The sequence below is a fragment of the Dipodomys merriami genome, unplaced genomic scaffold, assembly GCF_024711535.1.
Source record: "Dipodomys merriami isolate MVZ:Mamm:240054 unplaced genomic scaffold, mDipMer1.0.p SCAF_16, whole genome shotgun sequence".
In the NCBI taxonomy this organism is placed as follows: domain Eukaryota; kingdom Metazoa; phylum Chordata; class Mammalia; order Rodentia; family Heteromyidae; genus Dipodomys; species Dipodomys merriami.
In genome coordinates, this window is record NW_027202937.1 from 13,782,659 (window position 1) to 13,926,837 (window position 144,179).

At 37.7% G+C, this 144,179-nt stretch overlaps 7 protein-coding genes, 1 long non-coding RNA gene, 1 other non-coding gene and 1 pseudogene across 18 annotated transcripts; 1 reads left to right on the forward strand and 9 right to left on the reverse strand.

Annotated features, from left to right (window-relative positions):
- Nucleotides 1-302: 302 nt before the first annotated feature.
- Trnas-gcu (transfer RNA serine (anticodon GCU)) lies at nucleotides 303-384 on the reverse strand. Its single transcript has one exon. It is a non-coding gene; the product is annotated as a tRNA-Ser (tRNA).
- Nucleotides 385-8,500: 8,116 nt separating this feature from the next.
- Zkscan8 (zinc finger with KRAB and SCAN domains 8) lies at nucleotides 8,501-40,341 on the reverse strand. Of its 10 annotated transcripts, XM_070024360.1 has the most exons (8): nucleotides 31,545-31,708; nucleotides 27,681-28,148; nucleotides 26,901-27,033; nucleotides 24,710-24,801; nucleotides 24,306-24,414; nucleotides 22,459-23,414; nucleotides 10,708-11,579; nucleotides 8,501-8,590 (listed from the first exon to the last, which is right to left on the reverse strand). In XM_070024360.1, the coding sequence occupies exons 2-7, from the start codon at nucleotides 28,095-28,097 to the stop codon at nucleotides 10,899-10,901; spliced, it is 2,388 nt and encodes a 795-aa protein (XP_069880461.1). In that variant the 5' UTR covers nucleotides 28,098-28,148; nucleotides 31,545-31,708; the 3' UTR covers nucleotides 8,501-8,590; nucleotides 10,708-10,898. The 10 variants fall into 10 exon arrangements, with proteins under 10 accessions (XP_069880461.1, XP_069880460.1, XP_069880457.1 ...); XM_070024356.1 differs by lacking the exons at nucleotides 8,501-8,590; nucleotides 10,708-11,579; nucleotides 22,459-23,414; ... (3 more) ...; nucleotides 27,681-28,148; nucleotides 31,545-31,708 and adding exons at nucleotides 32,770-34,742; nucleotides 35,321-35,447; nucleotides 36,348-36,784; ... (1 more) ...; nucleotides 39,611-39,682; nucleotides 40,246-40,341; XM_070024353.1 differs by lacking the exons at nucleotides 8,501-8,590; nucleotides 10,708-11,579; nucleotides 22,459-23,414; ... (3 more) ...; nucleotides 27,681-28,148; nucleotides 31,545-31,708 and adding exons at nucleotides 32,770-34,742; nucleotides 35,321-35,447; nucleotides 36,348-36,784; ... (1 more) ...; nucleotides 39,611-39,682; nucleotides 40,246-40,341.
- Nucleotides 39,921-97,535, forward strand: LOC138828349 (uncharacterized). The gene is made up of 3 exons (XR_011372229.1): nucleotides 39,921-39,984; nucleotides 82,824-83,016; nucleotides 97,462-97,535. It is a non-coding gene; the product is annotated as an uncharacterized lncRNA (long non-coding RNA).
- On the reverse strand, nucleotides 42,549-43,490 carry LOC138828324 (putative olfactory receptor 1F12P). Its single transcript, XM_070024364.1, has one exon. It carries the CDS (start codon nucleotides 43,488-43,490, stop codon nucleotides 42,549-42,551), a length of 942 nt encoding a protein of 313 aa, XP_069880465.1.
- On the reverse strand, nucleotides 57,778-58,722 carry LOC138828321 (putative olfactory receptor 2B8). The gene has a single exon (XM_070024361.1). It carries the CDS (start codon nucleotides 58,720-58,722, stop codon nucleotides 57,778-57,780), a length of 945 nt encoding a protein of 314 aa, XP_069880462.1.
- LOC138828328 (olfactory receptor 2W3-like) lies at nucleotides 67,462-68,386 on the reverse strand. Its single transcript, XM_070024367.1, has one exon. The coding sequence runs from the start codon at nucleotides 68,380-68,382 to the stop codon at nucleotides 67,462-67,464; it is 921 nt and encodes a 306-aa protein (XP_069880468.1). The 5' UTR covers nucleotides 68,383-68,386.
- LOC138827901 (putative olfactory receptor 2W6) lies at nucleotides 80,874-81,796 on the reverse strand (annotated as a pseudogene).
- On the reverse strand, nucleotides 95,059-95,988 carry LOC138828327 (putative olfactory receptor 2W6). The gene has a single exon (XM_070024366.1). It carries the CDS (start codon nucleotides 95,986-95,988, stop codon nucleotides 95,059-95,061), a length of 930 nt encoding a protein of 309 aa, XP_069880467.1.
- A 13,972-nt stretch (nucleotides 97,536-111,507) lies between the features above and the next one.
- On the reverse strand, nucleotides 111,508-112,449 carry LOC138828323 (olfactory receptor 2B6). The gene has a single exon (XM_070024363.1). The coding sequence runs from the start codon at nucleotides 112,447-112,449 to the stop codon at nucleotides 111,508-111,510; it is 942 nt and encodes a 313-aa protein (XP_069880464.1).
- Nucleotides 112,450-124,504: 12,055 nt separating this feature from the next.
- Nucleotides 124,505-125,454, reverse strand: LOC138828325 (putative olfactory receptor 2W6). The gene has a single exon (XM_070024365.1). The coding sequence runs from the start codon at nucleotides 125,441-125,443 to the stop codon at nucleotides 124,505-124,507; it is 939 nt and encodes a 312-aa protein (XP_069880466.1). The 5' UTR covers nucleotides 125,444-125,454.
- Between the last annotated feature and the right edge of the window lie 18,725 nt (nucleotides 125,455-144,179).

Below are 144,179 nucleotides of genomic sequence, written 5' to 3' on the forward strand. Positions count from 1 at the left end.
AATTGCAACAGTTACTTTAGGTTGGTTGGGCAAAACTTTTCAGAAGTCCTCAATTGATTCATTCTTCCCTTAGTTGGGAAAATCTGCTGAGCAAATTTACGAGGGAGGGAAACTTTGGTGTGGGAATGAACCAGGAATCAAATAAATCAAACAAATTGAAGTTGGAAGCTAGAATCAGTAAGGATTTAAGGAGATGGGGAGTTTAGAATCGCTTAACTGGATGGGGAATAAGGAATTAACTCCCTAAGGGGAAAAGTACCCATTGTTTAGGATTCTTGGAGTAAAGAAAAGAACTCAGATCCCGACGAGGATGGGATTCGAACCCACGCGTGCAGAGCACAATGGATTAGCAGTCCATCGCCTTAACCACTCGGCCACCTCGTCACATGGGCTTCTTGTCAGCTTGATCTGTTCCACCCTACAGGGCTCCCAGGCACTTCTTGTTTTAAAACATTTAATAGCCCTTCCCTTGCTTAATCATCACCATCACTGTCTGAGTCAGGCGTCACACAGTGCATTTACAATCACCACAAAACTTGAGTGAATTCATTTGGCAAGTACTTAATAGGTTGAGCCAGTGTCCAGCATACTTTGAAGGAAGCAAAGTCCTCCTAACGCAGCGCTAGCAGATGCCTAGCAGAGGGAGGCCCCAATGATAAAGGGAACCTTCACCTCATTTCTCTGCAGCTTCATTTGCATTCTGCATTGGAAGTCGATTTTCCTGTTTTGGCGAGCAGAACTCACGTTTTCCCGGTTTCTGAGAGGTTCTGGAAACGTCACTCAGATTCTTTTTTCTTTTGCTTCTGTAATAAGCTAGGACCCCCACCCCCACCCCCTCCTTTTTTTTTTTTTTTGTTAGCTTTCTCTTCGACTTGGCCATTGACCAGTCTATGTAATAAATCAGCAGCAAGTGTGAACATGTTTTGAAAAGAAACAGTGAACTGAAATCACCCTAATGGGCTAATCTGACTTTGGTCAGGACAGTGGAAAAGGCAGTCTTTGTATCTAGGGCAAGACTGGTTCCACTCTTACTATTTCTACTATTAACTGAATAAGAGTTTCACTGATAGTTTGACTTAGACAAGTTGCAAGGTAGGGAATGTATGTGTTATGGTCAGAATATTACACCAGTGTCAGAGTGAACAGACAACAACTGTTGCAATAATGAATTAATGAAATATTTTAGGTTTAATAAAAAAGAATTGACACCAGAACTAAGGTGAAAAGGTATTTTTAATTAATTAAAACTCTTAGGTTAATAAACCTTATTTTTAAGAAAAAAATCGTGAAGTGATATTGGGTGAGGGAAAGTTAGTGATATGCTTAGAATATTGTCTGGCAAATAGTAAACACTGTGTCATTTAACATTATCAGAAGTTGTTTTTATTACTATACTAACAACAAATAATAAAGTGCTAGCTAATTATCTGCAATTCTATCCAATAAGGAAAGGCAACCTAGTAGAAAAAAAGACCCTCTCCCAAATCAAATGGTGGATGAATGAATTTGAAGCCAGTTTATCTAACATATGTAAGGATAGTTAAAATATTAATATATCATCTATCTTTCCCTACTTTCACTTTACATTTCTGAAATTTTGCCCATGAAAATTTAAATTGGCTCAGCCAAGTTGATACATAATTTTATTAAGCCCTATTAAAATGTATAAAGTTCTGGCTCTGGTGATGTAGCTCACAAGTGGTAGAGCACTTGTACAGTGTGCATGAGGTTCTGAGTTCAATCCTCAGCGTGGAAAGAAAAAAAGAATTATAAAGCTCATGTCCTTTCAACCTAATAGTTAATTCAGTATTAGAGAATCACACTAGAAAAATATACATACTGTACAGCACTACTTTTAACAGTTGACAATTAATTAAAATGGAATACTTAGTATGAAAGATTAAAAATTAGAGTTACATTTTACAATTGCTAACTGCTGGTTTTGCTTCTGTAAACTTGCTTGCGCTAGCACTGACCCTTTCCCCTCCCTGGAGATAAATAAAAAGTTTCAGAGCCTAGATGTCGGCCCTGGGACAAGCTCTGTAGTCCTAAATAAAGAACTAACAAGTAAATTCCCCAGGTGGCCAAATGGGACCCAAGATAAGGAACAAAGAATATGTTCCTCCGCATTCCTGTGTAAAAAATTCTCGGTTTAGGGGGCTCAAGATAAGGACCATCTGGTGAGCCCAACAAATTAGGCCAAATGTTAATCAATCACAAGCCTGTAACTATGTAAACTCCCCTCCAGGGTGACCGCTACCCCTAGATTTGCCCTGAGCCAATATTACAAAGAGTGTTATAAACTTCCCCGTGTAGTAAACTGAGCCAATCCCGGAGAACCTGGGGTCTTATGCTAATCGTGTGGTTTTTGCCTATAACAGTGCCTGTAACCGCTGCTCGGGGCTTCCTGTCTGCCCTGGACAGGGAGCCTGTTTGGGCAAATGCCAAATAAACTCCTCTTGCTTTTTGCAGCTGCTGGCTTGAAGTCTTGGTTCTTGGGGTGTCCTCCCGTTAAAGAAAGCTTCCCAGTGAGTCTGGGGTCTTTCAAGTAAAATAATGTATAACAAAGCAAAATGTGAGTGTGTGCTTAAAATTTCAATATAGTAACTTTCAATTATTTTTCCTCTGTTCAGTTTAGAAGGGTAAGCTGTAGACTAGAATACATAGTGTTTTGTTTGTTTGTTTGTTTGTTTTTGTCAGGTGATAGATTGAGTACATGCTTAATATCAATGAGGGCCATTTAGCTTTAGCTTAATGGTCTTAAACTTAGAGCTTTCATATTGTATTCAAAGGTGTATTATGTATGCATAATACACCTTATGGATGCATAATATGTCTCATACACATAGTCATTGTGCATATCTTTAGGAGTTAAAGTGTTCAATATAGCTCAGTATTTTCAAGTCTTTCTTGACACATATATGCATGTATACACACACAAATACATACTGGGAATGAAACTTTTGTACCTTCCAGAAGACATTGATGACATAAACAAAAAATACTCTGATAGATGAGTACCAATTGTTAATAGCTGGTATATCAGACAGTAGGGCTATGAAACTTTTAAACTTTCTGTATAAATATTTTTGTACCTTTTAATACCTTTTATTTAATGAGTACGGTTACTAGTCATTAAAATTTTAAAATAAAGACAAATTGAAATAAATTATTTAGTCAGATGAGTAGTGACAGCAAAGGATGTCCTGAAATGAAGATATTAACTTAGAAGTGAACAGTAGATTTAATAAATCAAGTAATAATATCAAGTAAGATATTAATAAGAACCTTTTTTCCCCTTGATGGTACTGGGGTTTAAACTCAGAGCTTTGAGCTTGCTAGGCAGGTACTTTACCACTTGAACCACACCATTTTTTATATGAGTTCCATCTTACATTTGGCTGAAACTGGCTGACACTATATATGAGCAGTCTGATTTCACAGACTATTTCAAGGCAGTGGAAAAAAAATGTTCTCAAGTGTATTCTATACCACAGTGATGGCATTTATCACCCCTTCTCCAATTGAGTAAAATGCCTGGATATTCTTCATACAAAAGCTAAGATTATTTCTCAATTCTTGCTGAGTTATAGGGGACCAAGACCCTTCCCATCTTTTCTCAGTGTGGATCTGGATTACAGTTTCCATTTCCTCAGGGAGAGCATAAAATTTCTAGGAAGACATTTGATTATGAACCTCTATGAATCAGAATCTGAGCAAAATTCTCTTTTAATGCCTTGTCTTTGTTCCTGTGTTTTAGCTCTCATCACTTGTTTATTTATCTGCACTTCAGCTCTGAGGCCAATCAGGTGATCTCCTCATATTCCAGTTTTTCCACTCCTGTCCTACATGACTGGATAAAGCCAAATCAATGAGTAGTTTTGGGGAAATTAGTTAGGTGTCCTTCCTAAATTTGAACCTTGATTCTTTTAAGTGGCTAGAATTACAAGGCCACCATACCTGGGCCTCACACAGCCTTTTCTTAAAAAAAAAAAAAAAAAAAAAAAAGGTAGCTAGACAAAAGTTTTTTAAAGTATTTTAATTATCATGAATTTCAAATAAAATCTCCCAATGTGACAAATGTTTTAATTATCCCTGGTTGTGATACTTGTCACAATGATTTACCTTTACAATAGAAAATGAAAAGATGTGTCATAAACATCCAGCGATGTCACAGAAAAGTCATACCAGTTACAGTAACTTCATGTTTTTCCTTTTTCTTTTTTTGGGGGGTGGGGGCAGTACTGGAGTTTGAACTCAGTTCCTTAGTGCTGTCTCTTAGCTTTTTTTCACTCAAGGCTAGCAATCTACCACTTCAGCTACAGATCCACTTCTAGCTTTTTTTTTTTGTAATTGTAGGTAAGAATCTGATGGACCTTCCTGCGTGGGCTGGCTTTGAACATGACCCTCAAATCTCAGCTCAGCATTTTTCTTTCTTTCTTTTTTTGTCCGTTGTGGGGCTTGAATTCTGGGCTTGGTCGCTGTCCCTCAGCTCTTCAGCTCAAGGCCAGCGCTCTACCACTTGAGCCACAGTGCCACTTCTGGTTTTCTGGTGGTTTATTGGAGATGAGTCTCACGGACTTTCCTGCCCGGGCTGGCTTTGAACCGCGATCCTCAGATCTCAGCCTCTTCAGTAGCTAGGATTATAGGCGTGAGCCACTGGCGCTTTATGGCCAAGAAAATCTTTTTTTGTTGTTGTTGTTAGTCCTGAACTCTGGGCCTGGGCACTGTCCCTTAGCTCTACAGCTCAAGGCTAGCACTCTACCACTTGAGCCACAGTGCCACTTCTGGCTTTTACTTCCGGCTTTTTCTGCTTATGTGGTGCTGACGAATTGAACCCAGGGCCTCATGCATGCAAGGCAAGCGCTGTACCACTGAGCCACCTTCCCAGCCCAGAAAAAATAAAAATCTTTTACCTTTGGTATGTACTTGATTATTAAATTTCATGTTTTGTTGTGCATTTGATGTTTGGTAAGGTCAAAAGGTTTTTTCACACATTTGACCAGCTATAAGGTTTCTACCCAGTGTGGACTCTGATGTTTGATGAAGATCTGATCTTTTTTTTTTTTTTTTTTTTTTTTTTATTTACAGGGGAGAGCGCGACTGAAGGCTTTCACACATTAAAAGAGCTTTATGCTTGTCACCAGTGGCTAATATCTGCAATCCTAACTACTCAAGAGACTGAGATCTGAGGATCAAAGATCAAAACTAGCCCCTACCAGGCAAGTCTATGAGATACTTACCTCCACTAAACTAACAAATAAATGAATGAATGAATGAATAAATAAATAAAACTGGAATGAATAAATAATAAATAAAACTGGTAGAGCATTAGTCTTGAGTTAAAAGCAGCCCAGGGACAGTACTCAGGCCCTGTGTTCAAGCTTCAGGACTGGCAAAAATAAATAAATAAATAAATAGATAGACAGACAAATAAATAGCTTTTCTCCATGTAGACTTCTGATGGCCTTGAAGCACTGGAGAACATTGTAAGATTTGGTACAGGAGTAGAGTTTTATTCCAGTGTGGTTTTTCTGATGGGTAGATTGAGCTTTTAATGATAGCCCTCCCATGTTTTTACTTGCAGATTTTCTTCTGATAAGTGCTGGTTTCCAAATACTTTCCATAGCATCCTTAATTTACCACATGTGTGTATGAACTACAATGGACTCTTTTACTACACTCTTCACACACATAGGTTTTATTTTCACCAGTGCAGATTTGGTGGTATTTAACATAGTACTTTAAGGCTAATGACATGGATAAGACTAATGATATAGATAAGGCCCCTGTCTAAAACAAACCTGCTCATGTTTAGTGAAACTGGAGTCTATGCAGAAGACCCTCACACTGAAGAGATCCATGAGTTCTATGATTCTGACAAGATCCTTGCAGTAATCTGAAGGTTTTGTAACATTCTTCATTTTCATGGGATATTTTCCTAGGAAGGCTTCTGTCTTGTTTGGTGAAATAATCATATACACTGAAGGGCCTTCAGTATCCCTATGGATATTCACAGGGCTCTCCTTCAGTTAGGATATACAGATGCTTAAGTCAGTTTTTGATGTGGCAGAGCTTATTACTTACAGTGAGAGGCTGCTTCTTTTATGACAGTTGAAGCTGAAAAATTTGTGCAAAATGAATGGAGGGTGTCTAACCAGCACCAGCAGGGCTGAGTTTTACAATTCTGAGATGCCTAAGTCCCTTTATCAGATAAAAATATTTTCTTTAGCTTGAGTAAATATATCTGCTAACTCAAAAGGGGTGCCTTGAGTAAATTATTTAGATTTATTCAATGTGGGGCTGCTAAAAGTTTTCTTATTTAGTTCCCTTGGCATCATCCTCTGAGTTGAGCTTCTTCCAGAAAGTTTTGATACAGATTCCAGAATTTATTACCTGAAAAAATAGGTGAGTTATTGAGGTCAGAAGTCATTACCTGAAAGAACAGGTGAATCACACAATTGGCTTCTTTTTCTTAAAGGCAGAAAGGGGGATTCAAATGGAGCATACAAGAGAATAGTCTACAGAGTCAACCTGAAATACAAATCTTTATATGTGAGAGCTTTATATAATTCCATGTTTGTCTTTTCATTAATTTATGCTTTTAATATTTTTTATTTTGTGCTTTGTTTTTTGAGACAGGGTTTCACTATGTAACTTAGGCTGGTTTTCACTGGTGATTCTCCTATCTCAGTTTCCTCTGTACTGGGATTACAGGTATGTGCCACCATGCTCTCGGCTCTATTTTCTGCTTTCCCTGGGTTGTTTTCCTGTTCTTTTTTGTTAACATTCTCAAAATGAGTTTATAGAGCATTACCTTTTGTTTATTCTTTTCTCTGTATCTGAACATTTAGTCAGGAAAAATATCTGGAACAGAGCAGTTCATATCAAATGATAGTTATTGGTAGTAATAGTACTAATAAAAGCAAACAGAAGGTGGAGATTCAATATGAATCAAGATCCTCTATGAATGTAATATGGAGAACAGTAGACCAAAGAAAAGGCCCTCACATTAACAAAGTACTTTATTATGTATTTGGAGAGATTATAAAAATTTGAAAGTTGGAAAGGAATCCAAGCAAATATCTGTTATATTTCCTTTCTTTTTTGTAGAAATTGCAGGCAAGTTAGATGCTTCTTAGTTGCTAGAACCTTCAAATCAACTTCATTGTTTAACTGTCTTAATTATATCTCTGAAAAGAGAAATTTACTGTCGGTTACTGGTGGCTCATGACCGTAATCCTAGCTACTCAGGAGGCTGAGATCTGAGGATCACGGTTCAAAGACAGCCCAGGCAGGAAAGTCCATGAGACTCTTATCTCCAATAAGCCACCAGAAAACAGGAAGTGGCGCTGTGGTAGAGTGCTAACCTTGAGCTAAAAAGTGCAGGGACAGCGCCCAGGCCCAGAGTTCAAGCCCCATGACGGAGGAAAAAAAAAAAAAAAAAGAGAGAGAAATTTACCATCTATAGTTAGATACAGATACAGAGTCAATATATAAAAACAAAGAGACCACTCTGTTTACACACATGGAAAATTATCAAATAGAAATAAAATTAACAAAGATATTGGAAACATCTACTGAGAAGACAATAAAATAGTGCTGGGATAATTTTTTTAAAGATCCTAAAGAAATGAAAAGCTATACCATGTTTACAGAATGGAAGACTTGCTAAAATGTTGATTTTCTTCTTTCTTTTTTTTTTTTTGGTTGGTTGTGGGGCTTGAACTCTGGGCCTGGGCGCTGTCCCTCAGCTCTTCAGCTCAAGGCGAGTGCTCTACCACTTGAGCCACAGCGCCATTTCCTTGATTTTCTTGATTAATGTAAAAAAGAATACCATCTTAATTAAAAAATCTATCTTTCTCACTCTCTCTCTATACCTCATATATATGCATATATAATTTTTTTTTGCCAGCCCTGGGGCTTGAACTCTGGGCATGGTCACTGTCCCTGGGCTCCTTTTGCTCAAGGCTAACACCCTACCACTTAAGCTCAGCACTATTTCTGGGTTTTTTTTGGTGATTAATTGAAGATAAGACCTTCATGGAACCTCCTGTTTGGGCTGGATTTGATCCATGCTCCTCATATATTATATTTTTGAAGGTTGATTCTAAAATTTATAGGAAAATGTACAGGGCCAAGAAAAGCCAAGATACTTTTGAAATAGAGAGAAGGTAGTGCCAAGAGCTGAGCTGATCTGCCAAGAGTTGAGCCACCAGGAATTATGTTCATATAAATCAAGTCTACTCTTTCTCTTCTCTCCTTTTTTCTTTCTATTCTTTCTACTCTACTCTTCTATTCTATTCTCTAGTCAATTCTATTCTCTTGTCCCCAAATAGACTGTAAGTTCCCCTAGAGTAGAGTGTTATTTCATTTATTTTTGTATTACTAATACCTGGTATAAGGCTCAGTCTTATATTCACACTAACCTTTTCAGTAAAATGTTTTTTTGCTCTTTCAAAGTCTTCAGAATACTTACCACTCACTGTTTTGTATTTATAATTCTGTTGACTTAGGGTAGGATATGACATTATTTCAATGATGATCCTTGAAGGCTATTTTTATCCAAAGCACTCTGCAAACTTCTATCCTAGAAACAAACCAAGATATCAGGGGTAAGAAAGGTAAACACTAGAAGCAACAAAGAAATGGAGCGATGGCATAGCCACATAGCCTCAAAGAGTCATAGTCTCCTTCAATTAATTACCAAAGGCAGGAAGCAGAGCAGAGGAAATCACAATTTCACCCTAGCACAGCAGAGAAAATTTGTTGGTGTTTTGCTGAAGACCTTCACATTCTGCTCATAAGTGTGTGTGCATTATGTTCTCTAACATGATTAGTGTCGTGAGTGAGGTTCTATTTCTTCAACGTGAGCTCAGCTGGAAATGTAGCTAAGTGATAGAGCACTTGCTTAACATATACGAAGTCCTAGGTTTAATTTCCAGCACTCCAAGAGAGATAAACAAAAAACTTGGGAGTTTTAGGACTTTGACCTCTTCTGTCTTTTTATCTAGGCTTAAAGTTCCTTGGATGCGATGGCCAGCATTCTACCAATGCCAGAAACTTTATAGAGCAAGTGTGCCTTACAGCTGGCAAGCCTGAAGTGCTGACAGAATTCAGAATAAATTGTGTTCTGTAACACGGAGCCCTCCTCCAAAAGTGAACATCATTTCACCTTCTCAGAGTGTTCTTTCCTACTTATCCATCAATCTGCAATAATTTCTACCAATGAGTACTCATCTTAAGTGAGTTAACTTTCAACTCTCAAAAGAATTTCAGGTCTGTTAACTAGAAGTAAGAAATTAGTTAAAACAGGAAAACATGAACCAAGTAATTTTAAAGTCAAGACTTCTCTCCTACATATACGTAGAGAGGATCAGGGGCAAGAAATTAGAGTATGGACTTTTAGGCAGCTCTACTGGGATTCTCACCAAACAACAAAAACATTTTCTAACTTAAGTTCATTAACTTTTTTATCATCCCTCAGACAAAAGCTCTCTGAGTTGATGTTAGGTGTGATTCTTCACATAATTTCCTTGAAAGTTGCCTTAAAACCCAAGGCAAACCCCAATTCAAAAACCAATCTCCAAGCTTGTCCCATTCTCATAGCTATAAGCCTTTGAATATGCCACACTGCAGTTAAGAGAAACACTGAAGACCAAGGGTGAGAAGTTAGAAGCCCCTGCCAAGAAACTCCTTGGAAGATTGTTTTTCCTTTGTTTAGTTTTGGTTCAGGAATCTCAGTCAAGTTTAGGGGCTTACTTTGATCAGCAAAGATTGAAGGCTTTTTTCTTTTCTCTTCCTTTCTCCTTCTTGCCTCTCCTTTTTCTCCTTCCTTTCTCCCTCTTTCTTCCTCCTTCCCTCTCTCTTCCTTCCTCCCCTCTCTCTTTTCTCTCTTTCCTTCTGTCTCTTTCTTTCATTCTCTTTTTCTCCCTTCCCTTCCTTTCCCTTCCCCTACCTTCCCTTCCCTTTCTCCTCCCTTCCTCTCCCTTCTCTTCCTTTCTCCTCACTTCTCCTCCCCTCTGCTCCTTTCCTTAGAGGTGGTATTGGGGTTTGAACTTAGGGCCTGACATTCTACCAGTTGATTCACATCTTGCTAGTTATTGTGGAGATATAGTCTAGCAAACTTTTCTGCCTAGGATGGCCTTGAATCATGTTCTTCCAGATCTCAGCCTCAGATCTGAGTGTTAGGACTATAGGCATGAGCTATAGGTGCTTAACTACTTAGGGCTTTTTTAAGCAAGAACAATCATAAAGAATTATCTACCTATGGGCTGGGGTGTAGTTCAATGGCAGAGTGCTTGCCTAAAAGGCACAAGGCTCCTGGTTCAATACTCAGTAACACACACACACACACACACACGAAATATCTACACACACACACACACACACACACACACACACACACACGAAATATCTACCTAAAGAGATAGTCTACCTTTCTAGTAATCGGTCTCTTATAATTAAACAAAATATTTAATTAAACTCCATTTGTGACTTTAACTAAGCATCACTATCCCACAATACTGTGAAATTTGGGAGATTATGTAACCACTTAATCACAATAAAAAATTTGAAAAAAAAAGAGAAAGTCAACCTTTCTAGTAATAGGTCCCTTATAATTAGAGAAACAAATACTTAATTAAACTCCATTCTTACTAAACCAATATAAACTTCATTATGGAATTATGATTCTTAAAGTTTTACCTTACGAGTTATAAACTTGCACCTAAGCAGACATGATTTTAGAGCCTTAAACTATGCTGATGGATCTGATTTCTGTGACTTCTTACTTCTCCAGTATCCCCAGGAAGAGTCAATCAAGGCACTTTAAAAAAGTCATTCATACTCTTCTTTTGAGGCACCAAAAGCTCTCTAGAATGTCTTCACTCCATTCATCACTGGTGACACTTTCCTTTGGTATGGATTTTCTGGTGTTTGATAAGATTAGAGCTTCCTCGGAAAGCTTTCCCACACTCATCACACTCATATGGTTTTTCTCCAGTATGGATTCTCTGGTGATGGATAAGGGTTGAGATCTGACTGAATGCTTTTCCACACTCTCCACACTCATAGGGCTTTTCTCCAGAGTGAATCCTCTGATGATTAATCAGAGCTGAGTTCACATAGAAGGCTTTTCCACACTCTTTACATTCATATGGTTTCTCTCCTGTGTGGATTCTCTGATGTTTGATGAGGGCTGAGCTCACGCTGAAAGCTTTCCCACACTCATCACACTCATATGGTTTCTCACCAGTATGGATCCTCTGATGTTTGATAAGGTCTGAGCTCACGCTAAATGCTTTGCCACACTCATTGCAGTCATAGGGCTTCTCTCCATTGTGGATTCTCTGATGTATAATCAGGTGTGCCCTGACACTGAAGGCTTTCTTACACTCATTACAAGCATAAGGCTTCTCCCCAGTGTGGATTCTTTCATGCACAGTGAGGGTTGAGCGCACACTGAATGCTTTTCCACAGTGATCACATGCATAAGGTTTCTCTCCAGTGTGGATTCTCTGATGTCGAACTAAGCCTGAACTCTGGGCAAACTTTTTTCCACACTCATTGCACTTATACTTTTTTTCTTCTATGGGCCTACTCTCCTGCTTTTCTAACTGTTTCTCATATTGAGGGACTTTTCCATACTCAGGAATCTGTAAAGAATCCTCATGTATGCTAGAGATGTGTGGGTCCATTCTTACAAGAATCTTTCCTTCAAAGTCAATACTTGGTTCACAACTCTGGTCTTGATTCCTGAAATAAAGATTTTAGAAATATACTTTATCCTCTGCTGGCATGGGATTATAATGTGATACAGACTTCGAAAAAAATCATGCTAAATAATCCTAGGATGCACAAATCATATGGGATTCGTATGTTTTCATTCACCCTGGACCAAGACAGAGTAAAATTACATAACAATAAACATCTGGCCCCAAAGACTCTTTCCATGTTGTCTGGTAAAGTACATAAGAGAGAATCTGAATATGAGAAATAAAAATTAATCTATATGTATATAAATACAATTTTATACACACACAGAGGCTGTGATATAACTCAATGGTAGACTGGCTGCCATATATCAGGTCCTAGATTTGAGCCATAGTCTTAAACAAAAATGTATACCTCCTACTTTGAAGACTTTTTAATATTAAAAATATGTTTAAAACAACAGAAATGGAAGAGATTTGCCATTTTGGTAGATGAAGGAGCATGGGAATACAATTGGCAAAAGAAACACAAATTTAACAAATAAATGTGAAAAAAATGACTATAACACTGGCAGATATGTTTTCCATTACTTGAACTGAAAAGACATGCAGACAATAAGAGAAATGCTCTTTACAGTGCCACAATTGTAGCTGCTGTTGTTGCTATTACCAACAGTATCTCAGCAACAGGGAAGCTTTGTCTTCTCTGTAACAGAGTAAACCTTTCACTGAGTCCCACCAGCCCATATTGTCATTATGGAGCAGATCAATGGAGAACTTGGTACACTAATGACACTTTTACCACCTCTGCATAAACTTAATTTTGACTTCAAATGTTATCCATCCATCCATCCATATCTCCCAATAACTATCTCTGCCTTTTTCATGCTACAAATAGTTTTAGAAATGTTGACAGTATACACTTTTATTGTGATGAAAATAGTATTTCACCTCTGTGGTCTTCCTATCCCCAATCCAGTAACTTCTGTCCCAAACAGACAAACAAAACAACAATGCCAGAGCGAGAGCAGAGGACACAAGACCAATAGAAATGAATATCTGAATAGAAAAAGGAGTCAAGGTCGTTTCTGAGACTAAGAGTCTTGCCAGCCTGGGAGAATCTGAGATTAGACCCAAATGACTGGCCCAGTTTCTCCTTCTCCCAGGGTCTCTGAGGGGGAAGTCGTGGGGAGGGAATCAGAAGAACGGAAGGGAAGGAAAATGTAATGGAGGCTAGGGAGGAGAAAAAAGAGAGATGCAAAGGGAGGATAAGAAAAAAAAGGGCAGTAAGGCCAGCAAGGGGATGGAAGGGGACAGGAGAGAGAGAAGGGGTGCGAGGGAAGAGAAAGGACAGGCCTGGGCAACCTGGAACGGTACCATGGCTTCTCCCCCTAATGCCAAGCAAAACCCTGTGGCAAAGTTCAGAGGTAACTCACCTGGAAAACTGTGATTACCCCCATGGACTAAGAAATGGAGTGCCGCCGCCGGCCTAGAGAGGCCGACGGAATCCCCGAGCGCTCGGCGATCTACTCTAGGACCCCGGAGGCTTCCCTCTCAGTGGTTCGTGAGCTCACGTGAATGGAGGGTGTGAAGCAAGGGTTCTCGTTATTCCCTAGAAGACGTTTTACGCCTTTTCTTTCCTCTAATCCTGTAGGGGCGACGCTAACCCGTCCCCCTCCATATAGAACACTGAGAAGCAAGGGAAACCTCTGAGGTCAGACCACTGATAACAGCCCCTATGATGTTACTCATGGAGCCTTCAGGAGACTATAGAATGCCAAGTCCTGAGTGTAGCCTCTCCGCCTGCCAACCAGGCCTCCCTCCCTCCAGCGGTGCTGTTCCCACTCCCAGTACTGGCAAGGGATCAGCGCTGGCTCCAGCTGCCCCGAGCAGGCCAGGCTGGAGACCATCAAAACTGACTTCTCTAAAAAACGCAGACGCTCAACTTTCCGCTCAGCTTTTCTATAATCCGTGCCTGCAATTCACTGATTCCCTTGAAGAGCTCTTCTTTAGGAATTCTTCAGTAAAAGAAACATTCTTTTACTTAATGACAGACAGTATAGCACAATGACTAATAGAGGGGGGAGGGGGAGGGGACACACACACACACACACACACACACACACACACACACACACACACACACACACACACACACACACACACACACACCTCCTCCCCCCCACCCCCATGGTCTGCTAAGGGAATTTCCCTACCATTGCCTCTTAATGAATGCCTTCTGGAGGGGGAGTTACTAAGGAACTCTACCAAAGTTGCTGAAGGCCTGGCCTTAGTATGCATGAAAATGACTGATAAATGGAAAGTTGACAACTTATTGACAAGTTGAAATAAATTATTCTACGTTCAAAACAAAATGCCATAGGCACAAGAAATGGAGGTGGAAGAATCTAGATTCTTTTTTTGTGGGGTTGTGGGGCTTGAACTCTGGGCTTGGGCGCTGTCCCTGCGCTCTTCAGCTCAAGGCAAGCACTCTACCACTTGAGCCACAGCACCACTTCCATAGAGTCCAAATTCTTCTGCCCAGTTATTTTCAGTTTCTTCCCTTTCATTTGGAAAAGTGAGGTGAAGGTCTGATGGGCAGCCAGTGATGCCAAAATTACCAGGAATGCATCTGTAGTTATGACTAGAGGTGGACAGCAGGAAAAGCCAAGGTTACAGTCCTGAGGGGGAAAGCAGTCTCAATTTCTTGCAACAATACATTGTGAGAAAACTTTTCCCTACCCTGGGCAGGGCCCTGGTGGCTCACACCTGAAATTCTATTTAGGGGGCTGAGATCTGAGGATCACTCTTTGAAGTCAGCCCTGAGAGAAAGTCTATGAGACCCTTCTCTCCAATTAGCCACCAAAAAGCCAGAAGTGGAGCTGTGGTTCTAGTGGTAGTACACTAATCTTGAGCAAAAAAGCTCAGGGACAGTGCCCAGGCCCTGAGTTCAAGGCTCAGGACTGGCATAAAAAGAAAAAGAAACAACAACAAAAGCTTTTGGGGAAAAAAAAGCTTTTGGAAAGTTGCATTTGGGCATAATCCCCACCCTACCACGATTTGCCCCTGAGAACCCTGCCCACATTCCATCCTTGAGGCTTTAGTAGAGGGGGCAGAAAGAAGTCTCTCAGAACTTCCCGGACAGGACCTGCTTTCATTTAGGGCTGTTGTTCTTCTACCCAAGGCTTGCAGTTACATTCCAACATGCCTATGAGACTTTAGCAAGGCCCTGTTTTCCTGTTGAAACTGGTTTTTGCTTTCTGAGTTTTTACTCAGGGTAGAACTGCCCTGAGTAATAAAATGTAAAGGCATTACAGGTGGAAAACATCTGTTTGGGATTCTACAAGTTCCGCCAGAGCCACAGGGTCTCAGGTCTTCAAAAAGCAACCTTGGTATGCACCCTGTGTGTTTTTCAAACACTATGGCCCATACAGGAGTTCAGGATTTTTAGAACAGGTGTAGTTACTGCAAAAGCTCACAGGCTACTAATTTATGTAAAAAACTTTAACTCAAGACATTATAGCTGCTTTGGGTATACAAAGGGAATAATCCTAATATGAAATATTCAGGTGGACTTATGTAGTTTGAACTCATCGTATGGCAGAACATGAATTAAAAACTTCAGAATGAAGGTCAGACCTTGGCACGTGACCAAATATACAAGGAGAAAAACTTCAGGAAACCTATATTCTATTTCCACTTGAACCACTAGCAACAGTTAAATCATATGCCTTCCCAGGCTTCCATTTTTAGAAACATTAAATGACACCCAAAAGTATTATTTTTAAACTATGACCATTTGAACATAGTGGGCAATGGTGTTCTTTGGGGGCATTACATACCAAAGCCACAATTTCTAACTCTGGGATTGATCTCTTTAAAATTGAAAAAGTATGACTGATTTGAAATTTTTTTTTTTTTTTTGAGACAGAGTCCTGCTATGTAGCCCAGGCTGGTCTTTAACTCCCTATGCTTCTTTCTGCCTCTGATCTAATAGTCCAGCTAAGATTAAATTATTTTTAATGGCTTACTTAATATTTAGGGAATCACATTTCCTCTGACACATGTGCCTTCTAAGTAACCTTTACTAAGAGTGAAAACTTTATGGGAATGGTTTATATTGCAAATTAATACTGGTGTAAAATGAGAGAATTAGTAATTCTTCTTTTGTACTAACTGCACAAAGGGCAGATGAGATTTAGCTTTTGTCCCCAAAGCTACATCTTTGATACAACTCCTCAACCTTTGCTATAGCTCCCGGAGTTTTACCTCTAATTCCATGAAGATGAGCCAAGATATAAAAGGCTAAAACTAGATTTGTATTTCAGCAACACTTGCCATATAGGATGGTGGCAGGTCAATGGTTAAAGCAACCTTAATCTTACTGAAATGTATAATTATTATGTACCTACAAAAAGCACTAGAGCATTAAAAAAATCCAATATGCTAATATACATGTTACAGTGAACTCTAAACATTATGAGTTTTTTTAAATAATCTTTTTTTAAAATCTGAGTGGGATTTGAATTTGGTAGATGATACTTCCTCTCACTGGCTAGCACTTTATCAACTGAGCCATGCCTCTATACTCTCTTTAATAATCTTAACACTAAGCACATATACTTAGGATTCTGTTAAAGGCTGGTATGGTTAATGTCTCCAATTGTAATGCTAGTATTTCATCTTTTCTTTCTCCTATTTTGAATATATTTAGACCACACACTTTCCACCTTCAACACTTTGGGGCTGGGTAATTGCTGTGGAGGCTGTCCTGTGCATGCAGGATGGTTAGCAGCATCCTTGTACTTTATTGACCACTCAAAAATGTCACCAGACATTTCTTCCAAGCGTAACTCAGATACAAAATTCTATTCTTTGTTTGATAAAAGTACTTGGGCTTGAATTTAAGAGTCGTGAGTGGCTTTTTTATTCACAGCTGGTACTTTACCAATTGAGTCATACCTCTAGGTCCACAAATTCTATTCATAAACATTGTATAACTTTAACAATTAAAAACAGTAGTTTCTAATGCTTTTTATTTTTTTTTAAAAATTCATAAATAAATCTGGCCAAGCAAACAAAGAGCTTCAAAGTTCAAATTTGGAAACATACCCCTTTAGACCTGTTTTGTTTTTCTTTTTGATCTATTCTTAAGTATAAATAAATCTTGATGGAAATAGGTCTGTACTTTTATTTTTTGTTAGTTGTGGGGCTTGAACTCAGGCCTGGGTGCTCTCTCTGAACTTTTTTGCTCAAGGCTAGCACTCTACTACTTTGAGCCACAGCTCTACTTCCAGTTTGTTTTTTGTTTTTGTTTTGCTTTTGGTCAGTTGTGGGGCTTGAATTCTGGGCCTGGGTGCTGTACCTCAGCTTTTTAGCTCAAGGCTAGTGCTCTACCACTTGAGTCACAGCACCACTTCCAGCTTTTTCTGTTTATGTGGTGCTAAGGAAATTGAACCCAGGGCCTCATGCATGGGAAGCAAGCACTTTACCACTGACCTACCTTCCCAGGCCCCACTTCAGTTTTTTGGTGGTTAACTGGAGGTAAGAGTCTCAAGGACTTCTCTGCCTGGGCTGGCTTTGAACTGTGATCCTCAGATCTCAGCCTCCTGAGAAGCTAGAATTCCAGGTGTGAGCCATTGGCGCCTGGGTAGGTTGTACTTTTGAGCATACAAAGTGATCGAAGGCAGAAAACTGCTTAAAATTTCTATAGATAATGCCACAAATAATCCACACAATAATTCAACAAGCATTTTATTAAACGCCTACAATGTGCTCAGCACTGTACTAGGCACTAGAGGGTGCAGTGATACAAATGTCAAAGTTATTTCTGCTCTCAAGGAGCTTACAATTTAAGTTTTGAAATAAATACAAATGTGAAACTACAACAGACTGCTAGAAAATAACTACAGAGTAACATTTTGGTAAGTGCATGGATCACAGTACAAACTCAAAAGATAAGTGTTGAGACAGCACAGAATAAGAAAGGGCTCTGTGTGAAGTAAAGTCAATCAGGGACAGCTCACTCAGGAGATACAAAGAAATCTAGGTTTTACAGGGAGTGATGAACATGAGTTAGGGCCAAAGAATGATCCAAGCAAAATAGAACAGCAAGAGAAAGGCACAGAGGTGGGGCCTGTAGAAAGGCTGTAGGATGCATGAATGCAGTGAGTAAAGGTGAGCATGCGGATGTTGGACAGTAATGAAGGTTGAGGCAGATTAAGCATGGAAGGCAAGGTATGGGAGAACTTGAAACACCTCTGCTTTGATAAGAATTACCTGCCAGGTGTTGAGGAAAAATGAGATACCATGAAAACAGTCTGACTTGTCATTTTGGAAGATTTATCCAACACAGGGTTTTTGAGAGCAAGAAAACTGGAAAGAAAAAAAAAATACAACCATCTAGGCGTTAAAAGATATAGATTTGCATGGAAAACTGTAGGGGATGGTAACAATGTCACACATCAAGACTCAAGAGGAAGACTAAGAATTAGATCAGCAAAATTTTGGACATGAAGAGTGGAGAGCAGAAAAAGATGAAAAGGTAACTTCAAGATTGGAATGAAAAATGCAAAAGGTATTGAGCACTCCTGCTGCTTTATTTGAAAGTTAACTGGAGATCAGGGAAAAAGAGCGACAAGCTTTGCTTTAAATACCAGGTTGTATAAGAACGGAAAATTCCACAAGTTCAGATATGACACACATGGTAGGAAATACGAAGTCACTCAAATATAAAAAGTAGACAAATGAATAGGTAGGAATACAGAAAAAGTAGTGGGTAAAAATAAGATACAGAGATTACTATTGGTATATAAGAGGGAAAAAAAAGACTAGAAAAGCCAGATAGTAGAGAAAAATGGCCTAACAGGATTTCATAAGCTAAAGGAGAAAAGAAATCCTGAGGTGCAGAAGGAATTCAACAATATGAAATATAAATGAAATTGCAGAGGACAGGAATGAAACTAAGCAAGGTGGATCTTGCCTGTAATCCCAGTAGTTGGGAGGCTAAGGCAGGAAGATTGTGAATTTGAGGCCGTGAGCTACACAGTGAGTTCCAGATCAGCCTGGACTACATAGACTCTATCTCAAAAAACCAATCTGTCTTCTCTCCCCTCAAAGTCTTAATATTACTTACTGGCATTCTAAGGACATTTCAATGCTGAGTATGAAAACTAGTAAGGAGCTGAGTGCTTGCACCTGTAATCCTTGATACTCAGGAGGCTGAGACCTGGAGAATTGAAGTCAAGTCAGCTCGGGCAGAAAAGTCTGAGAGACTCCATATCCATGAACTAGCCAAATACTGGACTGGAAGTGTGGCTCAAATGGTAGAGTGCCATTTGTGAGCGAGAAAGCTAAGTGGGAACACAATGGCCTGAGTTCAAGTCCTATTCACAATACAAGAGAAAATTAGTAAGAAGTTTTAAGAATGGAGACAATGTGGTAAATTAGATGATGCATTTGAAAGATCAAGAATAATAAAGAAATGGGACTGTTACTGGAAATGGGTGGAGAGGCTGAAGAGTCTTTATATTTTAGGCTATAAATTAACTTACTATTATTGTCTTAACTGTCCATTTGCCCAGAGAGGAGCAGAGATATTTAATGTCTTCTCACAATTTACTTTTCTCTAGTCAGTTTAGAAAGTAAATGTATTTCAATTTGTAAGCTATTGTTTTATCCTCACATTACTCTTTTATGTTTTACTTATATGATTTAGCTATCTCATACTGAAAAGCATCAAAAGCACCAATAGTTGAAAATGATAAAACCCAAAGTGCTATTTTCAAGTAACTGAAATAGATCTGTACTATCTTATACATTATCTTACTCAGGGATACATAATGGCTGTCCAGAATTATGATATGTTCATTATACATGGTATAGCATCGAGGTCAAGTGTCCAGGCTTGTGTAAGTTTGAATGTTTGTTGTACCATTTACTGCCTGTGTGACATTGATCAGTTCTCAAAACAATGTTTTGCCCATCTATAAATTGAATCAAATCTATCATAAGTAGCAGAAATGCTTAATGTAAGTCTGGTAGAGTTAGTGCCCCATATTATCTGGAGACTTAGAACCAAGAGTAAAGCTAACCTCTTCCATTTGGGAATCAACCATCAAATTCTAGCATGGTTGCTGAGCCTCAGAGAAAATTCTCTGAAACCTAAGATGCCTCTCCTAGGGCTATACTTGATAGCAGTAAGAGTTATGGAAGAACCATTTTATTATGTCAGCCTCTAACTGAAGACAGAAGAAAGTTTTGGTGAATAGTTCATTGAGAGCATAAAAACATAAGGAATATAATGTATCCCTTCATAGGTATGAGCTCAAAATAATGTCATATAGCCTGATCAGCAATATTCTAGTGCTAAAATTCTATGCAGCCTCTTAAAAAAATGATCATCTTTGATACCATGTTGCTATTTTGATATATATGCTTAATGAGCTTTGAAAGCCTTTAAGTGACAATCTTTTCTCACATTTATCCCAGGATAATCCATATACTAGCTTACTGCCAGAGGCTTAGTAATTTTGAGACTTTAATAATCTGGCTACACATTATGGTGCATACTAATGCCTAAAGAGGCACTACATTTACAGACATTTCATTATGATGCGCTGCTAAAATAGGTGTTTATTGGAATCGAAGGCAAGTGTTCCTTGAAAACATGAGAAAAGTGGATGTATACACACAGATGGGCACACATATTTATTTTCCCTCTGACAAATTAGCCATCCTATGAAATATTTGTATATAAGGTAACAGTGGCCTCAGACAGAATTATTATCTTACAGGGGGTAAGGCACAAGCCAGGCAGGGAACAAGGATTTAGGCAATACTAGATATACTTGTTTCTGGTTTCTTGGAAAGTCAAGTACAGGGAGTTAGAACTGCTAATCTATATGTGGGGGAGAGGGAGTAGAGGAAGAGATTAAAAGAGGGACTGAAAAAGACTCCTGTGAAAGTTAATCGAAGAAACTAGGACAAGTGATGAATAAGTACAATGGCTCAGTGAAGAATGTTTGTGATCAAAGGTGAGCCACAGGAGGTAGAGAAATGTCATCAAGAATTTATGATCCAAAAGGTGGACTCTATGAGGTAAGAATCTATGACTGATTTTATAAAACATATCAATCATAACTATTATCCTTTTCTGGGATAATCACAGTGTGAAATCATGTTATTTCTCTTGGAGTTTTCATGAAAACTCACATAGTTTTTTCTAATAGGCTTATGGAATAATTTCACGAGTGAGGGTTAATTCTGGAAAGCAAAGTTATTCTAAATACATGGCTAACCAATGATCAAAACCAAAATGTGATATAGGAATAGTGTTTTTTTGCAGGGTTGATAAAATAGGAATTTCCAAATATTTGGAGGAATAGCAATACTATAAAAAATAATAGTAATTTAAAATAGAACTACTCAATTTAAAGATCTGACATGTTACTGGAAACTACTCTCACTCTATACTGTAACCCTTGGCATACTGAAAACCTCAAGGATGAACTATGCCTAGTGATGACAAGTTTAATAGTATGTCTTTGTTGTGAGATTATAGACACCAGTTCTCATGGAGCACACTAGAATTCCAAACAGATCGTAGACATTAATGTTGTACAAATGAATGGCAAGAAACAGATGGAAAATGATCAGTGATATGCTGTGGCCATGTAAGAAGGTAGACCTGGGGTAATGACAAGAAAAACCATCTAGTTTAAGATATCTGTGCAGACTGATAATAACCTGAGAGAGCAGTACTGCAGTGGCCTAAAAGGGATGACGTAATTCTTTGTAAGAGTTTTATGTCTTCTTCAAGAACCCTACCCCCATCTCCTCTTTTTCCTATGTGACACCATAAGTAGGGCAGTGAAAACGTCTTTTGTGCAGTGTACACAAAGAAGGTGGAGGAGAATCAGAGGTAACCACCATGTACAACTATCCAAGCTCAAGAACAGCCAGGCTGAGTCTCCACTCACCTCTTTCTCTGCATCACTCTCAAAATCATCACTAATACGTCCACTTCCTTTGCTGACACAGGTACTGGGACTGGGGTGGTGAAAAATAAGGACAGATGCTCAATGACTCAGTGGCCAGTAAAAATGATGAATGAAGAAAAATGCTGAAGTGCTGTTAAAAATATAGCATTCTGAATCTGCATGGGAATATGCATTTTTCACAACTAGAAGGAATATTAGGATTAAAAAAATGAAACACTTAAGCATAAATATGGTTAAGTGTCTGTAAAAAATCTCGCTAGAACTAGGATCTTCAAAAGCTAAATACAAATATAAGTATCATCGAGAAGCTGCTTTGGACTTTAGAACAGCTTCTTAGATCAGACAACAAATTACAAGTGAGAGGAGGAAAATCACAGGAGATGAGAGCAGAGAGGCTAGGAGCAGCAGCCTCTCTCAAATCTATAGCTACTCACCCAAAAGTTTAGTGCCTCAAGCCAGGACAAGCAACTTGCTATAATGCTATTTTCAATTTCTAAAGGATTCATTACGCTGTCAGGAGTAGTGCTCCATTAGATACTTTCAAAAATAGTAATCAAGCTAATCAATGTACTGAGCCCAAACTTCTGAAGATCTATTCTTATCTTTGATACCACTAAAGATTTGTCATTAGACAATAAGCTTTCTGCCTTTTTTTTTGTACTACATTGAAAGATCTTTCCAACAGTATATGGTTTCTCTTAAGTTGAATAATCTTGAAACTATGACCAAAGCTTTTCCTAAACTCCTATAGTTTCAGATTTGTCTCCACTGTGGATTCTCTGATGTCGAATAAGACTAGACCTCTGAATAAACGCTTTCCCACACTCATTGCATTGATAGGGCTTTTCCCCTGTGTGGATTCTCAAATGTTGAATAAGGCCAGTGTTCCCATTGAAAGCTTTCCCACATTCTTTACACTTATAGGGTCTTTCTCCAGTGTGGATTCTCTGGTGTTCAATAAGGCCTGACTTCTGACTGAAGGCCCTCCCACACTCATTGCATTTGTAAGGCTTTTCCCCAGTGTGGCTCCTCTGATGACCAATAAGATGTGAACTCCGCCTGAAGGTTTTCCCACACTCATCACACTCATAGGGTTTCTCCCCAGTGTGGATTCTTTGATGTCCAATGAGGTGTGAGCTATGACTGAAAGCTTTCCCACATTCATTACATTCATAGGGTCGTTCCCCACTGTGGATTCTCTGGTGCAGAATAAGGCCCGCACTCTGACTGAAAGCCTTTCCACACTGATTGCACTGATACGGCTTCTCCCCAGTGTGGATTCTCTGGTGCAGAATCAGGCCTGTGTTTTGACTGAAGGCTTTACCACATTCCTTACAGTGATAGCGTTTTACTTTGTTGTGGATATCCTGATGGGAAAGAAGGGCTGACCTATAACTGAAGGCTTTCCCACACACATTACACTGATAGGGTTTCTCCCCAGTGTGTATTCTCCAGTGGCGAACAAGGCCTGAGCTCTGAGCAAAGCTTTTTCCACATTCATCACATTTATGTCGTCTTTCTTGTGTGGGATTTCCCCGCTGCCTCTCTAATCTGCCCAAAGGGTCTCGGGCTTCTCCTTGCTTAAGACCCCCGATAACATCCCCGTTGCATTTGGCAGCTGTCTCTCCATGTGGTTGGGTTCCAGGAGATATTACCTGTTTTGAAGCTAATTCCTTGTTCTCATTCCTGGTCTCACCGCCTGAAATAAAAATAATACACATGCCAGGCACTGGTGACTCACACCTGTATTTCTAGCCACTTTGGAGGCTGAGATCTGAGGATCACGGTTCTTAGCCAGACGAAGCAGAAAAGTCTGTGAGACTCTCATCTCTAATTACCACCACACTGGAAATGGAGCTGTGGCTCAAAGTGGTAAAGTGATAGTCTTGAGAAAAAAGCTCAGGGACAGCACCTAGGCCTTGAGTTCAAGCTCTATGACCATTAAAAAACAAACAAACAAACAAAAAACAAAAGAAAACCACACATCAAGCCAATGTCACTTTCTAGTGTCTATACTAGTAGAAAATAAATGAAGATAGGGGAAAAGGAAAGTACACATATAACAGCTGAAATACACAAAAAATTTCTATCTTCAAAATGGCTTCGTAACAGAGGGAGATATAATAGAGGCTACGTGGGGAAAAAGGGCCATGATAAGGGGGGCTACTGAAGGAGGACTAACGTGGGAAGGGCTCCACTTTGAGGTAGAAGATGGAGAATGGGAAGGAATATGAAACTACGAAAACTTAGAACTTGTAGTAAATTTAAGACAGAAATGGGTAATGCCCTGAAAAAAGGAAGAAGCATGACAGGCTTAGTTTAAAAAAAAAAAAATCTACGTAAGGATCCTATGGGAACTAGAGAGATATCAATTTCCAACTGGCAAACAGAATTAACACTCACATATAAAGTGTAAGGAATTCCTAGATTGGAAAACAAAGTAATTGGTTTTGACCTCAAGAAATCTCAACTCTGTGTCTCTCTGTTGGACTCTGAATTTAAACTTAACTATATCTTCCATAAAGTTCATAGCTACCATTTCCATAACAAACAGAAGTTCTTATATTGTAATAAACACAGCTCTCCTTACCCAGGGAGAACATATTCCTGTAATTCTCTGGCCTGTTATCTCTATTTGGATCAAGAAGCCACTCCTCTTGAATAAGAGACACAGCCATGTCTTCGATCTTCTCCAAAGTCTGAAACAAAACAAGACCCTCATTTGGGGCCTACAATTGTTTCACAGTTCAAATCCAGAGTGTCAGAAAAAACCTACTAGTATTGGGAGAGGATTAAGGTGTGGGAATGGAACATGTAAAAGGATCTAAATAGCTGGAAAGAAAAGCATTTATTGGGGTTGATCTGTCACTATGAAAAAACCTTTGGGTGTGTTCTCGAATAGGTACTGCTACAGACAGTTCTGGATGTGGGGCAGATGCCCCAAATACTTCCAATAAGAGTTATAAAGTTTTAGTGCGAAGGAGCATAACTCACCTGGAACCCTGTTGTGAGGAGTGTCGCTGTCATCTCCTGGTTTCCAGAAGTTCCTTTCTGGGAAGGGGTAGGACTCTGAGAAGTAGACATGGCTGAGAGCAGAAAGAAGCTATGAATGAGACCAGCCTTGTCTTGTAGTAGTAGGAGCCAGCACTCTCTCATTCCAAATTATTTGTACTCTAACATATGTATCCAAAGGTTGTACATCTAGAATGCTGACATCTTGACTCTGAGTCCTTAACTATGGCTGTCCACAGATAATCTTCACTTTGGCATCCTTGAACTTAGTCTGAAGTTACAGTAAAAGTTACAGTTAGCTTTCCTAACAGGAACTGTTTTCCAATTGTTTTTCTACTTCCCAAACTACTATTGTTGTGTGTATGTAAAATATTTCTTAGGTCCTGATGTCCTAGCAAAAAGCCTCAGGAGAAATAGGAGAGAATCAACTTTTTTCTGCTAATTTAAATTACGTTCTGAAATGTCCATCATGGCTGCCAGTATCTGCTCCTAATGGATATCAGGCAACTTATTACTAAAAACAATATTATACCCATCTATCATGTGTCTTTGTGCAATAAGCTTTAAAATTTCAGACAAGGAATTGTTAATTGAAAGTGCTTCTAATCTTCTTTTTTAGAAATATTAAAAATTGGGGCTGGGAAGGTGGCTCAGTGGTAGAGTGCTTGCCTTGCATGCATGAGGCCCTGGGTTCGATTCCTCAGCACCACATAAGCAGAAAAAAAAAAAGCCGGAAGTGGTGCTATGGCTCAAATGGTAGCGTGCTAGACTTGAGCTGAAGAGCTGAGGGACAGTGCCCAGGCCCAGAGGTCAGGCCCCATGACCGGACCCAAAAAACAAAATTAAAAAAAAAAAATTAAAAATTTACTTACATAAAACAAACTAAAATACACAAGTAATACAAAATGGAGAGGAAGATGAGAATTGGACACTATATTCTGTAAGAAAGTAAAGTAATTCTCAAAAAATGACGAGTGCTGGATGTCAGTGGTACATGCCTATAATCCTAGCTACTCAGGAGGCTAAGATCTGAAGATCGAGCTTCAAAGCCCGCCTGGGCAGGAATGTCTGTGAGACTCTTATCTCCAATTAACTACCAGAAAACTGGAAGTGATGCTGTGGCTCAAGCGGTAGAGCATTAGCCTTGAGCTGAAGAGCTCACAGGTACAGTGGAAGGCCCAGAATTCAAGCCCCACGACCACAAAAAAATCAAACTGGAAGCATGGCTCAAGTGGTAGAGTGCCTGCCATAAGCAAGAAAGCCGAGAATGAGGCCCTGAGTTCAAGCCCTAGTACTGGCACATGCACGTGTATGCATGTACACACATATTAAATAACAATAGGGGGAAAGGAATGCTATTTCTTAAAATAAATAACAAATCATTGTAGAAGAAACTACAGAGTTAGAAAATCACAGTAACTAACTAGTTACATTGAAACTAGTGCTTTAGCAACAAAAGTTTGATGAGGGCTAGGGTAACTGCCAACTCTAGGTATTTCTCCAGCTTACTTATTAGTTACAAAGAGGTAAACAGTAACTTCACAATGATCAGCTGAGCAATAATAGCCTTAACTACATCATCAAAAATGGTATCTTAACAGGACATATTTCTAGTGCTTTCCTGACATATATACATACACAACATGAATCTAAATGAGGCAATATCAAGCAAGCCTAATTGCAGCCATCCTAAATAATTATTTGTAATTCTTCAAAAATATCCAGATTTTCAAGGGAAAAGACTGAGGAACTACACTGATTAAGGTAACTGAGATAACTAATTTTACACTGTGATCTTAGGCTAAACTCTGGACAAAAGAATACTACTGGGATAATTGGCAAAATATGGTGGAAGACTAGATTAGTATTAGATCCATATTTCAGTTAATTGTGTTCATGTTATTGTGGCTATTTAAGAAACAGACCCTTGTTTGAGGAAAGACACATTGAAATATTCATAAAGTGGTATGATACCAGCAAAATCTCAAAAATGTCTATGTTGTAAATATGTAGGGGTAACATATATGTGTGACTACATAATTGTTTAGTTTGTTTTTCAGTTTGCCACTAGGATTAAAAGCCTATGTTTGAAGCCTAAACATTGGTCAGGTGGCAGATTTATGTCTTTCCTTTTGACTTTGCCCATCCCTAACAATGAAATCTGGCTTCTCACCACTTTCTTGAGGTTTTGGGGGCACCGGAGGTTTACGCTGGGTTGCCATAGGTTGGAGGTGAGTACGTGGTGAAGATTCTGAAGGCACTATCTCTTCCCAAAGTACCCTATGGCCATGTGCACGAGCTGGGACCTAGAAAAAAAAATGGAACAGCTGGATTATACAGCATCTCTCTGAGAAATGAAGTGAACAAACCTAATGGCCAACAGATTATCTACAGGTATTCATCTTAGGGAAGCAAGCAGCAAAATCTCCTTTATTTCTTAAGGGGCAGAAGGAATATGAACAAGTCAAGTGGCCCAGAAAAGCATTGTTTCTGTGTAGTGCTGGAAGAAAAGTTTTCCATCTATGCCCACCCTGCTACATGGAATCCATATTTTGTGTTCCTAAGCCAGGAGAAGAGAAAGAATAACAAACAGAAACTTATAAGTAGTTCCATACAGTAGCAAAAAAAAATTTAGATCAGGAAAGTAGGAAGCCTGAGCTCTGATTCATATTCACCTTTAATTATTTAGGTGTTCCCGCAAAATAATTAGAGTTCTATATGTATCAGGTTCCTATGAACAGAACAGTAATACAGTTGTGGAGAGGCTATGAGGACAAAAATGAACTATATCCTTAAAAAAAAAAAAGAATTCTACAAATATTGGATAAACCACATGATAATTATTTTTACACTCACCCAAAAGAAACCAATGCTTAGTGTTTGCTCTCCTGTAGTGAGGCCACCATCCTGCTACCCAGAGTCCCACCGTCCCAGCATACATAGTCCTACTTACAGGCCGTCCCAGTATATCAATCTGCCTTTCCAAATCCTCCAATAGGGTCACCACTTCCTCTCCATTCTCTAATTGATGTTCTTTAACCAGAGCCTGAAGCTCCTCAGGTAGAATGGTCAGGAACTGCTCGAGTACCAGTAGCTCCAGGATCTGCTCCTTGGTGTTCAAGTCTGGCCTAAGCCACTGATGGCAAAGTGCCCGGAGTTGAATCAGAGCTTCTCGGGGTCCTAGTGTCTCCTGGTAACACAATTGTCTGAAGCGTTGGCGAAATAGTTCTTGGCCAGGAGGATTACTTTCATGCAGGCCAGATTCCTGGTCCCAACCATGATCTTCCTCCACCTTGACGATCACAAGATCCTCCTCAGGAGCTTGGTCTGGTGGAGATGGGGCTGAAGGCTTTCTTGATTCTGTAGCCATTTAGGGGGAGAAGAGCTCCTTTCCACTACCTTTGTAAGAACCTTCTGGAAGCTTCAAAGGTATTTTCCAGAAGAAAAAATGACAATGTTAAAGCAAGAAAAAAGTCAGAGTAACTTACTAAGACACCTTAACAAGCACCCCTTCCCCACCATGACATGGAGTTCATCTGAGCTATTTAAATGATCCTCTTCACTGTCCAGAAATAGGTGGTCACCCCTTTAATCTTCTGTCATTCCAACAGTGCCAAGTAACCCCACAAGTAACCCCTGCCTGCTTTCTGACTAGGGATAGAGAGGAGTTAGCAACTCATGGAGGCTAGCTGAAATTCTGTGCTTAACTTCAGTTCTGCTTATTTAATTCCTTATAGCACCTGTTATACCACTGTTTCTATATGCCTCAACTTTAAATCTACCTCCTTTTCAACAGAGACTAAATTCTATATAATCTGGCTCCAAGTATCGGTAAGAACTTTCCTATTACTTTCCTCTTCTCTACCTTAACATTCAATATCCTTTTTGTGCTCTCCATCTTTCCTCCTATTTCAAGTCTAACTTCTACTCTGGATTGGAGCAATTGATCTCCAAAGAACCCGGATTCCATATAAACATTTACAATGCAAACATCTCTTCCAGAATGTTCTATAAATATAGTAGTCTTTGGACGCCAGCATCTTTCACTTAGCACATTACGTCTGATATTAATCAATGCTGTATGTGTAAGTAATTTGCTTCTTATACAAATGTATGTTTATCATTCCCCACCAGTTGAGATACTTTGACTTGTTTTAGAAATTACATAAACAAACATGTGTATATGAGTTTTTGCGTAAACAATTGTTTCCATTTGGGTAAAATATAGAAGCAAAATTATTAGTTTATAAAGTGCACATGCACTTTATAACTTTAAAGTGCATGTGCACTTTTATAACTATTTAACTTTAAAAGAAACTTTCAAACTGTCTTTGCAAGTGGCTATAATATTTTGCATTCAGCAGAGAGGATTGTGCATTGCTTCCCTATCCTCATCAGTACTTGACACTTTTTTGACTTTACAAGTGTAGTAGTATCTCATAGGTTTAATTTATGTTTCCTTACTATGTTAAATAGCTTTTAAGTGTGGTATTTTCTGTTTGTTGTTTTGTCATTTAGTTATTTGAGACACTGTTTTACTACAGGCTCCAGGCTAGCCTCAAGCTGGCAACCCTGCCTCAGCCTCCCAAATGCTGGGATTATAGGTGTGTGTGCCACTATGCCCTGGGTTTATTTCACTTTTTCCCCTTTAAGTTTTGAGACGTCCTTATATATTCTTAGTCCAAGTTCTCCATGAGATGTATGATTTACAAATATTTCTTTCCTTTCATTTAACAGTGGCAACACAAATCAGATACTTTTACCTAAGTCCCTCTTTCACAGAAAAAAAAAAAAAGGTAATAATGTACAGTTCCTGACATGTGTCTTTAAAGAAATACCCTTTATCTTTTGGGTATTACTTTTTTGGAAGAGGGTTGGTTTATAAACTTTTAACCTAATGAAAACAGATTCTTCTCAGAAAAATGCCCAAAGATAGAAAAAGTTTTACATTCAATTGTAAAAGAGTTTACACATTTGACACTTGCTCAAAAATGTTAGGAAGGTTTTAAAAAATCTCTATTTAGAGAAGATGGAGAGAAAAGTGAGGGTATTTGAACATTTTCTTCAAGGCTAATAGTACATAGAGCAAAAAGGGCAAGCTACAAGTTGGAAGAACCAAGGAACAAGAGATAAAGTTAAATATGGCTATTTAAATCGGAGGCCTAATTCATGCAGTTTGACAAAATAATGAGATTTGGGGGTGAATTTGAGCCAGATGCCAAGATTCTGAGGTGGGGGGGTACTTGAGAATGTGCTTCTATATAGTTACAGTCTTCTATGTTTTCTTATAAATTTTTCTAAAGTTAAGGTTCATTTCTAACTACTGAAAAGCTGGCCATCTTACACTCAATCATTGTCAACAGTAGCTGTCAAATATTTCAAAATGAAATGTATACCTCCTCAAGAACATTATATTGTTAATGTGGTATTAAAAGTCTCTCAATAGTGACACTGATGAAAATCACTTAATTGTCTTGCTTGTTCCCATTTCATACCAAATCAGCTAACAGTTGTGTTTTCCTCAGCTTGGATTTATTTTTCTACATAGCCATGTATATATGTGGGACAGGATAGCCTCAAACTGGCGATCCTCTTGCCTCAACCTCCTAAGTTCTATGAGTATTCTGCACCACCATCCCTGACCCTTTCCTTCTTTTCAGTGGCTAATACTACATTTTTTAGTCCTTCTTTTAGTCCATCTATTCTTTAATCCTTCCTTCTCCCATCAGCACATTTTTGAGAAAAAAAGTCTATAACCAAGTACAAAATTAGTTCACTATGTATCTTCCTCTTTAATAACTTTGTGTGTACGTATTTGTATTAACTTGGTAAGCATCTGTGTATAAAAACTACTTGTTACACATTCTCCTTCAAGAATAAGTCATGTTTATTGATTTATAAACTTAAAAGAGATCATTTTAGTGCTTCTTCTGGATCTCAAAATAACTGAACAGCAGAATTTTTTTCAATAGATGTAAAAGGAAGGAATTCTCAGTCTAAGTCTGAGAAATGTTTGGGGGAAAAAATCCAGGCCTTAAAAATGAAGGAATGGTAGATGAAGCAAATATTATGTTTTGTAGTTATCTCCAGATGCACTAGCTGAATCCATCATCCATCATACTTTACATTTTCAATAGCAATTTAGAATGTGTGCATTTGGTAATAATGATGCTTACATACAAATACTCTGGGCGAACTAATCAAACTGCAAATATGTTTTGAGAGATGGGGAAGCCGAATTACTCAATGGATGTCTCTCCCAAATAGTTCTAAGTTGTTTTCTTCCTAAGTGCCCTGAAATCGATTGTTAGTACCCTGAAATTAAATGTCCCTTTATCCTCAAACTTTGAAAATGTTTCTTCCGTACAAGTATCCATTCAACACTGCCATTTTCCAAATAGACTAAAAAGAGTAGAGTAACTTCAACAACAACAATTAAAAAAAAAAAAGAGGGGTGGCGGGGGGGGGGAATTTAATGGATAACTGTAGTTCGGAAGCAAAACACACACACACACTCAGACCATGGAAAGAGCTGGACAAAAGATATCGTGAGGGCAGTTCCCTGACACCACAAATAAGATCGACTGCAAAACAACAGCAGAAAACGATTGGCTATGGAGAAAGCGAATCCCATAAAGGATCCTCTCGTAAAAAGTTTGGGGACACAGACTCCGCCTGCGACGGCAGCTGGGGCGGACCCACGGCGCGATCGCGGACCTCGGGGAAGCGGACCCCGCCACAGGCCCGTCCGCAGCTGCGGCCTGATCCGGCCACAAAGCGACCCTCTTCCTCCAGCCCGGAGTCCGGTCGTACTCACCGCGAGTCCCAGGGGCCGCAGGGGATGGGAGAGGCCGTCTGCCGAGGGTGAACAGATCCCGCGGGAGCGCGGGGCTGGGAGGACCGCGCGCAAGACGGCACTTGGACCAGGGGCCCCCCAGCCACTAAGTTCCAAACCCACAGAGGTACAGCACCGGCCAGCACGCATTTTGCCCCAAAGGCACTTCCGGAAGCTCTCTAGGAATCCAGGAGGTCTGAGAGCTCTATGGTTGGCCGAAGAACGGGACGCTGGCACCAAACTCCTTTCAGGCACAACTGGGTGCCAGGCAGTGTGGCTGCCCCGGGCCTTGAACATCGAAGGAATAAGATCTTCGCGCCTCTGACTAGTGTTGGACTGGCGTAGGCAGGCAAGGGTAACGCCCTCTTCTTCCAGGATAGATCTGCAAGTGTGCAGAGGCCCAAGGTGGAACTGGTACAGTGTATCCAGGTCTCCATTATTGACTGAAAATTTAAGAAATCCCTGCTAATCGTATTTTATAGGTCTGTGAATGCCCTATGGCACTTAGGAACTGTACACCTTACACTATACATTGTTGAAAAAGTAATTGAACATACATTCTTTGTGTCTACATATTTCACAGGCTTTACGTATTTCAATCGTAGAAAACTTTCCCACTTTTATTTTTGCCGGTCCTGGGAACGGTCCCTTAGCTTTTTTGTTTTTGCTCAAGGCTAGCCTGGCAGTCTTCCACTTGAACAACAGCTCCACTTCCAGCTTTTCAGTGGTTAGTTGAGGGCTGGGAAGGTGGCTCAGTGGTAGAGCGCTTCCCTTGCATGCCTGAGGCCCTGGGTTCGATTCCTCAGCACCACATAAGAAAAAAGCTGGAAGTGGCGCTGTGGTAGAGTGCTAGCCTTGAGCTGATGAGCTGAGTTACAGTGCCCAGACTCAGAGTTGAGGCCCCACGACCGGACCAAAAAAAAAAAAAAAAAAAAAAAAAAAAACAACTCAGTGGTTAATTGAAGATAAACATTTCACTTTCCTGCTTCAGATGGCTTCAAATTGGGATACTCAGATCTCAGCCTCTAGAGTAGTTAGTATTACTAGTGCCCATTATCGCTTATTTAAAAACAAGAATACATTTATAAGTTTCTAATCCTAATGTTAAGTTACACTTGCAGGATCCTAATGTTAAGACCATAAAATCCAGGAAACAAGTTTATGTTCATTCTTTATATACTTGTACAAAGATTTTTTTACTTTTCAGAGTATATAGGAATGGCAGGAGTCAGAGTAGTTGTAGATAGTGTCATTGTTGCTTTGGCCCTATGATTTTATTTCTCTGTACCTTTCCCAATCACTTAAAAAAAAGTTGGTGTCCCTCAAAACTTCACCTTTTGCTCTTGCAGGCAGTAACCTCCAGTGTTTTTAGCTCTCCCTAATTTCTGATCCCTCCCTCATTTTTGTCCACCCATCGGGATCAGATATTAGTCTTAATATGTTTTAAAGGGTTTGCCATCTAATCATCACAACAAAACAAGCAAACAGTACAACCCAGGAAGTTAGTTCAATGTTTCTGGACCTTGTGACCAAAACACTTATTTTGAATTAATTTTTAGTGCACTTTAGTTTTTCTTTTTCTTTCATATCTCTTACCTTCTACTTGGGTTAAAATGGGTTGGTAACTAGTGACAATATGGGAGAGGAAAAAAACCAAACTAACAAACCAAAGAGATTGAAGCCAGTGCAGTGGCTCATATATTCTTAACCACTTGGGAATCTTGAGATTGGGAGGTTCACAATTCCAGGCCAGCTCAGATAGAAAAGTTCATAAGACCCATCTCAGTGGGAAAGGCTCAGTGTATTGATGCAGCAACTAAGGCAAAACAAAAAACAAAACAAAACAAAAACCCAGGGGCAAAAAGGGTTTGAAACTTGGCTGAATCAGTAGAGTACCTGCCTAGCAAGCTCCAAGCACTGGCCCACTTTCTCTTCCCTTCTGAAAAATTCAGAGTTCTAGTATGTCACCAGTCAAGTTTTGAGGGGCACCAAAAAATGTTAAAGCAAAAGTAAGATGACTCTGGACCTTTGCAATAGAACAAGAAAAGGGAAAAATAAAGATGGACAGCAATACTTAGGAATAAACTATAGTGAAGTTCTTTCCCCGGAGAGTGTTTTTCATTTTTGGAAATTGTAGAGGTCCCCAGCTTGTCTGTGGTCTCTTGCTTACTCACCTTATTTTTTTTTTCGCCAGTTCATGGGGCCTGAACTCTGTCCCTCAGCTCTTCAGCTCAAGGCTAGCGCTCTACCACTGGAGCCACAGCACCACTTCCAGCTTTTTTGCTTATGTGGTGCTGAGGAATCGAACCCAGGGCCTCATGCATGCGAGGCAAGTGCTCTACCACTGAGCCACCTTCCCAGCCCCTGCTCACTCACTTTAAAAGTAAGTGCTGCCTGTTATATAATTTCCAAATTGCTGAAATGCTTGATGAAATATTGGAATAAGAGACCAGCAGAATCAGCAGCATTCTTTGAAATTGTTCATCTCTACTATCATACCCATCATCCTAGATTCTAATTACTCATACCTGTGATGTTAATTGCTAAGACCCTATCTCTAAGTATCTTAGATATGGTTATACACATGTAGATTCTGCTGCCAAAGTTTTTTAATGATGGCTGAAGCTTTGTTCAGATTTGTAAGGTCTCTACTTGCACCTTTTCAGTAGAATTTATTTGCTAAATGAATTCTCTGATGTCTAATAAGAGCTGAACTTACACGGAAGGGCCTCCCACATTCATCACACTCATAGGGTTTTTCACCTGTGTGGATTCTTTGGTGCTGAATAAGACCTGTGCGCCCACTGAACTCTCTCCCACATTCTTTACACTTATAGGGTTTCACACCAGTGTGTACTCTACGGTGTCCAATGAGATGTGAAAGTTGAATGAAAGCTTTTCCACATTCATCACATTTATAGGGCTTTTCACCAGTGTGAGTTCTCCTGTGTTTACTAAGGTCTGAGCTATTACGGAAACTTTTTCCACATTCATCACAGTTATATCGTCTTCTTTGCTTCTGTTGCCATTCTAATCTCCCCTCATTTTTCATTGAATCTTTGGATTCAGGATAATAAGGAATATCTTTGGTGAGTCTGTTGTTTATCTCCTCAAGGAATTCCATATCTTTGGGCATATCTTCATGTGATGATACTTCTTCCTTAATCCTAGTTTTACTATCTGTAACAAACAGTACATAAATAAGTCATTCTATATGTGTGAAGCAAAAGAAAGAACATATAAATAGTATAAATGTATTATAAAACAAGCTGGGTGCTGGTGACTCATACCTGTAATCCTAGTCAGGAGGCCAAGATCTGAGAATAGTGGTTGGAAGCCAGCCCAGGCAATAAAGTCCCTGAAATTCTTATCTCCACTTTAATTGCCAGCCATTGCTGTGGCTCAAAGTGGTAGAGTGCAAGTCTTGAGCAAAATAGCTCAGGAACAGTGCCCAGGCCCTGAGTTCAAGCCCCACAACCATCAAAAAGAAGTATGAGAAGTCATAACACGTATATCATAATTTGGTACCATCATAAGTGAGGATAACAGAGCAGGATAGATTATTGAGAAAATTTTTGAAGGAAAAATAAAATTTGTGTAATAAGGAAGGATTTGTTCTTCTAGAATGAATGGCATCAATAGATGCAACCCCTAGACCTTTGGCTACTGCAGAACTAGGGGCCAAAATAAACTTAACATATGCAGCCTGTGGTACTGTATTATTAGCAACACATGGTCACAAAACTCTAGTTCCTTACCACTGTCAGATTCCTGTTTCAGTGGAGTCTTCTTTGATTGAGGCTGGCTATTCAGTGACTCATATGGCTTTTCCAAGGCAACCAATTTGTCCATGAATGTGTCCTTGCTTTCTGAATCGTCTGCAATCTGAGAAACAGGTGGTATAATTGAGTATGTCAGATTTTGTGGGAACTGAAAAAACTTTAGATAAAAGATTCATAGAAGCCCCTGCATAGAAAAGGTGACAGATTTTGAATCAATTTTATATTGCAATGATTAGAAGAAAGCTTAATCTATATAGTTCAGGACTTTGGTCCCTTTTCCCAGTGATCTTATAGGGGTATAGGATCATCAACTTGGGATTTGGACAGTACTTGAGAAATCATCTGACCTATTAAAGGGAGATTTTTATCCAATATGGTAGCTATAGAAAAATATTACTTAAAATGTAGCTAGTATGAACTTGAGTATGCTAAATGTAAAATACATAAGAAATTTTGAAAATGTTAAAAATATATCATGTTAAGTACTGATTACATAATTACATATTTTAGATTAAATAAAATTTATTTCATTTAAATAAAATGATTAGAAAAATCCTGGATGACTAGAAAATTTACAAATATAGCACACATGCACTAAATATATACATATATATATTTTTAAATTTTTGGATGGTGCTGTGTATAATGTCTTGGACATCTACTTGAATCCTCATGAATACATTTATGGAAGGCAGATACTTAATGCCTAATCTAATTTATTTGGATTTATTTATAGTCACATTAGGAAAGTTTTCATTTTCCTCAGGTATCTATTTGCTTTCCTAAAACTTCCTACTGATCCTACTCTGCCTAGAATCAGTCTGTTCCCTAGTGTATCTTGTCTTCATAAAGCCACATTTTAGTTATTTATATCTCTCCCTAAACCTTGTTTTTCTCAAGGTTATACATATTGAATACCTTCAGTTATTTCTTTTATGTGCCTTTTGTTTTGTTTTGGTCCACACACCCTAATCATTCCCAGCCAACAATCACCCCATCACACCTGCTTTTCCGGCTCAAGCTCTCTTTCCAGATCCTCCAGCACCGTCACTACATCATCTCCAGACTCCGGATGGTGGACCTGCACCCATGCTTGCAGGTCCCTAGGCAGAATGCTCAGGAATTGTTCCAGCACCAGCAGGTCTAAAATCTGCTCCTTGGTGTGCCATTCTGGCCTCAGCCACTGGCTGCAAAGCTCCCTGAGCTGAGTAAGAACTTCCCGGGGTCCAGATGCATCTTGATAGCAGAGCTTCCTGAAGTGCTGCCTGAAGAGTTCCCTCCGATAAGGACTGTACTTCTGTGACACGGAGTCCTGTCCCCAGTGACAGCTCTCTGCATTCACTTTCAAAAGACCTTTTTGTCCTTCAGGTTCCACAGCTACAGCCATTCTGGGTTTTTCAGATGAATCCTCCCTCTGGGATCTTGGCCTTAAAGACACTCCTACGGCATAAAAAGTTGTTACATACAGAAAGGATGAAGTCTGTTGCAATGATAAGAAACACACTAATAAAGCCACTAGAACTGAGTCTCAGAAAACTAGTCTCATGCGATGCTGTAAAAAAGAACAGTGGGACAGGGACATGATTTGAATCTGTGTTCTGCTGTAGCATGTAGAAGTTACTTTTCTAGACTAGAATGCAGATCCTCAAGTATCTCACTGGGTGGAGGTACAGATTAAATGACAAAAGGTCTGCAGGGTGTTGGGTTTTTAAAAAGAGGTAGCCGAGTAAGAACTGCACCGGCACTCACGTGGTATTCAGGTAAGGGGTTGGTTTATTCAGTAGACCTGCTGGCATCAGGCAAGGGTGGCACTCCACGTGGCTGGGAAAGAGAGAGAGCAAGAAAAGAACAGAGAGAGAGCTAGAATAGAACAGAGAGAGCAAGAAAAGAGTAGCAAGAGAGCGTCTGGGCCTGGGCTAGGCCTTATGTAGGGTATGGGTGGGGAAAGGTGTGGCCACATCAAATTCAGATGTGACCTCTTCCAGGTGTCCCAGTTGCCTAGGTAACGCAGGTACTGGGTGGAGACTTTGCTGCGAGGAGGGTGGAGTCTGCTGGCCATCCAGGAGCAGACCTTACATTCCAGCCTTTTAATAATTATGAAATAGGGCGAGGATTCTCTCTGGCTACTTCCTGCTGACAAGGGGCGTCAACAATAGGGGTAAAAGGCTGGAATTTGGTCCCCTCCCAGAGAAGGCAGTGGGCAGCAGCTGTCCCTTGGTAGCGTTGAATCCTTAGATGAAGTCAGGAGAAGTCTCATGAGCATTGAGGGGCTGGAAAAAAATACTAGAGAGCAAATAAATGGCAAGAGGAAAGATTTGGGGCTGAAAATGTTGGTAGAAATGTCCCTAGTTACTTCTGACATCTGGCGACTAGGTAGAGAAGTCAGGTGACAAAGGCAAGAATATAAATTCCTGTTCAGTTAATAGGTAGACAGGTATAGACATTGGCTGGGTAGGCTTCTTACTTCCACTGACCTCCAGGCTCTGGTTAATTTTGAAAGGGCAGGCACAAAGTAGCTGATGTGACATCTCTTACTCCTCTCCATGTTCCCTTGTTCCCCAGACTGACAGTCTAGGTGCTAGTTGCTGGGATGGCTTGTCCCAGTTGGTATTCAAGGAGGTTTGAACTCAAGGCCTGGGCACTGTCCCTGAGCACTTCTGCTCAAGGCTAGTACTGGACCACTTTGAGTTATAGTACCACTAATATTCAAGGAGGTTGAACTCAAGGCCTGGGCACTGTCCCTGAGCACTTCTGCTCAAGGCTAGCACTGAACCACTTTGAGTTATAGTACCACTTGCAGAGTTTAGCTGGGAGACGGAGTCTTAGGGATTTTTCAGCCCGGGCTGGCTTTGAACTGAAATCTTTGCCACAAAAGCCCTTTATTATTTCCAATTAAAGCAACAAGGAGATCAAGTAGAATAAGTAGAGCTTACCTGCTCCTATCAAGAACTGACCAACAAATATTCTGCAATGACAAAACTCATTAGATGTGATGAGAATTTTAGCATAGATATGCCCAGTATTTTAGAACCATGTAGTCAGTAGTAGAATACACAACACAAAACAAAAAAGGCAAAACTCAAAACCTAAAATTTTGACAACATTTAGACATCTTTGCTAGCAAAGCACATCAGATGGTTGGGCCTCAGTTACCAGGGCCTGTGAAAAGAGCAACTTGTTAGCAAGGCACCTTAGAATAGATGGAGTAGTAAACTTAGTGGAAGGTTAAGGATCAGCTGGGGCCAAACCCTTAACCCACCACATGGCCAAGATGGCGAATCTCTGAAAGAATGCAAAGAAAGCCTGAACAAATAGATCAAGCCTATATTGGCTAGCCTTTGAGAGGGAAGTCCCTGGTCCCCAGCCTGCGTTGCACTCTTCAAGGCACAAGCCAAAAAGTTGTAGAAAAAAGGGTAGAAAGTTGGACATGAATGGCAGAGAGAGAGCAAAGAGAGCCTGAAATTAAACAAACTTCTGACCATTTACCATTGCAGTAGCAAAAACTGTGTACTTCTGAGAATGGCATAAAAATGAGGCTCTCTGGCTTTACCAGGGAGTGCAGGAGACATTTCAAAGGGGTTTCACGGCTCAGGCGTGACTCGCAGCACCCCATTAAATGAGTAGAGTCAGTCTGGTGAGTGAAGGAGAGCTGACCAGGCAGAAGCGGCATCCCGACTTCCCCCAGAGCCCTTTAGAGAGAAATGGCCAAGCCCCCAAAGCCAAGCATCCTCGGCTTCAGAGGTGACCGGCCTTTCAGCTAAAGGCTGTAGGAGCTCTCTGGCATGGCGCCACGTCTGGACAGAGACTGAGCAACAGAGAGCCGTAGAGTAGTTTTACTCACCAGAGTAGAGAAGTGGTGTGGACGTGGATGTGAAGGCAGCAATGGTATCGATGCGTTGATTCCGCCGCAGACAGACTGGTTCGCAAAAGGCCGTCAGAACTGTGGGTATTCCTCAGAGCAAAAAGGGAAGAACAAAAAAAGAAAAGAGGAAAAAACAGAGAAATCCCAGCTATCCTGACTTTAAGCCTTTATCCGAGTCACGGCACCATTTATGTTAGGTTTTTAAAAAGAGGTTGCCGAGTAAGAGCTGCACCAGCACGCACGTGGTATTCAGGTAAGGGGTAGGTTTATTCAGTAGACCTGCTGGGACCAGGCAAGGGTGGCACTCCACGTGGCTGGGAAAGGCCTGGGACTGAGAGAGAGCTGGGAAAGAGAGGAAAGAGCTAGAAAAGAGCAGAAAGAGGGGTAAGAACAGCAGCACTCACGTGGTATTCAGGTAAGAGGTAGGTTTATTCAGTAGACCTGATGGGACCAGGCAAGGTTGGCACTCCACGTGGCTGGGAAAGAGAGCAAGAAAAGAACAGAGAGAGAGCTAGAATAGAACAGAGGGAGCAAGAAAAGAGCAGCAAGAGAGCGTCTGGGCCTGGGCTAGGCCTTATGTAGGGTATGGGCGGGGAAGGGTGTGGCCACATCAAATTCAGATGTGACCTCAGCGGATGCAGACGTGACCTCTTCCAGGTGTCCCAGTTGCCTAGGTAACGCAGGTACTGGGTGGAGACTTTGCTGCGAGGAGGGTGGAGTCTGAGGGCCATCCAGGAGCCGACCTTACACAGGGTACCTGGCTTGTCAGCTGCCCAAAGTAAGTACTGTACTGAACAAACTACTATTGAGTTGTTAAAAGGCTCTTCGAGATGCACAGGTCTCCTTCCGCCCAGGCTTTTCAGGAAGGTCGGCCCAAATCCTCTTTTGTAGGTCTGTCGCCCTGGGGGTCAGCACTGGAGCCTACACAGCCCACGACAGGAGGGTGTGCGGACAGTGCAGCTGCTGACCACAGTTGTGCTTTGTTCCCTCCTTTGCTCCATTTGGGACCTGGGGGAAGGGGGGTCCGAGAAACACTCACCTCGCACGTCCAGAGGCACAGGTGACACGGCCAGCGTCCCCACAGCAGCCCTAAACAAAAGGCTCGACTCAAGGAGACCAATTGGCTCCCAGCGTGGCCTCGCTGGCACTTCCGGGCCGCTCTAGGAACCCGAGCCTCGATGGCAGCCCCAGGGCTTCTTGCCGCGCTCTCCCTTGGAGGACCAAATTACTGGCCCTTTAACAAAATCTTCCACCCGTCTCGAGATTTTTTTTTTTTGTTACTATAAAACAAGTAATTTAACCAAGTAATGCATTTGCATAAGCTTATTAAAAAGAAACGACCCCACGTGTCCAGTTTTGACAAATTCAACTGTTTATCTTAACAGATCCTTCCATAGATTTATTGCACAAACATGTATTATCTTCGTTTTGTTCCTGCGACACAAACTGCTGCGTTTCATCACTTTGCCTCTTTTCCCTCCTACCGACTGATCTTGTACATAAAGGATGTCCTGGATCTTGCTAAAATAGAACAACTGCATAGTATTCAGTTGTCTATATGTGCCACAATTTAAGAACTACCCCCAGTAATGTTGCTACCATTGCAAAAATCAGTCAACCTACATCACATGTGTAAGGATATATTAGTCCATATTAGAATTACTCGATTGTAAAGTGAGGACATTTGACTTCTGTTAGTATCAAATCGTCAATCTTGAAAGCCATTGGCTATGCTCTTGTCTACCTATATTGTCAACACAGTGCTGTGTTTTGATAGTCATTAATATGATGAATGAAAAATATTGTCCTGACTGTGTCCACAATTCATTTGTGAGGTCCTCCATGAGCAATCTATTCATGTTGCATCATTTCAATCTCACCCCAAACTCCCTATTTCCTTTATTTTCTCCTTAGCATTTGAGCAAATGTTGAAGGACCTAAAGGAATGGGCCATTAGGAATAAAAATGTTTCAGGAAAAGGGAGAACAAACGCAAAAGTCGACAGTGGAGTTTGTTTGCAGTTTATAGCATTTTATGTCAAATAAGCAAATATGACATAGATGATATATCTAGAAAAGGCACATTTTCAGAACTGTAGGGACAGTATATACCCAGTTAATAAAGCACAAGTTCCAAATCAAGTCAAAAGGACACAGGCTTCCAATGCAGATGTAATCTTTTATAGGTAATTCTATTCTGACTCAATAACTATATAGGTTTTTAAATGATGGATAACAGTCTAGGCATTCTTTGTAGGTGAGCACAAAGATCTATATAGATACAGACTTCAATATAAATCCTGTTCTTTTCCACAAGAGAATGAAGACAGGAAATAGTAAATGCATATAGTATAAGTAAGTATAAAACATTAGGATGAAAATGACTATGTATGTCCTCCCCCACGGTATAACCCCTATTTTCACTGTATTTGATGTTGGTATAATTTGTGGAGGGGAAGGGAAAAACAAATTGTTTAAACAGGGATACAGGTGTACCCATTGCAACAATGAAATGTACAAGATGCTATGTCCAAAAATGAATTTTACAACTTTGGCGGAAGCAGGGGAGGGGGGGTTGTGGTGTAGTCATGGAGATGGAAGGGTAGGGATGGTAAGGGAAAAACAAAAGAGGAGACAACAATGCTTGATAAGAAATGTACTCATTACCTTGCTCATGTAATTGTAACCCCTTTATATGGTATTTTCACAATAAAAACTTATTAATAATAAAAATGACAATCTACCCCTTATTTTACCAATGTCTAATATGGATTCTTCACTATGTGTAGATTAATTTATTCAAATTTCAATGTAGATACCATGCTCCTTCTTTCCTACATGTCTTCTTCTAAGATCTTGACTATTCTCATTGGTGCCATGTAAAGTCTCAACCATGTTCAAGACATAACCATGTTATGTGTTGTCATTTTCTTACAGCTCAATTTGACCACTGACATGTTCACCAGTATCTTCTTTTTGATCTTACCATTTATTTGAACTGTTCAAAAAATAATGACATTATTCCTTAGTGTTTCTCATGTACAACACTATAATTACCTATACTTACTGACTCTAAGAGGAGGAGAGTAATGGAAAGCATTCTATTTTGTGCTCTTGGTGGTATACATGAATGTAAATCTGGACTGTGGGAGTTGTCTTCATGATACACTTTATTGATGATTTTATATTTTATTGTGGCTTTTCAGGGACTCAAAGAGTATCTATTTACATCAGAAAAATGCCAGAATGGATAAGCTGTGATTATATTACTTTGCTATTGACAATTCAAATAAAGATCTCACTAGGTTTTCTCTTTTGTTGAACTCCTTTCAGTCCAGGTAAGTTATTGGGAAAAGATTTTTCTCTGACCCAGAGTTTTTCTTAAGGCTCCCTTCAGCTCGTTGTTCCTTAGGCTATAAATGAAGGGATTCAGTACAGGGGCTACAATCATGAAAATTACTGATGCAGCTGAGTCTCTTTCAGTTGAATGGTTGGATGAAGGACTCATATAGACTCCTGTGATTGCTCCATAGAAAAGAACAACCAAGGTGAGGTGAGATCCACAGGTGGAGAAGGCCTTGAGTTTTCCTTGGGCAGAAGGTATTTTCATCACAGCAGAGACAATTCGACTGTAAGATACCAGGATACACACTGAAGGAACTACAAAAATCAGCCCCACCACAGCTAGAACCATCAGCTGATTAAGGCTAGTATCTGAACAGGAGAGAAGGAGGAGAGAATTGACATCACAAAAGAAGTGGTGGATGATATTGTCAGAACAGAAGTGCAGAGAGGCCATCATGAGAGTATGTAAGAGAGGGTTCAAAGTGGCAACGACCCAAGGTACAGCCACCAGAGAGGCACAGAGACGCTGTGTCATAATGGTGAAGTAATGCAAAGGATGACAGATGGCCACATAACGGTCATAGGCCATCACTGTGAGAAGAAAGTTGTCCATGTTGGCAAACATCATACAGAAATACATCTGAGTAAGGCATCCAGAATAGGAGATCGATTGAGTCTGGGTTTGAATGTTCAGAAGCCTTTTGGGGACTGTAGCTGAAGGAAGACAGAGGTCTACCAAGGACAGATTGGCAAGGAAAAAATACATGGGTGTGTGAAGGTGAGGAGTTGAGCCAATGGCCAGCAAGATGAGCAAGTTTCCAAAGAGTCCTGTTAAATAGAGACACAAGAAAACTGCAAAGAGGAGTGCCCGATGCCCTGGCCAATTTGAGAAGCCCAGGAGGAGAAATTCAGAGACATTTGTCTGGTTTTCCTTTTCCATTGCTTGCATCTGAGTGAAGACCCAGAGAGTGAAATTAAATTTTTGCTTGGTTAAAAAATCTCTTACTAGTTTTGTATGTTCACCCTGGTCTTAATTCTATTTACCAACTAGTCTTTCTTGGCCCCCTTATCTTGTCTCTGGTACTCTCTGCCAATACTTACGTATATCCTTCTACCTCACCAGTTGTCTGTACATCTGTCCTTTACTGGAAACTCTACTTACCTTAGATTTCTATAGGATCTGTACTTTTTTTTTTTTTTTTGGTGCCAGTCCTGGGACTTGAACTGAGGGCCTTGGTACTCTCCCTGAGCTTTATTAGTGCTCTACCACTTGAGCCACAGTTCCACTTCTGAATATTTTGATAGTTAATTGGAGATAATCTCATGGACTTTCCTGCCTGGGCTGGCTTCCAATCCTTAGATCTCAATCTCTTGAGTAGCTAGGATTATAGGTATGTGCCACTGCCTCCTGCCTATCTTAAAATTTTTTTTTTTACAACATAGATTTGGGGCAAGTTCATGCCCACTAGCATGATTTTTTTCTGATATATTTCCTTTTATTTTCAACTATACTTATTACTAACCACTCTACACTTTTGAATGATTCTGTTAAAGATTTTTTTTTTTTTTTTGTCGGCCGTGGGGCTTGAACTGATTCTGTTAAAGATTTTTTTTTTTTTTTTTTGTCGGCCGTGGGGCTTGAACTCTGGGCCTGGGCACTGTCTCTCAGCTCTTCAGCTCAAGGCGAGCGCTCTACCACTTGAGCTACAGCGCCACTTCCGGTTTTCTGGTGGTTTATTGGAGATAGGAGTCTCATGGTCTCTCCTGCCCGGGCTGGCTTTGAACCGCAATCCTCAGATCTCAGCCTCCTGAGTAGCTAGGATTACAGGCGTGAGCCACCAGCACCCGGGGATTCTGTTAAAGATTTTATATGATTACTGAAACAATTTATAGTAATGAATAAAGGGATTATTGTAGGAAAAAAATTATAGAAGGAGAAAAAATATTTTTAATACTTTTTAGGACCAATAAAGAAGCTATAATATAGACTCCTGGAAATAGATTTATTCAGAATTATGAATGTTTATTGACCTTTTAATTTATACTTAACTGATGATATTGGTGATAAAGTAGATTGAAAATACTTTACCTCATTTTTTTGGGTCAAAATTTTTTAATATTAGTTTATTGTAAAGATGCTGTACAGAGGGGTTACAGTTACAAGAGTAAGGTAATGAGTACATTTCTTGTCCAGCATTGTTACCCCTGCCTGTGTTTTTCTCCTACTATCCCTTCCTTTCCCCACCTACCCCCACACTGGGTCAAAATATTTTTACTGTTGGAAATGTAGTAAAACAAAGAGAAGCACATGAACCCAAGCTAGTAAACTCTATAACTATGTTACAAAATCATAATTTTTTCACCAAGCAAGGAAAAATATAAAAGGAAAAGTTGCTACTTTCAAGTACTCTATGCCAGACTACATAAATATTTTTCCACTTTCTTAATCTTTACAACATTTTCATAATGTGTACCATATGTTCTTCTTGTTATGTAGACACTGAGTTTTGGCATAATCCTGGTCTGAAATAAGATTTCTGTTTTTCTTTTTATTGTGATGCTGGAGACTGAACCAGTGGCTCATGCAGGCTAGGCAATATCGTTGAGTCACACTCCTATCGTCGGATATAAGATTATTTGATTTGGAATCTAGCACACTTTTCACTAAGCAGATGCTGTATCATGGAATTCATCCCTTGAGATAGTTGGCATTCACTGTTTAAATAACAAATTCCACTGTTGGCTCTGAGGCACCTACTATATATATTAAGCAATGATTGTTGACCTTGAGTGAAGCCTGAACTTGTCTTTTCTAAGGAAAGACAGACTTCTTGTTCCTTCTAACCTGTTCTTTTCCCATTGTACTTACCAGGGGCTCATAGCAGGACTTCCTTGGCAGAAAATTTAGCTTCTAAATCTTCCAAGTCAGAGGTAATGGGAAATATAAACCTTGGGATAAATTTTCCCTTTCCCCAGAATATTTAAGATTGAGGAAAGGGTTGATTCTGAAGCAGGTTATATAACCCTATGCAGTGAGAATAAAGAGTGACCAAAGCATTAAAATGTATAGCTTCTTTGTAGCCTTGTGGAACCCCTAGGGACCCCGATCTTGACAAGCTCCCTGAACTCTCACAATAATTGCCTTATTCTCCTGGTGGATTTCCCATCTGCATTAGCCTACTATAGGGATACAGACACTTCTCTAGGGATAGTTAAGGAACTAAAAGATCTGAAGATTGTTCATAGGCTTTTCTCACTCTCTGCTCTCCAAGAAGATCCCAAATATAAAACATATATACCTGTGACACCAGTAACAACTGTTTCCAATTTGAATTAGGAAAAGATTTCTAAGAAAGAAATCATTCTAAGTAGGAATGACCAATTCTGCAAATGGCAGTTCCCTTCCTGAAGCACTCTTAATAATACCATTATTGAACTTACCTGACCTGTTAGTGTTGTCTGAGATCAAAGTATCCATTTTATGGGAAAGGAGGTGAGATCATAGACTTATGGCCAAGACTTGCTGATCTTATATGTTATCTTCAGTGGAAGCACTGAGGTTAAGATAATACTCTTCTTCAAATACTTCTATGGTCTATTTTGGGTTATATTTGTTCTGGAAAATTCCAATATGGTTTAAATTGTTTTTCCTTTTGTGTGTGTGTGCCAGTCCTGGGGCTTGAACTAAGGACCTAGGCACTGTCCCTGGGCATATTTTTGCTCAAGTCCAGTGCTATACCACAGCTCCACTTCTGGTGGTTAATTGGAGATAAGAATCTTGCAGTCTTCTGCCTGAGTTGGCTTTAATCCATGATCCTCAGATCTCAGCCTACTGAATAGCTAGGATTATAGGCATGAGCCACACACACCCTATTTTGAAACTTTTATGTATGTACACACACAGAACGTAAAGTATGTGGATAATTTTGTCTAGATCAATCTTTTAACTCTTTACTGAAGAAGAATATCAGTAATGGGAAATTACCAGCTTATAAGTTATATAATTCCAATGTTTTCCGAAGTAAATACAGACTATGCACACATAAATGTTGTATCACACTTTATTCAGGTAAGCTGCTTTGAAAAAAATCCCAGCTTTCTCAGGATGGTAGAAGTAGCTGAAATTAATAGAATCCTGCACCATTAAAATATTCCAGGAGACAAATTACCCTTTTTATTGTCACAATAGGTGTACAGAGATCAGAAATGTAGCGCCTTATTTCAGGTCCTGGATCATAAGCAGAGTCTATATTTGTAGATTGGATGTTGTTGGGACATTTCCATTTAGTAATGGTACAGAGATTTTTTTTATTAAAACAATTGTATCAAACAGTAGCAAAAACATGAATTCAGGAAAGAATGAATAAAGGGGTATGACAAAAATGAGTGAGATCTCTTTTTAAATCATTGTCTTGGAAGTGGCGCTGTAGCTCAAGTGGTAGAGCGCTCGCCTTGAGCTGAAACGCTGAGGGACAGTGCCCAGGCCCAGAGTTCAAGCCCCACGACCGACCAAAAAAAAAAAAAAATCATTGTCTTTATTTTTAAGTGATTTTCTGGCATGTATAAAGCTGTCAGTCATGGCATTGAGAGGATGACTCATCTTGTAAAGTTATACAGTCTTATTTGAAGGCATTGCTTCCAACGTAAGCGCCAAAGGCTATAGTGCCAAGCCATGTGTCTCTGAGCCAAGCTCACTCAAGTGTGACATATTCTCCTTAAGGGAGAAAACCTGGCACTTATGATCAGTTCATAAGCATTCTCTCCTATTTCTTTTTTTTTTTTTTTTTTTTTTTTTTTTTTTTAATTTTTTTTTATTGTAGAGATACTATACAGAGGGTTACAGTTACATGAGTGAGGTAATGAGTACACTTCCACTTCCTCTTGAACATTGTTACCCCCTCCATTGTTTTCCCCCTACCATCCCCTCCCTCCCTCCCTTCCCCAAGGTTCTTTTTTTTTTTTTTTTTTGATCGTGATTAAGTGATTACTTAATTTCCGGAAATTCACAGTATTGTGGAATAATGATGCTCATTTAAAGTCACAAGTTCATTCTAACTTTCCTGGAGCAAATTGTCTATCACAGTCTGTAATATATAACGGTGCTCATATGTTATATACCATATATGTGATCAGCAGCATGGGGATATTTAGTAGTGGTTCAACCAGATGAGTGGGAGTTCTTTGTTTCTTAAGTCCTGTTAGTTTTGTCATATCACCTAACATTTTGGATTCATCATCCACTTATCAGGGAGACCATGTACTGTTTGTCTCTTCGTTCTTGGCTTACCTCGCTCAACATGATTCCTTCTAGCTCCATCCATTTCCCTGCAAATGCCATTATTTTGTCATTTCTAATGGCTGCATAATATTCCATTGTGTATAGATACCACAATTTTTGGATCCATTCATCTGTGGTGGGGCATCTAGGTTGTTTCCATATCCTAGCTATTGCGAACAGTGCTGCAATAAACATGGAGGTGCACGTGTCCTTGTATATTGGTTCCTGTTGTTCAGGGTAGATGCCTAGAAGTGGTATGACTGGGTCGTAAGGGAGGTCAATCTTTAGCTTTCTAAGGACCCTCCAGACTGCTTTCCAAAGTGGTTGTATGAGTGTACATTCCCACCAGCAGTGTAATAGCGTTCCTCGTTCTCCACATCCCCTCCAGCATTTGTCGTTGGCTGATTTGTGGATGTGGGACATTCTGACTGGGGTAAGGTGGTATCTCAGGGTTGTCTTTATTTGCATTTCCTTCACCACCAGGGATGATGAACATTTCCTCATGTGTTTCTTTGCCATTTTTATTTCTTCATTTGAGAAGTCCCTCTTTAGTTCCCTTGCCCATTTAGTAATTGGTGTGTTGGGTTTGGGAGGGATTAGTTTCTTGAGTTCCCTGTATATACAGGATGTTAACCCCTTGTCTGATATATTGCTGGTAAATATTTTTTCCCAATTAGTTGGTTGTCTTTCTAGCTTGGTTGCGATAGCTTTATCTGTGCAGAAGCTTTTTATTTTAAGGTAGTCCCATTTGTCGAGTCTCTCTCCAATTTGTTGTGACCCTGGGACTCTGTTCAGGAAGTTCCTTCCTGTGCCTATTAGTTCAAGTGTCTCTCCTACTCTGTCCTGCAGTAGTTTCAGAGATTCAGGTTTAATGTTAAGGTCTTTAATCCATTTTGAGTTGATGTTGGTGCATGGTGATAGGCTGGGGTCCACTTTTAGTTTTCTGCATGTGGCTGCCCAGTTTTCCCAGCACCAGCGGTTGAAGAGGCTGTGTTTCTTCCATTGTATGTCTTTGGCTCCTTTGTCGAATATCAGCTGGCTGTAGGCCTGTGGATTTATTTCTGGATCTTCTATTCTGTTCCATTGGTCTTCGGGTCTGTTTTTGTGCCAGTACCATGCTGTCTTTGTTATTATAGCTCTGTAGTAGAGTTTGAAGTTCGGCATGGATAGCCCTCCCATATTGTCTTTATCCCCTAGAATTGTTTTGGCTATTCTAGGTCTTTTGTTGTTCCATATGAATTTTTGGACTGTTTTCTGTATTTCAGTGATGTACGTCATTGGGATTTTAATAGGAATTGCGTTGAATTTGTATATTAGTTTTGGAAGTATTACCATCTTTACTATATTAAGTCGGCCTATCCAGGAGCATGGGAGGTCTTTCCATTTCCTAGTGTCTTCTGCAATTTCTTTCTTTAACTTTTTATAGTTCTCATTAAATAGTTCTTTTACATCTTTGGTTAGGTTAATTCCTAAATATTTTATTTTTCGGGAGGTTATTGTGAATGGGGTTGCTCCCTTTATTTCCCTCTCTTCCTGTACATTATCAGTGTATAGGAAGGCAACTGATTTTTGTGGGTTTATTTTGTATCCTGCTATTTTGCCAAAGTGATTTATGATTTCTAAGAGTTTGGGGATGGAGTTTTTGGGATCGTGGAGGTATAGTATCATGTCGTCTGCAAAAAGGGATAGTTTAACTTCTTCTTTTCCTATGAGGATCCCTTTAATATCTTTTTCTTGCCTTATTGCCCTGGCTAAGGGTTCTAGGACTATATTGAAGAGGAGTGGAGACAGTGGGCATCCTTGCCTTGTTCCTGATTTTAGGAGAATTGGTTGTAGCTTTTCCCCATTAAGTATAATATTGGCTATTGGTCTGTCATAAATGGCTTTTATTGTTTTTAGAAATGTTCCTTCTATTCCTATTTTCTCCAGAGCTTTTAGCATGAATGAATGTTGAATTTTGTCAAAGGCCTTTTCTGCATCTGTAGCGATAATCATGTGATTCTTGACCTTGGCTCTGTTGATATGTTGGATTACATTTATTGACTTACGTATGTTAAACCATCCCTGTGTCTCTGGGATGAAGCCTACCTGGTCATAGTGAATTATTTTTTTTATGTGTTTCTGGATTCTGTTAGCTAGAATCTTGTTAAGGATCTTTGCATCTGTGTTCATCAAGGAGATTGGCCTGTAATTCTCCTTTTTGGTTGGGTCTTTGCCTGGTTTGGGGATGAGTGTGATATTGGCTTCGTAGAATGAGTTTGGGATAGCTCCTTCCTTCTCTGCTTCTCTGAAGAGCTTGAGGAGTATGGGTATTAGTTCTTGTTTAAAGGTCTTATAGAATTCTGCTGTGAATCCATCTGGTCCTGGGCTTTTTTTTGTTGGAAGACTTTTGATAGCTTCCTGTATCTCATTATAGGATATTGGCTTATTTAATTGGTTAACTTCTTCTTTGCTCAGTTTGGGCAACTTGTATTTCTCTAAAAATGCATCCATTTCTGCCCGATTTTCTTCCTTTAGAGAGTATAGCTTTTGAAAGTAGTCTGTTAGAATTGTTTGGATATCTTGGGTACGTGTGGTGATGTTTCCCGTGGCATCCCTAATCCTATTAATATGGGTTTCCTCTCTTCTTTTTTTAATTAATCTAGCCAATGGGCCATCAATTTTGTTTATTTTTTCAAAGAACCAGCTTTTTGTTTGGTTTATTTTGGTTATGGTTTTCTGATTTTCTAATTGGTTAATCTCTGCTTTTAATTTGGTTATCTGGCTTCTTCTAGTAGCTTTAGGTTCCATTTTTTCCTGTTTTTCTAGCTGTTTTAATTGCAACATGAGGTTATTTACTTGGTCTGTCTCCATTCTCTTGATGTGGGCACTGAGGGCAATAAATTTGCCCCTCAGGACTGCTTTTGCTGTGTCCCACAAGTTTCTTTGTGAGGTGTTTTCATTTTCATTGAGTTGTAGGAAGTGCTTTATTTCTTCTCTGATCTCTTCTGTTATCCAGGCATTGTTAAGGAGTGTGCTGTTCAATTTCCATGTATTGGAGAAATTTCTGCGGTATGCTTTGTTATTGAGAGCTAGCTTGATTCCACTGTGGTCAGATAGGATACAGGGGATTATGTCGATCCCTTTGTATTTGCTTAAGTTCCTTGCATGAACTATGATATGGTCTATTTTGGAGAAAGTTCCGTGAGCTGCTGAGAAGAATGTGTACTGTGTTGTTTTAGGGTGAAATACTCGGTAGATGTCAGTTAATTCCGCTTGAAGTATGGCCTCTCTTAATTCGGTAGCTTCTTTGCCAATCCTCTGGTTGGTAGACCTGTCCTTTGGTGAGAGTGGTGTGTTAAAGTCTCCTAGTATTATCGTATTGGGATCTATTTTATTCTGTAAGTTTGAGAGCATTTGTTTGACATATCTGGGTGCACCAATATTTGGGGCATATAAGTTGATGATGGTTATATCCTCCTCTTGGATTGTTCCCTTTATTAATATGTAGTGTCCGTCCTTGTCTTTCTGTACTGATTTTAATGAAAAGTTTATTTTGTCAGATATCAGGATAGCTACACCTGCTTTCTTACTGGGGGCGTTTGATTGGTAGATCCTTTTCCACCCCTTCACTCTGAGTTTGTTTGTATGTTTGGCTGAGAGGTGGGTCTCCTGAAGGCAACAGATGGATGGGTCTTGTTTTCTTATCCAGTCCTCAGTTCGTTTTCTTTTAATTGGCGAATTCAGCCCATTTATATTAAGAGAAAGTATAGAGAGATGCATTGTTGTCCCTGCCATTCCGTTTTCCTAAGTTTTTCTTTTTTCCTTTCCTCCTGTGCTTGCTCAGTTAGACTTTGAGTAATGCCTGTTTGGGGCAGGCCCCAGTTCCTGGCTGCTTTCTTCAGGTTGTGTCCCCCCTCTTAGAATTCTTTGTAATGCTGGCTTAATGTTTATGTATTCATTTAGTTTTTCTTTGCTATTAAAAGTTTTCAGTTCTCCATCAAATGTGAATGCTAGCTTTGCCGGGTAGATCAGTCTGGGTTGGCAGTTATTGGCTCTCAGGGCTCGTATGGTGCTTTCCCAGGCTTTTCTTGCATTCATTGTTTGTGTGGAGAGATCTGCAGTAATTCTTATTTTTTTCCCATTGTAGTATAGCTCCTTCTTCATTTTTGCTGCATGCAGGATTGTTTCCTTATTATTCAGATCTATCATTTTTACTATAATGTGTCTAGAAGTGTTTCTCCTGGGGTCTTGCTTGTTGGGTGTTCGATAAGCTTTTGTGATGTAGTTAAGATGGTCGTTTTTGAGGTGGGGAAAATTTTCATTGATTATCTTGTTAAATAGGTGTTGCATTCCCTTGCTCTGGAATTCCTCACCTTCGTCCACTCCAATTATGCGAAGGTTAAATTTTTTAGCATTATCTGCTTGCTCTTGAATATCCCTTTGGTTTAATTTGAGTAATTTTTCCATATCTGTCACTTTTTGGTCCAGTTGGTGTATTCTGTCTTCTGTATCTGACACTCGACCTTCCATTTCATTCACTCTGTTGACAGTGGCTTCTATTGTGGTTTGCATGGAGGAAATGGATCCCTTTATGGATTCAATGTTGGTTCTCAGAGTACTGATCTCACCTCTCAATGAGGTATGCATTACCTCTAATTTGGCGTTTATCTCACTTCTTATTGAGGTTTGTGCAGCTTCTATTTTTGCATGCATCTCTTGTTTGATACCCTGTATCTCTTTGGATAGTTCATCCTTGTGCTCTTTCAATTTCTGATAAATTTCTCGCTTTATTTCTTGAGTCATTGCCTCCAGCAACCCTTGGAAGTAGCCTTTGTCTTCCATTCCTGCTTTGCTCCCACTGGGGCTCTCCCCTGTGTGGCTGCTGGCTTTTGAGGTGAGCTTGCTGTCCTGGGTGGTAGTAAACCTTGTGATTTTTCTCTGTGATTTTCGCATGGAGGTTCAGGAGACTGCTCTTCAATTTTGTTTTGGTGTGTCTGTCTTTGCTTGGTTGCTGATTCTGTATTGGTAGAGAGAGTCTGTGCCTGATCTGGGTTCTGTTGGGAGCCTATTTCCAGCTGCTATTCTGACTTACTTAGGATTCTCAGCTCTCTGCTGTAGATTGCTGACAGTTCCCGCCTTTGGAAGGGTTGAGCAGCCTAGACTGCTTGTGTTTGCTCCTACGGGTGCTCTTGTGAAGAACAGATGCTCTGGATGCACTCTCCCAAATGCTGGAGTCTGCTATGGGCTCCTGATGTGTTTTTGTTTATTTGTTTTGGGCTGGTTGTGGGCTTGAACTCTAGGTTTGGGTGCTGTCCCTCAGCTTTTCAGCTCAAGGCTGGCACCCTACCGTTTGAGCCACAGCACCACTTCTGACCCTTTTTGCTTTTGTGATGCTGAGGAATCAGATCCAGGGCCTCATACATCCAAGACTATCACTCTATTGCTGAGCCGCCTTAACAGTCTGAGCTCCTGCTTACTATCAGGTGCTGGCAGCCTGTGTTGCCCAATTCCCAGTCTAGGGTATATGGGTGGAGTTTTGGTGGGGTTTGGGCTTCTCTTGTCCTGGGCCTCCAGGTCTTTTGTTGTCACAGGCGTGCTTCCCGGGGGAGTGTTGTTTCCTGGTTTTCTCCCCTCTGTTGAGGCGTATGCTCAGCTTTTTACTTCAATTGGGAGGAGTTGGTTGTGTTGTTCAGGTGCCGGATCCCCGGGCTTGGTTCCGGCCCCAGCCTGGAGCGCGCTTGTTAGGCCTGTGCTGATGTGTATACCCCCTAGGTTATACAGCCTGGGGGACACAGTTCAAATTTCTTCTACTGTTGGTAGTCTTGACCCAGGGGCGCTGTTCCTGGCTTGGGCATTTAAGCTCCCTTCCAGGGGTGCTCTTGCTCTAGCCTGGCCAGCTGAGTGTGCTCCACGGGCTGGTGGAGCTCTCAAACAGTTCCCAGTTTTAGTGGGTCCTGTGGTCCGGGTGCTGGGGTAGGGAGTCTAGGTCAGGGTCTGGGGATTCCCTCCAGCTCTGGTCTCCCTTGAGGGATACACTTCCCCTGTGGGGTACTCACCCTGGAGCTGGTTGTTTCTGTGTGGTGTAGGTCGTCAGTTGTTGTTGCAATCCGGGCTGGGTTGGGCGGTGGTGGCTCTGTGTGATTCTTTTCTGTCTCTGCCTCTGTCGAAGCTGTTGGGTCAAGAGTGTCCACGCTCAGGCAGCTTCTTCTCGGTACCTCTGGGGCCCAAGTGACCCCGCCGGGTTGTTGCGATCGTGATCGGGCGGGCGGGTGGTCTGCAGACAGGACCCTTTGTCGCGCCTAGCCGCTTTGGCGGGATGGAACCTCTCTGCTCGGGTGGAGAGTGCTGGATCGTTGCGATCGCGATCCGGCGGGCCGGGTGGTCTGCCGCAGGTCCTTTTGTCACTCTGCTGATGCCGAGCGACTTTGGCGGGATGGAGCCTCTCTGCTCGGGTGGAGAGTGAGGGGTGGGGGTGGGATCCTCGTGGAGACTCCCGGCTGGTAGGTTTCTCTGTTCCTGGTGATCTGCTGTTCTGCAAACCAGTACCAGATGTTCTGAAAGTGGCCCCCTGTGTCTCTGCTGTTTCTCTGGGGCTCCCACAGCCCCCGCCGGGCCGGCTGGCCGGCGGCTTGGCGCGCTGCCGCGCGGCCAGTAAAGGTTGGGGGAGGGGTCTTCGCTTTTCTCTGTTTTGAAATTCTTTTCCTCTTTCTTTTTTGTTATTCTCCGCCTCTGGTTTTTCTCTGAGTGTTCGTCTTTTTGTTGTTGTCGGTCTCTTGGGGAGATTAAGCGTTGGAACTCGAACTCTCTTTTTGGTTGGAGAGAGCTGTGGCGTTTCCCTACTGCCCCGTCGCCATCTTGGTCCCCCCTCTTCCTATTTCTTTTTGTCTCTTCCTATTTCTTATTTTCATCTGCATAACACTTCTCATATACATGGCTTTATGTCTTTTTTTTTGTCAGTCATGGGGCTTGAACTCTGGGCCTGGGTGCTGTCCTTGAGCTCTTTAGCTCAAGGCAAGAGATCTACCACCTGAGCCAAAGCCACTTCTGATTTTCTGGTGGTTTATTGGAGATAAGAATCTCATGGCCTTTCCTGCCCAAGTCAGCTCTGTATGAGGACTCTTAGATCTCAGCCTCCTGAGTAGCTAGGATTACAGGTGTGAGCCATCAGCACCTGGCTATGTCTTTTAAAAATAGGATTTATCTCAGGTTTTCAAGTCCTTATAGTGGGAATATTGGTTTGCTATAATCTGGCCATCTTCCTTATAAGTAGAAGCCACATAAGACTACTTTGAATGAGATAATAAACCAAGTCCATAAGATGCCAGAAAAGCTTATTTTTCTTTTCTTTTCCTTCCTTCCTTCCTTCCTTTCTCTCTTGCTTTCTTTTCTCCTTCCTTCCTTCCTTTGGAGCCTGAACTGTGGGTCTGGGCGCTGTCCCTCAGTTCTTTCAGCTCCAGGCTAGTGCTCTACCACTAGAGTCACAGCGCCACTTCTGGCTTTTTCTGCTTTATGTGGTGCTGAGGAATTGAACCAAGGGCCTCATGCAAGCAAGTCAAGCATTCTACCACTGAGCCACCTTGCCAGCCCAAGAAAGCTTATTTTTCTGAAAAGGAAAAAGTGCCTAGGTGGGTATTTACAGTTTCACTTTCTGCAGTTTTCATTACCATTGTCTGAAAATATTAAATGGGAAATTCCTGGAATAAACAATCTACAAGTTTTAAATCTGATGTTCCTCTGAGTAACAATGACATTGCTCACTGTCCTGTGTTTTCCTGCCTCACACACAAATCACTTTGTCCAACATATGCATACAGTATATGCTTCTATCCATTAGTCACTGAGCAGCCCTATTAGTGATTGCATCAGTTGTCACCATATTGCAGTGCTTGTGTTCAAATAACTATTTTCACTTACCAATGGACCCAAAGCATGAAGCATTTATGGTAGAAAAACCACATATGGCTTTTATAACTGAAAAAAGTAGTTCAAGACTTAATAAATATACTGAAATATACAATAAAGATGAATATTCTATCTGTGAAATTGGGGAGAAGACAGTGAGATTGGTGCTGATTTGACTATTTTATCTTTAATCACCAGAGTTACAGATACAGTGCATGATAAGAGCTTAAAGAAGGAAAATATGTTATGAATACAAGATACAAACAGAAAAGGCAATTCTATTTATAACAATGTGAAGTTCCTGAAAGCTCCAAGGTCAGGATTTTGGTGGGGAATCCCCTAAAATGTGTGACACCAAGCCATTTCTTTATTGCAAGTGAGGGATGGTTGTGTAGATTCAAGGATAAATTTGGACTAAAAGAGGAGAGTAGGAAATTCCCTCCTACACTTTTCCATACTTGATTCTGTTACCCTAAAATAAACCTCTGCTAAAATTTAAAAAAAATGATTAAAAATTACCTAGTTGGATCTGCTACATAAGCAAGATCTTGCTTATAGAATGTTTCTACCAATACTACAGCTGAGAGGTTAAAGAAAAGGAAGAGAAAGGGTTGGAAGTTAAAGTCCTATTAATAACAGACAATGCCCCTTGTCATCTTGAATCTATTTGCTATGAAAATAAAATTCTTGACGTTCTCTCTCTCTCTGCCTCTGCCTCTGTCTCTGCCTCTGCCTCTGTCTCTGCCTCTGTGTGTGTGTGTGTGTGTGTGTGTGTGTGTGTGTGTGTGTGTGTGTGTGTGTGTGTGAGAGAGAGAGTGTGTGTGTATGTGTGTGTATTATGGTCCTTGGGCTTGAATTCTGGCCTGGGAGCTGTCCCTGACCTCCTTTTGGTCAAGGCTAGCTCTCTACCACTTGAGCCACAGCACCATTTCATGCCATTTCTGAGTAGTTTATTGGACTTTCCTGTCTGGGCTAGCTTCGAACCACTATCCTCAGATCTTAGCCTATTAGGATTACAGGTGTGAGCTGTCAGTGCCCAGCTGAGGCTGTATTTTTAATTCCAAATAAAACCTTATCATGTCATGCTTATACATAGGGTTTGGTACGCTGAGGTTTCATGTATCCACGGGGTATTTTGTAAAGTACTTTCCATGGGAACTATTTTTTTTGAAACTTCTGTGTTCCAAGACTGATATCGTTACCAATGAAACTGGTTGATATAGAAATAAATAAGATGCCAATAAATTGCCAATAAGAGACTCATATCTTCAAAACAATCAGAAGTCACTCAAAATTATTCAATATGAACAGAGAAGATCATTAGGAAGTTTAACAATTAGTGCACAAAAGTCTATTATTCTAGCATTTCTTAACATAAGAATATCAACAAATTCTCAAACTTGCCATTGCCCAAATAAGAAATGTTCAAGAAAATATTTTAATAAACTCATGGAGTTTACCAGATAATTCTTTTTAACCTTATTTTATAAATCTGCTTCAATACCTGTTACTATATCTATATCATCAAATATTTAAACACCTTGAAATCACTGGCTAATGAAAATATTTTCAGGTTTTTAATTAACTTTTAGACCTTTGTTGAATATATTCTTATATATAGAAATATACATCCTAAACATCTTTAACAGTCAATTCATGGAATTTGAAATATTCAGTAAAACTTTCATTTGAAAATTACCAATCTATTTTGCCTCAAGAACTGGCCAGTGAATTACACTTTTGAGAATAATCCCTGGTGTTATGGGTACTTATAATTCATTTATTTCCCGCATAACATTCTAATATGATATATCAAAATTATTCTTTGTTTAGTTTACTTATATTCCCTTCATATGAAGACTTAGCTTCATGAGGACAAGAATTTTTGTTTTAATCTCTGATTATCTGTCTATCTATCTCTGTATCTATCGTCTATCCACCTATATAATCAAGTACCTAGAAAAGTGCCTGGCACATAATAGAAGCTTTAAGAAGACTTACAAAGTTAAAATTAGCTTTTAGCTGCCCAGATGTCTTCTACTGCATATTGCTTTGAGTCTGTGTATTAACTCTCTCTTGAATCTGTGGTTCTCCCCACTATTCTCCTTAGTGCACCCTTGACTTCCTTGTTCCTCAATGTGTAAATCAAGGGGTTCAGCAGAGGTGTCACTAGAGTATAGAAGAGTGCAATACTTTTGTTCAGGTCCTGTGAATAACTGGAGGGAGGCTGGAGGTACATGGAGATGAGGGTGCCAAAGAAAATGATCACTACCAACAGATGAGAACCACAGGTTCCAAAAGCCTTTCGTCTTCCCTGGGCTGACTTTATCTTTAAGACCGCATGAGTAATATGCCCATAGGACACTAAGATGAGTGAGAGGGGCACTACCAAGAAGAAAACACTGACAGCAAAGAGTTCAGCTTCATTGATGGAAGTGTCGGTGCAGGCTAGTTTCAGCATCACTGGAACTTCACAGAAGAAATGGTCCAGTTGGTTTTTACCACAGAGGGGAAGAGTCATGGTCAATGCTGTCTGTACCACAGAATTACCAAACCCTGTAAGCCAAGCAGTTATAACCAGCTGCAAGCAAAGCTGGGGATGTATGATCACCATGTAATGGAGTGGGCGGCAGACAGCTGCATAGCGGTCATAAGCCATCACAGACAAGAGGACACATTCCACTCCCCCAAGTCCCAAGGCAATGAACAGTTGGGTTACACAACCACCATAAGTGATGGTCTTGTCCTTTCCTTTGAAGTTGACCAGTGTCTGAGGGACAGTACAAGTAGTTAAACAAAGATCCATAAAAGAGAGATTGGAGAGGAAGAAATACATAGGGGTATGGAGGCGAGAATCCACAATTGACAAAAATATAATGGTACCATTGCCTAGAAAGCTAAAAAAGTAGATGATCAGGATGACAAGAAAGAGTGCTGTTTCTAGCTGAGGCCTGTTGGAGAAGCCCAGGAGAATAAATCCTGAGAAGGTGCTGTCATTAGTTCTTTCCATGGCATTCTACCTGTGGGAATCAAGAGACTTCTTAACTTTTATCTTGCAGGCTTGGGCCAGCTTTTTTCCTCTGGCCTAGGTAAAAGGAGCTTGACTGGACAATTGTGGGGTTTTTTTTATGGCCACTTTTTTTTGTTGAGAATATTCTTTATTGCTCTGTATGAGTATATTCAGAGTTGTGTGATCATTACCACAGTCAATTTTAGAACATTTTCTTTACCACTCATTCATCAGTTGAGGGACATTAAATATCTACTTCTGTCTATTATGAATAATGCTGCTATGGACATTTGCATGCAAGATTTTCTTTGGTCAGTCATGGGGATGAACTCTGGGCCTGGGTGCTGTCCCTCAGCTCCTCAGCTCAAGGTAGCACCCTATCACTTGAGCCACGGCGTATGGCCACTTTTTTTGGTTGCAAGGGATGTGGATGATAAACAATTATGTATGGCATATCTTTGATGTCATAAGCACTTTTGACTTTTCCCCACAAAATTTACATTCTCATTACTTTTGTTGACTACATAGGGCACCAAGAGGGATGGTCATTTATTTTATGGTGACTTGCCTAATAAATGGCAGAGACAGGATTTATATGGACTCCACTAAAAACACAATTAATTCATCAATGTTAAGGACATTGGCTTTTTATGCTTGCACGCATTCTAAAGATTTCTCCAGAAGTTAAGTGTGAATTCCCTGGATAAGTTTACACATTTGCTACATCCCCAATCTCTCTATTTTGATTTTCCATCAATAAAATACTTCAGACTGCCTTTCCTACTCCTGTTTTGTGCAGAGAAAAAAGAATTCTAAAGATGCCTAGAATAAAAAATTCACCATTTGTCAAGTTTACTTGACAGAGAATAATACATTTTAATGCATAAACCAATAAATCTTTGGGTACTGGAGCCTGGAACCATCTGATTGATTGGAAAGCTACTGAAAATGATTTTAGAATTCTCTGTATTCAAACTTCACATTTAAACAGGTCCAGTCCTAAGTGATCATCATTGCTAACATTTTCAGCAAACAATATTTTCAGAGAACAATATTTAATCCTTCATTTTCTTTCACTTTATAATTATTTTAAATTTCTTCAATGTACATGAAATAATCTATGTTCTCGACTTTTTACTCTGTATTTCTTAAAATTCCAACCTCACAAAAACAATCATTTTTTTTCCTATCAAAGTATTGGAACTGGAATCTTCCTTTCTCTCTGTCTCTGGCTGTCTCTGTCTGTCTGTCTGTCTGTCTCTGTCTGTCTGTCTGTCTCTCTTTTACTAGTCCTGTGCTTGAACTCAGGGCATGGGCACTGCCCTTGAGCTTCTTTTGCTCAAGGCTAGCCCTCTCCCACGTGAGCCACAGCGCCACTTCTGGCTTTTTCTGTTTATGTGGTAGTGAGGAGTGGAACCCAGGGCTTCATGCATGCTAGGAAAGCACTCTACCACTCAGCCACATTCCCAGTCACTCATGTACTTTATATACAAGTTTAACAGTAAATAATCCCAGAGGAAAAGTCATACTATTTTTACTTTTTTGGAGGAGTTGGGCATCAAACCCCATTCCTATGCATACTATGCATATGCTCTACCACTGAGCTATATCCGCAACCACATGATTTGCTCTTACCATCATAGCCTAGAAAGGAGTGTGGCATAGACACAAAAAACATTTGCTGGATAAATGAAAACACTGTCATAGGTATTATATAACAAATTTAGGAAGTTTAGAAATTTATAGATATCTAGAGAACAAATAAAAATCTTAAATATTTTTTTTAACGGTACTGAGGTTTAAACTTAGGGCTTAGACCTTGCTAGGTAGTCATGCTATCACATGAGCCACTTCCCCAAATGCTAAAGAAAATATTGAGCAACAGTTACTAAATAGTTGCATTATTTCTTATATAAGGGAAATTTTGACTGCCTGAAAGACAGTCTTGGAAAAGACTTGGAAAAGTGTACTTTAATTTGAATTTGCTCATATGCAGTCAAGATATTCAAGTTGCTCATACATTCAAATAATAAGCAGTCATGCACATTCAAACATTAATTTGTTTTTTGAAGTTGTATTGTATGGACTCTTGTAGAGTCTCTTAACCTTTTCTAAACATTATTTTCTAGAAGCAAAATTCATGACCAATCAAGAAGATACTTTCCTTTCAGTCTGTTGTGTCTTTCCAGTTGGATTCTTGGTACTTGTAATCTCTTCTGCTCCTGTCTTTTCAGTGGTTGTTTTGATGGCACAAATTGCCAGGCCAAACTTGAAATAACTCCTAAAATGCAATTAATTGGGAGTTAAAATGCTTTATTTTCTAAGTTTCCTATTAGTAAGTTTTGAGATTCTAATGTCTGCATCTTACTCCTACTTCCTATTTTTCCTTCAAAATAAAAGTTAATAAAATCAGACAAAGCTCTTCAACTCTTTCTAAAAAGTGGATAGGTTTATGTTCTAACATCTAATGTCCTATCCTGAATAAGTACTCTTCAGTTTGAGCACATTCTTCAACAAAAATACAGCTTAAAATTTCTGTTTCAGATTATCAGGCCTTGTTCTGAGATATCCAGTGTTAGAAAAAGACCCTTAACAGCTAGCACTTTTAAAAAAATCAAATGTTGTTCATACTTACCTTTGATGATTTTCTCTATGTTTGTGCCTTAGGACTTACTAAAAATATACTTCATCATGGTGCCCAGTTGAAGTTTCTTACAATGTTTAAGTGCAGAGTCTCTTATTTCCTTGAGATCATTTAAATATCTTATTAACTTAGTCTGAGGACATGATTTTGTTCTCAGTGATATACAGAATGTAATCTGCACCAAGAAAAGCAAAAACTCTGGTAAGATATGTTTAATTCATTATATTTACAAAAGTAGAATTAACCTAGCATAAGAGTTTAACATAAATGTCTATATGGTTATGTTAGCTCCCCAGCACTTCCCACAACAATTAGAGGAATTAAAAGGATTTAGAAGAAATTATTGTCTCACACTTTTAGAAGCTCAATATCCCAAATTAAAGTAAGAGCAGGCCCATGTTGCCTCTGACACCTGTAGAGGAGAGTCCTGGCCTCGATCTTCTAGTGTTTGGGTAGTTTTCTGGCATTGCCTGGCTTGCTTGCACCTGCAACTTTTAAATCTCTATCTCCACAGTTCAGTAGCTCTCTTCCTTTGTGTGTCAGCTCTTCTACTCAAAAGGATTACATTCACATTAGATTAAGGACTATCCAAACTGATTTTTTAACCTTATCTTAACTTGATTATCTATGAAAAGTCCCTATTTCCAAGTGAAGTGACATTGACAAGTACTGTTGCTTAGTATTTCAACCTATCCACTTTGAGTGAGATTCAACCTATAAAAATACTGTAATCATACTTGCCAAGTTGTAGTGATTCATTGTAATAAATTCCTGTTGAATAGTGGTAAGCTTAAGATAGTGTTAGTTCCATCCTATTCTAAGTTCATAACTAGAATAAATTCTTCTCATGTATAATTGTTAATATTATTACTGGTAAAGCTGCCTTTTAATTTCTAAATATGCATGCAAAGTCTAAAAATGTGAATGGATAGTGGAAGTCTTGTAGTAATAGGGACTCAAACTTGGCAGGAATATTCACATAAGAATTTTCTTATGTATGCATCTTTGTTCCATAGTAAAGATCTAAATCACAAATACAGATTGTACACTTACAAGATCTATTACCTAATATTTTAACAAATAAATAAATAAATAAATATATATATATTCACTACTTTAATGCAAGAGGATTTGTCTAATGTGGGTTTAGTTTCCTCTTCTATTTGACGACTTACCCTAGTAGTAAACTCATGTGCAAACATCAGTTCTCCTGAAAGTACCACCTTTTTCTGAGTAAAAGAATCAGAGGTTGAAAGAACAATGTTACCTGGCCTAGGAACAATTGAGTTGGACCAACAACATAACATTTTCCATATAAGAGTAACAAAAATTATTGGCATTCATCTACCTTTTTGAAGAAGCAAGATGGTCTTTGAAAAAGTTTTCTGGGTCAATGAAACTAGAGGATTGTATCCTGAAAGGACAGTTACTATCAAGCAAATAAACCTCATATAAATACTGTTCCCCAATTATGGTCCCAAGTTCCCAAGTGTTATATTTGGTTGAAGAACTGCACTTTGAGTTGGTTATAGAATGAGGTAGATAGGATAGAATCCTTAGGATAAATACAAATCCTGTATAATGAAAGTATGCTTAAATATTGCCACCCTTCCGATAATATTCAAAATGAATAATCACTGAAGACAAGGGAAATGGAAATAGCTATCTATTCAGGCTGTTCAAGTCAAGCCAGTGCCTTTAGAACTAGTTAGCATAAAGTTTTCCAGGAAGATTTCCCACTCATTTTTATAGTGTTCCAGTAGATAAAAAGGGATATAAATTAGGATAGACAACTGAACCTGTAACTAAACCAAAGTTGGAATCTAAATTCCATGGAATCTTCCCATAAATGAAAGGGCTATTGCTGTATTGGGTGAATATTTTTATAAACTACAAAAATCAAGGAACATGCTTTAGGGACTGAGGTGTTGGAAGAAGTGTTTACTTTTAGTAGCCCCAAGAGTGTCCTGTGCCGAGTAACTCATTAGCCTCAGTTGAGGTATACTGAGTTTGACTGCCTCTGGAGAGCAACCCAAGAGGAAGGCTCTGGAGAGTGGTATCAACAGATAATCGATCTTTTCCTGTCCAATTGATGTGGCTTGAGCCTATTGTCTCTACTTCATACACCTATTAGTGTTGATTTCATTTTTAGGCCAATCTTTAATTTCCTTATCTTTACTTTTAGAAATATCATTTCTTTTACTTAAAGACAGACAGCTATTATTAGGCATGAATGTCTGCTAGTTCCTATAGTGGTTTATCTTTATGCGATTATATACCACTAAAATTAAGTTTTTTTAATGGTACTATTGATTCAATTACTATTCATTGTTTCTAGCCTTTATCTCAGAAAACTATAAATAGGGGGTTGAAGGCATAGCTAATTAACAGAGTATATGCTTAGCATGGGAAAGGCCCTGTGTTCATTATTTTACCTCTAAAGTTACTGTGCACTTTCAGAGGAAGTACACTTAAATATCAGTATATGGAGAGAATAAAATAAAGTACTTTTGAATTGTTTTCTCTTAATTCACCATAATTAATGTTTATTTTGCCACTATATCCAAATTTTTAGAATCCTGCACAAGTATATATTGTCTTAGGAGGTAAAACCATAAAAGCTAATGTTAGCAATGTTTGTTCTAATTTTTTTTTTGTCGGTCATGGGGCCTGAACTCTGGGTCTGGGTGCTGTCTCTCAGCTCTTCAGCTCAAGGCTAACGCTCTACCACTTGAGCCACAGCACCACTTCCAGCTTTTTCTGCTAAGGAATCGAACCTAGGGCCTCATGCCTGAAAGACAAGCACTGTATCACTGAGCCACCTTCCCAGACTCTTAATTTTATTTTTAATTGACAATAATCATATGTATATATGGGGTACAATGTGGTCCTTCTATGCAGGTATATATTATGCAATGATCACACAGGATAATTCATTTATTCTTCACCTCAAACATTCAAATGGTGAGACCATTTGAAATTTATTCCTGTAGCTATTTTAATGTATTATTAACTATGGCCATCCTACTGTGTAATTAAGCATAAAAACTTATTCCTCCCAATTTTAACTTTGCAGCCATTGACTAATTTTTTCTTATCTCCTTTTCCCTTTACCTAGTCCCTGGTAACCATTGCTTTATTTTCTACTACCATGAAAATAGCATTTTTTTACCTTCCACATTTAACTGAGATCATGAAATGTTTGTCTTGTTGAGCCTTGCTTATTCCTCTTAGCATAATTATTCTGCAATTGCATCCATGTTGTTCCAGATGACAAGATTGCAAAAGACTATTCCATTGTATATCATGTATATTTTCTTTATCCAAGTATTCATTGGTAGACCTTTAGGTTGAGGAATCTTTTTACTATGTAAAACGAACTATTTCCTTTCCTGTTTAAATCTCTTTGGGGGCTCACTACTATCCTAGATGAAAGACATAATTATGGTGGTGTCTTGATTTCTTTAGTTTTATAATTCAATTTTTCCCTATAATACTCCTTTTGCTTTGAGTGGTTTTATTAGTGAATTCCCTTTTAGTCTTTATAGTTCAGTTAATGTGTTTTTCTACATTATATATAAGCATCTCCTCTTCCAAGCAGAGCTGACATCAACCTTTTTTCTATCTTTGTAAAGTCGTCACTTTTGTGACTAAACAATAATTAATGTAAGTCATGTAAACTCAAGGTATCATTAAAAAGACACTTCAAGGAAAAAAGAAGTATTAATAAAGAGAAATGAGCCAGGTGCCAGTGGCTTATGCCTATAATACTAGCCACTGAGAAGGCTGAGATCTGAGGATCTCAGTTCAAAGCCACCCTGGGCAGGAAAGTCCCCATGAGACTCTAATATCCAGTTACCCACCAGAAAAGAATCTTAGCCTTGAGCTAAAGAGCTCAGGGACAGCACTCAGGTCTAGAGTTCAAGACCCACAACTGACAAATACATACATAAATAAATAGAAATGTCACAATGAATTAGTGAAAAAGAGTTTGGGGTTGATTCTTGTTTATGATATCATTCTGGTATATCTCTCAAAACCAAGTGATTGATAAGTGCTTCCTCGAGTTACATTTACATATTGCATAAATAAAGCTTTTAGTCTATTTATTTCACCTAAATTATTTGTTGTTGCTGGGTACGGTGGCCTACATCTATAATCCTAGCTACTCAGAAGGCTGTGATCTGAAAAATTGTAGTTTAAAGCTAGCCCATCCAGGGAAGTCCATGAGACTTTTATCTTTAATTAACCACCAGAAAAACAGAAGGGTGTTAAGAGCTAATAGTTATTGCCTGCAATCCTACCTACTCAGCAGCTGTGATCTGAGGATGGCAGTTCAAAGCCCAGATAGAAAAGCCCTTGAGTCTCTTATTTTCAGTTAAACATCCAAAAAGCCAGAAGTGGAGTTGTGGCTCAAGTGGTAGAATGCTAGCTTTAAGCAACAAAGCCAACCTGGTTGAAAACTCCCAGTGAGACTCTCACCTCCAACTAATTACTCAAGAACTGAAAATGGATTTGTAGCTCAAAATGGTAGAGCAATAGCCCTGAGCAAAAGAGCTCAGGGACAGTGGCTAGCCCCTGAATTTAAGCACAACTGCCAAACAAAACAAAAAACAACAAAAACCCCCACAAAAGTGGAACTGTGGCTCAAAGTGGTAGAGAGCCAACCTTAAGGAAAACACACACACACACACACACACACACACACACACACACACACACACACACACACACACACACACACACACACACACACACACACACACACAAAACCTAAAACACAAAACAAAAACTCCACCACAGCTCAGGGATAGAGTTGAGGCCTCAGGTTCAAGCCCCATGACTGCAAAAACAATTGTCAACTGTTGAAAGCTAGAGCTCTAGCTTACTTTTAAATTGATTTTATAATATAAGGAAAGTCTCTTTATGTGGCAGCACTAAGTACTTATTTATCAGATTTGCACATGCATATTGGTTCTGTAAAACAAGCAAAATCAATGAGCTAATTAGACAACTAACCCCAAAATACATAAACTGTAAGTTCTGATCTACAGTCTCCACTGGAACACAAATAGAAAGGGGGTCAACAGCTGATTTGCTTACGTTGTCAGCTGACCAAATGCTTTTTACAGTCCCATTATGCTGAATTAAGCATATGTGTTGCTATATATTCTACATACAATAAATTAATGTACCTCTATAGTTAGTAGGTACACATGGGATTCTTTTCTCAAGGAATGAGAAATCTAAACTAAGAGAGTAAGGTTCTCTTTTGGACAATTTGGGTCTTGAGTAGCTTGGATTAGAGGTGTGAGCTAACAGTGCCTGGCCTGATCATCACTTTTAATAATCCTTTAAGTAAAGCTGATATTTATAAAGTAGGAGGATTTATTCTCATCCTAAAATGTTTAGACACTCATGTTAAATTCTTGTCTACAATTTATAGTCCATTTTATGATGTTTTCTAGTCTGTCAAATGAAAAAATTTTAAATAGATCATTTATCTTTTTCTTTTTTTAAAAATGTAAGTCCATATTAGAATTACATGAGGAGCTTTGTAACATACATATTTCCAACTTACTAAAACTTAGAACTTCTGGGTTTTGAATTTTTAAAAAATGTCTTCAGATAATTTATATGTAGTAGATCAGTGAAGCAGAGTTCAACTAAAAATTATATTATAAATGATGTCTAGGCCCACAAACAATTTATCTTTTACATCAGTTTATAGATACCAAAAACAAAAATGTTTTTACATTCCATTTTAACATTTCATGATTAAAAATAACAATTGCATGAATTACCAGCAAGGCCTAATTCCTGTTAATTTACCCATAGTACGGTTGGATTTTGTTATGGTTAATTGGAAAGGAACAAGAATGGATTTAATATGTAAGACCCAAGAATCATATGAATAAAATTTAAACTATAATATAACTAATTATCAGCATCTTATTTGAGACTTTATAATACATAGTCCAAAGATCCATTCCTGATGGTAGATATATTTAAATAAATGTTAAATCACCACTTTAAGAATTATTTCCTGTTATTGAAGAAGTGAGAGAATCAACCTTAGGCAATGTCACTTGACCTTATTTTTTAGACATAAGCCTCTTCAATGCACCCTTGACATCCTTGTTTCTCAGTGTGTAGATGACAGGGTTTAACATGGGGGTCACCAAATTGTAGAAGAGAGTAAGGAATTTCCCTTGGTCCTGAGAAGAAGTATTTCCTGGTTGCATATACATGTAGATAATATTCCCATAAAATAAAGAGACTACAGTGAGGTGGGACCCACAGGTGTTGAAAGCCTTCCTTCTTCCTGAGGCTGACTTGATTCTCAGTACTGCTAGGGCAATGTAGCTGTAAGAGATGAGAATGAGAGACAGTGGCACCAGGACAATTATCACTGACAAGATGAAAACAGTGCTCTCCACGGCTACTGTGTCCACACAAGCGATTTTGATCAGAGCTGGCATCTCACACAGGAAATGCTTCACCCGGCATCTCCCGCATCGCGGCAGCTTCATAGTCACAGGAGACATAACCAGGGAGTTGAGAAGTCCGACCCCCCAAGCCACAGACACCAATTTCCAGCAGAGCTGAGAGTGCATAATGACTGAATAGTGAAGGGGCTTGCAGATCGCAGTGAAACGGTCATAAGCCATGACTGCCAAGAGAACACATTCTGTGCCACCCAGCCCCAGGAACATGAAGAGTTGGATGGCACAGCCTATGTAACTGATGGTTTTGTTCTGACTGCCTAAGTTGAAAAGCAGCTGTGGGATGGAACTGGTGGTAAAGCAGAGATCAAGGAAGGACAAATTAGTGAGGAAGAAGTACATGGGTGTGCAGAGACAAGGATCCAGGAGGGAGACCAGAATAATGATGATGTTGCCAACTAAGGTCACTAGGTAGAAGATGAGGACAAATACGAAGAGGATCTGTTCCAGCCTGGGTCTATCTGAAAAACCCAATAAGATGAACTGATCCTGGCAGCTCTGGTTGATCATGACAGCAGATAATCAGCAGATGACTTCAGAAAGCCAAAGGAACCTGTGTTCTTAATGAGGTAGACTAAGGATGAACACAGGGACAAGGAGAATATTAAATACTTGTGCATATTTTAGTATTCTGTGCAGACACAGCCAACATGTTTTGAGTAGACTATCTCTTGTTATTGACTTATTTCTTTTCTAGATATAAAACATTAAAAATAACACAGATGCATACAAAGAACAGAAAAAGCATATACACTACAGAAACAACTACTACTGGAAATGTAATTTAACATACTCTAAACATATAGTATGTCTAAAATTTAATAGTCTGATTTGTAAAGTTCTGTAACAAAAACTACTAATGTCTATCTGACAATCCAATAGCTGTGTCATCATATATTTAAATAGTTTCTGGCCCTGGTCATTAAGATATTTCTTACATTTTAAAGGTCTTGACAGATTATGGATAGTCTGCTGAACTGAACTCTTTTCTGTGAAATTTATGGTAACTGATTGAACTGAAGGGCTATCTCTTATATTGGTTAAATTTGAAGTTATTGGTAGGGAGGGTAGAGGAATTGTTTTTCTTGTGGTGATACTAGGTACTGAACTCAGAGCCTGACACGAGCATTTTTTGCTTTTTTAGTATATTTTTAAAAAAATAGGCTCTCACATTTTGCCTAAGCTGGCTTTTCATCACAATTCTTCTAACTCTGCCTCCTGAGTAGGTAGAATTACAGTCATACACTGTCATGCCTGACTAATTTTTGATGCTTATAAGCTCTCTGCATTTAGAGATTTGTTTGCTTGTTTGTCATTGAGCTAGCATGTCATGGACCACAGAAAAGTCCATCCGTAAATCCCCAAAGTGACTTTTATATATAATGAAAGCAAGACTATAGCTTATTTAATTGGATTAAAAGGTACAACCTTCCCATTTTTATTCAATAGTTGAATCCATAACAGTATATAAATCTACTAAAATAATATATTCTGCCTTATCTTTTGTCAAAAAATTATTTTACCTTCTGAAAAATGTATACTCATCACATTGTAAAATTCAAACATTATGAAATATCACAGTTAGGTATTTTATTTATTTTTTGTTTTTTTGAGAGATGTTCATAATTATGCTTTTGAATTGGATTTTTCTGTGAGGCAAACATCTAGGTCTTCATATGTTGAACTTTAAAAGTCTATAAGTTTCCCAAATAAGTTTGATTGACACTTACTTAGTGCTGATTCCAGTGCTGACCATATTTGCACTTTTATCATCTTATTTCTCTTCTCTCTGCTATTGCTCATCCCTAAGCAACAAATAACATTGCTTATCTTTCTGTTTTTTTAATTCTTTTTTTCCACAAAAACCTCTTTTTTTTTTCTTTTTTGTGTGTCAGTTGTGGGGCTTGAACTCAGGTTTCCTGAGTGTTGTCCCTGAGCTTTTTTGTCTTAAGGCTAGCACATTACCACCTGAACTACAGCTCCACTTTTGGCTTTTTGGTGGTTTATTAAAGGTAAGAATCCTGAATGGGCTGGCTTAGAACCCTGATCCTCAGATTTTAGCCTCCTGGGTAACTAGGATTATAGATGGGAACCATAAGCACCTTGCTTAATTTTTAAATTAAAAATAATTTTAAAAATTCACTTTTCCACTCTAGTCTAACAGCTTAGTCAGTTGTAGGAATATTAATCAGAGAAAAGTTTTGGAAAAATAAAATGTGTTCATTGTATATAGTTGACACTGTGTCAACTATATGTCAAACAAGGTATAGATTATCTTTGCCTTTGCAGAGATTATATATAGTATAGTGTATGATTAAAGGAAGAATAGGCACAGGATGCCAGTGTCTCAGGTCTGTAATCCTAGCTACTCAAGAGGCTGACATCTGAGGATTGTGGTTCAAAGCCAGCCAGGCAGGAAAGTCCATGAGATTCCACTCCAATTAAGCGCTAACAAAACAAAACAAACCCCTCAAGTAGTAGAGTGCTAGCCTTGGGCATAAAGTTTAGGGACAGTGCCCAGGACCTAATTTTGAGCCCCAGGACCAACAAACACAAACAGAAAAAGGAAGAGAAGGAAGAAGAGGAGGAGGAGGAGAAGGAGGAGGAGGAGGAGGAGGAGGAGGAAGAGGAGGAGGGAGAGGAGGAGGAGGAAGGGGGAGGAAGGAGAAGGAGACAACTATGGTGGAAAATATACCATATAATTGGGAGGAATATAGAGATATATGAGTTACTTACTTGAAATACAGGAGATAAGGGATGTGTTCTTACAAGAAGTGAAATCTTCTTTGGCTCAAGGCTAATGCTCTACCACTTGAGCCACAGCACCATTTCTGACTTTTTCTGAGTGGTTTATTGGAGATAAGAGTCTCATAGACTTTTTTGCCAGGTCTGGCTTCAAAAGCTAAGGTTACACGTGTGAGCCACAAGCACCCAGCAAAGACATGTTTTATAATGAGAAACCCAGCTGAGAAAAGGTATGGTTCAGGGAAAAGTTGAAAAAACTTAGTGTTATGGAATGTGATGAAGGAATGGTATTCACTCAACCTGACCACGTAGTAAAGATTAGTATATACACAGCCTTGTAGCTCATGTTAAGGAGTTTGGTCTTTCCATACAAAGTAATGAGTCATACTGAGTGATGTAGAGTAGCTGCATGATTGGATTTGGAATTTAGAACTTATTCTGGTTAAACTGAATTGATTTTACAATGATAAACCTAAAACCGCAGCAGTAATCTAATCAAGAAATGAGCTGGGGGCTGGGAAGGTGGCTCAGTGGTAGAGCGCTTGCCTTGCATGCCTGAGGCCCTGGGTTCGATTCCTCAGCACCACATAAGCAAAATGAAAAAAGCCGGAAGTGGCGCTATGGCTCAAGTGGTAGAACGCTAGCCTTGAGCTGAAGAGCTGAGGGACAGCGCCCAGGCCCAGAGTTCAGGCCCCACGACCGGACCCAAAAAAAAAAAAAAAAAAAGAAATGAGCTGGATGCCGGTGGTTCAGACCTGTAATCCTAGTTACTCAGGAGGCTGAGATCTGAGGATCATGGTTCGAAGCTAGCCCAGCAGGAAAAGTCTGTGAGATGCTTATCTCCAATAAACAATTCAGAAAAAGTCAGAAACAGCTCTATGGCTCAAGTGGTAGAGACAAAGAAGCTCAGAGACAGAGCCAGGTCCAGAGTTCAAGTCCCAGGACTGGCCAAAAAAGAAAGAAAGAAAAAAAGAAAAGAAATGATAAAAATCTTCTATAGATTGATAACTGTCATAAACATGGGTGTACTTATTGGCAAGCCATGCTGGAAGGAGAATTCCCAGCCCTGGGAGATTTATTAGGCAAAAGGCAGGAGAGTGGCGATACAAGGTCTTCAAGTTCATGGGCATTGTCAAAAGTGAGCACAAGGAAAGAAAATGAAAACATTTAACTTAAGGGTAATAATGAACTTAATTTGGGGATTAAGTAAGTATATTGTTTCTGCAGGACCTTATAATGAACAAATCATTCAGGTAAAAGAACATCTGCATCATTTCCAATTTTTCAGGACACTGATACTTAATTGTCGCTGTGTGTATGTGCATGCACACGCATGTTATTGGTTGATCTTCAGGAAAATTTTCAATCTTTAAGAAAATGTTTTAAAAAATCCAATTAGTCATGAATCACAACAGTACAATCTATAGATGGATAGAAATATTTAGGAAACAATTTGTCTTACTAACGGGTTTAGTATTTTATGTTTTAAGATAGAGTCACCAGATAAAATGAGGTACACAGAAAGCTCTGTTAAAAGTTAAATCTGTTGAAGGTAGATAATATATTCTCCAAATGGAGACTATTATAAAGAAATGGTTATATCAATCCATGCTTAGAGAAAAATGATAAAATAAAACCAGAGACTTTCCCCAATATCAACATGAGAAGGTAATTTTAGTTTGGCTTGAGTTGGTAAAACTCTTACTTGATAGGAATTTTATCCAGTGAGATGAATCTGAGTTAATGTTGATGGACTGTTTCAAATGTCTGAAAGCTTTCCTTTTTCAAAATAATTTTTACAGTATTCTAAACCAAAGGAAATATTTAAAACTATATTTCATTCATACAATTTACATGTAAACACAAGGTTTCTGTAAGTATCTGAACATCACAAAGAATGAAAGCTGAAGAATTTTATCATAACTATGTTTCTGATGTCATATTTTATAGCTGGTACATATGTGGAATTCTTTAAGTTTGATAGAACTTCTGTATGAGTATCCAGGAGTTTGAACGCTGATGGCCTGAAATTTCATAAGCATAAATTTTGTTTTTGTCCTTCATTTGTCTACATGTTTTAACAAATAATTTTCTAGCTTGTTTCTATTATCAACTATATTGAAAATAGGTTCCATTGTAGTATTCCTTTTTTATATATAATTATTTCTAGTACTCTCTGTTTCTTAGATACTTCACAGGAAAACAAACTCATTTCCTAACACTAGCTGTTACTAGTCAAATATTTTGCTTAAGGGGCTGGGAAGGTGGCTCAGTGGTAGAGTGCTTCGATTCCTCAGCACCACATAAGCAAAAAGAAAAAAGCCGGAAGTGGTGCTGTAACTCAAGTGGTAAAGCGCTAGCCCTGAGCTGAAGAGTTGAGGGACAGCGCCCAGGACCCAAGGAAAAAAAAAAAAATTTTGCTTAAGAGATAAATGAGAAGCCGGGCGCTGGTGGCTCACGCCTGTGATCCTAGCTACTCAGGAGGCTGAGATCTGAAGATCGCGGTTCAAAGCCAGCCCGGGGAAGGAGAGACTGTGAGACTCCTATCTCTAATAAACCACCAGAAAACTGGAAGTGGCGCTGTAGCTCAAGTGGTAGAGCACTCGCCTTGAGTTGAAGAGCTGAGGGATAGTGCCCAGGTCCAGAGTTCAAGCCCCACTACCGACAGAAAAAAAAAAAGAGATAAATGAGAGTAAGAATAATATTTTTTTAAAATAACAAATAATTAGTATATTACTTACTTCCACTTAAACTATCTGTAAGAACATGTTGGAATTTACTTTTTTTTTTTTTTTTTTTGTCGGTCATGGGGCTTGAACTCCAGGCCTGGGCGCTGTCCCTCAGCTCTTCAGCTCAAGGCGAGCGCTCTACCACTTGAGCTACAGCGCCACTTCCGGTTTTCTGGTGGTTTATTGGAGATAGGAGTCTCATGGTCTCTCCTGCCCGGGCTGGCTTTGAACCGCGATCCTCAGATCTCAGCCTCCTGAGTAGCTAGGATTACAGGCGTGAGCCACCAGCGCCCGGCTTGGAATTTACTTTTGTCCTAGTTCTTCTTTTCTTACTATTTTTTTTCTTCCATTTCTCTTTTCTGAATGCTAGTTTTAATTCTAGAAAGTTGGTCAGTGGTCTCTATTTTTAAGACTATTACCCATTTTGTAATGTCATTTGGTAAGTTACTTCTGAATTTATATAACTTAATCATACAATTATATAACTTAATCATACAAAGTGACCAGTGTGAGAGAAGAACTGCTCACCAAAGAAATATATGATTTCATCTACAAGTTGACTGGAAGTCACTTTCTTCCCAAACTTGTATGGAGGTGAAACACAGTATAGCAGGATCCCTGTTAAACTGGCACATTTTCCACCAGTGAATTCATCTTGAGGTATGGCACACCAGAGTCAGAGAAAATCCTCAGACATCTAAAGAACTATTCTGAAGTAGTAAAGACAATTTATACTTTAATTTTTTTTTTTTTTTACTAAGCGTCTCATAACGGAAAACTAAAAAAATCTCATTCTCTTCACGGAAGCCTTTGGGAATACATGAAACATTGAAGCAATTAGACAAGTTTGCAGTTCTGTCCAGAACGGAAGACCAGTGGGACACAAAGCAAACTTCTAATATCTGTGCTTCTTTTAGACTTTGAGTATACTAGATGAAGGTTGGGGAAGGGGAAGATTGTTTGGGGTGAGATTCATCTATCTTTTGGCTCATCATGAAGGCCAAGGAGGCTTTGCCAACCTGGAGATCATTCAAAAAAAATTGGGATTCTTTTAGATGCTGGAGGTTTTGTTTCACTTTTTAGGCTCTCTAAAGATTTCAAACTCTGGTTCTTAATGCTTACTAAGAATTCATTCTTATCAACAATGCTTATTCATAATGACAGAGGTAGTTTGCCTTCACTTGGCGTAAACAACATCACACATCATTTACAGTTTGTTTTAGAGCTATATTAACATGTTTTCTTCAGTGATTTTAGAGCAAAAAAGGACCTTGACCATTCAGGGGTGGGGAGTGCCCTCTATAGGCCATATAAAACCCTCAAAATCATTTGGTACATGACAAGACAGACACGTATGCTGCTCTGTGCTTTCAGTGCTGCCCATGGCCATAGGCCTGTATTGCTAATTTTGTATGGCCCTTGAATGATATTAAATCCTTGCATGATAAATATCCAAGTGATCCTGGGCAGGAAGAGTGTCCTCATAAACGTTGTGTTATTTCCTATATTGATAACATGCCATTTGGTCTGTGGTGCAGGAAATGGAAACTCCAGGCTTCTGGGCTCTTCTTTAAAACCTAAACGCCACCACCACTACCCCCCTGTAAGACTATACTTTTCTTTGACATAACAGTTCATGTTATCCAAATTCTGTCTGGCAAAATCAATTAATCTTTAACTTTCTTTTATCCAAAACCTCTGCTCCCATTATTTGTAAATTGACATTGAGTTTAGGTACCCTGAGACCACCTTAACGGTACTAGTACATTTTAACTATGTCAGGACATGCATCCGTGACATGAGCAAAGTATCATCTCAGATTTTTTAGTCCCTAAACGCTATGGGGAGATGCAGATGGGTAGCCACAGATAAGTGGTCACAGACATTTTCAGCCTTATCAAGCCATCCGAGCTGAGGTTCCAAACATTATGGAACAGAAAGGAGAAATCCTTCACAGTGCCAAATCCATAAATCCATAGTACACATACTCATAACTTAGGAAATAATTATTTTTACCACTCTACAATGTGGAGTTGTTATGCATTGATAAATAACAAGAATGAAACTTCACAAGTTTAGCATTCACATTTAATTCTGACTCATCTCAATTTATGTTCATAGTACAAGATAAGGCCAAGGATATTGTTTCAGTAACCAACTCTACAAAATTATTGAATTGCTTTAGTGACACTAAAAATAAACTAAATGAATACACACATCCACTTCTGGATTCTCTGTTTTGTCCAGTTTATTTATCTTTCTAATAGAATTTGTTGTTGTTGTTGTTGGTTATGGGGCTTGAACTCAGGGCTTGGGTTCTCTCCTGGAGCTTTTATGCTCAAGGCTAGAGTCCTACCACTTTGAGCCACAACTCCAGTTCCAGTCTCAAAGACTTTCCTGCCTGGGCTGGCTTCAAACTGCAATCCTCAGATCTCAGTCTCCTGCATAGCTAGGGTTACAGGCCTGACCCACCTCCCCCACACCCCATTTAGTCTCCCTCTCCATTATTTCTGATTTACTGGCTTATTGCATTTTCATGTAAATGTTAAGAACATGTAGTGAACATCTACAAAAATTCCAATTTCATTTTGACTGAGTATCAATACATAATTTTGGAAAGAATGTACTATCTTTTTTGGGTGGTACTGGTATTTGAACTCAGGGCCTAGCCTTTGTCAGATAGAAGCTCTACTACTTGAGCCAGTAATAATGTCTCTACTACTGGAGATATTTCTCTAGTTCTTTTGTTTTTGTTAGTTTACAAATAGGGTCTTACATTTATGCCCAGTCTGGCTGGAGTCATGATCCTCCTATGTATGCTTAGTATATAGCTACAATGACATACATAAATCACTCCACCCAGCTTCTTATTAGTTAGAAACCAATAAGATGTCCTTTTTCACAATCCATATCTCAGGCTCCTGAGTACCTATAATTCTAGGCATGAACCATGATACCCAGCAAGAACATATATCTTTAAATACTTAACTTCCCAGTTAATAAATTTGCTATAGGTACACATTTCAGAAGTTTGTTTTCTTAGTGTTCTCATGTATATTTCTTAATAAAATTATATTACTTTACTAAAACATTTTAATCAAGCATTTCTAAAAGATAAACAGGGTAAGTTTATTTGAAAGTAGAAAGAAATCCCATAAAGGAAAGTAGCAAGACTTCTCATTCAGAGGAATCCCAACAATTCAACATTTAATTTTCTTATGTAAGCCTGTGTCTGATGTCACAGAATAAATTCTTTATTTTACAGTTCCATAATTACCCTTTTAGAGGATCTTCAGAAAACATTTTCAATGAAGGCTGCTATATCCTTTAATATAAAGTTGTATATGACAATAACACTATTTGATGACATTAGAATTTATGATAGGAAGTTTAAGGTAGAGAGATAAAGACCCTTTTTTTCAGAGACCAAATCAAAATTTTAAACTTCAGAAACTATTAATTATGGGAGGGAGTAGTTGGGCATGGTAGGGGAAAAACAAAAGAGGAAGCAATAATGATGGATAGGAAATGTACTCATTACCTTACTCATGTAACTTTAACCCCTTTTACAATAAAAACATATCGAAAAAAGAAACTATTAATTAAATATATCAGAAGATTTAAAAAGAAATGTTGACATTTTTTTCTTTTTCTCTTCTTTTCTCTTTTTGCTTAAGTCTGGCACTTTCCCACTTGAGCTACAACTCTGCTTCTAGGTTTTGGTGGTTAATTAGAGATAAGAGTCTCACAGACTTTCCTGCCCAATCTGACTTTGAACCAAATCTCAGCTTCCTGAGTAGCTAAAATTACAAGTGTAAGCTACTAGCACATGGTAAATATTGTCACTTCCAACAAGAAAATAGAAGTTAATTTTTGTCCTCAAAAAGTAAATATCCTTCTTATGTAAACTTTCCTATAAATTAATTTCATACAGAGTGGCTGTGAATAACTATGTCTTTGTGGAGTTTTGTGAATTATCCACTTTTTTCTGACTTATTTTAGTAAGCCTTGTGACTGGTATTTTTCACATTGGTCATTCATTTTAGTGACAACTTTATAGTAAGAATCCTTTAATACTATAAAACATTGCAATAGGAGGTTTGAATTAGTTTATCCTTTTTTTGAAAATTATTTAAGATATTAAAAAATTATGAAGTCCAATAAAAGGATTTTTTTGGTATTGCAGTAGAATGCAATATTATATTATGAAAAGCCCTGCACATATTTATAGAGAGTACTATACTAAGATTAAAGAAGATGAAGTCGGGTGCTGGTGGCTCATGCCTATAATCCTATCTAGTCAAGAGGCTGAGATCTGAGGATAGAGGTTTAAAGCCAGCCCGGGCAGGAAAGTCCATGAGACTCTTATCTCCAATTAACCACCAGAAAACTGGAAGTAGATTTGTGGTTAGAGTGCTAATCTTGAGTAAGAGAACTCAAGAACAAGTTTCTAGTCCCTGAGTTCAAGCTCCACAGCTGACAAAAAGAAAGGAATATGCTACAGGATAATAATTTAGAGTACAGTATCTTTACAATAAAAAAATATACAAAAGTAATAATTTAGAGCAGAGATGACCTTCATATTCTTTTTCTGTTTTATCTTTATTAATTGTTTTAGTCAGATTTTAAAACTCTAATAGAACATTTTTAAGTCAAAAAATACTTCCAGTATATTATTTTGAGATAAATATTCAGTACAATAAAGAATATGCAAAATGAATGATACCTTTTTAAAGATATTAAATTACAATTGATATTTTCTTTAAAAATATAAAAGAAAAGAAGTGAAACCGTTTGGACAGCACCAGGTTTATAGCACATGTGAGAAGGATATGCATAATTACAAGAGTAACACTAGATGCCAGCTAACTTAAATCTCTGTTGCCTTGAAAAATAGTTGTAGTTGTGTATCAGAAAAAAGTAATACTTATTTAAAGCATTTCCACCAGCATATCACAATACATTGATTAAAACTAATTTCCATTTTGCCTATAAATTGGTATTATATCAATATAATCCCAACTGGCATTTATCACAGCCTTCCTCTAATTTTCCAACATACTTATGATTTAATACATCTATTACACCACTCATATTTACAGAAGTTTTGTTTGAAATTGTTTACACCAGCTTCAGAAATCAGTTGGTCATGGAAAATGTATAACAAGAAATGTTGAAATGAGGGTTAGGAAGGCATTGCTTACAAGCAATGGGAAGAGCAAAATATCCTTTTTTCAAACTAAAGAGCCTCCAACCTCCTCTAATAATCTGTGATAGAATTCATGGTAATTTCTACTTAGTTTGTAATGTACAGTTAGGGAAAAAATGATGTCAAAAATCTGGGGATGGTTTTCATACCTATGAAGATTCCTCAATGATTTTTTTCTTTATTTTTCAAAAAGTTTACATTAAATGCAAAAGAACTGTATAAAATTTTGCAGCAGAATGCAGCAGCGATACTCACTAGACACTATGTTAAAAATGAACTATACAACTTGTGGGTACAAATAAGAGGGAAAAACTGGGGAGATGTGGGAAAGGGTGACATTGTCCAAAAAAGAAATGCACTCACCTGACTTATGTAACTTTAACCCCTCTGGACATCACCTTTATAATAACAATAAAAAATAGTTTGGCCACAGACTTAAACTGAGAGGATATTTTAGTAGATTAACTTGTAATTTTGAAGATTAAAGATTATGACATTAATTAAACATGAAACAATAACTTCTGGGTATCATTAGTAATTTAACATTGATAACCACACCAGCTATTATTGATCACTTAGCCGCTATAAGACACTTCAATAATAATTTAATACCTAGCATAATGTTTAAAGAAGTGGATGGCTCTTGCCACTGAGCAACTTGGAATCTAATTGGCAACATGTAAAATACATAAACATAAAGCATCAAGTAGAAAAGGTGGCATTTACATGCATAAGTTAAAAGGAAATAAAATAATTATAAATCAAATAATACACATAGGCAATTATGCTAATATGTTGTATTTGGGCTGATGGGTGATGGGAATGGGTGATGGGAATGGGTGATATTATAGTATGAACAGTTAAAGTAAATTAATAGATATTAAGTTTTTGAGAATTCTCTCATATGGGCTGTAGCATATCCAGCCTACTTAAGAATTGTACAAATAAGTGAAGAAAATGAAACCAGGGCTGATAATTGAGTGAGTTGTGTATGATCCAAACACTTTAGCAAAGACAATATTAATTAAGATTTATGGATAATACACAGCACTTTGGAATCCCAAAGTGATTTTGTGTTATACTGGGGATTGAACACAGGGCCTTGGACAAATGTCCTAAGCTACATTCTATCACCTGCAGTTTCATTATTAAAAAAAATTAAGTGAAAATAATAATTTCCTTTCATTAGTGTTCAAACATGGTTTAGCTTGTGTGTATTGTCTAAAATCTAGAGGACACTCTCTCACTTATCTGATTGTGATTCTAAGGCAAGTATTTTGCAACTTTGTATATATTTTTAATAACTGATAGCCTTGTAAAATAATTGTCAATTACCACAAATCATTCCTCTCCAAAAGAAATTAAATTGCCTTCTCTCTCCTACAAGAGAAGAAGCAAATTTTGTCTCTATTTGCAGTTATTTCAATATTTTTCTTCTTCTTATATATTTTTTTCATTCTTGGAGCCAATTTTTATTACATCTGTCTTATTCCTTCGTTGACTACCATAAAGTTTAAGTACATTGTTTAAAAACATGTATACCATATTTTTATTTCTTATCTGTACCAGACACTTTTTAATATTTACCCAGATCTTTCCCTTATTTGCAATAACTAGTATATGTCTAGGACCAGCAGAAAAGGTAAAAAGCTATGTACATATGACTATATATGATGATGCTAAGTAAAATGAACCCCAAGCTATGGACACAAGAGGTTTTATCTTTGTTGCTGTTGTTTTTAATGTACTTACAATGTACTGTGTAATTTTTTGTTTCTTCTGTATGTTCTTCCTCCATGGTATAACCCCTGTTTTCACTGTATTTGATTCAGGTGCCCCGCATCCTGTATATACATTTTTCTAATTTGGGGAGGGGAAGAAAAATAAAAATGCTGAAATAAGAATACAGGTTGATCTATTGTAACAATGAGATGTACAAGATACTATGTTGAAAATGAACTTTACAGCTTGGGGATGGGGGGAGAAGTTGGGGAGGTGGAGAGATAAGGGATGGTAGGGGAAAAACAAAGGAGGGAGTAACAATGCTAGGGAGGAAATGTAATTATCTGACTCATGTAACTGTAGCCCCTTTGTACAGTATCTTTACATTAAAAATATATATTTAAAATATTTATCAAGATCATGTACTTATGATTGATTCATATTGACTTTAGAAAAAATTAACTGTATGTATCCACATTTAAAATATCCAATTAATTGAACTTATTAGCAGTATATATATATATATATATATATATATATATATGGAAAAATTATTTTACCTAAGACTTTATAATTTAGTATATCACATCTCTTGCTCATTTTTGTAGCCTCAAAACTTTCTTCAGTGCACCCTTAATCCCCTTATTCCTTAAACTGTATATGAGTGGATTCAGCATGGGAGTCACCAGGTTGTAGAAGAGAGTGAGGAATTTGCCTTGGTCTTGGGAAGAGCTGTTTCCTGGTTGCATGTACATGTAGATGATGCTTCCATAAAACAGAGAGACCACAGTGAGGTGGGAGCTACAGGTGTTGAAGGCCTTCCATCTCCCAGCAGCAGACTTGATCCTCAGCACTGCTGCAGCAATGTAGCCATAGGAAACAAGAATGAGGGTGAGGGGCAGCAGGACCATGACAATGGCAAAGGCAAAGGCCAACATTTCCATGGCTTGAGCATCCACACAAGCCATCTTGATCAGTGCTAGCATTTCACAAAGGAAATGGTTAACTCGACGACGACGACCACATCTAGACAGGGTCATTGTCAGTGGTGACATGACAAGAGTATTGACAAATCCACTTCCTAAAGCGACAGCCATGAGTCTTAAACACAGCTGGGGATGCATAATGACCATATAGTGCGGACTGATGCATAGCAATCATACGCCATAATAGCCTAAAGAATGCACTCAATTCCCCCAACAAAAAGGAAAGAGAAAAGTTGGACAACACAGCCAGCATAGCTGATAGTCTTCTCTGGGCCCCAGAGGTTTACCAGCATCTGTGGGATGCAACAACTACTGAAGGAGAGATCTAGAAAAGAAAGATTTGCCAGAAAGAAGTACATAGGAGTATGAAGTCGAGGGTCTAAAATGCATACGAGTATTATGGTTGAATTTCCCAATACAGCCACTGAATATAGAGTAAAATTTACTATGAAGAGCACCATCTCAAGTTTGAGGCGATCAGAGAAACCCACCAGGATAAAGCCATACTCTGAGCTGTCAATGGATTTTTCCATATCCTTCCTTTCACATCATCAAGTCTGTATACCGGGTAAGAACAAAATGAAGAACATATGATATTTTCTGCAAAATAAAACATGGACTAAGAGGTCTGGTGGGACATATAGCCATCAAATCTAATACTGCATTCAATAATAGAATATCTCCTGCTCAGTGATATAATGTGTTGTTCATCAGCTAGTCAAACACAGATCATTTTCATGTTGGAAAATGATGACTTACAACTAACATTTTTATGAAATAGAAATATTCTAAGGTTCATAAGACAAAGTGTTTTAACTTTACAAAGGATATATCACATGTATCTTTCTAACATATTTAACATATTCTAACATATTTATTAGCAGTCATCTCAACTCAAGTACATGTTCTTTAGGCCAAGCTATTTACTTCTCTCCAACTCTTCTTTGTATAACAAGATATGAAGCTGTATAATCACTCTAGTACTTGCCTTACATATGGCCTAAGTATTGACAATAACTTTCTAAAACTGTGACAACCAGAGTTGAATTCAGTACCTGAAGTTTTGGAAAACACAAGGTATAGAAACGTATGCCATATCTTTTTTTTTTTTTTTTTTTTTTTGGTCGGTCATGGAGCTTGAACTCTGGGCCTGGGCTCTGTCCCTCAGCTCTTTAGCTCAAGGCAAGTGCTCTACCACTTGAGCCACAGCACCACTTCTGGTTTTCTAGTGGTTTATTGGAGATGGGAGTCTCACGGACTTTCCTGCCCGGGCTGGCTTTGAACCACGATCCTCAGATCTCAGCCTCCTGAGTAGCTAGGATTACAGGCGTGAGCCACTGGCGCCTGGCTTGTATGCCATATCTTGCTATATGTAAGTTACACTGTTTACCTTGCCTATGTAATTGTAACCCCTCTGTACAGTATTTTTACAATAAAAAATTTAAAAAAAGTTACACTGTATCATGCATATGTGGTAAAGAGTCATTAACTTAATAATATCAATGGTACTTTCTTTTTTAAAAATATCTAATCTCATGTTTTATTGATTTAATTTGCCAGGAAATTGTTGCAACTCACTACAGATGTTACAAACTACTGTGGCCAGCGACAAGGTAGTAAAGGAGACCAGACCATGGAATTGAGGTTTGGGGAACCAGGTGACCTGTAGCCTTCCTGTAGGCAGCCATCCCAGAGGACCACTCAAGACAGTCTTGTACAGGAGAAAGAGGTCTTTAAGGAGGTTATTAGAGAGGTCAGTATCCCAATTCTTTATTCTGATGAAATTATATTGGCATTAATTTTTTTAGAACAGAATCCTGAAACCTAAATTGCACAAGTCAAGGAGTATATTCTTTCCAGAAGTGAAATATTTTATGCTGATTCTTCCATAATAGTCATGAATAAAAAGACTAAAGGCAGCAAATGGCTATTATAGCAAATCTAGTTTACTATGTGATCCAGAGAGTCACAGACTGTTTTTGATGCTAGTATACTCACTTAGTCAACTGGAAAAAAATAAAGGCAGGTTCACAATTTTTATCAGATATTTTGAGTTTTAAATATAAACTTTTTTTCAATGAAAACTTTACTTTTAGAGACACAATCTTAAGATGTAGCGTAGACTTCCTAATCTTCTCTCCCTGCTTTTCATAGGGTATAATTTCAGGTGGGTACTATTATCCCCCAATGGAGATAACTTCTTGAACTGAAGTAAATTTATTTTCCACAGCCAATAGTAGAGCAAAAGAGAAAAAAAATCATTGTTTTGTTTAGTCATTTAGGCTTAGCTCTTTCAACTTTCATGAGTAATACAGAAAGAAGAACATATATGTGTGTGTGTGTGTATGTGTGTGTGTGTGTGTGTGTGTGTTTGTGTGTGTGTGTGTGTGTGTGTGGTTTGTTCTGCTATCTGATTTTGAGGAAGATGGTGCAGTTGATATAGTAGAAAGTGATAAGATTATGAAACCAAACAAACTACATAAAAGTGGGTATAAACATCCTACCTGTCAAGACGAGAGTGGGCGGGGGGTGGGGGAGGAGGGGAACAAAGCAAAACAAATAAGAAACCAGGCTGGCACTCAGGCCCCAAAGTCTATTTTATGATTATATTCCAGGTCCCTTCTTTGTGACAATAAAATGATAAAAGCCATTTGTTTCGTTTTTCTTAACAAATTGTACCTCAATAGGAATAATGGTATAGTGTATCTCCAGAGAAAAGATACAATAGTAATTAAGGAAAAAAAAGCAACACAGCATTAGCATCCTTCCCTGGTATCTTCTGCCATTTGGACTAAATGCCTGGTAGTCAACAGGTTTTCTGCAGTGACTGCCCCAAGTCCCAAATGCAAAGACTTCCTACCAACCTCCCAAAATAGTCAGTGGAGTATGGGAATCTTATAAACTCAGATGGAAAGAACAGAAGACTAATTTCCTGGCATTAAAGATAGTGTCAAGAAGTTGGCATAACATGTTTTCTTGTTGACATCACAAAGATTGCACACTCCTTTGGGTAATTATCTGCTGCAGATGAGAATAGAAGAGTATTTTCTGAAGGGAAATACTGGAATAACATCAAGCAACTGGGAATCAAAACTGCTAGGTTGTATCTTTGTACCACTTATTCTTATGCTGAAATATTTCTGGGCTGTGGTGTGGTGTAAGTTTGTTGTCAGCACAGTGATATATGATTAACTTTTGCACACCTCTTTTTCCTTGAATTGAAATATTGAAATTTAAAGTGTTTTTCTGAGGAAAGTATTTTAAATTCTAATGTCTCTATATCCAATTTAATTTTCAAAAGGATAACTAAAGGACTCTGGTATTTTTCTTGTCAGTTGAAATCTAAGTTTTATGTTAGGTTTGGCCTGATAAGGTTATTTGACTATAGTAAATATCAAATGAATATTCCTTGGAATTTAATTAATATCCTTTAAATTATAGTCAAACAAAGCACTAAAACCACACTGATTTCCCTCTGGAAGAGGTAATATTGGTCCCCCAAACTTGAAGAATGATAACATTGTCTAAATCAGTATAACTAAGGGTGAGAGGCTTCTTTAATGGGAGGTTCATAGTCTAAGAATAAACATTAAACACACTCATAGGTGTCAGACATCGAAACTCGCAAATGTCCTTAATACTGATTGTCTTTGAAACTCATGAGTGACTCAAAAAGCTCATTTCAGAGACTGAATATGCGTATACATATGTGTGTGATCTGAGTTTAAAAATGTAGCTTTTAGAAAAATATGAAGTAAAAAAAGTAAGAATCAGTATTATGTCAGTAGAAAAATTTCAATGCTTCAATAAATTCCAGATAAATCATCCTAATATTTTTTATGGAACAGTGAAAAGTATTACAAATCATTTAGAACCTATGTAAACTACTGAGTGTTCAAAGAGTTTTTCCAGCAAATAAGCCTTTTCAAATAAATAAAGATTACAGTTATGTGGCTAAGTCAAATGTAAAGGATTATGAGATACAATTAGGAAAAACAGTAATGCATAATGTCTCCAAACATAATTTTTTTTTCTTTTTGGTCCGGTCGTGGGGCCTGAACTCTGGGCCTGGGCGCTGTCCCTCAGCTCTTCAGCTCAAGGCTAGCGCTCTGCCACTTGAGCCACAGTGCCACTTCCGGTTTTTTCTTTTTTTGCTTATATGGTGCTGAGGAATCGAACCCAGAGCCTCAGGCCTGCAAGACAAGCGCTCTACCTCTGAGCCATCTTCCCAGCCCCTCCAAACATAATTTTTAACCTCATGTATATTTAAATAAATACTATCAACAAAACAAGAACTATCACAATGAAACTTTTTTTTTTTTTTTTTTGTGGTTGGTTGTGGGGCTTGAACTCTGGGCCTGGGCGCTGTCCCTCAGCTCTTCAGCTCAAGGCTAGAGCTCTACCACTTGAGCCACAGTGCCACTTCCACAATGAAATTGTTTGCTACAATTAATATGTATTAATAAAAACAAGAAAAAATAGCATATTTTGAATTAATTTTGCTTATCATATTACAAGTAGTTTTTCTCTCTGGTAATAGTCACTCTGTAAGGTCCACAGTGTGTATGAAAATGTAAATCAATCTTAAATTTTTTAAAGAGTAGTTTCAATCAGATTTTTGGACATTTGGGAAGTGCACAAATTGTTGACTTACTCAGAATTTATTATTAAGAATATTTGCATGAGTACAGAAAGGTGTATACATAGTTATACTGTAGTTGGAAAAAACAGACTAAACATCCAGATTGAATAATGGAAAAAGAAATGTATTTGCACTCATGAATAATAAAGTGAAAAAGAATGCGATGTTTATATATAGTATGGAACAAATTCCAAAAAATATTAAATATGATTCAAGTTTATTACATAGTGTTCAAAGTATATTTATTAAGTATATTTGATAAAGACTGATTATAATGAAATTATGCTAAATGGTACTATACTAACAAAAAATTCTTCCAAGTATTATACATTAAGTATGCTAAACCTTGACAAACAGTATTTCATAATTTTAGTTATGCAATGGTCTTATTTCTAAAATACAATAATTTATAAATATGCAAATATATCAAGAACTTAACACAAGGATATAAACATCTATATTTTTAATTCCTTTCAAATTAAAAATAATAACATAACTATATCTGTAGTTAATAAATAACTGTCATTTTCATATTTAGAAGTTAAAGTTTGAAGTAAATCAAATAATGTGCCTTGGATCTCATATTTAGGTTTGGCACTGAATATCTTAATTTTACAAAATGTCTTTATCTTTTATTTTATTCCAAAAGAAAAAATTATATATGCATGATTAATAGACTCCGTGATTCTGCTTAGCTTGCAAAACAAATCATATTAATCTATTTTTCTCTAGTTGCCCAGTTTTTGACCCAATTAATGCAGCAACATTATTAAATTAATTATCCCATTATTTTCTCAGAGTATTTGGGAGTTTGGCAAAGATTGAGAGTGACAAAGAAAACAAATGTTATTGAAAATGACAAAGGTAACTATCCATAAAACTGAAGCCCAAGGGCTGGGAAAGTGGCTCAGTGGTAGAGCGCTTGCCTTGCATGCCTGAGGCCCTGGATTCGATTCCTCAGCACCACATAAGCAAAAAGAAAAAAGCCGGAAGTGGCACTGTGGCTCAAGTGGTAGAGTGCTAGCCTTGAGCTGAAGATCTGAGGGACAGCGCCCAGGCCCAGAGTTCAAGCCCCATGCCCGGACCCCCCCCCCCCCCAAAAAAAACAACTGAAGCCCAATGGCAATTCTATTGATAAATTCTGACACAGTTGCCATTAGATGTTTGCAAGTTTCCTCTAAATTAAGCTTCACTTTGATTCTGTGTTCAAGAATAAAACAGCACTATAAATAAAATTCCACACAAACCACTAAAGTGTTAATAAATGACAAGTTTTTCTTGTCATTTTATTACAGTAATGGTATGAATAAGTTTGGAAAACAATTATAGCAGTTTCCTAAATACAGTTAATATTTTCTACATATTGTTTCCTTTAAATGTTTTGCCTTTTTTTTGTAAGTAATAAATCTTAAGAATTGAGAAGGAAGTGCAGGGGTTTGAGTTATTTGTCTCTTCCTGTCTTCTAAGTGAAAAGAAAAGATAGTCAGTTTATTAATGACTGAATGCTATACCTATTTACCCTGACAGCTATATTTTGAGGGATTGAGAAAGGAAAAATCAAATTGTAAGGTGAAAAACAATGAACAAGACATGTTTGGATTTACTGATTAAAGTAGCTTTTCTTAGAACATCTCTGGTTGCTGGGAAAACTGAAATAAGGATATATTTAATCAGGCGACTTTTTCTGGGTAACTGCAAAACCTTAAGAGATTTTGAATGATAGGGTCAATGGGGAATTTGTCAAACTAGAGTAGGCAGGAGAGCAATTTGCAACTTCAGCAGCTCTTTATAGAAGTTGGAAAGACAAGACCCTAGAGATCTCATTATGATGATTACCACAACGGAGTTACTGATAGTGGCAATCTTGTTTTCTCCATATCTACAGGGAACTGGTGTTTAGAAGTGTATGATCTATTAACATGCTTTCTCATCATGTATGCAACTATTAAAAAGTTTCATAATAATTCACAGAAAGGAGCAGTCTCTAGGGTTATCTGTGTTAGAGGAGAAAGAAAGACTGATCACAGGGGAAAACTAAAGTAAGTCAGTTCTTGTTCCTTCTTGTTTTGGAGTTGATGCTCAGAGCAACTCAGCAGCTCTGGGAATTTACCTAACGTTATTCTCATCACCAAACCTCATACTTTTCCAATGTAACTGGAATAATCATTCCTTGCTTCCGGATGGCATCTTGTTGAGCAGGGATTTAGTGTGCACTCCTAAGAGAGTTATTCTCTATCATTTATATTCTTACTCTCCAGCAATAATCCCCATTACTAACTAAATGTAACACTACTCTGAGGATGTAATAGATTTTTTATTAATTAATCATATTTAGGCACTGTGAAAGCACTTTTATATAAACAAATATTATTTATGTGTCTTTATAGGATATCTAAAAGAAGGTAAGAATGAAGAACTTAAAACAATGAATCCAAATTAGTATTATATGCACCACTGAGGAACATATAAACAATGCATTATTGTTTGTATTGTGTTTGTTAACTGCTCCTTATTTTGATACTCTGTCATGTTTTCATTTCTTGTTACATATTTCTGGTTACATATCAATGCTTGCTACAGTATTAGCACATAGTAATCATTCATTAAATATTTAATTATTTTACACTATCAAGTGAAATATAAGCTATACATAAAGTTTACTACTTTTATCAATAGTATTTTGGAATGGATTCTAAGGCAAGTGATTGGAGTACTCAACTTTGTGTTGAGAATAATATGGTGACTACATCTTAGTTCATCTCCATTAATCTCCATTTTCTATAAGTGAATATTTTCTGGTTGATTGATCAGTAGATAGATGTGATTTAATAATCAATAAAAGGAATAAATACAAATAAGTGAACACATGATATACAACAAAATGGAAGAATTATACATTCTAAATATATTCTAAGCCCATAGGAAGCCATATACCCAGGAAATAAAAACAACAATGTTGTTAACAGCTCTATTTGTAATAGCATAAGTTTGGAAAGCACCTACTAAGATATAAATTGCAGACTTTTTGGCAAACTTTAGTTCATTGATATAATGGAATATGCTATCATATGTAAATTGAATCAAAATGATCAATATTAAAGGGCATTAAATCAAAAGTTGGTGTAATTACTCAAGAGTTGTAAGTTGTATAAACAGATCAAACCTTATAGTAATTACAATGGAAGTTTGGGGTTAAGGGTAAGTCACTGTTATGTTTTAAAATGGAGCATGCCATAAAGAGACTTTTATTTCAGCACAAACATTTTCACTGCTCCGAGGGAATACATTGTGGTAGAGCAAGGCTAGAAACCTAGAAAGAAAGTAGGTCATTTTTGTAGTGACATAGGTGAGAGATGGAAGTGAAAATTAATGAATTGAACAAATACAGAGGTATTGAAAATAGGAAGAGATGGCATGGATCAACATCCATATTTAATGATTTTGTATTCCATGTTAACCCCCACCAAAAATCAATCACCATGGATGATACACTAAACACTACCACCACCACCAACAAAAATGACTTAGTCAGTTGTCTTTAGCTGATTCTTATCATTGGCTACCCTGAATCTGGCACAATGAATATATGATTGAAGTGGCCATGATACCATTGCATAGACTCCTCTAGAAATAGATTCCACTGACTGTGAATGCTTAGCCTGTCAGCAAATGGATGTTGAGTTCCTGATATATTGCTGTTCTGTAAGAGGAGCAACCTATACCATTTGGAAATACAGGTCAACTAGTTACGGTCCAGTAGTACATCTTTCATCACAGAGATGTATTTCTTTTTCTGCCTGAAAAGTCCCTACCAGTAACGGAGTCTTCTGTGGTGCTTGGAATACCACATGGCCTTGCATACAATCAGCAAACCCATATCACAAGTCATGAAAGAGGAGGAATTCAAAAACCATGTTCTATTGGTCATGTTCGATGCTGCACCATCCAGAAGTTGGTCTCACAGATTGCTTAAAGGCCTTAGGCAGGTACAACATAAGCAAAGTCCAGCAACAATAAAGGACCCATTCTTCCAAATATAATAGATACATTGTGGACATTAAGAAGGGTCACCAGTAATGGTTCATGTATGGTTAGAATACGTCGCCTAAAGGTTTGTGTGCTGAAGTTTGAGCCTCATTGGTGATGTTGAAATGAGAGCTTAGTGGAATGTAGTTAAGTTCAAGGTGCAGGTGGGGATTAATGTAGTTCTCATGGGGCATTAGTTTTACAAGAGTGAGTTGTTATAAGAATAACAATAAAAAGAGTAAGCACGGCCCCCAAATCTTTCTTCCTATTTCACCATGTATCTCTCTTGCACATACTCCCATATTTGCAACATAGCATTGTTGCATAATCAAGGTAATCCTTACCAGAGACTAAACAGATTGAACTGCCAAATCTTGAACTCAGTCTCTAACTCTCTCAGCTAAAGATGGTCTTGTTGATATAGCAATCAAAAACGGAACCAGGTGTTGATGGCTCACCTAGATACCCAGGAGGCTGAGAGCTGAGATTGGCAGTTTTTAGCAGCTTGGGCAGGAAAGTCAGTGAGACTCTTATCTCCAGTTCACCACCAAGAAACCAGAAGTGGATCTGTGACTCATTGGTAGAGTGCTAGTCTTGAGCACAAAAGCTCAGGGATGGTGCTCAGGCCGTAAGTTCAAGCCCCACAGAGGACTAAAACAAACAAAACTGATAGAGTGCATGATTTACTAAGAAACTACCGAACAGCTTGCCCAAATAATTGTATAGGTTTAATATTCTCACCAACAATGAACTCAAATTTCTGTACATTTTCATCATTTGTTGTTGTCAGTGTTTGCATTTTTAGCCATTATATGTGCTGAGGTATTATTATAATTAGAATTCACACCGTCTTATGAGTTAGTGTTGAGTTAAGTACCTTTTTGTATTTATTAGCTATCTGAATCTCTTGTTTATGAAGTTCTTTTTCAAGTTTTTGTCCCATCTTAAAACATTACTTTGTAAAATACTGTATCTTCCAATGAACAAATGTGTTATAGCTCTACATGTATTTAGATTTTCTTTAATTTTTCACATATATATATTTCCCAGTGTTCATTGTAGAATTTTTTCCCATCTTTCATTGAAGATTAAACCAACCTTATGTTACAAAGAAAAGCCCACCCCAAGAAAAGGAGATAATAACATACAAAGAATATAGCTTGAGTGTTAAAAAAAATTACCATATGGACTGATTATTTGCAGCAATTTGAAAGTCAGTCATGAAATCAAACTATTGATTATATCTCCATGTCAGAAAATTTTATAAAGATGTAATTGTCATGATGTTTGTTCACATCTGCAAAGAGTTTCTGCCCCAATGGGATCAGGAATTTGCACAAATAGATACGATAGCATCCAAATAGGTACTCAGTCATTTGATACAATTAGTTTGGTAACTTTTTCTAAGAGGATTCAGAATCTTCATTTCAAATGTCTATGATTTGTAGTCATAACCAATGTTCTTTGACAAGTAAATGGAATAAATTTAATTACTTTACCAAAACAGGTTGAATAACCTTTATTATATACACAAGAGTAAGCATAACAGGGACTAGAAAAACCATCTGATTTAAAAGTTAAATAATTAAACATTGTTATTTTCTCTAGGTAAGCCTTGTCTGATGTCACAAATAAATTTTTTATTTTAATATTCTCTAATTACTTTTTTTTTTAATTGGTCGTGGGGCTTGAACTCTGGGCCTGGGCACAGTCCCTGTGCTCTTCAGCTCAAGGCGAGTGCTCTAGCACTTGAGCCACAGTGCCATTTCTGGTGGTTAATTGGAGATAAGAGTCTCATGGACTTTCCTGCCTGGGCTGGCTTTGAACACTATCCTCAGACCTCAGCCTCCTTAGTAGCTAGGAATACAGGCGTGAGTCACTGGCGCCCCATCTGTCATTACTTTTGTAGGGACATTTTAGATATTTTGGGGGATGTTTCTCATAGTCCTAATTACAAATAATGACATTAAAATTATGCTAGAAAAATTAAAGTAGGAATATATTATTCCTTTTCAGAAAGTCAATTTTTGAACTTCAGAAAGTAATTGCATAAATCAATCTTTTAGTGTTCTCCATAAAAATAAAAAGAAAATGTTGAACTTTTAACAAGAAACCAAAGAAAGAAGTTGCTTATATATATATATTTTTTTAACTTAGATTTTCTTACAAATTTTAGTGATATTCTGTTTCATATAGAATGGCTGGGAAATTGATCCATTGTGAGTCCTCTACCCTTCTCAAGCCCATAACTGTTTTCAATATGCCTCATAATGATGACTGATGTTTTCACATTTCTTTTAGTGATCATTTAAAAAATAATCTTTTCATACAATTAGACACCCTAGTAAAAAGAGGTTTGAATTAGTTTACCCTTTTTGTTTATTTGTTTGTTTTGGATATTATGATTACAACCATAGGTAGGTCCAACAGAAGAATTTTATTTGGCCTTGTAGTGAAACAGAGTAAATTGTTTTATTATGAAAATCTCTGAACATGTCTACAAGGAATATATCAAGAATTTAAAAAAATACCTTGCAGAATCATAATTTATTTTAGAATAGATATGACAGTCATTCCATATTTTTATTTCTTCTGTTGTACCTTTTTAAATTAATTTATGTGGATATTAGCCTGCTAAGGTAACATTTTCAGTCTTAAGGATACTTCCAATACACTAGTTCAAGATAAATATTCTTCAAAATCTAGAATGTGTAAAAATGAATGTAACTTTTTATTATATTAAATTACTATTATATATTTTTTAAAGTAGAAAAAAACATAAATTGAGAGCTATTTTAGAAACCACCAGATCTTTAGCACATGTGAAAAGGATGTGCATAATCACAATCTCTGTTGCCTTGAAAAGTTATATTTGAAATTTTGCATCAAAGACAATATTCATTTAAAGCATTGTCTACCTGCATATCACAGTCCATTCATTAAAAGTAATTTCCAGTATGCATATAATATTTGGTATTCTATCAACATAATTTCTACTGGCATTCAAGGCCACCCTCCGGCTTTCCAGCATACCTATGATTTGTGCCCAATTGTTATACAAATAATATTTATGGCTTGAAATTTTTTTCATTGGTTTCAATTATCAATTAATGGAAAATGGGTAACAAGTAAGGAATATTGAACTGATGGTTAGGAAGGCATTACTTGCAAACAAGTTTTTGTAATGAGAAGAGCAAAATATCTTATCTCAATCTGAAGTTTGAAATGCTGAGCTATTGTTACTCAGTTTCTTCTAATAAGCCATGACAAAATTCATGGTAATTTCTCTTGAATTTATGATGCACATTTAGGGGAAAAGTTTTGTTTAAAAAATCTGAGAATGTCTTTTGGTACGCATGGAGATGCCTCAGTGATTATTTTAGTTCTCATCATAGAGTTTACATTGAATGAAAAAGAATTGAGTTAACATGACAGCAGATTTCAACTGTGACTGCACATTGTGATAGATTCATTTGTAATTTTGACAATTTTGACAATTGAAATGAAAGAATAATTTCTGGATGGAATTAATTAAAATTAATAAACATCACCAGCTATTATTGCACTTACTGCCACAGTCATTTTAGTCACAACTTAATACTTAGAACAATGGTAAGACCATTCAAAAGGTGAAGTTGCTACTGAGGAAAAGAAACATATGACACATATAAACATATTAACTGTACATGTCATTTCCATGTATAAATATGCTATAGGCCAAATATTTTGTTATGAGAAAGACATTGTATATACAGTTTGTGTGGCATTTTAAGAATGAGTGGTATCATGATATGAATAAAGTAAAACTAATGATGTTAAGAGTTTGAAAACTCTCTCATGGGAGCTATAGAATATTCAGCACACTTAAATGACTGTACAAATAGGTGAAGAAAATACAAGCAAGGCTGATACTTGAGTTTCCTGCATATACACCAAATATTATAAAAAAGAATATTTCTTATCTGAAAATGATGATGCTTTAAGGATGATACTCTTTGGAATTCCAGTTGTTTATGTAAGTGATTTTTTTTTCTGTAATGAGGATTGAATCAATGGCCTTGACCTTCCCAACCTTTATAGTTTCATCTTTTTAGAAAGCAGATGAAAGTAGCTATATTCATCTATTAAGAGACTTGAGACAACATACTTGTTGCTAAAATATATAGTGTACCTTGTATGGAAAATTTTATGTTTCAGTGGAAAATTATGCATTGTCTAAATTCTAGAGGACACACAAGAGGAGACTTCCTAGATTTTCTGATTCTGATTAAATGGCAGGTAACTTACAAATTATTAATAACTGATAGCATTGTTACATAATTCTTATAGATGACATGAGAATTAATTACTGTCAAAGATTAAATTGTTGTGGGCACTGGTGACTTAATGCCTGTAACCCTAGCTACTTAGGAGGCAGAGGATTGAGGTTTGAAGCCAACCAAGGCAAGAAAGTCCACGAGAGTCTTATGTTCAATTAACCATCAAAAAGAGGCATGTAGAGTTCAAGCCCCAGGGACAGGCACAAAGAGTAAGTGAATGTGGTGTGTGTGTGTGTGTGTGTGTGTGTGTGTGTGTGTGTGTGTGTGTGTGTGTGAGAGAGAGAGAGAGAGAGAGAGAGAGAGAGAGAGAGAGAGAGAGAGAGAGAGAGAGAGAGAGAGACAGGCAGGCAGACAGACAGGGAGACAGGGAGACAGATTGAATTGTTTTCACTCATATACCAAGGAAGAAATCTCCATTTGTTTGGTCCTTTAACATTTCTTCAGTTCTCATAATACTTTTGCATGTTTCACATTTTGAATCAATTACTATTATCTATCTAGTTCCTTCACTTATTAACTTGAATAAGCTTTAACTACATGTTTATTTTATATCTACAGCAGAGTCAGTTTACTTTTTTTAATGGGATAATTCTTTCTACTAAATACCCTTTTGTGAAGATCTATCCATAGAAAGTATGATCATGGTGAATTCACACTGACTTTAGAGAAAATTCTGTGTACTTACCCATATTTAAAGTATACATTACTGTTAAATACATTAGCTGGATTAACTATAAATAAAAAAATCAAATCAATTTGAAATAAAATATTTTGCCTAAGACCATAATTTATTATATATTTCTCTTGCTCATGATTGTCTCCCCAAAACTTTCTTCAGTGCCCCCTTTACTTCCTTATTCCGTAAAGTATATATAAGTGGATTTAGCATGGGAGTCACCAGGTTGTAGAAGAGAGTGAGGAATTTGCCTTGGTCTTGGGAAGAGCTGTTTCCTGGTTGCATGTACATGTAGATGATGCTTCCATAAAACAGAGAGACCACAGTGAGGTGGGAGCTACAGGTGTTGAAGGCCTTCCATCTCCCAGCAGCAGACTTGATCCTCAGCACTGCTGCAGCAATGTAGCCATAGGAAACAAGAATGAGGGTGAGGGGCAGTAATACAATGAGAACGGCAAAGGCAAAGGCTAACATTTCCACGGCCCTAGCATCCACACAAGCCATCTTGATCAGTGCTGGCATTTCACAAAGGAAATGGTTAACTCGACGACGACCACATCTAGACAGGGTCATTGTCAGTGGTGACATGACAATGACATTGACCAATCCACTTCCCCAGGCCACAGCCACTAGCTGCAAACACAGCTGGGGATGCATAATGACCATATAGTGCAAAGGTTTGCAGACTGCTGCGTAGCGATCATATGCCATAACAGCCAGAAGGATGCATTCAATTCCACCGACAGAAAGGAAAGAGAAAAGTTGGACAACACAGCCAGCATAGCTGATAGTCTTCTCTGGGCCCCAGAGGTTTACCAACATCTGTGGGATACAACTTGTACTAAAACATAGATCTAGAAAGGAAAGATTTGCCAGAAAGAAGTACATAGGGGTATGAAGTCGAGGGTCTAAAATGCATACGAGTATTATGGTTGAATTTCCCAATACAGCCACTGAATATAGAGTAAAATTTACTATGAAGAGCACCATCTCAAGTTTGGGGCGATCAGAGAAACCCACCAGGATAAAACCATACTCTGAACTGTCATTGGATTTTTCCATAGCCTTCTTTTTACATCATCAAATCTGGACACCTAGAGAGAAAATAAACTGATAATGTACATTTTCTGCAAAACAAAACATGGACTATCACCTTTCTTGAAGAATACAGTATAGCCATCAAATCTAACACTGCATCTAGTAATAAAGTATCTTCTGCTCAGCTCTATAAGGTTTTCTTTAGCTATTCAATTACATATTAATAAATTATTTCATGTTGTAAAATAATGCCTTATAATCATCATTTCATCTTGTAGAAACATTGTCCCTGTGATTCATAAGACAACACGTTTTGATTTTACATAAGATACATCACATTTCATCCCTCCTTATTAATGTATTTATCAACAGTTATAGCAGTTCAACTAATTTTTTTAGGCCAAAGATATTTATTTTCCTTCAATTCTTCCCCATAGCCTAAGTATTGACAATAACTTTCTAAAACTGTGACTACCAAGGCTGAATTCAATGCCTGAAGTTTTGAAAAACCAAATGTTTCCTATCCTGAATTGGATTGTTGTAATTTTATATTAATGTCATGTAAATAGTCATTTACTTTACAATGTCAATGTTATCTTCTTAGGGCATAATTGTATCTATTAAGTATCTCAGTTCTTTATTCTGATGAAATGATCTAGGCACTAATTTGTAACAGAATTCTGCCATCTAGATTAATAAATTTAAGAGTATATTCTTTGCAGAGGCTAACTGCAACATTGGACATATTTTGTTTTCTACTAGCCCTTTATAATTGTCAGAGCAGCTGATTAGTTTGCAGACAGAGATGCATGGTGATAGGGATTGATGGAGAAAAGGGGAAGAAAAGAAAGTTTAAAAAGGCAATGTAAATAAGGGTTTAAAAGTTATGAAAAAATCAACCCCTAAATGGCTAAGAATTACATTAAAGGATGCCAGGATAATAAATGAAATTACAGAGAAAGGGAGAAAAATATGAAAACAGCAGATATTCAGGAAGAAATACACCTCACACCTACCATTGTTATTTTTGTTTTTGTTTTTGTTTGTCATGGGGCTTGAACTCTGGGCCTGGGTGCTTGTCCAGGAACTCTTTTTGTCAAGGCTTATGCTGTACCACTTTGAGTCACAACACCACTTCCAGTTTTCTGGTGGTTAATTGGAGGTAAAAGTATCCTGTCCTGTCTAGCTTCAAACCATGATCCTCAGATCCTCAGATCTCAGCCTCCTGAGTAGCTAGGATGACGGGTGTGAACCACCACTGCTGGGCTTATATTGTATCTTTAATGACAGTTACAAATGAGAAGCCTAAAAGCAGTAAATGAGTATTATAGCAAATCTAGATTGCCATGTGACCCAGAGAACTAAGGGCTGGTTTTGATGATAACATACTTGTCTAGTAAACAGGAAAAAAATGGCAGAGTTTCACAATTTTGGTCATTTATTCTGATTTTCAAATAAAAACTTACCTTTAGTGGAAACCATTTTTTATTGTTTTAGGAGACATACTCTCAAGAAGAGCCTGGAGTTTCTGATTCTTCTGCATTGGTTTTCCTACATGCTGTAATTTCAGGTGAGTACCATGAGCTCTTACTAGTGATAACTTCTTAAGCTGAAGCTCTTAATTTATTTTCTACTGCTAATACCAGAGCAAAAGAAAAAATTGATTGTTTTCTCCAAACATTTAGGCTTATTTGGCTTCATCATTCCTGAAAAATACAGTAAGAATACAGATTAATGTTTTTCAGTATGGTTTGGTTTGTTATCTGGTTTTGTGGAAGATCATGCAGTTAATGTAGTAGAAGTAAGAAGCCTATGAAAAAAACACTCTTAAAATTACATCAGCATGGTTACAAAGATTTCTTCTTGACAAAAAAGAAAATCAGGCCCCAAAGTCTTTTCTATGTATAATGCTCTAGGTTTCTTCTTTCTCAGACAGTAAAAGCGATTTGTTTCTCACAATTTGATTACAGCAATAAGAATAATAGTATAGTATTACTTCAGAAAAAAGTTAAAATGGATTAATTGCCATAAATTTCAGAGAGAAGATGCAATTGTAATAATAACAACAATACTAAAAACAACAATAGCGTCCTTCCTCTATAGCCCTGCCATTTGGGTCAATGTTTGGACTTCAACAAGGTTTTAGGGAGAGATCCAATCCCAAGACAAGAATGTCTTGCCAACCCCAGAAAATAACCAATGCAGTTGTGGGAGCTCTTATAGCCTCAGATGGAAAGAACAGAAGACTAATTTCCTGGCATTTCAGACGGTGTCTGAAAGCATAACGTGTTTTCTTGTTGACATCATGAGATTGCATGCTCCTTTGGGTAATTACCTGTTGCAGATGAGAACAGAAGAATATTTTCTTGGGGGAAATACTGGAATAACTCAAACAATTGGGAGTCAAAACTTTTAGGTACTATTTTTGGTGTCAATCTGGGACCTTAGGTGTTCATATCCTTGAGATGTACCACTTATTCTTATGGCAAAGTATTCTGGGTTTTGGTGAAGCAAAAGATCATTGAGAACACAATGGCATATAAATAATTTTGTGTATGTGCCCATCCTAGGGTCTGACCTAAGGGCCTGAGCGCTGTCCCTGAGTTTTTTTGGTTCAAGGCTAGTGCTCTTCCACTTGAGCCACAGCTTTACTTGCAGCCTTTTGGTGGTTAAATAGAGATGAGTCTCATGGACCTTCTGTCCCTGGGTTAACTTTGAACCTCAATCCTCAGATCTGAACCTCCTGAGTAGCTAGGATTACAGGTGTGAGCCACTAGCCCTTGTCATGATAATACTTATTGAAACATTGAAAAGCATCTGGAATCAATGTATATGGAAATGTATATGGAACCAATGCAACGTTTTAGTGGTCAAGGAGCTTTTTCCAGTTAATGTAGATTAATATAGTTAATATAGATTGGGGTGACATTGATCAAGATATACTGTATTTATAAACTGCTTTGTTAAATGGCAACTACTTTGTACAAATAAATAAAATTAAAAAAGATTATACAATGCTGGATGAGACTAATAAAAGGATAAGATACAATTTATTGAAACACTTATGCATGTTACCCACACATATAATATCACTTTCAACTACAAGTAATTTAAATAAATACAATTTACACAACAACAAATATCACAATAATTTTATACATATAATAGATACTAATAAAAAGAAATAAAAAACAAATTATCATAGCAACCAGAATTGTTTTTGCATACCATATAGCAGAGGACATAGATAATAGCACACTAACACACTCTGGGAGTATAAATATTTCCATAAATTTAGAAGAATAGTTTTATGAAATTTTTGAAAATTTAGTAAATGCACAGGTCTTTGACCTACTAATTTCACTTCTCAGGAATTCATTATTAAATATAATTGTAACAGAAAGATGTATTCAAAACATAGTTACAGAATGGATAAAAGAGGAACAGATTAATGTTCATTGATTGAAAAATAATCTCAGAAAAGTTCCTGCTTTTACCAGATAGCTTGGCCCTTGTTAATTACATTTTAGTTATATCCTTTTCCTGCTGCATTTTAATTAAGCCATCCTAATAAAAGATTCTTAAGTCTTAGCTACATCCTTTTAATTAAACTACATACTTTTGTTCAGCCAATATGAGCAGAGGGGTAGGGCCAGCTGGGTTAGAGATAAAAAGGTAGCAGCCTGGCTATTCTGAGAGCTTGCTTGCTAGATATTTGGCCGGTGGCGCATCCTTCTGCAGAAGTAAATTTTGCCTTCTAGTTGATGTCCTTATTTATATGCAATACTCCAATATTCTGAGCTATTTCCAACAACACTCATAAATAAAGTCACAAAGAATGGGATATAAGTGTACTAGCATGGAAGAAATCTCAAAATATATTAGATTTTATGCATATTACAAAGTTTGAAGTATATGCATTAACTCTATTTGAGTTATATTAAATGTGGATTAGCTAGAAAGTATGCTAAATGATACTATATTTAACTAATAAAATTATTCAAACTATTATTAAATACACAAAATATATTGTTTGCAAAATAATGTTTCAGACTCTTATGTTTCTATCTCTATATCTAAAATACAATGGCTTATATAAACATGTCAAAATATCTGGAGATTGACAAATGTGGAATTAATATCTGCTTTTAATCTCTCCCAAAGCATTAATATATAGGTACATAATCATGTTTTTCAAAGTCAAAGCAGAAAAACTATTCATCAAAGTGAGACCCAATGACAATTCTATTGATAAAATCTGGCACAACTGCCATTAGATACTTACAAGTTTCCTCTAAATTAAACTTCACTTTATGAGTTCAAATGTAACAGCACTACCCAAAAGAAAATTCTCCACAAACTAGTAAAGTGACCTAAGTTTTCTTGCCATTTTTTCAAGGTAATGGTATGAAGAAGACTAGTTTCCTACACACTGTGGACATTTTCATTGGTTCTTGTCTTTAAATGTTTGGCCTTTTTTGTAGATAATAAGTCTTAAGAATTGAGAAGAATTGAGAAGGATGTGCAGGGGCTTGAGTTATTTGTCTCTTCCTGTCTTCTAACTGAAAAGAAGAGTCAGTTTATTAAGGACTGAATGCTGGACCTATTTACCCTGACAGCTATGTTCTGAGGGGTTGAGAAAAGGAAAGATCAAATTGTAAGGTGAAAAAACAATGAACAAGACATGTTTGGATTTACTGATTAAAGTAGCTTTTCTTAGAACATCTCTGGTTGCTGGGAAAACTGAAATAAGGATATATTTAATCAGGCGACTTTTTCTGGGTAACTGCAAAACCTTAAGAGATTTTGAATGATAGGGTCAATGGGGAATTTGTCAAACTAGAGTAGGCAGGAGAGCAATTTGCAACTTCAGCAGCTCTTTATAGAAGTTGGAAAGACAAGACCCTAGAGATCTCATTATGATGATTACCACAACGGAGTTACTGATAGTGGCAATCTTGTTTTCTCCATCTCTACAGGGAACTGGCATTTAGAAGTGTATGAGCTATTAACATGCTTTCTCATCATGTATACAACTATTAAAAAGTTTCAAAGAAGTTTCATAATAATTCACAGAAAGGAGCAGTCTCTAGGGTTATCTGTGTTAGAGGAGAAACAAAGAACTAAAGTGAGTCAGTTCTTATTCCTTCTTGTTTTGGAGTTGATGCTCAGAGCAACTTAGCAGCTCTGGAAATTTACTTTCTTATCACCAAACCTTATACTTTTCCAATGTAACTGGAATAATCATTCCTTGCTTCTGGATGGCATCTTGTTGAGCAGGGATTTAGTGTGCACTCCTAAGAGAGTTATTCTCTATCATTTATATTCTTACTCTCCAGCAATAATCCCCATTACAAACTAAATGTAACACTACTATGAAATTAATAGATTTTTATTCATTAATCATATTTAGGCACTGTGAAAGCACTTGTCATATAAATAAATATTATTTATGTGCCTTTATGGATTTCACAATCTAAAAGAAGGGAAGGATGAAGAATTTAGAACAATGTATCCAAATTAACATTCTATGCACCAAGAGGAATAAACATTGCATTACTGATTTTATTGTGTTTGTTAACTGCTCCTTATTTTGCTACTCTATGATATTTTCACTTCTCATTAAATATTGTTTACTACTGTTTCTCCATTTCCTGTCAGTGTTAGTCGTTTCTCACTCTATGAAGTGATAGGTAATAAGTTATGCATAAGGGTTTAGTATTTTGCTTTTATAATTAGTATTTTTGATTTTTTTGATGGAGTAGATTCTGAAGGAAATGATTTCAGTACTGAACTGTATGTTGGCAATAATATGGTGAGTAGATATATCTTAGTTCTTCTCACCTTTCTCTATTTCCCATATATAAATATTTTACCAATTTAATGACTACTAAGTACCTGTAACTTAATAATAAGTAAAAGGAATAAATAGATGTCAAAACATATGATATAGAGCAAGTTAAGGATTTATATTTATATACATATATATGTCCAGAAATTCTAATTCCATAGAAAGAAACACACTCAGAAATAGATACAATGTTTATGACAGCTTTATTTGTAATAGAAGATTGAAAAGCACTTAAAGGAATGTAAGTTGCAGACTTGATGAGTACATTATAGGTTTATTCATATAAAGGTATATTGAACTATATAAAATGAATCCAAATGAATGAATCTCATATGACAGTAAAGGACATTGAACAAAAATTTGGACTACTTACTCAAGAGTTATAAGTCTCATCAGCAAATCAAACCTTAAGCGATTGAAATGGAAATTTGGGGCTTAGGATATGTTGCCGCTATGGTTTAAATTGGAGCATGCCATGAAGACACTGTCATGTTGGACAAGCATTTTCATTCATCTGAGGAGAATAAGGCCTAGGACATTGTTATAGCAACACAGTTAAAAGAAGGATATTTAAGTTGATAATAAGCTCAGTATACATATAGGGATATTGAAGATAAATAAACTATCAAGAAACCAAGGACAAACTACAAAATTATTTATTGGATACAAATAGTGAAGAAAAGCACTGATTCTTAGGAAATGCCTTTGGTCCCTAAACCCAGCCTTTTCTTTTTTTTGCCTATTATACAGTATGCCAATCATTGAAATGAAGAGTTTTGTAAAGGAGAAAGGATTTATTCATGATTGAGCCTAATAAGGCCGAAGAGCAATTCTCAAATCTGCTTCTGAGAATAGGATTTAAGGGTCATTTCTGGCATAAAATGCTACAGTGGTCTAAGGTGTGGTGGAAGGTGATTGGAAATAAAGAATAGTGAAGGAGTTTCATTGTTCTTGTATGTGTAATCCAACCTCATAACTCTTACAGGACATATGCTCAAAAAATTGTAGAATTAGTATTCTGATGTCAAAAGATCACCTTATCAAACTTTCACACCAAATTGGGCACTGGTGGCTACCAGCTCTAATCCCAGCTTCTCAGGAGGCTGATTATCTGAGGATGACGGTTCAAAGCCAGCCCAGATAGGAAAGTCCGTGAGACCCTTATCTCTATCGTAAGTGGTACAGTGCGAGCCTTGAGCAAAAAGAGCTCAGGGACAGTGCCTGGGCCCTGAGTTCAAGCCCCATGACCAGCAAAAGAAAAATTTCACACAAACACAAATAAAAGGTTAATGGTTTCAACTAGTTTTAGACAGACAAAAGTGGCCTTCAGCTTTTTGAAACACTTATGACTCGTTTTGCAGGTGTCTGTGGCAAAGCTAATGTGTTACTAATTAACTGGCTGATGTCCTTTGCTCTACTCAGAAATAGAGAGTAGGTGTAAATTGGCTCTTCTGGTGTAGGTGGACTGGGCCCAAGAGTACCAAAAGCTTTGGGGATGTGCTTGCAGACTTGGAGGATTATAGCTCTAAGTCCTGTGAACTAGTAGCTTATGGTTACCCATGCAATCTTCCTACTGGGGAATATAGAAATCTCTGATTTAACTATGAGAGACTAAATATATGATGTCAGATTTTGAAGGAAAATGTAAGTGTGATCCACAGCTATCTTGAAAAGACAAATTACAGCCTTAGCAATAATCAACTCTAAGCAGTCAAGACTTTGTAAATAACTACCACATTTCCTAATTTCCAACTCAGTACCAGTCATTAAAGGAGAAACATATCTTCCAAAAAAAAAATCAAAGATGATCCCTTACTTTTAGCCATCCCCTACCTTCTCTATACCAATCAGAGCAAACCCAACCTAACTCCTTTTCCATAGCAGTTTTGTCTATCTTCATTTGGATGATATATAATTTTTTAAATTTTATTTTATTTTATTTGAGAGCATACTGTACAGAGGGGTTACAATTACATTGGCAGGATAATGCATACATTTCTTACCAAGCATTGCAGCCTCCTCCTTTGTTTACCCTTCACCTCCCTTCCCAGCCTCCCCCCTCCCCCGGATGATATATAATTTATTTTTGTTGTTATAACAAAATAACTGAGACTAAGTTCTTTATAAAGAAAACTCTTCTGTTCAGGGATTTAGAGTCTGAAAGTTCAAGATCTGGAAGTCCCATCGGTTTGGTCTCCAGTGAGGACTGACTTGGCTATGAAACAAGGTTGGGTACAAAAAACAGGATAATGTTCAGGAGAGATCACATGGTAAACAGCAACAAGAGGGATTTGGGGGTCATTCTAGCACTTATCATCCCTTTTTTGTTACAATTCATTCTTTCAAAAGCTAATCAGTCTCGAGAGAACTACATCAGTCCCTTCTAAATGAAGATATCCCCTTCCCCCAGTGAATTACTTTCCTTTAAGCTCAGGTTCTGGAAGGTTGTTCCACTTCAGCATCACCACTAAGGGATCAAGCTACTAGCACATGAACCTTTAGAGGACACATTCAAACCATAGCTGGTGGCTTTTCTTTCTTTTCTTTTCTTTTTTTTTTTTTTGATCCAGTCGTGGGACCTGAACTCTGGGCCTGGGCGCTGTCCCTCAGCTCTTCAGCTCAAGGCTAGCGCTCTACCACTTGAGCCACAGCGCCACTTGCGGCTTTTTTCTTTTTTCTTATATGGTGCTGAGGAATCAAACCCAGGGCTTCATGCATGCAAGGTAAACACTCTACCACTGAGCCACCTTCCCAGCCCCTGGTGGCTTTTCTTGATGTTCACAATATATTATAATTTGAATAATGGATCTATTCAAGATGTGTTTCTGGACTCTCACTTCTATTTTCCCTGCATATGGCCAATCAAGCATTCTGTGAGACCAGCTGCTTCTGGATGGTATAGCACCTAACATGACCAATAGAATCTGAATCTTGAGTCCATTTCCTTATGCTATTTGTTGAAATGTTAGTCCTCTAGTTGGATGGAAGGCCATGTGGGATTCCATACTGGTAGAACAAGCATTGCACAAGTCTCTATTGCCAACAGAGGCTTTTCAGGCAGGAGAAAGAACTACATCTCTGAAATAGATATTTATCTTTGTGATGATAGGTGTACTAGTGGTCCTTTCAGGATGGAAAGGGTCAACTACAGTTCATTTACTACCAAATGATGTAGATTGTGTTTCGTACAAAGCAGCATTTAATTGGGAATTCAGCATTCATTAGCTGACAGGCTAGGCATTCAAAGGCAGTGGTATCTATTACAACCTTAGTGGGAGTCTGTGTTATGGTATCATGGTATCCTCAACACTTCATTCATATGTTGATTGTACCAGCTCCATGGAAGGCAATGACAAAAAACAACTAGAGACAATTGGCCCAGTCTTTCTTTTTTTGATGGATGATTTTGGTGAGAGTTAACATGAAATACAAAAGTATCATACTTGGTGTCTACTTAAACATATACACACATCTGTTTTTCTCAGGTTTATCCTAAAAGACATGTATTTTAATCACTTCCTGTTTATTCCTTCCCAACAAGTATAATGTCATAGATGTAATGGATTGATGTAACATTCCATTTGTTTAAGAAAGCCTAAATGAATGAACATAACCCTAAGGCAAAATGTGAAATGAATATACTGTCATTGTACCTGAATTCAAACTATTCAAAGCTCTTTGTTGATTAAAATGGAAAAGAAAATATTTGCTGGGTCAACTGTTACACAGTATGTATCAAAAGCCTGAGCAATTGGAGTTAACAAAGTATTCTATTGGGTTCAGCAAGTGTTACTTGGTTAATATCATAATAGTCTACAGTCAGCTGTCCAGAGTCTACGTTCTAAGGGTGTCAGAATGGTGAATGTTACTTGAGATGATAGAGATAATTCTGCACTTTTCTTGAGAGTACTAGTGAATGCTGCCATCACCTTGTCCCCAAGATGCAGTGTCAGTTTTGAGTTAATTCTGGGACAATTCCGAAGCACATGACAAGAGATTTCAAAGGTTTCATTAGGACTTCCCACTATGACCAACTTCACTCCACAGGCCAGAAACCCAACATGGAGGGTATTCTAAATACCAAGTACATAATATCTGATTATATACTCGAGAACCAAGGAAATAACTACCAGGTTGGATTGTGGTCCCAGTGGCCCTATGATGAGCCAGACTTTAGGCCAAACTCCATTTATTACCTTGTTCACCTAAGTCCTGCATTATAATAAAGGGGGTATGATAATGTCCTAAGTGTCTGTATACCATGACAACTCAGATCCTCAGAATCATAGAAACAAAAAATTGAAAAAACTAAAATGAATATAGTATATGAGGACAAAAAGTAATTTCATGGATAATGAAATACTACATTTTGATCACTATATTCAAGATGGAAGAAATCTATATTTGAATCTAAAGTTGCCCTCATGTAGAAGAAGATCAATGTATATATTAAACTCTAGTTAATTATTCTACATCTAGGTTGTGTTAATTTTTTTTGGTCGGTCATGGGGCCTGAACTCTGGGCCTGGGCGCTATCCCTGAGCTCTTCAGCTCAAAGCTAGTGCTCTACCACTTGAGCCACAGTGCCACTTCTGGCTTTTTACTGCTTATGTGATGCTGAGGAATCAAACCCAGGGCCTCATGCATACAAAGCAAGCACTCTACCACTGAGCCAACTTCTCAACCGGTTGTATTGATTTTTGTGGCATCCAATATTCATGTACACTTACATGTATATGCTTACACACAGGTTTTATATTGATGTTTAAAAGAAAAAGCCTATAATGTTTTATATCAGAATGAATACATATATGGATAGATCCTGTTGGAATTTTGAAGACCATATATGTGAATAGCTGAGTTATTTTTAGTTATGAATGATATTAGCCAGTGAATATTAACACATGTTTTATCTCCATCCTTTAAAAAACTTTTGTTGTAGCTGGGTGTCGGTGGCTCACACCTGTAATCCTAGCTACTCAGGAGGCTGAGATCTGAAGACCGTGGTTCAAAGCCAGCATGGGAAGGAAAAGCCATGAAACTCTTATGTCCAATAAACCACCAGAAAATTGGAAGGGGCTCAAGTGGTAGAGCGCTAGCCTTGAGCTGAAGAGCTGAGGGACATCACTCAAGCCCAGAGTTCAAACCCCATGACTGACAAAAAACAAAAAACCACAAAAACCACAAAAAACTTTTGTTGTGAAAATACTGTAAAGTTAAAGGAAATGGCAAATAAGTATAGAGAAGTTCAATTCATCTTTCCCCATGCTCCCAAAAAGTTAATATATAGTGAAAATGTAGTAGTACAATAGCAAAACAAGCAAATTTCTCTTGGTACAATCTACAGAGTTTATTTGAATTTCACTAGTTATATGTGCATGTATCTTTGTATCTATGCAATTTTATCATAGGTATATATTTGTATAATCACCACTATAGTTAAGATATTTTCCTCACCATTGCCACAAAATACATTCACAATCTTCTCATAACCCTAGTTCCTAGCAACTGCCTATCTCTTCTCTATAATTGTGTTATTTTATAAATTTTATCTAAATGTAAATAAAAAGCATTATTATTTGTATTGTAATACATTTATTATAATTTAACTACTGTAATTTTTTCAGTACTGGGGATTTAACTCAAGATTTTGCATATTCTGGAAAACATCTCTGGGCTGAACTACCAGCCCTTTTCATTTTTATTTTGGTTTTTAAGATTTTGGAGATGAAATCTCTTGGAATTTTCTGCCTGATCTAATTTTGAACTGGGACCCTACAGGTCCCAGCTATAATTACAAAAATGAGCCAACAGGAGCCACATATTCACCCATTTTTAAATAGGTTTATTTGCTCTGTTAACTTCTACCCTGTTTTTTTTTTACATATTCAGATAAATTACCTGAATGATATATATGCTTTGCAAATATTTCCATTGTATGTGGCTTGATTTTTTGCAAAGCAAAAATTCTTAATTTTAATAAACTTCAACTTATTCTATTTCTTTCATGCATTATTTTTGTGATATATTTAAGAACTCCTCATCAAAGCTGAGTTTATGTAATTTATATGTGTACATATATATGCATGAATTTTGTTTTTGATTTGTCTTTGTGACAGAATTCCCACTATAAAATTCAGGCTGGCCTAGAACTCCTGATCCTTCTGCCTTTGCTTTCCAAGTGTTCAAATTATATGGTCATATACCACCATACCCAGTACCTAGATTTTTCTTTTATGCTTTTGTATAAAAGGTTTATAATTTTGCACTTTACACTTAGTTCTAGGACCCATTTTGAATTAATTTTTATAGAAGTATATAGCCTTGGTCAAGTTTTATTTTTTTACACATGGATGATCAATTATTGAAAATATCATTTTTTCAATTGTATTGTAATTATTCCTTTGATAATAGTCAAATATGCTTGTACAAATATTGCTCTTGTTCCTTTAAAAAAATTTTTTTATTGTGAAAATACTGTACATAGGGGTTACAATTACATGGGCAAGGGGGCTGGGAAAGTGGTTCAGTGGTAGAGCACTTACCCTTGCATGCATGAGGCCCTGGGTTTGACTCCTCAGCACCACATAAGCAAAAAGAAAAAACTCAGAAGTGGTGCTGTGGCTCAAGTGGTAGAGCGCTAGCCTTGAGCTGAAGAGCTGGGGGACAGTGCCCAGGCCCAGAGTTCAGGCCCCACGACCGGCCCCCCCCCCAAAAAAAATTGCATGGGCAAAGTAATCAAGCATTGTTGTCTCCTCCTGTGTTTCCCCTTCCCAGCCCTTCCTGCTCCCCCTCCCCCCCCCCCCCCCCCCGCGTCCCCCCTCCCTCCTCTCCCCCCCCACACCCGGCCACCTTTATCCCCATTTAAATGGTTTGTTTTTACCCTTCCCCTCCACAAATTATACCAACATCAAATACAATGAAAGCAGGGGGTTATACCGTGGGGGAGGGAAACCATGGCACCTATGTTTCTTTGGGCCTGGCTTTCTTCACTTAATGTAATTTTTTCCAAGTCTTTCCATTTCCTAACAAATGGGACAATGTCATTTTTTTGATGGAGGCATAGAATTCCATTGTGTATATATACCACATTTTCTTCATCCATTCATCTACTGAGGGGCATCTGGGTTGGTTCTATGACTTAGCTATGGTAAGTAAAGGAATTACGTGAGCTTTTGTTCCTTATTCTGTTCTACTCATTTGTATTTATTATCTTGCCAATCCTGGGCTATCTTGATTTCTGTAACTTTATAAAAAGATTTCAAATTAGTGACATAAAGTCCTCCTGTTGGGGCTGGGAAGGTGGCTCAGTGGTAGAGCACTTGCCTTGCATGCCTGAGGCCCTGGGTTTGATTCTTTAGCACCACATAAGCAAAAAGAAAAAAGCTGGAAGAACACTAGCCTTGCGCTGAAGAGCTGAGGGACAGTGCCCAGGCCCAGAGTTCAGGCCCCATGACTGGACCCCCTGTCCCCCCCCCCAAAAAAAAGTCCTCCTGCTTTGGACTTCTCCAGTACTTTTTCTTTTAGTATTTTTTATTTTTTATTTTTTATTGTAAAGATACTGTTCAGAAGGGTTACAGTTACATGAGCCAACTAATGAGTCCATTTCCTATCAAGCATTGTTACATCCTCCTTTATATTTCCCCTACTACCCCTTTCCTTCCCACCTCCCCAAATCCTCCCTCTCCTCCTAGCCTTTTTTAGTATTATAGATGTTATGCCTGTTTAATTTTTGGATTTATGTGGTTGATATCTCTGAAATGTCCTACTAGTTTTTTTATTGTGATTGAATGGAATCTATAGATCCAGCCAGGAAGTCTTGTCATTTAAACAAGATTGAATTCTCCAAATCATGAACATGGAGTATTTCAATAACAATCAACCAACAGAAGCAAGTGGACATTCAGAGAACACTATGAATGAACAATTAACAACACCAGAACATGCATTCTCTTCAAGTACCCATGAAACATCAAGTGAAGTGGTTACAATAAAATACCATCAAGTAGGTAGTTTACAAACAACAGAAATTTATTTCTCAGAATTCCAGAGGTCAGGATGTCCAAGGTTAAGGTGCTGACATATTCAGTGTCTGATGAAGGCCAGTTTTCTTCTCTGGTAAGAAGGGGTTTGAGTTAGAGGTTAGGAGTTTAATTGGTAGTTTTTTTTTTTAATTTAATTTTATTTTATTTGAGAACATACTGTACAGAGAGGGGCTACAATTACATGGGCAGGATAATGCATACATTTCTTACCAAGCATTGCAGCCTCCTCCTTTGTTTACCCTTCACCTCCCTTCCCAGCCTCCCCCCTCCCCCCACCCAATTATACCCCCCTCCCCCCCCCCACACCGACATTGTAAAGTTGGTTTTTTTTTTTTTTTTGAGTTACTGAAGGAAAAGAATCATTTATTTGTAAAGAATGGGCCATATGTTATTACATAAATATTAAAGGTCTTTTTTACATATCTTCAAATTAAAATAATTTCCAAAGGAAATGTAATATTCTATTATAGAATAATTGGCCTTATACCTTTAAACTGTTGAGTATATATTTTTCTTTTTTTTTTTTTCTTTTTTTTTTTTAAATTTTATTTTATTTTATTTGAGATGTAAAGTTGGTTTTGACATGACATTTTGTACTTCTCATTGTTGCAACAGGTCCACCTGAATCCTTAAACGACTTGTTTGTCCCCATCTCCTCCACATGTTATACTGACATCAAATATAGTGAAAGCGGGGGTTACACTGTGGGGGAGGGACATACAAAGCAACAAAGAAATAAATTGGTAGTTTTTATATGTCAAGTTTCTTCTAGAGGATAAGAAAAGTAGATGGTGCTATACTAAAAATGACTGGAATGACTTGGGTGCTGGTGGCTCATACCTGTGATCCCAGCTAATCAGGAAGCTGAGATATGACAATCCTAGTTTGAACCCAGCCTGAGAAGAAAAATCCAAGACTTTTATCTCTAATTCACTAGCAAAAAGCCAGAAATAGATGCGTGGCTCAAGTGATAGAGCATGAGCTTTGAGAAAAAAAGCTAAGAGATTGCACCCAGGCCAAGTTTAAGGCACCTTATGAACATACACACATAAAAACAGATGAGGTGGCTGAGTGCTGGTGGCTCTCACGTGTAATCCTAACTACTCAAGAGGTTGAGATCTAGGGGCCATGGTTCAAAACCAGCCTGAGCAGGAAAGTCTGTGAGACTCTTATCTCCAATTAGTCATCAGAAAAATGGAAGTGGAGCTGTTGATTAAAGTTGTAGCACTCCTGCCTTGAGCAAAATTGCTCAAGAACAGAGGGCAACCCTGAGTTCAAGCCCCAGGACGACGATGAAGTATAATGCACAGGATGAATAATATACATTCAGCATCCTCTCAATGAACACATGAAAGAAAGATATCCTACCTCCAAATGTCTATAATTAAAAGGAATATGACATTTATGTAATAGTTTAAAGAATTGGGCTCAGTTGGGTTTAGCTTCTTTCAGTGTTTTTGACCAACACCCTAAACCTGTTTATGAGTGCCTAGGAATGGTGAACTTTGGTTTAGGTTAAAGCCTGCAGTGAAATATAAATACCTGCCAAGGTCACAGATCAGCCAAGAAACTATACTTCTTTAACTTGACAAGAACAAAAGGAAGAGACCTAGTGGATCTTTGAGCTTATCATCTTTCCCATATTCCTTATTTCTTGATTAAGAAGACTCTTGCAATCAACCTTTTCAAGGCTTCTTTTACTTCTTTGTTCCTAAGTGTATATATAAGGGGGTTCAGCATGGGTGCAATGATTCCATAGAAGAGGGACACCATCTTTCCTCGGTCTTTGGAGTTGGATGAAGGTGTTTGCAAGTACATGGATATAGCAGTACCATAAAAGAGTGATACCACTATTAGATGGGAGCCACATGTCCCAAATGCTTTTTGTCGGCCATCAGCTGATTGTATTTTCAAGATTGCCTGAGCAATGAAAGCATAGGATACAAGAATGAGTGTCAGGGGTAGTAGATGGAACAGTACACTTACAAAGAAAAGTTCAGCCTCATTTGCTGTTGTATCGACACAGGACAACTTGAGCAGAGCAGGGACTTCACAGAGAAAGTGATCTATGACATAGTGGCCACAGAGTGGTAGCTGGAGAGTCAGGATAGTCAACCACACTGAGTTACCAAAGCCAATGATCCAAGATGCAGCTGCCAACTGGAGGCAGAGCTTTTGATGCATAATGACTGAGTAATGGAGAGGCCGACAAATAGCCACAAACCTGTCAAAGGACATGACTGCCAGCAGCACACATTCTGTAGCCCCCAACGCCAGAAACATGAAAAGTTGGGACACACAGCCGCCGTAACTAATTACTTTCCTAATGCTGCATAAATTCACCAACATTTGTGGAACAGTACACGTGGTATAACAGAGATCCAAGAGTGACAAATTGGTAAGAAAAAAATACATGGGAGTATGGAGTTTGGGGTCCAGGCGTGACACTAGAATAATAGTCAGATTGCCAAAGATGGTCATGATGTAAGAAATCATGAAGATGATAAAGAGAGGAAACTCCAGCCATGGTTGATCTGAGAAGCCTAACAGAATGAATTCTTCTATGTTGCTTCCATTTGCCCAACTCATGACTGATGTTTCAACTCTTACTTTCCTGTAACATAAGAATTAAAGGAGTCACTTAATAGTCATTAACTCTTTCAACCCTATAATCATTTTATTACCTGTTTGAAGACACTTATACAGGTGGTATTGCTTATAATCTGAAAAAAATACAGATGGAAATGTTCAGAATTATCTATTTCCAAAATTAAATCATTGTATGCCTACATCCAAGCTAAAATGTTTTAAACTAAATTCTAGATTTAGACAATTTTTAAAAAATTTGTTCTTTGCCATATTTTTGGTCATTTGGTGAATCCTTGTTAGTACTACTTTCCACATTGCTAGCTATTATCAGAACGATAACATAATCATTTCTAATTTCTATCACATTACAGTTTTGTTTTTAACTTTTGAATATGTCAGGTTGAGGAGATGTTTTGTTACCTGAAACAAGTTATTGAGAGCAATTGAAAAAATAGGGTCTAACAGACACATTTCAAAAAACAGATCTTTTGACTTTTAGGACCACATAGAAGAAGAAGAATAGGGAAGTGGTGCTATGGTTCAAGTGGTAGGGTGCTAGCCTTGAGCTGAAGAGCTGAGGGACAACACCCAGGCCCAGAGTTCAAGCCCCATAACCGACAAAAAAACAAAACGAAGAAGAAGGAAAAGAAGAGGAAGAAGAAGAAGAAGAAGAAGAAGAAGAAGAAGAAGAAGAAGAAGAAGAAGAAGAAGAGGAGGAGGAGGAGGAGGAGGAGGAGGAGGAGGAGGAGGAGGAGGAGGAGGAGGAGGAGGAGGAGGAGGAGGAGGAGGAGGAGGAGGAGGAGGAGGAGGAGGAGGAGGAGGAGGAGGAGGAAGAGGAGCGGGAGGAAGAGGAGCGGGAGGACGAGGAGGGGGAGGAGGGGGAGGAAGAGGAGGAGGAGGAAGAGGAGGAGGACGAGGAGCATTTGGAGATAGACAAGATAGTTTCAAATTCCTATTGTAGATCATTAATATTTTCTTCCTTGGATGAGTGTATGCTTCAGCATGTACCAAGGACTAGTGAGTTAACTCCTGTTGTCATGACACAATTATTAAAATCAAACCATTCCATTCTCAGAAATGTTCTCATCTGGATGACTTTTTTTTGACAAGACCTTCCTAAGTATAATTTTGAAAAGTTAAATACTTGAAAAGTTAAATATTATTTAGGATAGGTCATCACTAAAATACTGTATTGTGTGTTCCCTCTAACCTGGCAAGATAAGCTTTCTCTTCTTGTCTGATCTGTCTTGAATCTCACATTTCTCCTCTAGAATTCAGCCAGAAGATTGACTCTCTAAGTAGTTTTGACTGCTAAGATTCGATTAACTAAATGTCAGCAATTGCAAAAGTAATAGACTTACACTGTTATTGTGCATACATTGCATTGTGTCGGTATACTGTCATAAGTAATGTCTCTCCATGATCCATTTATGAGAGCATAAAGATGGGGGGAGGAGACATTACTAGTAGGAAAGACAAGAGGGTGTAACAATAATAGGGCAGAATGTACTAAAGAAATGAATTGTGTACAAGTTGTTATGTCGAAAACGAACTTTACAACTTTGTTGCGGGAGGTGGGGGGGGCGGGGAGGATTGGGTGTGGGGGTGGGAGGGAGGATGGGAAGGGATGGGAAGGAGAAACAAAGGAGGAGGCTACAATGCTTGATAAGAAATGTACTCATTATCTTGCCCATGTAATTGTAACCCCTCTGTACAGTATTTTCACAATTAAAAAAATGGGAAAAAAATAAATGAATTACTAAAGTGATGTAATGCATTCATCTTTGCTTTATTTGGGACAACTTCTTATCTTTCACATACCCACTAATCTCAATGTATATCCATTTTTTTAAATAAAAGGATATCCCAAAATGTTCAAATATGATTTTGTATTGCAAAGTTTAAAGTAATTTGAGTTATTCTAGTCAGTAACATTAGATTGGAAGGATTTGTTTACTGAAACAAGCTTGGAAACTTTATCTCAAAATGCTAGCAGACATGCTAACAAATTATCATTTACCTGGTGCCGACATGTGCCCAGTTGTGGCTCAAACAGTAAAAGGTCACACAACCTTTTTCTCAGCTCCTTAGTAATACTTTGTTTGCAGCATCTTCAGAGCACGTTCTCATTTTGAGTAGCAAGCTTTCTCTTGGTTAATATAGAAACATGTATTATCAGTGTGAAATAAAGACAATCAGACATGAAACTCAGCAACTGTGTCACATCATCAGGTAAGAAAAAAAATGGACATTTTTGAAAAGCACTAGCGGAAAAGGGCTGTTTGGTTTTGATTTTTATAACTTCCAAAAATTGTTTTTGTGATGTTGGCCATGGAATAAGAACTTTTATTTAAAAATAATTCAAGACATTTCAATTTATGTTACCTACTGGCTTGCTTGTATACAGAATGACATTATATCCATTAGCTACATACTATGCTATTTTATTCCATGGTTGGGATTCAAGGGCTGAAGAATAATAAAGCTTACCATTATTGTTACTATTGAAAGAACATTGGAATAAGAAAGATGACCATATTTACAATTAGGATCCTGCCACTAAATCACAAAAGTGCAAATTTGTCACGAATTGCAAAATGGCTTTGGAAAGCAATCCCATCCTGTATAATTTTAGAGTTTTCTGTTTTCAGTCAACATAAACATTGTTTGTTTTTAAGTGTTCTTAAATGATCATTTCTCTTGAATGCATGAGAAACTTTTTAATACTACTTTGAACTCCTATTTTCTTGCTGGAGTGCAAGAGTAAAATACTAGAAGTGTTTTTTAAATACAGTATTATAATTTGGCTTCAAATACACAGAAAAAGTAAGGTAAATGGATCCCTCCCCCATTTTGCAGAGGTTAGTGTTTCAGGTACGAATCTAAATTTAGAGGTTCAGAGATATTATTTTCATAAGATAGCATATAGCATATGGAAGATTAGATCTCAAGACTGCTCTGCTATTTAGTTTTGTTTTGCCAGGAGAGAGCAAATAAATGTGCAACTGCATTATAAGATACATAAGTAGAACTAAGAAATGGACTCAATCAAAATTTTCAAAGTGCTATGATATATAGGCTATAAGACAACTGCTCAGAACAAATGTCAGCACTTTTTTTCCCAGTAAGTTTTACATGATACTTTTCAAAAGGTGTTCTACATACTTCCATTTTAAGCCTTAGAGATAGGATGGTTTAAGTCATTATGAACTTGTCCAAGATGCTTTGAATTCAAATTGAATTTATAAGAAACATGCAGATCCCAAAAATTCTTCGTAAGACTCCCAAATGCTGGGATTGCAATGATATCCCCATATTTAGAAAGAAATGAAAGAAAGAAAGAAAGCAAAAAAGCAAGCAAGCAAGCAAGAAAGAAAGAAAGGAAGGAAGGAAGGAAGGAAGGAAGGAAGGAAGGAAGGAAGAAAAAGAAAGAAAGGAAAAAAGGGAGGAAGAAAAAAGAAAGAACAAGAGAGAAGGTGAAAGAGAGAAAGAGAAGAAATTGAGAGGAAGAGAAAGAAAGATGAGAAAGAAAAAGAGAATGAGAGAAAAAGAAAAAAGGAACATTAACATTTTTATTGTAAAGATGGATAATAATTCTGGCTCATTCCCTTGAGCCAGAATTATTTGCCTATGATATTGCTTAGTGAGTGAGGAAAATAAAGGTAAGAAAAAGAATGAATGAGAATATCTTGAATATAAAACTGAGATTAAAATGCTGTAAACACAATTTGTATTGTATTGTATTGTATTGTGTGCCTATGTGAGATTACATAAGAATAGAGAAAAATAGAATGTTTAATAATCACTAAACATGGGTCATCTGAAGGGAAGTGAGACTGATATCTATAGAAGTAGAAGAGTAAGTATTAAAATGGGGAAAGAATGGACTCAACCCATGACATGCCTTAAAACTCCCCAAACTAACAAAAGCAGTAACCTCTGAAAGTAATAGTAGGCATGAGGATGGAATCAGCCACAGGAATGAAGATGCTCATAATGTTTCACACAGGTTGTAGTGGCACATACCTGTAATCCTAGCATTTGGAAAGTGGAGGCAGGAGAATCTCAAATTGAAGGCCAATGCAGGTTAGCAAGACCCTGTCTTCAGAAAAATCCATTAAAAAATCTATAACAAACAAAAAGAAAATAGAGGGTTAAACAAACCTCTAGTTTGAGATTATACCAAGGTAAATAAACTCAAAGTTTTAGTAGTCCAGAGTAAATATTTAAGCTATAGTACCCAGTTATTAAAGGCCTGGAAATGGTAATCTGCAGAAGATGTAATAATAATAATAATAATAATAGCAAATAATAATGTCCTACACATATTTCCCATTCTCACCAATAACCTGTAACATATTTATACTTTTATCTTCATTTTTTCATATAGAAAAAGAGGTTTGAAGAGATTAAATAAATTTCCCTAAATTAACAGAATTTGCTAAGAAACCAGAGATACAATGAAATCTACATTGTTTCATTTAAATTGAAGTCCTCCTCTTGGTATTGCTTAAGAAAGCCTTGACAAACCCAATCCCTGCTCTTCTTACCATTTCCCACAGGGCTATTCATTTAGCACAGCATATACTCTCTCTCTCTCTTCCTTTGTTGGGAAAGGTCTCCAGGAGCAATATAATAATTTCTGACCAATTACTTCTATGTCAGAATGGGAAAAAATTTGGTCATAGTAATAGTTTAGTGACTAGTCTTGGGGGTTGAATCCCTCAGGGTTAGCTATCAAGAAGAAACTTCCTACTAAAGAGGAATTAAACTCTGAGAGAGATACACTTGTCATAGTCCATTAGGGAAAACTATTAAGTACTTGAGAGTCGAAGTAAAAATCTGAAGACTGTGCCCAACCCAATACTGACCTTGGATCAATATCGTCAAAATTTACTACCAGAGGATTATGGAATCTGAAGAGTAGCATATGAGAGAAAAATGAAGAAGATTTGTTTATAGAATTATTGTTACAAATGTACATGAGACAATTTCAAAAGGAAATAAAAAATATGCAGGCAGATTTCTCCAGCATTCCTCACCCTTTCTAGGTTTTGAGTCATAGTTGAAAAACTTTTTCCTACAGACATTCAAGTGGAATCCAATCATTTCTTTGAAATATTTTTAAGATTTCATTTTTATTTAGGTCCCTAATCCTCTTAGATTTTAGTGATGATTAAATAAAAAGTGAGGATTTAATTTAATATTTTCTCCAAATAGTGATCCAGTTATTTCTGCACTTAAATTTCTATTTTCTCAGAAACTTAAGGTGACATAAACTATCATATATATTTGAGTCTAATTCTGGGCCTTTATTCTACTGATTTATTCATGGACCAGCACCACATTATTTTAATTACACAGTGATTGTTCATACTTTCTATGAGTCTTCTTATTCTTGCATTTTTTGATTTTTCAGGTAAACTTAATATGATCTTGTTTTAGGCTGGTACTTCTTTCACTAGTCATTTTAAAATTTTCTACAAAATGAAGGCAAAATTCTACAATATTACAATATTTCAATAAAATTTCTAGAATACTATAATTCTATAAATATTTGCATGTTTACTGTTTTTTTTGTTTTGTTTTTTATGTATTTTGATGTATCACAGCAGCCCTTTAAGAATGGCCATACTAGCTGGGTGCTGGTGGCTCAGGCCTGTAACCCTAGCTGCTCAGGAGGCTGAGATCTGAGGATCGTGGTTCAAAGCCAGCCAGGGCAGGAAAGTCTGTGAGACTCTTTTATCTCCAATAAACCACCAGGAAACCGGAAGTGGTGCTGTGGCTCAAGTGGTAAAGTGCTAGCCTTGAGCTGAAGAGCTCAGGGACAGCACCCAGGCCCAGAGTTCAAGCCCATGACCAACAGAAAAAGAAAAAAAAATGACAGTAGTTACATATGCTTTTAAGTGGAAAATGGACAGGCTAAATCCCAAGTGGAGATGGAATTCCATTCGTTCAAGAAAGCCTGTTCTTAGCTGGGCACCGGTGGCTCACGCTTGTAATCCTAGCTACTCAGGAGGCTGAGATCTGAGGATCGCTGTGAAAGCTAGCCCTGGCAGGAAAGTCCATGAGACTCTTATCGCTAATGAATCACCAGAACACCGGAAGTGGCGCTGTGGCTCAAGTGGTAGAGCACTTGCCTTGAGCTGAATCGCTCAGGGACAGCATCCAGGCACAGAGTTCAAGACCCATGACCACTCCGCCCCCAACCCTACCCCCCAAAAAGTCTGTTCTTAAAACACTTTACCCTTGCCCCTGTGGATCTCCATGACATCAAAATCAACTGCATGTGTCTTGGATATGGGTACCTGACATTTGGGGAAAACCAGAGTGGCTTTGTGGTATTTAATTGAAACCCAATGTTAGAGGTCCCAGTGAGAACTCTTGGCACATTGAGGCTAGAGCTGCGTATGGTATATTGTGGAAGGAGCATAACTAGTAAAACAAACAAACAAACAAACAAAAACACCCCTACAACAAACTTTAGAAACAGATTTTTCTAATTGCTAAGGCAACTGCTTAATATTGTATAGAGACTGGTACAATGAGGGGGCAAAAGCAACCGTGTGAAAGCATACACAATGTGAAGAGGGTTATTCAATCTTTCTCATGGGAACTGAATGCCCATGATTCTTGAGACCAATATGAAGCTTCTGCATTTTCCTGAGTGAGCTGGATGACAAGAATTCATGGTGTGCTATGAGGTTTAATTCTAGCATATTTGGAATTGGCCCGAACTGATTTACCATAATCAGATCTTTGAGATAAGACCTGCCATAACACCAACTCTAGTCAAGATATGAATTGTTTGTTGATAAAAATGAAAGTAATGATTTGCCCCTTGTCTCGGGGAAACTTTCAGAAGATTCTGCTAGATGAGGGCATTAGGCCTGTGGGATCAAAAGGGAAGTCCCATGTTAGAATGCATCCCAGGTTCCATTTTTAAGGTGACCCATGCATATATAAGTGGTCTCGAATTGGAAAGAGAAAACAGAGGTGAAGGACACCTGCAGCTCATGCCTGGCTTCTCAGAACCTCCTGAATGTTCTCTGAAACTCTCAAACAGCTTTTAATGTGTTGCCTAGCTTGAATATGTTTGCATTGTTTTCTTGAAATAACTTTGAAATATTTAAGAAGTGTTATATGGGCCTATTAGGTTTTCTTTAACAACAGTAGCCTAACTACTACTGGTATACACAGAATGTTGGGTTTAAAATGGAAAATAGAAGAATTTTCAGAAGAAGCTTTTCAGAAAGGAAGTCTTCATGGAGAGCAAATTTTCAACTGAACACTTAAAAGGCAACATCTTTTCAAAAAATACTTAGAGAATCTTTCTGCGTGACAGTCTTCTGCATTTTCATAAAACATGGGTTATTTAGTTAATAGGAGGAAAGGAAAAGCAAGGGAGAGTTGGTGAGACCAGAAAAGAAGATTTTCTCTGAAATGATAAGCAAATGTTAATGTAAGGGAAACAGTAAATAGCCTGTAAGGGAAAAAAACAAAATTACAAAAACAGTTTTTAATTAGATATGTCTTAATACACTTCTTTCAAGTATTAAAATGGCACTTGATTTATTCCACTGTTCTAATATCCTTGAAGTGTTCTTGATAAAACTGTAATTTCTTCTCCCTATTTCAGAGTGAAAAAGAAACTAGAAAAAAGCTTGCAAAATCCCATGCTTTATGCTAGCTGACCCTCAGCATCGATACTCATGTCCTCTACCTTCCCTCATTGCTATGAACTCTTGCTGCTCCTGTTTAAAGTCAAACCATCCCTTCATACTCTAGATCGTTTTCCTTTTCATTTCCTTAAATCACCACTCTTGCAATTTTCTTCATTTTCATTTCTTTTTTTTTTATGGGGGGGGTGGGGTCCGGTCGTGGGGCCTGAACTCTGGGCCTGGGCGCTGTCCCTCAGCTCTTCAGCTCAAGGCTAGTGCTCTACCACTTGAGCCACAGCTCCACTTCTGGCTTTTTTCTTTTTTTTGCTTATGTGGTGCTGAGGAATCAAACCCAGGGCCTCATGCATGCAAGGCAAGCGCTCTACCACTGAGCCACCTTCCCAGCCCCATTTTCATTTCTGCATATCTTTTTTTTACTGCTGTGTCATTCTTTTCCTTCCATGTAATTTTCTCATCATATCCCTTTCCTACTATTATCCATTTCTCTGGCCTTCTTTATAGAAACAGTACTGAGAAGACTGAAATTCACTCTCTTTCATATCCTCCCTTTCCCTCTTACACACTCTCCAATCAGAATTCACCTGACCACTCTGGTTTTTTGTTTGTTTGTTTGTTTGTTTGTTTTGCAGGTTCACTAGTAGCTCTCAGGATTACTAAAATTCTCGGTCAGTTTGCAGACTCAAATATCACTTGGTCTGTATCCACATTTTAGACAGCTGATCACTCTCCCTTTGGAAACTTCTCTTTCTTGCCAGGTTGGTTCATGCTCTTGATCATCTTAGTTTCTTTCTCTAGTTCTTTCTGTTCTTCCAGACCTCAGTATTGTGAATACTGCTCCCTCTACTGGGGGCACTCATCCCGCAGATACCTGTGTTCATTTTTTCAGCTCCATCAGGTATTTTCTGGAGTGTTCTAAGGTCCTCTCTGATTTCTTCTATAACCTTCCTCATGCTCCCTATCATCATACTTCATTTGTGCCACAAAGACATTATTACACAGTTTTTCTTTTTATTTATTTTTGTGACAATACAAACTCAATGCAGTAATTGTTTCTTTTGTATGTGAAAGTTTATATATTGTGTACTAATATTTAGAATAATGGCTGTCACACAGTAAGTACTAAACATAAATATGCATATATGTATATATTATATGTAAATACATATATGTATATATCAGCATATATACACAGGCTAATATGAATCAATAAGGAAGAAAAAATTTGAACCTAAACAAAATATATGTGAAAATTGTCTTCAGAGCCAATTTTCAAGTCAAGTTGGAAAATGATCTGATAGTCTGATCAATAAGCACTTTATTGAACTATGCTCTCATAGTTCTTAACATAAAATCACAGTATATATAAATAAACACACAGAAGCATGTAGATAGTATTTATTGTTATTTAAGGGAATTTAAGCACCATCGTCATGAGAAATGGAAAATGATACATAGTGAGTAGAGTCCTGATAATATTTTGGCCTACATAATCCATCTTTTTATGCAAAGATTAATCTATAAGAATACCATGAATTAGTAAAAGGAAGAATCCACAGGGGATAAATTGATGTTTTTTTCCTTTTTTTAAATTATGAATACTATTCTGCAATTCTCATGAGAAGTCAGGATAATTAGAGTAGTTTAGTCCACTTGACTTTACACCTAAATAAACTAAACTTGGTAAACTGCTCAATAAACTAAAAAGTGATGTTGGGATGTGATGATGTTATTAAGGACATATTAAACATTTCTTCGTTAAGTCTGATATCATTATTCCCTATAACATATAGCAATAGTTCTAAATATTTTAGTGAAGAATAAAAGACATAAATCTTGTGGAGAAAAAGTCAAGGTTTTAAGAAAATTAGTGAGGAACTCTACTAAGATACTTCTGAAATCAATCTCCCTATAAAAAATATACTCCTGTCTCTTGATTTCTTGACTTCATTCTAAGATATTAATGTGAAAGCAATGCATGTCTAAACAGTATATATACATGAGATAAAAATATTGTAACAGTTCTATTTAAAGAATGATCCCAAAGGATTTATTTTAAAATGGATAGTATATTTATGCCATTAGGGAACACACTGAAAGATTATTTTAGTAGAAGACAAAAATAAATGAGAAGTATAAGTCATAAAATTCTGAACAATGCCTGAACAGGAAGAAATGGAATTGGAGCCAGGTCCTTGCCCATAGGCTTTACTCATTTGTTTGTATTTTCTTCTTCTTTCTTTCTTTATTTTTTTTATTTTTTGGGTCCGGACATGGGGCCTGAACTCTGGGCCTGGGCACTGTCCCTGAGCTCTTCAGCTCAAGGCTAGCACTTTACCACTTGAGCCACAGCGCCAAATCCGGCTTTTTGTTTTTTGCTTATGTGGTGCTGAGGAATCGAACCCAGGGCCTCATGCATGCAAGGCAAGCACTCTACCACTGAGCCACCTTCCCAGCCCTTGTATTTTCTTCTTGAGATTGTGTCTCATCAACTTTGTCTTGGGTTATCCTCAAAGTCAAATCTTCTTGCCTCTACCAGTTGAATAGTTGGGATACAGTTATATGCCCAGATGATAATCCTCTTAACTAAGCATCATGGTCTAACATCATGGTTTACTTTTTTCATGAAGTAGGAAGCACAAAATAAATCTAATTCATTCTTTTCTTCCTTCCTCTGGGAGTAATAGGATGCCTTCCATGACTTAAAAAACAAAATTAGAAACCAAGTCTTAGAAGCCCCACCTAATCCACACAAAATCTACTTTAATGTATCTGCACAAAATAAAAGGGCTAGTGTCAAAAATAAGGAAGCATTCACATTGTATTTGACAGTGCTATGTTTTGAGGCAAATTTGTTAGGTATACATTTTCTAGGACCTCTAGATTAACCTCATCTTTTTAACAAATTTGAAGAAGCTCATACAAGAAATAGCTAAGTCCATCTTTAGTTGACCTCCTACTGATGCCACTGGCAATGTTCTCAAATTTTATAATCCTTTATTTTTAATTGTGAAAATACTGTACATAGGGGTTCCAATTACATGGGCAAGGTAATGAGCACATTGCTTATCAAGCATTATTGCCTCCTCCCTTGTTTCCCCTTCACAGCCCTTCCCATCTCTTCCCATCCCGCCCTCTCCCCCCCTCAATTCCCCCCATCCACCTCCAAAGTTGTATATAGAAGGTTTGCAGATATTTTCCTAAGTTATGAGATAGGATTCATCCAAATAATATGTTAGATCTGTCTTTCACATGGATACTCTTTCAACATAGACCATTCAAATCAATTTCAGTGTGACTGAGAGGTATTGTCACTAATGTAAAAAGTGACAACATCAACAGACAGAGAATAACGGATCATAAAAATCCCAAGAGTGGGAGGAGAAGGTGGCTCAGTGGTAGAGTGCTTGCCTTGCATGCATGAAGCCCTGGGTTCGGTTCCTCAGCATCACATAAGCAGAAAAATCTGGCATTGGCGCTGTGGCTCAAATGGTAGAGTTCTGGCCTTGAGCTGAAGAGCGCACAGTCCAGAGTTCAGGCCCCACGGCCAACCAAAAAAACCCAAAAAACAAAACCCAATAGCTCCTTCAAAGCTTACCTTATTTCTTAAATAGAAATATCTGAGCATAATGGAGATTAAGTTATCTTCAAATATTTAAGCAAAAACTCCCTTCAGACTTCTCATTAATAAGGATTAATAGGGAGTTAAATATTAATAAGAAATTGTCCCTTCTATATAAAACAAATACTCCATTATCCTGGTTTTCATTTTTTCTTTTTCATTCTTTATTGCATCAAAAGGTCAAGCATGTATATTATTAAGCTCAATTACATAAGTAACTCAAAATATGCAGGATCCATGTATCAATTATGGCAGCTGAAGTGCAAAAATTAGATAATTGAACAATTAATTTTGGCTCTCAATCAGATATTTGGCACTAAACAGAGCACATTAAAATTTTCTAGAAAAAAATAAGTATTTTTCCTGCATGACTTCTATGATCTTTTTAAAGAAAAATTATTTATTGAGGACCTAGTAAGTATAAAATAATTATGACAAATTTGGTGGTAATTGCATTTATGGCTGTTTTTTTTTTACTAACATAAATCTCTGTTTATGTTTTTACAAACATAAATCTACTATCCTGATTAAATCGTTTGGTGGTGAATGCTTAACTTAGAAGAACTTGAGAAGGCTCACATAAGTGATTATCAACTTGAGAGGAATATTCCATTTCCTCAACCTACCTGGTTGAATTTCTCATCTCATTTAGTAACTCTTTTGTCTATAAGTCCAGAACATCCCTTCATTTGTTAGGTCTAATGACCTAACTAGAAGATGGCTCAAAAGACAACCCCCAAATCTGATCACTCTATTATCCTTCCATACTCCCCTTTCCTAGCACTTTCTTTATGGCCTCTTTAACATCTTTGTTTCTGAGGGTATAGATCAAGGGATTAACACTGGGAGTGACAATTGTGTAGAAAAGAGTAAGGAATTTGCCCTGGTCCTGGGAGTAAGTGTTAGCTGGCTGGAGGTACATGTATATGATTGTACCATAGAAGAGAGAGACAACAATTAGATGAGAGCTACAAGTACTAAAGGCTTTCTTTCGTCCAGCAGCTGACTTGATCCGAAGCACTGCTCGTGCAATGTAACCATAAGATATGAGGATGAGGATGAGTGGTGCCAGGATGATAAAGATTGCCAAGGAAAATGCCAGCGTCTCAAGGGTCATAGTATCTACACAGGCCATGCCAATCAGTGCTGGCATCTCACACAGAAAGTGGTCCACTCGCCTGTGCCCACAGCGGGGTAGCATCAATGTCTGGGGTGCCATTATGAGAGAATTCCCAAAGCCACTCAACCATGCCACAGAAGCCAGTTGCCCACAGAGGCGAGGGTGCATGATGATGGTGTAGTGTAGAGGTTTGCAGACAGCAGCATAGCGGTCATATGCCATGACGGCCAGGAGGACACACTCCACCCCTCCCAGGGCTAAGACAAAGTAAAGCTGGATGGCACAACCCAGGTAGCTGATGGTTTTGTCTGGGCCCCAAAGGTTGTAGAGCATCTGAGGGATGGAGCCCGTGGTGAAACACATGTCCAGGAACGAGAGGTTGGCCAAGAAGAAGTACATGGGTGTGTGAAGCCGGGAATCCAGTGCTGAAAGCAAGATGATAGTCATGTTGCCAAGAAGAGTCAGCAGATAAAAGGTGAGGACCACCACAAAGAGGATCACCTCCAAGTGGGGGCGATCTGAGAAGCCCACTAGAATGAAGCCCTCAAAAGAGCTTACATTAACCCTTTCCATCAGTGACCACACCTTACCTGTTGAGAGAAAGATACCAGCACACATAACTACTTCAAAATGGAACGCCTGGTAAAATCTCAGGATAAAAACTACTAGGTGCTTGACCTAAATTTTCAATAGGTCCTGATTAAATGATTATTTGGTCTGCAAAGCACAGTATTTTGGAGATTTTTCAAGTTTCTGGGTATGATTGTTTATCAGTATTTCACAACCTTTTTAAATTGACAAGATGTCAATAAATTATTTTATTGCAAGGGAATAAACACACAATTGTATTATGTTTTTAATCATAGGGCCTTACCAACTTTTTCTAATCATTTATCACTTGTGCATAGGAGTAAAGGCTTGAATCTCTAGATCAGAGAACTACACTTCCTGTTGGGAGGAGAAATCTCATTCTACAAACCATTTCATGAATGTGGAAAACCCTGAGTCATATCCAAACACAACAGAGTAAAAGTGACAAAGCAAAATTAGAAGGAAGATGATCTCATTCTTTGTATCTTTTTACCTCTGATCCTATTCATTTCTGTTTACTGAGAATGGCTCTTATATGCAATTGTCCAAAGAGATAATGATGAACAGTTAGTGTCATTACCTTAGAATTCTCTTTATCCTATCTCTCCCAAGCCCCTGTAAATTATTTTATATTAAAGATTTTTTTTGGGTCCAGTCGTGGGGCCTGAACTCTGGGCCTGGGTGCTGTCCCTCAACTCTGCAGCTCAAGGCTAGCCCTCTACCACTTGAGTCACAGTGCCACTTCTGGCTTTTTTTTCTTTTTGCTTATATGGTGCTGAGGAATCGATCCCAGAGCCTCAGGCATGCAAAGCAAGTGCTCTACCACTGAGCCACCTTCCCAGCCCTAAAGATGTGTTTTTTATCTCTAAGATTTGTGACGTTTTAATGTTAGCAATACCTTTCCATAAAGATAAAAGCAATTCCTCAAATCAATCCCAATGGATTGGATATTGAAAACTTATTTGATAACCTTCCCCTTGTTTTAATCATAGAAGAGTCCACTTCCAGGAATCCTATACTATTTTCCTTATCTGTCCTGATCTCATAAAACTAAAACATTTTATATCTTTTATGGTACTTTATACTCTAAATTATTTTGTGGTGGTGTTATGTCTTAGTATAAGTGTACTATATCGTGTAAATTAACCAAAGACAAAGTTCCACTTACTGATATTTAAAAATCTTTTCCTAAGCAGTTAGTAAGAAGTAGCAGGGCTGAGACTTTTACTTAAAAGCAATGTAATGGGTCTGGGGATGTAAGTCAGTGGTAAAGTAGTTGCCTGGCAATCCCAAGTTCTTGTAAGGTCCAGCCTGGTCAAAAGAAAAAAGGAATATATTGTATCTCAGGTTTATTGGGAGCTTAAAATAAGGTGCAATTCCACTACTCTAAGCATGGATTGCTATCATTAAATTACGTAGTGTGTGTGTTCAAGATTTTGTATGTTAAAGTTTCACACTTATTCGAAATAAAAGAATTATTAAAGTCATCATTTCAGAAGCTGTAACAAGCTTCAGGAGTGTTGATGGATGGATGTGATGATATTGATAATAACTAGGTGAACCGACAGTACTTTGATATTAGTCGAGGGCTAAGGGGGTGGGGGGAATAGAGGAAGGGATGTGCCAGTCCTGAGACTTGAACTAATGGCCTGTAGCTTTTTCACTCACAGCTAGTGCTGTACCATTTGAGCCACAGCTTGACTCGCAGCTTTCTGCCGCTTAATTAGAGATAAGAGTCTCATGGACTTTCTTGCCCTGCAACTGGCTTAGAACACTGATCCTCAGATCTCAGCCTCTTCAGTAAGATTACAAGAGTAAGCCACGCATACCTGGCAGGGACAATATGTATAATCAAGCAAGCCCTGGCAATCAGGGCTTTATCAACATCTCTTGTAAAATCAAAAAATTAAAACATGCTATTCTGCAATAGTTAAGAAAGAGTCCCATAGGCATGTAACAATTGAACTGGGAAGGTAGATAATAAACTAATGGTATAGTAGATGGATCTGAAGAAGAAACTGCATCAAAGTATGAGACTAAAATAGGTTCATTTCTTTAAAAATAGCTGGAAGTAAGTATGACCATAAAGCAATAATTATTAATTCTGAATGGTAGAGTTTATGCATTTTTAGACTCATCTTTGTAAATTTCTACATTTTAAATATCTCAAAATAAAAATAAGATGAAAGATAAAATCATGACTTATCCATCATTTAAATATTAACGTGAGTAATATTATGTATCTTGATTTAGGCATTAATGTAAAATATTGGATGTGGTCTATTTGATGTCATTCTTGTCAACCAGGGTATTGGTAGTTTAACTATTCAACATTATTGATTAAATCTTGAGGCCAACAACTGATGAGGTAACTTTCTCCAGATCCTGGAACTGCTACATAGAATCCAGTCATGACTAATCCTCCATGTAGGTAGCACAGTATTTGTACTAAAACTTCATAGGAGGAATTGCAGCCATAAAATCAAGAATACAACTCATGTCTTTTGGCTTATTGCAGAAAGTTTTGTTAATTATGAAGTAAATAAGACAAAGATATAAAAATTAAAAAATCACCCTTATATGAGAAATACAGTTAAATTTGACTAAAAGAATGTGTTGACACTAAATACGTCGGGCTCAGAAACAGTACAAGAAGGAGCCTAGGCCTAAAGTCATCTGTTCCTACCGGTAGAAAATACAGAATGACTGTGATTTATGGTGACTCTTCATTCCATGGTTAGTATTTCAGAATTGACCTATAACTTTGTATGTCTGTATTTAAATATTTATCTATTATAAGGTGGAATACAAACCCCATTTGTACCTTTTCTTTCACATCCTTTCCTTCCTCCCCCATTGTTTTCTTGTTTCACAAATCAGCCATGAATTAGTCAACTATGAGGTTTACCCCCATGGACTTTTGATTCAGACTCAAAGTTCTTTTGATGGTTATAGCATCCTTCACTTTCTGCCTGGCTCTTCCTTGTGCCTTATCAAATCGGTCATGATTGTTCTTTGTCAAGTCTACCCTTTGCAGAGTGCATCCTTGAATTTCTTGACTTTAAAATAAAAACCAGTGTCCAGTTTCTTAAGAGTGTTAGCCAGAAACATTACTAAGTGATATGTGAATGGGTCCACTCTTATTTGAACCTAGAAGAATGACTTCTATGCATCAACATAGCAGTTTCTTAAAAAAGGTCACAACATTAGTTACTATCAGTGGTACCATTTATCATTTGTGGCATTTAAAAAATGTATTTCTGGGGCTGGGAATGTGGCTTAATGGTAGAGTGATTGCCTAGCATGCATGAAGCCTTGGGTTTGATTCCTCAGTACCAGATAAATAAAAGGAGCCAGAAGAGGCCCTGTGGCTCAAGTGGTAGAGTGCTAGCCTTGAGCAAAAGAAGTTCAGGGACAGTGCTCAGGCCCTGAGTTCAAGCTCCAGGACTGGCAATAAAATGGAAAAAAAAGTGCATTTCTATTTACAGAAAACAAGACACACTTGCACTTGCTTTGTTACTTCTGGATAGTTGTCCAGATAATTTCAATTTCATAAGAATTTGTTAAATGAATCAAATAATGCCCCAATATCAGTAAACTGTATTTAATTAGCTTACATGGTGCCAGAATGGAGACTTACTGTTTAGGCTGTTTGGAGGAATAAACTATCTAGTTCCATAGTTAAGAATTGTGTGGATACATCATTAAGAACATGGTATATTTTTCTACTGCTTTTCTATGTTGGAGTTCAAAATCAGTGTCAATACTCAGAATCACTGAGAGCTCATTATTCAATGTAATCTCATGTGGTGCAGAATTATGATTAGCATTTTTTAGTCTTAAGGTTCTGCAGTTGGGTACATTCATATTTTTTTTTAATTTGGGGAAGAATAACTCCACTAAGGAGCTCAAAAGTCTCTCTCCAGGTTCCTATAGAATGAATGATATTAAACCACAATCTTTAAAACATGTCAATCTTTTGGAAATGAAGCACATAGATATTTAGAAGGTGAAGTGCCAGAATAATGAGTTTCATTGCTCATTATTTGACCACATCCTGAGGTTCTAAAATTGTCATCTCCTTTTTTTTTTTTGCCGGTCATGGGGCCTTAACTCTGGGTCTGGGCGCCCTCAGCTCTTCAGCTCAAGGCTAGTGCTCTACCACTGAGCCACAGCGCCACTTCCGGCTTTTTCTGTTTATGTGGTGCTGAGGAATCAAACCCAGGGCCTCATGCTTGCAAGGCATGCACTCTACCGCTGAGCTACCTTCCCAGCCCTGTCATCTCCTTGATAAGTTAGAAGTCTATGTCACAGAGCTATGGACTTACCAAATTTGACAGCAACCTCAGCAATGCCATGTCCACAGCTCCTTTCCTTTCCTGGAATTTCACTTGGAAGCCCAAGTGTAATGACTAGAATGTAGAAAAGGAGAGGAGAAACAGCTATAGGAAAGCTCTGAGAAAAGAAACAAGATGGTGTGTGTGTGTGTGTGTGTGTGTGTGTGTGTGTGTGTGTGTGTGTGTGTGTGTGTGTGTGTGTGTGTGTGTGCGTGCGCGAGCGCAACAGGTCCTAGTGGAGGAGAATCTGGATGAATGAATTGAAAATGTTGATAAATATATGCTAGCTATAACATCTGGGGTATGATAGGCATATCCACGTACCCCACTTCCCAGCTCCAGATGAGGAGCCAGAGAAGCAGCAGCATGAGTGGGTTTTCTGATGTGCACTAGCACAGAAAGCACTTAAAGATCAAAGCATTAAAGTCTACCAAGGAAGAACTTCTTACGGATTTCAGAGTTGCCATGGGATTGGATTCTTGCTTTTTTGCTTTACTCTGTGGAGAACATTTTTATTTCCTCCAAAATTCCCTTAACTCATTACTTCTAATAAGAATTGGGAGAATTTAAGGTCTCAGAGGAAATACTCTTCCCAAAACAGCCCCTGCGCATACACAACCCTCTCCCCGCCCCCACACACAAGAGACAGAGAGGGAGAAATGAATCTTTTTCAGAGTCTATTTTAATCAAGACAAGTAGTTAGTAACAAGTGTTAAGCCACAGAAAATGGCCAACCCAGTCTCAATGCAGCATGGTAATCTAGGGCCAAGGCATTGCAGACTCTATGTGTGCCTTGGTTTTTTTTTATAATACATTTGCTCAGTGCTGGCAGTGCAAAAAGTTGGTATTTAAGTGCCTTTACCATTTTGTTTGCTTAAGATCACTTTTCAATGCAATTTTAATATGCATAAAATAAAGGTCACCCAGAATATTTTCTATTTAAAACAAATGTAGCAAGAGAAGGAAGGCACATTAGGAAAGATTGATGCTGACATTTTAAATTAATACAAAAACAGAAAAGAAGCTAAAATGTAAAATAGGTTAAACTGTTCAATTCACCCAATTTGGTATGAAATTATGAAAATCCTCCCATAAAACTTACTATCCAATTCATTAATTACTTTAGCTCAGCCATTAGACTAGATTAACAGATTTGAGTTTTAAAAAACAATAAATAACCATACACATGTGTTGCCTCGATCACTTTATTGTCTGGTATGTTGTAAGGTCAATGATGTAGAAGCCACATATTAAAATTATATAACATTCATGTCACTTATTACACTGGTGTATACAACATTTTAACTAGCAACAATGATAATATTGCCATCTCTGTTTATAAGTGAGTGGTACACAGTGATTTTTGGCCATAAAAATATTGAAATACAAAGTTGAACAGTCCAAGCTAGTCAACATTAATTATGTTTATCAAGGAACTTCTTCACATAGTCACATGAACCCTTGGGGTTCTTACACTTAAGATTTAGTTATTAGTTTGTACACATCCTTTTACCTGAATATTTTCTTATGGAAACTAAGGAGAAATACCTTGAGAATTTAATGTTCTTAAGAACCTCCTATCAGAGATAATGAATCCTTCTGAGAAATGAAGAAGACAAACTCTCATGAGACAGTTGACTCAACAAAGTTGTGAAATTTGCTAGTCAGGGAATAAAATTCTAATACTTTTTGGCCCTTTTGCTCTTACCTCTTTTATTTATACTTCGCACATCACAACTGCAACTTATTACAAATGCACTTATACTTACAACTGATGGAAATATTAGAGTTGTGCAAAGGTGTTTTCCATGAAATAAAATAACCCACTTGAAAGAGCCACAAGTATGTGCAAGAAATACTCCATAGCGTACTACAGTATGACTCACTAGATTGTAACTTGGTGGGGTAAGAAAGAAAGTCAATTTCATCAGTCTAATTATTATCACTGTAGTTTTTGTAGAAGTGAAGAAAAGATTAGAATACTTTAATCACCCATGATTGTATTAATAAAATTTGATGTCAAGGTCTGTTATTTCTTTAAATTTTATTTTCCAAATCTGTTTCAGATTTATTTTTACCTCTCTGTGGTTTTACACCAAGTTTTAAAACACTATAGTTGTCTTAAATCATCTTGCTCCTTAAACATATATTCATTAAGCTTCTAAGTCTCCCATGACATCCGTCTTCTATCTCTCTGTCTTCTTCCCATTTCTCCTTTGTTCACCTCATTCTCTAACCTTTCCCAATTTGTCATATGAGCTAGTTGGTTAACTCTTGTATTTTGCTAGTTATTATCATCTTTCACTTTGCTACAAGAAGAGATTCTCTATAACACAGATATTATCATGGCCATACATAAAATGGAAGCGCTTATGCCTAGAGATACATGTGTATTTTTAATACTGGTTTTGGTCGTGAACCAATTGGTATTCCAGATCTACCTAAAACAAACTTCTGTTTATATTGTGCTCCAAATGCATTAAACTACTGATCACTTTCCATAAGCAATAAAGAAAAATTATTTTGAGTCAGACATTGGTAGCTCATGCCTGAAATCTTAGCTCCTCAGGAGGCTGAGAGGATTACCATTCAAGGAGATCCCAGGCAGGAAACTTCCTCAGACTCTTAGCTCCAGTTAATCGCCAGAAAACGGGAAGTGGAGCTCAAAGTGCTAGAGAGCTATCCTTGAGCAAAAGAGTAAAAGAGCTCAGGGACAGCGCCCAGGCTCTGAGTTCAAGCTCCTTGGCCAACAACCAAAATGAATCTTCCCTAAAAAATAAATTAGGGTGAAGAAAAAGAAGAGTAGCCTTGGGAAGTGGGATGACTCAAACTCCAGTCCAGAAGTAATCCTTGCAGGCTATGAATTAAAAAGCCTCACAATCATCATAAAATTATTTTGAAGAATTATGAAAGTTAAATCAAGGTAAGTTCAACACTTCTTGTAATCTCTCATCATATCTCTTCTTTATTCTGTTCTAGATGTTCATCCTATAAAAATAATACTAAAGTAATCAAGGCTTGGATGCAATAGTCTTCCTGGGAATTACACAGTTGTATTTGGCTATTCTTTTTCTTTTTTTGGGGGGGGGTGTCCAGTTGTGGGGACTGAGCTCTGGGCCTGGGCGCTGTCCCTCAGCTCTTCAGCTCTAGGCTAGCTAGCGCTTGAGCCACAGGGCACTTCCAGCTTTTTTTCCCCCTGTTTATGTGGTGCTGAGGAATCAAACCCAGGGCCTCAGGCATGCAAGGCAAGCGCTCTACCACTAAGCCAACTTCCCAGCACCTTGGCTTTTCTTTATATGGGTTCTAGAGACTCTTTTATTTTCAGTTTTGTGTTAACTTTTATTTTACTCTCTATTGGATATTAATTTATTTGAAAAAAAAATTAGTCCTATTTGTATAGGGTGATTTCTTGAGGGGAAAAACCAATGTGAACACAGAGAGGAGAAAGGCAAATTTAGAAGAACTTAGGGAAGGGCGTTTCCCTTATCTTATAGTTCCAAGGAAAGCTCATAGAGTGACTAGGATATGTTGAAAGGACAAAAGAGTCAATGTGAAAGAGCTTTCTTGAGCCACAGCTCCACTTTGAGCTTTTTGCTGGCTAATTAGAGATAAGAGTATCATGGACTTTACTGCTGGGGCTGGCTTCTGACTGAGAGATTCTCAGATCCTCAGATCTCTCAGTCTTCTCAATAGCTAGGATTACAGGTATGAACCAACAGCACCGAGCATGAAAGAGCTCTCAAAGACCAAGCATGGGGCAATTTCAGCAGCTAATTAAATACTGGTGGTATTGGACTGCAACCAATAGAATAAAATATTCAGTAATTCAATAATAATTGAGTTAAATTATTATTCAATGTTTATTAATTTAAACAAATGATTGAATAAATGATAAGTACTGTTAGACTAAGTAACTATTTTTCCTTATAGTAGAGTTCCAATTAATAAAAAGTAACCAAGGGAATAGAAATAATTGTTGTAGCCAGGCACTGGTGGCTGACGCCTGTAATCGTAGCTAGGCATGAGGCTGAGATCTGAGAATCACAGTTCAAAGCCCACGAAAGTCTGTGCGACTCTTATCTCCAATAAACCACCAGAAAACCAGAAGTGGCACTGTGGCTTACGTGGTAGAGCACTCACCTTGAGCTGAAGAGCGGAAGGGCAGCTTTTAGGCCCAGAGTTCAAGCCCCATGCCTGAACAAAAAAAAGAAAAGAAAAAAGAAGGAAAAGAAAAGAAAGAATTGCTGCAGGCAAGAGACATTTCTGAATGAAAGATAAATGACCAAACCTATGTTAAAGTTTATTTCATAATTTCAAATATTCTTCTAGAAAATAATACAAAAGAAAAATTCAGTAATATTATGGTGGAGAATTCTAGAAGGAACTACTTTAACCAGGTGATTAAAAAGTTAACATCAAAGTAATAAAATGAGGTAACATGCATCTCTCTGTATGAGAGGAGTACATCATCACTTCTATAATATTTTTGCCAAAAATATACAAACATACTCTACATCATAAAAAATAATCAGCTAAGTTCAAACTGAGAGTCCTTTTACAAAGCAATAGTTCAGTGTTCTTAGTAGTTTGTAGATGGGAACAAATGGCTCATGCCTGTGATTCTAGCTATTCAGGAGACTGTAATAATTATCAAAGTTCAAAGCCAGCCCAGACAGGAAAGTTTGTCAGACTCTTTATCTTCAGTTAACCACCAAAAAACCAGAAATGGAGCTATGGTTCAAGTGGTAGAGTACTATCCTTGAGCAAAAAAAATCCCAAAAAACCTCAGGCCCTGGGTTCAAGACCCAGGACTAGTGCACGCGCACACACACACACACACACACACACACACACACACACACACACACACACACCTTTGTGTATATGATGGAAAAGTAACAACAGCCCAATGAATTGTCCTAGATTGAAGGACACTAATGAAAGTAAGCAACTAATTATGAAACTTTGAACTGCATCCCAGAGCATTTTGATAGTGATTCATTAATGTTAATTTCCCATACTTTGAAATCTGTGCTGATTATGTTAAAAACCAGCACAAAAGAAAAATGATTTGAAGGAATACAGGAAGTCTCTGAATTAGTTTGCAATGTGTAATGGCTAAAATTATTTCTAACTAAAATACATTCTGAGTACAAAGGACATTTAATTTAAATGCAAAGCAAACAAATATATATGTAGTCATACACCTATGTATAATCTGTTTCTTAATAATGTAGGATGTCATTTAAAAGCAAGAAATTAAGATACTGCATAGTTCTCTTTTCCTTGTTTGATCATTCCCTAAAAAGAAGGCATGGCTTTGTGGCAAACCTCAGGTAGTTTTTGCAAAAATCCTTCTATCAGGGCTTGAATAAGCTCCACATCAAATCCAGTCAGCCTCTGGCAGCTCAGACATCTTTAAATTGTCTTAGTTATGAAGGTCAAGAGCCAGAGATGCTGGTCAATAGATGGGTGGTCCGTGCCTTCTTTTGTTTTCAGCCACCAACAAAGCTCACAGTTTCATCGATCAATCTATAAATAGATAAAAAAAAAAAAAAAAACAACCCAGTATGCTCATATGGTTCATTTTTCCTCTAAAACTGAACTTTTACTTGAATTACTCTATCAGTTCCCCTTATCGGCATTAACATATTTCATGACAACAAAAGTTTATAATTCTGAAGATCAGAAATTGAAAATGCCTTTCAGTGTGCTAATATCAACATAAAAGCAACACACTGTCAGGTGGTAAGGTGGTCAGTTAGGAAAACAGGCCAAGCCAGAAGTAGACAGAAGCTTTGCTTCACGGAGATAATGTAATACATAGGCAAAAATAGCAATGTTTCCCAATATTCCATTTCCCCTCAAAGGAGCAGCATCAGATAGAGTTTGTGAGGATAAGTGCAGATGGAGGGCTGTCAAGATAATTGACAAGATATTAAAAGGATCTGCTCTTTTTTTGAACCCAGAGAATCAGGAGAAAGGTAGGAAGAGCTAAGAGTAGAAACGTACTGAGAGTAAAGTGCCTTAGCAAAGAGCCCCTGGCCACATCCCCAATAAGATGCCTGCAAATGGACTAAGAATGCAAATATGGTCACCGTCATGTGCTGCAGAATGATGCTCAATATATGCCAGGGTCTATAGGATTATGATGAAACTGGGGGAAAAAAAATCTCTGAAGCCTAGTGACATTGCAACTGTTAAAATGGTTAGCTCCATGAGTTATTCCTATGTTTATGTTAATGCTAACATAAACCATCCTGTGCTAACAGACATATAAAAATGTTTATACAATTAAACGCAGCACATGATATGAATGGCCATGCTACTGATTTACAATTACTGTTCTTTTCTTTTTTTAAAAAAAATACTCTTGCTGTTTACAAACTAAAAGCTCACTTTCAAACAGCATGCTGTGCCTGCAGCTGGTGGCTCACGCCTGTAATCCTAGCTTCTCAGGAGGCTGAGATCTTAGGATCAAGGCATCAAAGTCCATGAGTCTCTTATATCCAATTAATTAGCAGAAAGACTACAAATGGAGCTGTGGCTCAAATGGTAGAGTACTAGCCTTGAGTGAAAAAGCCCTGGCTTTTATGTACCACCCCCAGCAAAAACAAACAAATATACAAAACAAAACAAAACCCATCATGCTGCATTATGCTGGCAGCGACCTCATAAATTGTGTTTTCTGCAGCTCTTGACTGACTTGCACTAATTATGATGCTCACACCATGAAATTGCTTTTTCTACTTCCTATCCCCTTGTCATAAATGTCATGTACATGGATACTGAAGTGGCTATGAAGATTTTTGTCATCTAGCCAAGAGGAAGTTACATTACAGATAGAGTTACATGTAGTTTTCACAGTTATTTCAATTCAATTGTTATTTACCCTCATGGTGCAGGAACAGCTTCTAGGAATACTTCTAACAATTTGCTTGCTAGTGTCATGACTTAAGGTACAGGGACAGAATGTGAAGATATCTGATGATATTAAGTCCCAAGTGCCTGAAATGTGAAGGCAGTGGTTAGTCATTTAATTAAAATCTCATTAAAAAATTTAAAGCTTTACTTCTCAAAAGGCACTGATAAGAAATTAAGTAGGCAAGTTACACATTGGAAAAAATGTTCATAAATCTTATGTCTAATGGGGGATTTCATAGATAATATTACCTAAAATTACATAATTTTACTCATACAAATAAATTATTTTAAGACAAGTGCCCTACTTTTTTAAAACACTCAGACATGAAAGACAATATGTGGTCCATAAAACATGACATAGAATTACCACGAGTTGCTGGTTAATGAGTTAGCAAGGAAATGACTGCTAAAATTATATACCTATGTATCCACTGTGTTGGATAAAATCGAAAATAAATAATGTTAGCAATATTGTCCAAAACATGAAACAACCAGAGCACTGTCCAAGCATAGTTGTTATAAGTATATGATACTATCTCTAATTGGGGCGGAAAACATCTTTTTTTAATTTGGGGATACTGGTCTGTGACTGAGGATTCTAGACAAGCATTTCTTTTTCTCCTGTTGAACTACAACAAATTCTTGCTCAAGTTTTAAAGAATATTGTAAAATAATCTACACAATAGTACAAATTTTCTCTTGAACACCTTTGCTTCTATCTAGGGGTAACCCCTGCTATTATTATTAAAAATGATTTCTAAATATACATTAAGCTTTAATTTGTTCCAAAACCTCACTTCTGCTTCTCAAGTTTTATGGGTTTTTTTGTTGTTTTTTTTTTCTGAAACAGTATCTCACTATTAGTCCTAGCTAGACTGCCAATTCTTTATTTGCTCATTCAGGAATACTTTAGGAAAATATCTCCAAACTATCTTTTGAGAGCAATAATTCCTTATTTAAGATGAAAATATACTATTCTATTCAGTGAATATATTATTTACTAGGTAGTTACCTACTAAAGGACTTGGACTTGTGATTTTCTCTATCTCTAGCTTTAAATTATTCCTACGATAAAACATCTTTTTTTATTTGTTTTTCATATAGTCTTGGTTTCCTTCTGTATGAGAAAGATTCCTAGTAACAATAGCATTGTGTTGACAATATATGTAGGATTTTCAGAAAATATTTCTATATATTTCTCTCTCTCTAGAAAGCCTGTAATACTTTTAACATGCACCAGTAATCTGTGAGCAATCTTTTCTCCCTCATTCTCCTGACTAAGAATTCAGTTTTACTTTTTTTTTTTTTTTTTTTGTCAGTTATGGGGCTTGAACTCTGGGCCTGGGTGCTGTCCCTGAGCTCTTCAGCTCAAGGCTAGCGCTCTACCACTTGAGCCACAACATCATTCCCGGCTTTTTCTGCTTTTTTGTGCTGAGGAATCGAGCTCAGGGTCTCATGCATGCCAGGCAAGCACTCTACCACTGAGCCACCTTCCCAGTCCTCAGTTTTACTTTTGAAACTGTTCAAGAATAGTGAGCTTTATCTTCATTACTTCACTGCATCTTTATTTGATAAATTGATCATATTGTTTTGGAATTGCTGTTTTTTTCACTTGTCTTCTATAAGTTGTCATTTTTGTATTTGGCTATTTTGGGGGCTTTTTTCATATATATTCAGAACTCATTCTTCCTTTTGAATGAATAGCAAGGTTTTTTTCAGAATTATATGTATTCCAAATGCATACATCTAAAAAAAAAAGAACCTTACAACTTTGGTGGGGGGGGGGAGGAGGTGGATTCGGCGGGGTGGGGGGGGTGGGGGAGGATGGGAAGGGATGGGAAGGGGAAACAAAGGAGGAGGCTACAATGCTTGAAAAGAAATGTACTAATTATCTTGCCCATGTAATTGTAACCCCTCTGTACAGTATTTTCACAATAAAAAAGACAAATATGACAAATTTAAAAAAAAAAAAAGAAAAGAAAACAAGGGGGGGGTAACAATGTTTGACAAGAATTATACTCATTCCCTTACTTATGTAACTGTAACCCTTCTGTACATCACCTTTACAATAAAAAATAATAAAAATATTCTATTTGCCTTAGTGAGAAATGAGTGGCAAAAATTACAGCTCTTGGGGCTGGGGGTTTAGCCCAGCGGAAGGGCGTGAGGCCCTGGGTTCGGTCCTCAGCCCTGGGGGTAAAAAAAAAATTACAGCTCTTTAAGTAACTTTATTTAACACTTTAATCATCTACATTGGGTCATTTGTGATAATACTGCATAAAACTTTGTAAACTGGACCCACTGAGAAAACATTTCCGCATGAAATAATAAACAATATCCTATGACTTTAAAAAATAATATAAAAAAGAAATCAAAACAACCTTGCACATTATGGAATGAAAAAACATGCTCTGTTTGGCTAAATGCTGTGACTAAATTTAAACCAGCCAATTGAGGAGTCATATACGATTTTGAACTAAAGATTTTAGTAACTAAACCTGGAAATTCAGTATCCATGAGAGAAAAAAGCTATATTGGGCATTTTAAGAACACTGTTAAATTTAAAAGAAAACTTTTATGTAAAATATATTGCAAAGCAAACCAGTAAGAATTCTGATGATACTGTAAATAACCTTTGCTCTATAGAAATCAAAGTTTTGAAAGTATGTCAGGTCAGATGACATGTTGGGGAATCCACATATGAAATGAAGAACTCCTCTCTGATAGAAGTGATTGTAGAGAACTCACTGGTATACAAAAGAAAATGAATTCCAATCCAATAACACACCAAGTTCAATTTTTATTTCATAAGATAGTTTAGTTCCTGTTGTTATTCTTTTTGTGTTAGAAAAATTTAAGAACTCAGTCTCTAGAGAAAGTTTTTTTTTTTTCCTTTCTTTTTCTGAGCAAATCAATGATGAAAGAGCAATATCAGTTCTTAGAGCTCTCTTCCCTTTTTCCCATCGGGCATGTGGTTAACCAGTATAAACTGCAAGGGAAGAGTTTCCCAAGGCAGTGCTGAGGTCTCTGCTAGAGACCAAAGCAAGCACCAATACTGATAAAAAGTACTTTTACCCATTTGGCAAAACTGACTGGAAAAACATCTGCATTATAGAAAAATAGCGTCTGGTGCCGCAAACTTGAAGCTAAATGATGCCAGTGCAACACAGTCTGATTGTCTGCAGTTTTTCATCCTTATTCTTCAGCTTACCCTCAGTGGAAGTCTTATGTGCTGTTTCAAAATAAAACCAAATAAACGATGCAAGTAAATAATGTATGTGGAATTGCCATTGTATTTGTATGCTTTGAATTAGTCCTATTGGTATTCAACACTTCTTGGACATCAAAATGAACTGATTAATCTGTAATGCTTAAATTGGAGGTAAGTAGGATACATTTCTAGGATACTACTAATCAAACGAGTTAAGATTCAACTGCTTTTTGAATGTATTTATAATCTCTATAGCTTAAAAACAGTGGTTAATCATTGGTTCTCATCTTTGGTTTGTTACTTAACTAGCTCTATGATTTAGGGGAAGCAATCTAACTCTCAGAGTGTATAAATTTATATTTCTGTCCACAAAACTAATCTTTTGTAAAGTGGATTTTTTGGGCAAGTTTCCTTCTATTGTTAGCCAATCTGCAATCTATTAGTGGTATGAAAGAAATAACTGCTACAATGTATCTTCATATTTCAGCAAAAAAAGAGATGGTATCTGAGGGACTATCTTATAGGGATGTGAGATAATTTAAGAAAATGGAAATAGAAATAGTTTTTATGCTGAAAATATCAACCCCATCATATTACAGAAGATAAAGCTGATACCCACAGATCTTGCCCAAATATATAATGCCTTCCTGCCAGATTGGGAACTAAAATTCTTGTTATCCTTTTTCTTGGATCTTAAAAAGATGCTTGTAAGAATCTGTTGAGCCTCATCTTTTTGAATGTATAAATTCACAGAATAAGAAAATTCAAGAGCGTGATAATAGATATTTCACCCAACAGATGGGTAAAAGAAAGAAAGTAATGACATGTATTCAGTTGGGAAAGCATTCTAAACCACATAGGCTAAGGTACTGCAAGATGATCATAGATAAAAATTGTAAAAATCTCATCAGCAACTTTTTTTTTTTTATACCTCTTCCTGGAACTGACCCTACCCCCAAATTCTCACAGTCTATGTATGTGATTGCCCTTGTGACCCATGTGTCTGCCCCCTAAATCTTTGTTTAAATTCAGCCTACACGTGTCCACAGCTGCTGCCACCATTCTTGTTTGGAGTAGCCCTGCAGGTCTGCACCCCAGTCAAGCTTTGAGCTTGTATTGTTTCATCAGCAACTTTTTAAACTACTGTTTAAATCCAGTTACTATGATCTTTCTGATCTACCCAGCAGTTCATCATATTTTTGCTGGCTAATTGAGTGCTTGCTATTCAAAGGAACTGTATATAATCTTGAGACAGTGGCAATGAAAGTGTTACTTGAAAGCAGAGAAATCTGCTTTATGGCCTTGAAGATATTAGCACCAATGGCAATCAAGAGGAGTAGGCAATAGAAGGTAAGTAATAAGTGGCCTATCTGATACAATTTTAGAGATGTGAATTAAGGACATCCTATTGTCTGTTTTGTTTTGCTTTATGAGTAAACATTTTCACTAAAATTAGTGGTATGAGTCAGAATTCAAATTATTTAAAACTTCCCAAACACAAAATGAAACCAAACTTATCTAAAGATATGCTTTTGTAATATTTTAATTGTCCTTCTAAAGGTGATGTACAGAGGGTTTACAGTTACATAAGTCAGGTAAAAAGTCATTTCTTTTTGGACAGTGTCACTCCTTCCCTTGCTCTTAGTGTTAAGATCTGCTTTTAAGAGTAGATAAATGTTTGAGTTTTGTGTGTGTCCCGAAGATGGGCAAATATGCAAATGGTAAGTAAAGCAGAATTTGAAAATGTTGATGCTTGAAAATCTTTTTTTTCTACCCTCATTGCTTTCCAGGCTTATTACCATTCCATTCTAATACTTCCTACTAGAGTTATAAATGTTTTCTCCTTTCCTATTGACTCAAACACAGAACATGAGAGAATATTATGTGTAACAGATACACAGATAGATTATATCAGTGGCAAAGAAGATTTTGATTTTTAAGTTCACAATTTCAGAGAGAAGAACCCAATTATTGAAAAGGAATTGTTTCTCCTTTTTCTGTTGTCTTTAGCAGAGAAGGCTTCTTGGAATGACACTGTTTTCACTGAATTCTAGAGAAAAACAACATCAAATCAATGGCACAATCAGGGAAGGCCATTGACTCATGTTAGAAGGGAAAACACTCACAGTGTCCTCAATGGTGAGAGACTTCCTGGGTAAGAATGTGAAGAATCATTTCACTCTTCAATATTATAGTTAGGGATACCTTTTAACTTTCCTAAATAGGAGCATGTCTGACAATGGGGAGCAACTGTTATTAACTGTATCAGGACAGTGTCAACACCTAGTGGTTAACACCTAGTGGTCCTTGGTGAACTAAGCATATTTCTACCCTCATATGGATTTATGCTAAGTACAGTGCTTATTCTTGTTACCCTATTTGCATGGGAGGTGAAGATAGGAAGGTCACAATGGTTCAAAGCCAGGGAAAAAGTTAGTGAGACTTAATCTCAGAGAACAACAGGGCATGATGGATTCATGCCTGTAAGCCCAGCTGCTCAGGAAGTATAGGAAGGAGGATTGTGCTCCAACACCTTCCAAGTGAAAAAGCAAGAGACCCTAACTAAAAATAGCTAGAACAAAAATAGACTGAAGGTATAGCTTAAGTGGTACAGTGTTTACATGCATGAGGACAGTCCCTGATACAATTAATTTGTTCATTAATTATAGAAATAGATTTGAGGGGAATCTACTCAACACTTGCACAACTTAAAGAAATTGTGAAGGATGTAAAATCTCTTCACTGATGCTGTTTATAGTGCTTTGCCTGGTTCCTACATCCTTTGCAATATAACATTCCTTGCCATATATTTTTTACTCAAAAGGATACAAGATGATTCCATAGCTCCATATAGATTCAGATTAACTTTTAGGAAGTATTAAGAGTTAGAAATAAGGGGCTGGGAAGGTGGCTCAGTGGTAGAGCGCTTGCCTTGCATGCATGAGGTCCTGTGTTCGATTCCTCAGCACCACATAAGCAAAAAGAAAAAAAAGCTGGAAGTGGTGCTGTGGCTCAAGTGATAGAGCACTAGCCTTGAGCTGAAGAGCTGCGGGACAGTGCTCAGGCCCAGAGTTCAGGCCCCACGACCCGACCCCCTCTCCCCCAAAAAAGAGTTAAACATAAATGTCATATGAAGATTTGTATCCTTATGGGGATGAAGTATTCATTAAATCAAGGCTAGTTTGAGAATAGAATACAGCAAATTGCTGAGTAAGGCAGTTTTTCCAAAAGAATTATAAAACTCATTATCAGCCTGTTTAAGAGTAGCATATTAAAAGCTAGAATGAAAGAGAAGCAAATTTATAGGTACGGTTGTTTGCTCTCCCCCATGGACATTTCCCATGGATAAGACCTCTGTATTTTACAAAATAAATTTTAATTTCTATTTGTGTAGAGGTAATATTTCTAGTTTCAATTGATTAAATCGCATTCTAGGATTGTTCTGTAACTTCACTTAAATACATTGAGACATCACTTCATATCAATATTTATCACTGTTGCTCAGATTTCATAGCAGATGAGAGCAAGAGTACATTTCAGGAATTTCAACAGGGAAAGCCTTTCTCCATTGGTGACCACAGGAAATTTAAGTTTTAAAAAACCTAAGTAATTCCTTTGAACATCTCAGTCCTTGGATCAGATCATTGTAGTTCTTCATCTACACTTAACCATTTCTTAAGGCAGATCCCAGGTTAAGTAGTGTGTATTTACTCTTCATATCAGAAAAACTTAGAATATTGTTGTTTTATTTAATTTACAGATGAGGAGCCCAAAGATCAGAGAATACGGAACATTTCCTGTGATAACTAATTAGGGAAGGTGGGTTTATGTACCCAAGGCCGTCAGCTTCCAATATGATGCTATTAAATAACCCTATACAAATTCTATTGATTTTTAAAAGTAAAAGGATGTGTCTCCTTAATTTGTGTCTTATACTTTACTAGACAGATACTACCATTACTTGTTTGAAGGAAAGGAAGGGATGATATTTTAATTAATTCTGACATTCAGGGTCTCCCATTGGTATTGGGGAGAAATTAGAACAAATCCAAATTCCAGGAACCTAATAATGAAGTACCCAGGTAGAAAAACAGGAAAATAATATATTTAGAAAACAATAAATTACTAAAGGAGAAAATTCTGTGAATATAGATATTGGTAAATTAAATTTTTGGAAGTCACTTTGTTAACAAATGGTTACAAACATATACTCTTGAGAAATATTGGATCAATGCTTACATTTTTA

Bases quoted from the DNA above. Each gene is read 5' to 3' on its own strand.
- LOC138828321 (XM_070024361.1), bottom strand. From the start codon at position 58,722: ATGGAAAGAACTAATGACAGCACCTTCTCAGGATTTATTCTCCTGGGC.
- LOC138828324 (XM_070024364.1), bottom strand. From the start codon at position 43,490: ATGGAAAAGGAAAACCAGACAAATGTCTCTGAATTTCTCCTCCTGGGC.
- LOC138828328 (XM_070024367.1), bottom strand. From the start codon at position 68,382: ATGATCAACCAGAGCTGCCAGGATCAGTTCATCTTATTGGGTTTTTCA.
- LOC138828325 (XM_070024365.1), bottom strand. From the start codon at position 125,443: ATGGAAAGGGTTAATGTAAGCTCTTTTGAGGGCTTCATTCTAGTGGGC.
- Zkscan8 (XM_070024360.1), bottom strand. From the start codon at position 28,097: ATGGCTACAGAATCAAGAAAGCCTTCAGCCCCATCTCCACCAGACCAA. The intron at 24,802-26,900 runs GTGAGAAGCCAG...TTCTGCTCTCAG, and splicing joins CCCAAAACCTCAAGAAAGTG to CCATGTCTACTTCTCAGAGT. The intron at 24,415-24,709 runs GTGAGTTATGCT...GTTTTGTTTCAG, and splicing joins TCCTCACAACAGGGTTCCAG to ACTTTGGAGAAGATCGAAGA.
- LOC138828327 (XM_070024366.1), bottom strand. From the start codon at position 95,988: ATGGAAAAATCCAATGACAGTTCAGAGTATGGTTTTATCCTGGTGGGT.
- LOC138828323 (XM_070024363.1), bottom strand. From the start codon at position 112,449: ATGAGTTGGGCAAATGGAAGCAACATAGAAGAATTCATTCTGTTAGGC.